The sequence below is a fragment of the Somniosus microcephalus genome, chromosome 5 (assembly GCF_052327205.1).
Source record: "Somniosus microcephalus isolate GS21.2 chromosome 5, FLI_Smic_1.0, whole genome shotgun sequence".
NCBI classification, from domain to species: Eukaryota; Metazoa; Chordata; class Chondrichthyes; order Squaliformes; family Somniosidae; genus Somniosus; species Somniosus microcephalus.
In genome coordinates, this window is record NC_140991.1 from 121,952,079 (window position 1) to 122,096,257 (window position 144,179).

At 44.7% G+C, this 144,179-nt stretch overlaps 2 protein-coding genes across 2 annotated transcripts in view; one reads left to right on the plus strand and one right to left on the minus strand.

Annotated features, from left to right (window-relative positions):
- Window positions 1-9,808: 9,808 nt before the first annotated feature.
- Window positions 9,809-117,933, minus strand: LOC147117286 (ATP-binding cassette sub-family A member 13-like). The gene is made up of 11 exons (XM_085988135.1): window positions 117,686-117,933; window positions 117,471-117,564; window positions 104,183-104,306; window positions 102,810-102,946; window positions 99,338-99,369; window positions 96,660-96,832; window positions 65,371-65,492; window positions 62,780-62,913; window positions 49,662-49,805; window positions 38,718-38,911; window positions 9,809-11,962 (listed from the first exon to the last, which is right to left on the minus strand). Exons 1-11 carry the CDS (start codon window positions 117,752-117,754, stop codon window positions 11,773-11,775), a joined length of 1,413 nt encoding a protein of 470 aa, XP_085844261.1. The 5' UTR covers window positions 117,755-117,933; the 3' UTR covers window positions 9,809-11,772.
- An 18,414-nt stretch (window positions 117,934-136,347) lies between these two features.
- The window catches only part of znf830 (zinc finger protein 830), a 136,002-nt gene continuing 128,170 nt past the window's right edge, over window positions 136,348-144,179 (plus strand). The window contains exons 1-2 of the mRNA XM_085988137.1: window positions 136,348-136,510; window positions 141,328-141,427. Of these exons, the coding sequence (XP_085844263.1) occupies window positions 136,392-136,510; window positions 141,328-141,427 (219 nt within the window). The 5' untranslated portion in view covers window positions 136,348-136,391. The remainder of the gene's footprint in view (window positions 136,511-141,327; window positions 141,428-144,179) is intronic.

Consider the following 144,179-nt stretch of genomic DNA (forward strand, 5'->3'; position numbering starts at 1 on the left):
GGTTCTCTCACCATCTGCCGCAGGCGCAGTCTGGCAGCTATGTCCTTCTAGGACTCAGCCTGCAGTAGTGCTACCAAGCCACCTTTGGTGATGGACATTGAAGTCCCCCACCCAGAGTACATCCTGTGCCCTCAGTGCTTCTCCCAAGTGGTGTTTAACATGGAGGAGTACTGATTCATCAGCTGACGGAGTGCAGCAGGTGATAATCAGCAGGAGGTTCCTGTCACTTTAATTCTCTGCTCCACTCCCACTCAGACCTCACCATCCTCGGCCTCTTACACTGTTCCAATGAAGTTCAACGTAAGCTTGAGGGACAGCACCTCATCTTTCGATTAGGCACTTTACAGCCTTCTGGACTCAACATAGAGTTGAACAATTTCAGACCATAACCTCTGCCCCTATTCTCTTTTTCCCCATTTATTTTATTTTTTTCTCTCTCCCACATGGCAGCTGTCTTTCATTCTGCCAGTGCCATTTACACTTCATCTAGAGCCATCTTTTGATTCTTAACTTGTTCCATTACCATCTCCTTTTGCCGTGCACCATCTCTTAATGTCTCTTAATCTCTCCTGCCTTCCATCCTATCACAGACCTTCCCTTTTGTTCTTTCCTCCCCTCCCCCCTTTCCCTGCCCCTGCACTTGCTTAAATACCTGTTCGTCAGAACTGGAAAAAGCTGGAGATCGAAGGGTCATCGACCTGAAACGTTAACTCTGTTTCTCTCTCCACAGATGCTGCCTGACCTGCTGAGTATTTCCAGCATTTTCTGTTTTTATTTTAGGAGGTTTCTTTGCCCATGTTTGACCTGATGACATGAGACTTCATGGGATCCGGAGTCAATGTTGAGGACTCCCATGGCCAATCCCTCCCGACTGTATACCACTGTGCCGCCACCTGCTGGTGGGTCAGGACATACCCAGGGATGGTGATGGAGGAGTTTGGGACATTGGCTGAAAGGTATGATTCTGTGAGTATGACTATGTCAGGCTGTTGCTTGACTAGTCTGTGGGACAGCTCTCCAATTTTGGCACAAGTCCCCAGATGTTAGTGAGGAGGACTTTGCAGGGTTGACTGTGTCTTTGTTGTGTCTAAATCAGATGTCTAGGTCAATGCCAGGTGGTCCGTCTGGCTTTATTCTTCTTATACTTTCTTATAGCGGTTTGTTACAACTAGGCCATTTCAGAGTCAATCACATTGCTGTGGGTCTGGAACCAGACCACACGAGGACGGCAGGTTTCTTTCTCTAAAAGGACATTAGTAAACCAGTTGGGTTTTTACGACAAACCGATAGCTTCATGGTCACCGTTACTGATAACTAGCTTTTTATTCCAGATTTATTTAATTAACTGAATTCAAATTCACAAACTGCCATGCTGGGATTTGAAATCACGTTTCTGGATTATTAGTCAAGGTCTCTGGATTACTAGTCCAGCAACATAGCCGCTATTCTACCGTACCCTAGTTCTGGTAAATTTCCACTCAATGTAATTGATCTTCTCTCTATATCCTAATGGAAAAGCATTACCAAGGAATAGTACGGCAGCATACGAATAAGACATGTTTTACAACCAGTCATATGCTCAGTTCTATGGTTGGCTGCTATTAGTATTGTCTGATTTCCAGTCACTAAAGAGATAGATCTCTTACTGATAAGAACTACCGCTTCAGATTTAAACCCTGCAATTCAGGATCCAGGCCACTCATGCATTTGCTAGCCATGATTTTAGTGGACCAGATTTTGTTGTCAAAATAATGGTGAGGCTAATGGCATTGTTACTTATGCACAAATGGTACTGCAACTTCAGGCGAAGGGCAGATGCGCGGTTAAATGAGACTATCCAAAGGCTGCTGTCCGAATTGAGTCGCCCCACTGTCTCACATTGGCATGCATTGAATGCCATGAAGTTACTGTATTTGTGTGGTAAACCACTAATCTGCCTGTACAGAACATGTCTGGGCATGCCTCAGCTGGCTCCGCCCCTGGCTCCACCCCTAAGCCCAGGTATAAAGGTGATTGACCTCCAGTCCCCCTGGCTTTAAGGATCGGTCTACCAGCAGAGGCATGCTCGTATTCTTTTGTTAATAAAAGCCTATTTGTTATAAGTTTAACTCTTAGTCTTCTGGAGTTATTGATGGCGCATCAATTTTATTAACAAAAGGTTTTGAAATGGAGCAAATCCTGAAACCGGAACGCCTGGAACTGGACCCTCAAACGGCGGATGCATCAAATAACTTCGAGCACTGGCTGAGCTACTTCGAAGCATTCCTGCCGTCAGGACCGAAGCCGACAAACTGCTAGTACTGAACTCACGGGTGAGCCACCAAGTATATTCGATTATCCGAGACGCTGTATCCTACACGGCCGCTATCACGATACTAAAAGAACAATATACTAAGCCAGTCAATGAGGTCTACGCTAGACACCTCCTGGCTACCCGCAAACAGCAACCCGGGGAATCGGGTGACGAATACCTACGGGCACTGAGAGTCCTCGGCCGGGACTGCAAGTGCAAATCGGTGACGGCCGCGGAAAATACTGATGACCTAATCAGAGACGCCTACGTCGCCGGCATCAGGTCCAGCTACACTCGACAGAGACTGCTAGAGCAAAGTGGGCTCAACCTGCAGAAGGCTGTGGCCCTTGCTAACTCACTGGACGTGGCCCTCCGAAACATGGATGCCTACCCCCCCGACCATACGGCCCTCCCCGCCCCGTGGATGTCGCAGGGGTCGCTATCTTGGGACATGGTAAGGCCACAGGCCTGCGCCACGCCACCACCGCCACGGCCCACCTGCAGCCCAACTACAGCTGCGATGTCCAGAGGCTCAAAGTGCTATTTCTGTGGCCAGGCCAAGCACCCCAGACAACACTGCCCGGCGAAGGACGCGATCTGCTCCAAATGCGGAAAGAAGGGGCACTATGCCAAAGTGTGCAGGGCGAAACCGACCAACTCCAGCAGCGCCGCGTGTGAGCCGTGCAGGTCGCCATCTTGGACACCACCAGCCGCGTGTGAGCCGTGCGGGCCGCCATCTTGGACATCACCAGCCGCGTGTGAGCGGTGCGGGCCGCCATCTTGGACGTCACTTTGGGACCAGGCCCCTGACTCCCCCACTGCCTCGCGCGAGTACAACAGGTCCACGATGGACATCAAGGTAAAGGTCACGCAACAAACTGCCTATTTGACTGCGGGAGCACGGAGAGCTTTATCCACCCCGACACGGTGCGGCGCTACTCCCTATCAGTCATGCCCACGCACCATCGGGTCTCTATGGCCTCCAAGTCCCATACGGTGGACGTCGGCGGCTACTGTGTAGCGACCCTGACAGTAATGGGCACAGAGTACAAAGACTTTAAACTCCTTGTCCTGCCACAGCTCTGCGCTGCTGTGCTACTGGGACTGGATTTCCAGTGCCACCTAGAGAGTGTCACGATGGCGTACGGCAGGCCCCTGCCCCCACTTACAGTCTGCAGCCAGCAAAATTTAAAACAACCGCCGCGCACAATATGCAGCCTATCCACCCTGAAAGTCAGCCCCCCCCCCGTTATTTGCTAATCTCGCCCACGACTGCAAGCCCATCGCAACAAAATGCAGGCGGTACAGTGCCGGGGATAGAAGCTTCATTAAAATAGAAGTAGAGAGACTCCTGCGGGAGGGGATTATCGAGGGCAGCACCAGCCCATGGCGAGCCCAAGTAGTGGTCGTGAAGACCGGCGAGAAACAGCGCCTGGTCATTGACTACAGTCAAACAATCAATAGGTATACCCAATTAGACGCATACCCCCTTCCCCGCATATCTGATATGGTCAATCAGATTGCACAGTACCGGGTATTCTCTACCATTGACCTGAAGTCGGCATACCACCAACTCCCTATCAAACCTGAAGACCGCCAGTATACTGCCTTCGAGGCAAACGGCCGCCTCTACCACTTCCTCAGAGTCCCCTTTGGCGTCACCAACGGGGTCTCAGTCTTCCAAAGGGAGATGGACCGGATGGTTGACCAGAACGCGCTGCAGGCCACTTTTCCCTACCTGGACAATGTCACCATCTGCGGCCATGACCAGCAGGGCCATGACGCCAATCTAGAAAAATTCCTCCGAACAGCCCAGCACTTAAATTTGACATACAACAAAGTAAAGTGTATGTTTCGCACCACCCGCCTCGCTATCCTTGGCTGTGTAGTGGAAAACGGAGTCATCGGCCCCGACCCCGACCGAATGCGCCCCCTTCTGGAACTACCCCTGCCTCACTGCCTCAAAGCCCTGAAGAGATGTCTGGGGTTTTTCTCTTATTACGCCCAATGGGTGCCCAATTACGCGGACAAAGCCCGGCCCCTTATCAAGTCAACCTCCTTCCCCCTGGCGGCAGAGGCCCGTGCAGCCTTCACCCGCATAAAAGAGGACATTGCAAAGGCTACAATGCACGCCGTGGACGAGTCCATCCCTTTCCAAGTGGAGAGCGATGCGTCTGACTTCGCCCTGGCCGCAACCCTTAACCAGGCGGGGAGACCCGTGGCCTTCTTTTCACGAACCCTCCAGGGCCCCGAAATTAGACACTCCTCAGTCGAAAAGGAGGCCCAGGCTATAGTGGAGGCTGTACGGCATTGGAGGCATTACCTGGCCGGTAAACGCTTCACCCTGCTCACTGACCAACGATCAGTAGCATTTATGTTCAATAACAAGCAGAGGGGCAAAATCAAAAACGACAAGATATTGCGGTGGAGGATCGAATTATCCACCTACAATTATGATATCTTATACCGGCCCGGGAAACTTAATGAGCCCCCGGACGCCCTATCCCGTGGAACATGTGCCAACACACAGGTCGATAGGCTACGGGCCCTCCACAACGATCTCTGCCACCCGGGGGTCACCAGGTTTTTCCACTTCATAAGGCCCGCAACCTGCCTTACTCCACCGAGGAGGTCAGGACCATGACCAGGAACTGCCAAGTCTGTGCCGAATGCAAACCGCACTTTTATAGGCCAGACAGGGCGCACCTGATAAAAGCCACCCGCCCCTTCGAGTGCCTAAGCGTAGATTTTAAAGGGCCCCTCCCCTCCTCTGACCGCAACACGTACTTCCTCAACATCATTGACGAGTACTCCCGTTTCCCGTTCGCTATCCCCTGCCCGGACATGACCAGCGCCACAGTCATCAAATGTCTCAATGACCTCTTCGCCATATTCGGTTTTCCCAGCTACATCCATAGTGACAGGGGCTCGTCGTTCACGAGCGACGAGCTGCGCCAGTACCTGCTCGAAAAAGGGATAGCCACGAGCAGGACCACCAGCTACAACCCCCGGGGTAACGGACAAATTGAAAGGGAGAACGTGACAGTGTGGAAAACCGCCATGCTAGCCTTAAAGTCCAGAGGCCTCCCAACCTCCTGCTGGCAAGAAGTCCTCCCCGATGCGCTTCACTCCATACGGTCACTACTCTGTACCGCCACGAACGCCACCCCTCACGAGAAAATGTTCGTCTTCCCTAGGAAATCCACCTCGGGGACATCGCTACCGCCATGGCTGACGTCTCCAGGGCCCGTCTTGCTCAGGAAGCACGTGAGGAGCCATAAAACAGACCCCCTGGTCGAAAGGGTCCACCTCCTCCACGCCAACCCACAATATGCATACGTGGCGTATCCTGACGGGCGGGAGGACACGGTCTCCATACGAGACCTCGCACCCTCAGGTGCCACCGAAAGCACCATTACCCACTACCCATTACCATTACCCACGACACACCCCTAGAAGGGAATCCACATCTAACCCAAGTAGACGGCACGCCAGGGCCCTGTGACCCACCCTTATACACCCACCGACCCCGCACCCACAAAGACGACACGCCTACACGGGAAACGGCCGCGGGAAAAGAACCGCCGCAGCCGGCACCACGACGATCACTACGGCAGACAAGACCCCCGGAGAGACTTGCCCATACGAACTTCTGAGACACTTCACCCCGCCGGACTCATTTTAAACAAGGGGTGAATGTGGTAAACCACTAATCTGCCTGTACAGAACATGTCTGGGCATGCCTCAGCTGGCTCCGCCCCTGGTTCCACCCCTAAGCCCAGGTATAAAGGTGATTGACCTGCAGTCCCCCTGGCTTTAAGGATCGGTCTACCAGCAGAGGCATGCTCGTATTCTTTTGTTAATAAAAGCCTATTTGTTATAAGTTTAACTCTTAGTCTTCTGGAGTTATTGATGGCGCATCAATATTTGCACGGTAGATATTTAGGGCTAGTAATTGCAAGCGCAAGTACCCTTTTCACAATGTGATAATTGTTAATGACTGTCTCTCTGGTCCTCTCTGGCACTGAAAATTAACTATTGCAAGTGTGGAGTCTCATTCCATCAGGTTTTGAATTTTTCAGGGAGATTTAAAAATATATATATTTTCCTTTCTGTCACTTTTTTCTCTCTCTTAATCCAATCTTTCATTCCCTCTCATTACCTGATTTGACACTGAATTCATCCTTTAATTCACCCTCCTTCTCAGTCCCTCTGCTGTTTATTTCTCAATCCTTAAATCTCATTTGTTAAAGAGATACCCTGTTGCTTGTCCTGTTCACTCAGCTCCCAGATGCCCTGCTTCCCTCGTTACACCGTTATCAGCTCGCACTTTCAGCAACTTTGTGGGCAAAATTTTTTTGAAGTGAAGGATGCAGGGGCAAGTCTAACTAACATCAGACACCATTAGATGCCCTCCTATAGCAAAATCTGACCCAGTATGTTTTACATCAGTTCCTGTCCTGGTTAGTTAATAAAGCGCCTTCCAACGTTGAGCCTTTGACCACAGAGAAAAATCAAAAGGACTGAGTCGCACAAACATTGCAGAGACGATCATAACCTGAACCATCCCAACTTCCATCACTTTGGCCCCAATATTTATTCAGGACCAGGAAGAGAGTGGAGGGGGGGTGGCGGAGGCGTGGATTTTCAGATGGGAAACCCGGGAGTATAGTAAATTAACTGAAGGATGTCTTTTAAATCTTTTCTACAGGTTTCGTGCCCGACAGCCAGCCAGGTTGACGGGGGATGGGGAGGAATCGGACATCGTGGGGAGGTGGGGGCTGAACAGGACATCGCGGTGGGGGCTGGGTGTCGCGTGGAGGCGGGGGGGGAAATCAGACATCGCAGGGGTGGGGAGCGAATCAGACATGACGTGGGGTTGGAAATCACAGGGGGTGAGGAGTGGTTGGATAACATGGGGGGGGGGAAATTGGCCATCACGGGGGGGGGGAAATTGGCCATCACGGGGGAGGCGGGGGTGGGGGGGGGTAGAAAAAATTGGCCATCACGGGGGGGGGGGCGGGGAGGTGGGGGGGTTGGGGAGGGGGGGGGCGGGGAGGTGGGGGGGGCGGTGAGTGAAGGGGGGGCGGGGAGGTGCGGGGGGGCGGGGAGTGGGGGGGCTGGTGGGGGGATGGCGGGGAGGTGGGGGCGGGGGGGGTGGTGGCGGGGAGGTGGGGGGGTGGCGGGGAGGTGGGGGGGTGGCGGGGAGGTGGGGGCGGGGGGGGTGGTGGCGGGGAGGTGGGGGGGCGGGGAGGTGGGGGCGGGGGGGGTGGTGGCGGGGAGGTGGGGGGGCGGGGAGGTGGGGGGGTTGGGGAGGGGTGTGCGGGGAGGTGGGGGGGGTGGGGGGATGGCGGGGAGGTGGGGGGGTGGCGGGGAGGTGGGGGCGGGGGGGGTGGTGGCGGGGAGGTGGGGGGGCGGGGAGGTGGGGGGGGCGGGGAGGGTGGTTGGACATTGTGAGGACTTGGCTGATGGCGGGGTCTGATTGCATGGAGATGAGTTTGTTGGGCCTAGGAGAAACACTCCTGCTCCTCCTGGCCCACTAGCAGTGCAATAAAGGCACTTACCTCATAGATTCAGCCCTTCTCATCTCATTTTACCTGCCTGGATTCCCGAGGTCCAGGAATCCCTCATGTTAAAAATAAAAATTCAGTTAAAATGGAGAGCGGATTGGTCGACCCCCCGCACCCCCTCGCCCCCCGATAAGTCTCCGTTAAAACCGGAAGTGGGTGGGTTGAAGGTGGGTTGGGGTCAGGTTTGAGAATTTTTAAACTTTTACCATCCCACCCACCCCCAACCCACCCATCCTTGGGGGTTAAAATTTCCCCGTTTGTGTTTAAAAATGTTAAGACTAGAAATAAAATTGTACAAGCAAAGTATTTTATGATTTAGGAAAACTAATTCCCAACTATTATAAGCTTTTCTGACACTGAACCAAACTATATGATGGTTTAACCATTTGTTATGAGGCCAGGTACTGTTAATCTACATCAAAATAATCTTCACTTTTATGCTAAAATCTCTTATTTATAGGAATCTTTCAAATTACAAATGTATAATTAATTTGCAGTGAGATGTTACATTCTGAAAAATATTCTCAAATATTTCTTGTCTTAAAGGGCAAATTGCTTTTAGCTTTTGTCAAGTCACTAAGTTACCCTTCATATTTTATCAGCAAAGTCCAGAGAAAGATTACTTTTCTGTAGGCTGCTGGGTTGATTTTATATTCAACTAAAATATTTACAACTCCGTTACCTTTTATATTTGTCAAGATCAGTAGCACTTTTGACTCATTATACAAAAGCCTACTACATTATAGTTGAGAATGCTAATTTCATAGAAAAGGATTGCATGGCATTATATGTCATTTCTAGTACAGGTCCTCTTTCAAAAGCAGCTCTGTACTTCCATGATTTTTGCTGTTTCGCTAATGAAACTGCAGACTGCATTGTTTACAGACTTTTTTTACCAGGAGAAAGGAGCTGGGTAAAAGCAGTAACCAAAAATCATGGCTGCCAACAACCTGAATATACAAAGCCCCTGTGGATCATAAAAGCAGTTTAACTCTAAAATTATCAACAAAAAATAACTATGCATCTGCAGACATGTTGTGTGAATACGCACAAGGAGATCAGCTGGAATACAGAAGACAGGTTAATGCAACATTTTTTCTTTCTTTTTTGTGTGCTTGTCAAAGTAAAGAATACTAGCTCTGTCTCTCTCTCTGCGGATGCTGCCTGGCCTGCTGAGTGTTTCCAGCATTTTCTGTTGTTATTTCAGATTTTCAGCATCCACAGTATTTTGCTATTGTAAAGAATACTAGCGTTGGGGAATGGCACCTAGCATCAGCATCAAGCAGACTCAGGTCAGGTATCGCACAGTTAGATATAGGGTAAAGCTCCCCCCTACTATGTTTCAACAATGCACCTCATCCTTAACCTCAGAAGGCCACCCCTACTGAACCACTGTGGCATCTTTTCATATTTCTTACACCAACCATTCTTCTGAGTGGCAGTGCTAATTGGTGCTGAATTGAGAGTAGCTTTGTGCTGCAGGTCCATGTGAACTGGATTGATTATCCCCAAACTAATTTAACTTAGGGCCCTCACAGCCAGCAGGTATTTAATCAGTCATCAGTCTGAGTTGGATTTGAACAGATCCCAGAGGTGAAAGGCCAGTGTCTAGCCCACTGCACCACCCAATTCCTTTAGGTTCTTTTTATTAGGATGTGCTAGTAAGATGCCAAATCTAATAATCTTATCACATCTTGAACTCATTTCTAGAAGCTCAGTAAAAAATGAATTTCAATTTCACAGAAATCACAGAAATCACAGAAACCCCACAGTGCAGATAGAGGCCATTTCGGCCCATCGAGCCTGCACCGACACATATCCCACCCGATCCCCGTAACCCCTACACCAACACATATCCCACCCTATCCCCGCAACCCCACGTATTTAATCCCCCTAACACTAAGGGTCAATTTATCATAGCCAATCAACCTAACCCGCACAATTTATGGTACCAAGCTATAAAAATCATGGAGCTGTGTTCCACAAAATATCATTAAAATAAAAAAGTAGCCATATGATTAACCATGAATTTTTATGCTGTACACTGCACACCATCTGAAATATCACTGACATACTGCCATCTTCTGGATTTCCAAAGGCACTGCTGTGGGTAAGGACTGTAAGGCTTTTGAGCAAAACAGAATCTATTCAGTCATAAAGATAAATTGCAGCAACTGCCCAGAATCAATGAATTTACTTCAGAATCATTACTGGATACGAACATACTAATCATACATCTTGTTCATGAAGAATAAACCATACATCTTGTTCACGAAGAATAAACCGAAATATATTTAAACTAACTTGCCACCTATCACACTTAAAACAATCTCATATATATCATATAAATAAATACCTTGGAGTAAGTTACATCGCCAACATTGGTTAAATGGGAGAGCATGGGACAAAACTCTCTCAGATTATGTCATAAACCACGAAAATGAAGTCATGAACCATGAAAATGAAGCCCAATAAAGACTGGATTGCAGCTTTTCGCTAACCTCTAGATTGGTACTATTTGTGAGGGATTTAGGCCTTCCTTCTGTGAGCTACTTTTAAAAAATAAAAGCGAGTTGCTGCAGTGTGTACCCTCTTCAAGATGCTCTGCAGCAACTCGCCAAGGCTTCTTTGACAGCACCTCCCAAACCCGCAATCTCTACCACCTAGAACAACAAGGGTAGCAGGCACATGGGAAGACCATCACCTCCAAGTTCCCCTCCAAGTCACACACCATCCTGACTTGGAAATATATCGCCGTTCCTTCATCATCGCTGGGTCAAAATCCTGGAATTCGCTCCCTAACAGCACTGTGGGAGTACCTTCAGCACAAGGACTACAGCGGTTCAAGAAGGTGGCTCACCACCACCTTCTCAATGGCAATTAGGGATGGGCAATAAATGCTGGCCTTGCCAGCGACACCCACATCCCAGGAACGAATAAAAAAAATGGGAGATTCTGATGGAGAGGGGACTGTTGGCTTCTTCTGCCCATCCCCTCCCCAGGTCCTAATTTCAATTTAGATGGGGTTCTGGGGGGGGGTGGTATTTTGCTATGTTCCGTGGTCCCCTAAGAATCCAGCCAGATTTGCCACTGTAAGGCCCAGCGTTATATATACCTGCAGAAAGCAGGCACAGATGCTATTCTGGGATGCAAGTGAGCGGCATTAGAAAGAAATCGAACCACAATCAATCCCAGAGGTATTGATTGCAATTGGATTCTAGGACTACTATCAATGGAGTGTCCAATATGATGTGCCAATCTTTTCCCCTTCATGTCAACCAGCTTGCGACTGTCCCTCTCAGAGCAGCTCTGAAATTCTGCCCACTCCCCTACATGGGAGTCCCTGTTTTACCACTACTGGTACAGCCGCCCGCCCATATTATGATATTGATCCTATCCCCTGGATTTGGGATACAGCCATTGCAGAACCAAAGCGGCAAGGAGAGGTTCCATCCTGCTGCACTACCAGGTTTTATTTTGATTTTGTTTTATTAAATATAGGTATTTTAGTAGTAGTATTAGATTACCACAATAATAAATCTACTCCTAACATCTCAGCAAAATTATTACTGTAACATGGGAGGGAGATTTAGTGTCATTGTGTGCAAGCTAATATCTCAAAAGATAGGCAATTCAGGCATAGAATTCCATGAAGTTCCAGGCAATTAGAGTCTGTTGCATAAACTTAACTGTGAAGTACACAAGTACTAATAGCAAACAGAAGAGAATAATTCAAAGTTATAATCTAATCTCAGGATTCTGGTACTAGTTGTAAAACACTCTCACTGGTTGTGATATCATTTGAACCTGTCCATTAAATTGCTGATTTTGTAAGTGCTCACTACTTCCCGTTGTATTCTATATAATGATGTGCCATCTGATTAGTTTCGTCACCAGCCAATTGCAATCTCAGAAGTATTTATGAAAGCCACCTGTTTCATGTCTCAGAATGACATCAATCCTCCTACCTATCATGGAATCCATTGTCTGAATAATGACATTCCTGAGTGACTTGTCCATCATGAGGAAGTGCTTGATCTGAGGCCACTGTGGCAAAGACTGCAGATTTTCCTGAAACTTTTCCAGGTACTTTTGTGTTCTGCAAATATAAATACAGCATTAAACTTTTCTCACATGGGACATACATCATCAATGTGGGTGCAGCTGTACAATTTATGTGCTACATTTTACATTGGTAAAGAAAGTTTAGCGAAAACATCTTTTACACAGTCTATTGCACATGTTGTGCTAAGGTTTAAATATGGATTCAGTGAGTGTTGAGAAGAGAACATAGAGTATCCATTTATTTAAAAAGAAATAATCCTTGTCCATGAAGTGTCTGAGATGTTATTAAATTGTGCAGCGGATAATTGGTACCAAGTGTTTAATTAACAGTTCTGACCATCAATCAGCTAAGAAATGTCAGAAAGCCCCACATAATGGGAAAGGGGACAGGTGATAACAATTATAATTGTGGCTACAAAAGGAAATTTGTACCTACTATGAAAGTCTGAACCCCAAGGAAGTTTTGGCTTCAGCCACATAACAATTCTACCACACAGTATCCCACACCTTGCTGTTTCTGGATTCATAGAAACATAGAAGATAGGAGCAGGAGTAGGCCATTTGGCCCCTTGAGCCTGCTCCGCCATTCAATGCGATCATGGCTGATCATCCAAATTCAGTACCCGGTCCCTGCTTTCTCCCCATACCCCTTGATCGCTTTAGCCTTGAGAAATATATCCAACTCATTCTTGAATATATTTAATGAATTGGCCTCTACTGCCTTCTGTGGTACAGAATTCCACAGGTTCACCACTCTCTGGGTGAAGAAATTCCTCCTCATTTCTGTCCTAAATGGCTTACCCCTTATCCTTAGCCTGTGGCCCCTGGTTCTGGACTCCCCGACCATCGGGAACATCCTTCCAGCATCTAGTCTGTCTAGTCCTGTTAGAATTTTATAAGTTTCGATGAGATCCCCTCTCATTCTTCTAAACTCCAGCGCGTACATGCCCAATCGATCCAATCTCTTCTCATACGTCATTCCTGCCATCCCATGTATCAGCCTGGTGAATCTTCGCTGAACTCCTTCCATGGCAAGAACATCCTTCCTCAGATAAGGCGACCAAAACTGCACACAATACTCAAGGTGTGGTCTCACCAAGGCCCTGTACAACTGCAGCAAGACATCCTTGTTCCTGTACTCAAACCCTCTCGCTATGAAGGCCAACATACCATTTGCCTTCTTAACCGCCTGCTGCACCTGCATGCTTACCTTCAGCGACTGGTGCACAAGGACACCCAGGTCTCGTTGCACTTCCCCTTCTCCCAATCTATTGCCATTCAGATAATAATCTGCCTTCCTGTTTTTGCTACCAAAGTGGATAACCTCACATTTATCCACGTTATATTGCATCTGCCATGCTTCTGCCCAATCACCCAGCCTGTCCAAATCATCCTGGAGTTTCTTGGCATCCTCCTCACAGCACACACGCTCACCCAGCTTTGTGTCGTCTGCAAACTTGGAGATATTACATCTAGTTCCCTTGTCTAGATCATTAATATATATTGTGAATAGCTGGGGTCCAAGGACCGATCCCTGCGGTACCCCACTAGTCACTGCCTGCCACTCGGAAAAAGACCCGTTTATTCCAACTCTTTGCTTTCTGTCTGCCAACCAGTTCTCTATCCAAGTTAGTACCTTGCCCCCAATCCCATGTGGCTTAACTTTACACGCTTATCTCTTATGTGGGACTTTATCGCTAGCCTTCTGAAAGTCCAAATACACCACATCCACTGGTTCTCCCTTATCTATTTTACCAGTTACATCCTCAAAAAATTCCAGTAGATTAATCAAGCACGGTTCACCCCGTTTGAACTTGTCTGCTTCAATTGACAAGAAACCAGCCCTGCTCGAATTCTCTCTCAGCTCTTCCAACTGCTCCATCCTTGATCTTATATTTCACTCACCAAGGCATGTTGCCACTTTAACAATACAGTCTCCCTAGATTGTTTGCACTAAAGTCTTGCTACCACCCTGCTGAGACATCAGTGCTTCCCTGTTTAGCCCTCATGCTGACCGCTCCACTCTTGCTGGGTGTCTGCTGCCTTCCCACTCAGCTTCACTCTCCACACTCTCTCTTTCCTAGGCACACAAACCCAACCTACCCTCCACGTCAGCCTCAGGCCTTGCTATCTCCCCATTTCTTTCTAGGTGCCACTGCCACACTTCCTCCAGCCTCTTCTTTGCGTCCTCCACCCCCTTGCTACAAATCCCAGCCTCAGGGCCCATTCTTCCCCATTCCGATATCCCCTCTGATTTTCTCCTCTTCCTCTTCTCCTGAAATCATGCTACAATACAGTTCCATGGGCAGCACCTGCTCTCCAGTAACTTGCTCAAGTGGCTATTCTTAATGTGCGAGTCTGAACAAGTGTGTGCTGGTAGGATTTTCAACTGTGGAAACATCAAAACCAAGTTCCCAATCCCATTTCTTTCCTAAGCTCATTCAAGCAAACCTCCAGCAGGCATCCCTGGTTAGTAATCAAGGAAAACCTGGCCAATTTTTCCCTTTCTGAACCCAGGTCACTGAGGCCAATTGTGGTGCTTCTCACTGCCTGGCTAAAATTTAGCTAACTCAGATCAAACCAGGGGCCATCCTTGGTCATATGACTCAGTACCACACAATCTGAGAGACTTAAGCATTGAGACATTAAGGGTGCTACATAAATATTTCTAATACAAAATACCAAATTTAGCCTTTATCAGTGTTTTACAGAGCAATAGATTCGCAAAGCTGCTATATATTTTTCTACATATAAGTAAACTAACAAGTTCATGATAGTATAGACATATACACTATTAATTTCCGCAGAGATTCACCCGATCATCCACTGTTACTTTAGTATAACATTTATGCCACTTCACCATGGTTTCCGTGGATCTTTCGTCGAAGTTATGGTGGACGATCAGGAGAATCCCGCAGAAATTCTACCTCATACTTTCTGCAGAAATAGGTCTAATTACGATAAGTTACACATATTAAAACAGACTCCCAGTGAAAAGAATTGATGCTGAGTAGATTGATTTCTTCAAAAGGACCTCAATAAATTTCCAAATGGAATTAAAATGGGAGGTTGGAATTTCTGCAGGTCCTCTGTTTTCCCCAAACAAGATGAAGCATGCAGGAGGGAGTCAGGTCCAAAGTCAGGAGCTTCCACAAGCTCGGCCTATCACATCCAAGTGGATCATATGCAGCTAAAATGACAAGTGAGACCAGATGTAGTAGCCCCTTTAGTGGTGAAAGTGGGGTCAATGTGGGGGTCCAGGCCTGGGTCATGGTCTTGAACCCTGAAGAGAAGTGCAAATCTTTAGGCCCAAGGTGACAAGTATTACTTCTTTCTGGGAGGGGGGCTGGCTGCATCAGGATTCCCAGCCTCTTTAGGCAGGTGGGCATCCCATATGTGTTCCTGTGGATGTGGGTGCCTGCCTGTCATATTTAAATTAAATGGCCCGGAAAAGTTTGGCAGGGTCAGCACCAGTGGTCCTTGGCAGGCACCTCCTAGCCTCTATGCCAGGATGTAGTCGTCATGGATTTTCAGACCCAATGACTCCTGTGCAGCTGGAAGCAAAGGAACTGATGCTATCTGTGGAGAGCAGCAAACCAGAGTTAGATAGCGGGGTTGTGGGGATAGATGAATATTCTGAACTTTACATAAATTTCAGGGATCGTAGATTTCTGCAGAAAATTCCCTCAGATGATTAAATAGCTGTGGACGGCTCTCTGATGGCTTGTGGACTGCAGGAAGATATCAATAAATTGGTCAGGTGGCCAGAACAGTGGCAAATGGAATTCAATCCGGAGAAGTGTGAGGTAATGCATTTGGGGAGGGCTAACAAGGAAAGGGAATATACATTAAATGGTAGGACACTGAGTAGTGTAGAGGAACAAAGGGACCTTGGAGTGCATGTCCACAGTGTGAAGGAATACACCATATGAACAGAATTCTGATATTTATTAATACATGATATACTGGGTTTAAAAATCTAAAGCCTCGGAGACACAGGCTGCAAACATAAATACAGGCTTCTGAGATAAAGATCAGTTGTTTAACAAAGTTGTAAAAACCAAACAAGCTTTGAAATGGGAATTAGTTAAATATACTAAAACAATTACCCTATTGAAATGGCAGTTTGGCACTTCCGAAAGGTCTAGAGTTTGGAGGGAACACAATGAAAATGCCCAGTTTAAAGTGTTAAGAGCTAACACATTGAACAGAAATACAAACATTAAAAGAGGCATGTGCCTTTGAAAAGATGATATTGATATACCTATCAATTCCTCCAATAAAAGGCGAAGAGTTACGAAGGTGACTAAAGGTTTTTATTGACTAAATAACAGAGCCCACTCTCGTGGGTGATCCGATCCAAGCAGGAGGAATACCAGCCAGTCGCTCACCTTTATACCTGGCCTGGTGGGTGGAGCCAAGGCGGAGTCGGCAGTGGTCATCCCAGGTATAGCAGTGTGGCAAGAGGCGACCTCGTACCGTGATACAATAGTGGTCAGTGATACAGTTATAACGAACAGTGGTGAACAGTGCTAACTAACAATGATACGATAGTGAACGTGGTTTACCACATTCACCCCTTGTTTAGAATTAAGTCCGGCGGGGTGAAGTGTACTACCAATTCTGGTAGGTCAGTCTGTCCGGAGGCTTCGTAAGCCTCTCCGATCGCCGCAGCGGTGGTGTTGCCTTATCCGGTGCTGGTGCCTTATCCGGTGTTGATGCTGGTGTTTGCGTGGTCGGCGAGGGCTCGTGGGGTTCCGGCATGCCGTCTACCTGGGCTGGGGTTGGGGGGGGTGGTGGCGGTGTTTCCGGATCGGCTGAGGGTGCGAGGTCTCGTAGGGAGACAGTGTCCTCCCGCCCGTCTGGGTACGCCACGTAGGCGTACTGGGGGTTGGCGTGCAGGAGATTCACCCTCTCGACCAGGGGGTCCGTTTTATGGGCCCTCACGTGTTTCCGCAGCCAGACCGGCCCCGGGGCGGTCAGCCAGGTTGGTAGAGTGGTTCCCGTAGTCGACTTCCTGGGGAAAACGAACATTCGTTCATGGGGGGTGGTGTTAGTGGCCGTGCAAAGTAATGACCGGATGGAGTGCAGCGCTGTCGGGAGGACTTCTTGCCAGCGGGAGGTTGGGAGGCCCTTAGACTTTAAGGCTAAGAGGACGGCCTTCCATACCGTCGCGTTCTCTCTTTCCACCTGACCGTTACCTCTGGGGTTGTAGCTGGTGGTCCTGCTTGCTGCAATACCTCTCTCTAGGAGGAATTGCCGGAGTTCCTCGCTCATGAAGGAGGAGCCCCGGTCGCTGTGTATATAGTTCGGGAACCCGAACAAGGCGAAGAGGGCATTCAGGCACTTAATGACCGTGCTACTGGTCATGTCGGGGCAGGGGAAGGCAAAGGGGAAACGGGAGTACTCATCAACGATGTTGAGGAAGTACACATTACGGTCAGAGGACGGGAGGGGCCCCTTAAAGTCGATGCTCAGGCGCTCGAAGGGGCGGGTGGCCTTGATCAGGCTTGCTCGGTCCGGCCTATAGAAGTGCGGTTTGCACTCCGCACAGGTCTGGCAGTTCCTGGTCATGGTCCTGACCTCCTCGATGGAGTAGGTCAGGTTGCGGGCCTTAATGAAATGGTAGAGTCTGGTGACTCCGGGGTGGCAGAGCTGGTCGTGGAGGGTCTGAAGCCTATCGATATGCGCGCTGGCGCATGTCATTCGTGAAAGGGCATCAGGGGATTCGTTCAGCTTGCCTGGCCGGTACAAGATCTCATAATCGTAGGTGGAGAGCTCGATTCTCCATCTCAAAATCTTGTCATTCTTGATTTTGCCCTTCAGCTTGTTATTAAACATGAAAGCCACCGAACGCTGGTCGGTGAGGAGGGTAAATCGTTTGCCTGCCAGGTAGTGCCTCCAGCGCCGTACTGCCTCCACGATCGCCTGGGCCTCTTTCTCGACCGACGAATGTCGGATCTCGGGGCCCTGTAGGGTCCTTGAGAAGAAGGCCACTGGCCTCCCCTCCTGGTTTAGGGTGGCGGCTAAGGCGAAGTCGGATGCGTCGCTCTCCACCTGGAAGGGGATGGACTCGTCCACTGCGTGCATCGTGGCCTTGGCTATGTCTCCCTTAATGAGGGAGAAGGCCGCGCACGCCTCCTCCGTGAGGGGGAAGGAAGTGGCTTTCAGGAGGGGTCTGGCTTTGTCCGCGTAATTGGGTACCCATTGGGCATAGTAGGCGAAAAGCCCCAGGGTTCTCCTAAGTGCTTTAGGGCAGTGGGGGAGGGGTAGCTCCATGAGGGGGCGCATTCTTTCTGGGTCGGGGCCGATGACTCCGTTCTCCACTACGCAGCCGAGGATGGCAAGGCGCGTGGTGTTAAACACGCATTTCTCCTTATTGTAGGTGAGGTTCAGCCGTTGGGCCGTACGGAGGAATTTCTCCAGATTCGCGTCATGTTCCTGCCGGTCGCGGCCGCAGATAGTGACGTTATCTAGGTAGGGGAATGTAGCCTGCAGTTCGTTCTGGTCAACCATCTGGTCCATCTCCCTTTGGAAGACCGAGACCCCATTAGTGACACCGAAGGGGACCCTAAGGAAGTGGTATAGGCGCCCATTCGCCTCGAAGGCGGTATACTGGCGGTCCTCAGGGTGGATAGGGAGTTGGTGGTAGGCCGACTTCAGGTCGATGGTCGAGAATACTTTATACTGTGCAATCTGATTGACCATGTCAGATATGCGGGGGAGGGGGTATGCGTCCAGCTGGGTATATCTGTTTATGGTCTGGCTGTAGTCGATGACCAGGCGGTTTTTATCGCCGGTCTTTACGACCACGACCTGGGCACGCCAGGGGCTGCTGCTCCCCTCGATAATGCCCTCTTTCAGGAGGCGCCGCACCTCAGAGCTAATGAAGGCTCTGTCCCCGGCGCTATACCGCCTGCTCTTGGTAGCGACGGGTTTGCAGTCAGGGGTAAGGTTAGCAAACAGAGAGGGTGGCGGGACCTTGAGGGTGGAGAGGCTGCAGGTGTTACGCGGTGGGCGGTTTAACGTTTGCTGGTTGTCGACTGTGAGTGGGGGGAGGGGTCCACCGTATGCTAGGGTTACGCTTTGGAGGTGGGATTGGAAGTCCAGCCCTAGTAGGACGGCAGCGCAGAGATGGGGGAGGACGAGGAGTTTAAAGTTTTTATACTCCGTGCCCTTAACCGACAGGGTCACGACACAGTAGCCGCTGATGTCCGTGGCGTGGGACCTCGATGCCATCGAGATTCGGCTGCGTGTTGGTAGGACAGAGAGGGAGTAGTGGCTCACCGTGTCTGGGTGGATGAAGCTCTCCGTGCTTCCGCTGTCGAACAGGCAGGTCGTGGCGTGGCCGTTCACTTTGATGTCCATCATTGACTTGGACAGATGGTGCGGGCGGGCTTGGTCCAGGGTGACGGAAGCTAGTGTGTAGCTGAGCGAGTCGTTGTCATCTGCGGGCGAGGCGGTCGGGCGTGGTGAGTAAAATGGCGTCTCCCACGAGGTAGGGCAAAATGACGGAGAAGATGGCTGCCCCCGTAGCTCACATGAGGCACTATTGGGGTCGGTTGCCTTAATCAAAGATGGCCGCCCCCACGACTCATGTGTGGGGATGCTGGCCTCAGTTGCCCTAAACGAAGATGGCCGCCCCCATAGTTCGCATGCGGCACTGCTGGCCTCTGAGGATCCGCTCCTGCAGGCCTTGGAGAAGTGGCCTTTCTTCAGGCAGGTTTTGCATATGGAGTTCTTGGCTGGGCAGCGCGACCTCGGGTGCTTCTCCTGGCCACAAAAAAAACAGCCGGCGGCCCGATCGCGGATGCCCGATGTCGGGGCCGGTGCCGGGGCCGGTCGGGTCCGGGACGCCGACGCAGAGGTAGGTCCCGGGGGCGGCGCTGGGAAGGGTGCTGTGGTAGGGGTCGGGCCCGAGTCCCAGGGTCGCGAGCAGTACCTGGTGAATGCTTCCTGATCTTGGTGGGCCACTTCCAGGGAGATAGCGAGGGCTTCAGCTTTTTCCATGCTGAGGTCTTTAGCTTCCAGCAGTCTTTGCCGTGAGTACTCGGACCGTAGGCCTTTCAGGAATGCGTCGCGGATATTATCTTCAGTATTTTCGGCTGCCGACACCGATTTAAAGTCACAGTTCCTGGCGAGTGCATATAGCGCCTGTGAGAATTCGGCTACTGATTCTCCTGGCTGTTGCGGCCGTGATCTTAGGAGGTGCCTAGCGTACATGTAGTTTACCGGGGTCCGGTACTTCTGTTTCAGCAGGTTGATGGCGGTCTCGTAGGTAGTCATGTCCTCGATGAGAGTGTATACTCTCGGGCTCAGTTGTGCCTGCAGGACACTTAGTTTGGATGCCTGAGGGACGCTGGATTCTCTCAGGTATGATTCGAAGCAGACCAGCCAGTGTTTAAAGTCTGCGGCTGAGTTTGCTGCTCGTGGGTTCAGGTCCAGGTACGGCGGTCTGAGGGCTCGCAGCCAAGCTGGCTGGTGTGGCTGTGCTCCTGGGAGCTGTGCTGGTGGCTCCTCCGCCGGTTGTGACTCGTTGTCGGACATCATTAAATTTAGTCAATAAAATTGATATACCTATCAATTCCTCCAATAAAAGGCGAAGAGTTACGAAGGTGACTAAAGGTTTTTATTGACTAAATAACAGAGCCCACTCTCGTGGGTGATCCGATCCAAGCAGGAGGAATACCAGCCAGTCGCTCACCTTTATACCTGGCCTGGTGGGTGGAGCCAAGGCGGAGTCGGCAGTGGTCATCCCAGGTATAGCAGTGTGGCAAGAGGCGACCTCGTACCGTGATACAATAGTGGTCAGTGATACAGTTATAACGAACAGTGGTGAACAGTGCTAACTACTAACAGTGATACGATAGTGAACGTGGTTTACCACAGATATCAAGTAAAAGAAACACCTGCTGGTCAAATAGTTTTTATGTTAAACTTGGAAGACAGGAAACACAATTAAATATGCAACCAATTGAGATAGCTAGAAATGCATGAAACACTCTGGTCAAAGTGTCTTTAATATATACATAGTAAATATGATACCAACAAGAACACTTTGAAGATATGACTATAATAGATACAACAAGCAATTACATTGTTTTTGTATTGAACTTGGAACACCACGGAGTCACAATGTCTGCTAAAAACCAGTAAAGCCAATATTAAGAATTGAATGAAAGAGTTTGTAAGAATGGCATCAAACAGAAACCGTAGCTGTCATATTGTTTTTATGATGGTTTTTGGAACACCTAAAGGTAGAGACATAATTATGCATGCACCAGTTGAATTGACAGTAAGATAGAAAGCATTCCAAAGAGGGAAATAATAAGACAATTAGCTGACATCAGCAGAGAACTTCAAAGAATAAACCACTGCAAAAAGGGTATAAAAATAAGAGCTTTTCAAACAGAAAGTCAGAACTCGCTGAACGGGCCAAGCGTTTCTCAACTTCACAGGCATGCTCTGTAAGATTTTAACTTTGAGTCTCGGGTAATCAAAGTAATTGATTTTGGTGGATGTTTTGGATTTAGAAATAAGTAAGAAATGTAGAAATGTAACGAAGTAAAGATTTGAAAATAAGGATCTCCGAGAAATAAGAAAAGTAATGTTGCGACTGATTCAACAGCTGTTAACTGAATGTCAGCTCTTAAATAAAACTATATATTTATAGAATTGTCTCAAAGAGTATAAACTCGCGAACCCAATTTCCGTACACCCTTTTGTAAGGAGTTGCAGAATTTTGGGGGGTATTCCGGACCCTCATAATATCCGGAAGGTTACAGTCTAGTTAAACTTATTAAAAATGCTATCTGGAGGACGGTAACACCTTCAGTCATTCTTTTCCTTTAGGGAGAGATAGCCTGAACCTTTAGATCCATTTAAGCGGTGGCATTGAGTGGAGCGAGAGTTTGGTAAGTGGGAGAAAAGTCATTTAAGTGTATTTAGTGAATTTGTGAGTTAAAAAGTTAATTATTTGAAGTGAGTTTAATTTTTTAGTGTAAATTAAGCTGCTGGGGAGTTTAAACCAGAAGTAGAATCCGGGTATAAAAAGGGGCGGGACTAGTGCGGCAGCACCGAGTGCGGTGGCATTGAGTGGAGCGAGAGTTTGGTAAGTGGGAGAAACGGCATTTAAGTGTATTTAGTGAATTTTAGTGAGTTAAAAAGTTAATTATTTGAAGTGAGTTTAATTTTTTAGTGTAAATTAAGCTGCTGGGGAGTTTAAACTGGAAGTAGAATCAGAGTATAAAAAGGGGTGGGACTAGTGCAGCAGCGCTGAGTGCGGTGGCATTGAGTGGAGCGAGCGTTTGGTAAGTGGGAGAGTTCGGGCAAGTGGGAGGTGAGGGGCTGTTTTTGCACTGTTTTGTTCCCTACTCCTAGGCTTAGACAGCACTGCGGAAGCGGAGCAGCGAGACGAATCAACCTAACAGGCCCCACAGACAGCATTCTAAAGGGAGGTTGGTGATCAGCTGGTTGGTAGGTTCTCTTCCTTCTCTTTTATACCTTTAAGTTGGTAAGTCCTATTAAATAGTGGTGTGATATTATCATCTATATCCGGGCAGAGGGTTTCATAACTAATAATAAGAAATGTAATCAATTACATAGAGTGGAGCAGGTGATGTGTTACTGTTGCGAGATGTGGGAGCCAGTAGACCCCATTGAGGCTCACGGTGATTACATTTGAGACAAGTGTTTGCTGCTAGAGGAACTCCGGCTCCGTACTGAGGTGCTTGAGACCGAGCTTCAGACACTGCGATACATCAGGGAGGGGGAGAAGTACCTGGACTCTATGTTTCAGGAGGTAGTCACACCTATGAAATTAATTAATTCAGATGTAGTCCACGGTCAGGGACAGGACGGTGTGACTATGAGTGAGGCAGGTACAGGGATCCAGGAGGTAGTGTTGAAGGAGCCGCAGCCCTTGCTCTTGTCAAACAAGTTCGAGATTCTTACTCCCTGTGAGGGCGGGAGTGGGGACTGCAGGGAGGATGAGCAACCTGGCCACAGCACCGTGGAACAGGGGGCCATTCAAGTGGGGGGAGTAAAAAGAAATGTTGTAGTGGTAGGGGATAGTATCATTAGGGGGATAGATAGGGTCCTCTGCAGTCGAGAGCGGGAGTCCCGAAGGCTGTGTTGCCTGCCCGGTGCCAGGGTTAAGGACATCTCTTCTGGGCTGGAAAGAAACTTGGAGTGGGAGGGGGAGGATCCAGTTGTCGTGGTCCATGTTGGTACAAACGACGTAGATAGGACAAGGAAGAAGGTTCTGTTAAAGGAGTATGAATATCTAGGGGTCAAATTAAAAAACAGAACCTCAAGGGTAATAATCGAGCCACGAGCGAATTTGGCTAGGATAAATAAAACTAGAGAGTTAAATGCGTGGCTCCAAGACTGGTGTGGGAAAAATGGGTTTTGCTTCTTGGGACACTGGCACCAGTACTGGGACAGGAGGGAGCTGTTCCGTTGGGACGGACTTCACTTGGCCAGTGCTGGGACTAGAATCCTGGCGAATCATATAACTAGGGCTGTAGAGAGGGCTTTAAACTAATTAATGGGGGGGAGGTTTCTAGAGAGCAAATAATAAAAATGACAACGGAGAAGGTCACAGACTTAGGTAGCAGTGGGGGAATTAAAAAACAGAACATGTCAGGAAGGGACAGCAGGTATGGAGTAAAAAGTAAAGTAGTAAAAGGGGAAAAAGCAGGAACTAAGTGTCACAAAACATATTTGAAAGTTCTTTATCTGAATGCACGTAGCATTCATAACAAAATGGACGAGTTAATGGCACAAATAACTACATATGGGTATGATCTTGTGGCCATTACAGAAACATGGCTGCAGGGTGACCATGACTGGGAATTAAACATACCAGGTTATTTAACAATCAGGAAGGACAGGCAGGAAGGAAGGGGAGGTGGGGTGGCTATGTTAATAAAGGAAGGAATCACTGTAATACAGAGAAATGATATTGGGTCAAAGGAGCAGGATAGTGAAACAGTTTGGGTGGAGATAAGGAATAATAAGGGGAAAAAAACACTAGTGGGCGTAGTCTATAGGCCTCCGAACAGTTGCAACTCTGTTGGACGGAGTATTAATCAGGAAATAGTTGAGGCTTGTAATAAGGGAACAGCTATAATTATGGGGGATTTTAACTATCATATTAACTGGACAAATCAAATTGGGCAGGGCAGCCTTGAGGATGAGTTCATTGAGTGTATTAGGGATGGGTTTCTTGAGCAGTATGTAACTGAACCGACCAGGGGGGCAAGTAACCTTAGATTTGGTCCTGTGTAATGAGACAGGATTAATTTAAAATGTCCTAGTAAAGGATCCCCTTGGAATGAGTGACCATAACATAGTTGAATTCCATATTCAATTAGAGGATGAGAAGGTTGGATCTCAAACAAGCGTGCTGAGCTTGAATAAAGGAGACTATGAAGGTATGAGAGCGGAATTGATTAGAGTGGACTGGGAACATAGATTAAAGGGTAAGACGGTACATGATCAGTGGTGTATATTTAAGGAGTTATTTTAGAACTTCCAAAAAATATATATTCCACTGAGGAAAAAAGGGTGTAAAAGAAAAGATAGCCATCCGTGGCTAAGTAAAGTAATTAAGGATAGTATCCGACTAAAAACAAGGGCATATAAGGTAGCCAAATCTAGTGGGAGGATAGAAGATTGGGAAGTCTTTGAAAGCCAGTAAAAAATAACTAAAAGATTGATTAAGAAAGGGAAGATAGATTATGAAAGTAAATTAGTAAAAAATATAAAAACAGATAGTAAAAGTTTCCATAGTTATATAAAAAGAAAAAAAGGGTGGCTAAAGTAAATGTTGGTCCCTTAGAGGATGAGACCGGGAATTTAATGGTGGGAAACATGGAGATGGCAAAAACGCTGTATAAATATTTTGTATCAGTCTTTACGGTAGAGGACACGAAGAATATCCCAACACTGGACAAACAGGGGGCTCTAGAGGGGGAGGAACTAAATACGATTAAAATCACTAAGGAAGTGGTACTTGGTAAAATAATGAGACTCAAGGTGGATAAATCCCCTGGACCTGATGGCTTACATCCTAGGGTCTTGAGAGAAGTGGCGGTAGGGATTGTGGATGCATTGGTAATAATTTTCCAAAACTCCCTGGACTCAGCAAAGGTCCCGGCAGATTGGAAAACTGCTAATGTAACACCCTTATTTAAAAAGGGCAGTAGGCAGAAGGCTGGAAACTATAGACCTGTTAGCCTAACATCTGTGGTTGGTAAAATTTTAGAGTCCATTATTAAGGAGACAGTAACGGGACATTTGGATAAACATAATTTAATAGGACAAAGTCAGCATGGTTTTATGAAGGGGAAGTCATGTTTGACAAATTTGCTGCAGTTCTTTGAGGAAGTAACATACAGGGTGGATAAAGGGGAACAAGTGAACGTAGTTATTTAGACTTCCAAAAGGCATTTGACAAGGTGCCACACAAAAGATTATTGCTCAATATAAAAAATCACGCGATTGGGGGTAATATTCTGGCATGGGTGGAGGATTGGCTATCTAACAGAAAGCAGAGAGTTGGGATAAATGGTTCATTCTCAGACTGGCAATCAGTAACTAGTGGTGTTCCGCAGGGGTCAGTGCTGGGTCCCCAACTCTTTACAATCTATATTAACGATTTGGAGGAGGGGACCGAGTGTAACATATCAAAGTTTGCAGATGATACAAAGATGGGAGGGAAAGTGGTGAGTGAGGAGGACATAAAAAACCTGCAAAGGGACATAGACAGGCTAAGTAAGTGGGCAGAGATTTGGCAGATGGAATACAATACTGGAAAGTGTGAGGTTATGCACTTTGGCAGGAAAAATCATAGAGCAAGTTATTATCTTAATGGCAAGAAACTGGAAAGTACTGTAGTACAAAGGGATCTGGGGGTCCTGGTGCACGAAACTCAAAAAGTTAGTATGCAGGTGCAGCAAGTGATCAAGAAGGCCAATGGAATGTTGGCTTTTATTGCCAGGGGGATAGAATATAAAAACAGGGAGGTATTGTTGCAGTTGTACAAGGTATTGGTGAGACCGCACCTGGAATACTGCATACAGTTTTGGTGTCCATACTTAAGAAAAGACATACTTGCTCTCGAGTCAGTACAAAGAAGGTTCACTCGGTTAATCCCAGGGATGAGGGGGTGGACATATGAGGAGAGGTTGAGTAGATTGGGACTCTACTCATTGGAGTTCAGAAGAATGAGAGGCGATCTTATTGAAACATATAAGATTGTGAAGGGGCTTGATCGGGTGGATGCGGTGAGGATGTTCCCAATGATGGGTGAAACTAGAACTAGGGGGTATAATCTTAGAATAAGGGGCTGCTCTTTCAAAACTGAGATGAGGAAAAACTTCTTCACTCAGAGGGTGGTAGGTCTGTGGAATTTGCTGCCTCAGAAAGCTGTGGAAGCTACATCATTAAATAAATTTAAAACAGAAATAGACAGTTTCCGAGAAGTAAAGGGCATTAGGGGTTACGGGGAGCGGGCAGGAAATTGGACATGAGTCTAGGTTCGGAACAGTCATGGCCCTGTGGGTAGCGGAGCGGGCCCAGGGGCCGTGTAGCCTGGTTCTGCTCCTACTTCTTGTGTTCTAATTCTGTGTTAGATTTCAGGAGATGGTTCTATTCCTGTTCCTGGCTGGGGTGGAGATCACCTTTTACAGAAGGCAAGTACTGTGAAAATATAGGGACAGAGTGATCTCCTGGACGAGTTTCGATCGCCTAGATGGGTCGGAGAGGAATTTCCCAGATTTTTTTCTCCCAAATTGGCCATTGGGTTTTTATCTGTTTTTTTCGCCTCTCCCAGGAGATTACATGGGTTCGGGTGGGATGTAGAGTGATAGTAGATTTGAGGTTAGGATCAGATCAGCCATGATCTTATTGAATGGTGGAGCAGGCTCGAGGGGCCGATTGACCTACTCCTGCTCCTATTTCTTATGTTCTTATGTTCTTATGGAATTCGGCTATCTCTAACTTAAGTTGAGGGTGAACGTCTGGGGAATACGCCTGATCTGGGGTAGCCTGAAAGGGCTAGGACTTGTAATTATCCCTTTAAAAGATCCCTGAAGATAGCAGGCCAAGTAGATAAGGTGGTTAAGGAGGCATACGGAATGCTTGTCTTTATTAGCCGTGGCATAGAATACAAGAGCAGGGGGTTATGCTTCAACTGTATAAAACACTAGTTAGGCCTCAGCTAGAGTACTGTGTGCAGTCCTGGTCACCACATTACAGGAAAGATGTGATTGCACTAGAGAGGGTACGGAGGAGATTTACAAGGATGTTGCTGGGAGTAGAGAATCTTAGCTATGAGGAAAGACTGGATAGGCTGGGTCTGTTTTCCTTGGAACAGAGGCTGAGGGGAGACCTTATTAAGGTGTATAAAATTATGAGGGGCCTAGATAAAGTGGATAGAAAGGATCTATTTCCCTTAGCAGAGGGGACAAAAACCAGGGGGCACAGATTTAAAGTAATTGGGGGAAGGTTTAGAGGGGATTTGAGGGGAAATTTCTTCACCCAGAGGGTTGTGGGGGTCTGGAACTCACTGCCTGAAAGGGTGGTAGAGGCAGGAACCCTAACCACATTTTAAAAGTTCTTGGATGTGCACTTGGGATGCTGTAACCTGCAGGGCTACGGACCAAGAGCTGGGAAGTGGGATTAGGCTGGATAGCTCTTTGTTGGCCGGCGCGGACACGGTGGACCGAAATGGCCTCCTTCCGTGCTGTAACTTTCTATGATTCTATGTTCCTAGTCTGTGGAAAAAGGCAGACTTCATAGGTTGAATGGTGTTTTCTTGTTACATACAATGCAATCTTACCTTTATTCAACAAATCTCTTCTACCAGTACATATGTGCGATCTACAAAAACATTTTCTCTTTTTATTCTATTGTTTATTTTTCCATTCCGGTGTCTATTTACTTTCTCTTCTCTCTATGTCCTCCTACACAATGCACCATGCCCTGGGTGTAGTGTATGTACCTTTAAGGGGAGAACTACTTTTTACAGCTCCTGTATACTGTAGTACCGGTAGTGACCACACCGGTATATAAACCCTGAGTAGGGATCTTTACTTTAGTTTTTGAGTAACCTGCATCCAGTAAACACCTGTTAATTGTTCCTCTGCAGTCTCTGTCGATTTATTGAAGGATCCCATACATTAACATTCACAGATTCAACAGTGGCGACGAGTTGATTCGAACCTACCTGCAATTCTGTAAAAGAAGGCCGATTCCACCAGTGCGGGCGTTGACCATCCGGAGAGGACTTGAACATCGCAGAGGAGGCTGTGGAGAGCTGGGCTTGGTTCCCCAGTCGAGACGATCCAGTACAGCGGGCTGGCAGCAGGTACGGCGCAGACCCTTCCCAGACGGCAGCGGCTGGAGCCGATCGACGGCACACAAAAAGGCCGAGCAGCGTCGACGGGGTAAGAGAGAGGGTGAAGTGCACAGGGCGCAGCCGGGGATGAAGACCGAGCGGCGTCAACGAGAGAAGGGAAAATGCGCAGAGCGCGGCCGGGGTTTCAAGGGCTGAGCAGCGTCCACAGGGGAGGAAAGAAGCGCGGGAGACGCCATTTTGAGCCGGCGGAGAAGGGAGAGCGCGGGAGACGCCATTTTTAGCCAGTCTAACCACACCCAAGGATGCAGAAGAGTGGCAGTGTCACAGCGTTCGACAATGAAGTCGAAGATTGGGCAACATATATAGAATGTATAGAAGTGTACTGCAAGGCGAATGAAGTGCCAGATGCCAGGAAAGCACTGGTATTGTTGAATTCCATGGGTGCAAAAACGTACAGCTTACTGCGAAACCTAATAACCCCAGAAAAGCCAGTGGAAAAGGATTTTGAAAGCATAGTGGCAATCCTACAGGACCACTTAAACCCCACACCGCTGCTGATAGCCGAAAGATTCAAGTTTCACAAAAGGAACCAGCATAAAGACGAAAGTAATGCTGAGTATTTAACGGAACTGCGCAAACTATCGAAACACTGCCAGTTTGGAACGGGACTAGCAGATACTTTAAGGGACAAGTTTGTATGTGGGCTTCAAAGTGAAGGAACCCAGAAACGGCTTCTATCAGAAAAGGATCTTACGTTGGACAAGGCTTTCAGCATGGCAGTATCACACGAAGCAGCCGCACGGGGCGCTGCAGAGATACAACGGAGATCGCAAGAATATGGCACAAATGAAATGTCATATGGAGCAGTGAAGTGTTATTGCTGCGGCAAAACAACACACGACCACAAGGACTGTTGGTTCAAGGACCAAGTGTGCAGACAGTGTGGAAAAGTAGGACACAGAGCAAGTGTCTGCAGGTCGGGAAAGAAAACCAGCAGCAAGAAATCTCCACAGGAGAAGTACAAAAAGGTACATAAGGTGACGGAGAGTAGTTCAGATGAACAGAAAAGTGATACAGACTCCGGAAGCAAGGAGCTTGGTTATCTGAAACTACATCATGTAATCAAAATGGAGGATCACCAAACTATCTAGGTCACGCTCAAGATAGACGGAGTCCAAGTGAAAATGGAATTGGACACAGGATCAGCCCTAACAGTCATAAACCAAAGGGACTACAAGCGGCTATTCTCACATATACCCTTGAGAGATACAGAGATTGTCTTGAAGACGTACACGGGGCAAAAAGTCTACCCCAAAGGAAAAATAAGGGTGAACGTGATATACAACGGCAAGGAAACACCAAAAATGGACATATATGTATTGCCAGATGGAGGACTGCCACTACTAGGGCGTGAATGGATCCGGAAGATACAGCTAGATTGGCATTCCATACAAGCACTGACTGTAGATGCCAAAAAGGATGACGATGTCACACCGGGACTGTGATAAAAATAATAACTTCCGGGAAGTTATGTCATCACTTCCTGTGAACTGTGAACTATGAACTATGAACTGTGTACATACCTCACTTCCTGTCATGTGTCACTTCCTGTTGGACTGGTATAAATACTGGTCTGTTCAGTATTGTAAGAGGCTTCTACCAGAGGCATGGTAAAGACCTCTCTTGTATATAGTGTGTTTATAAGTTACTTAAAGCTTACTTTAAAGTTACTTGATGGTAAGCCTCCTTTTTCTTACATCAATTTAAGTAACTTAGTATTTACACTCACAAATACTAGACCTTCGGACAAACTCGGAATTAAGGATCCAGGGAACCACCCATCATGGAGAAAATCCTTAGACCTATTCATCTGGACTTGGACCCGAATGCACCAGCAGCTGGCAGGGTATGGAAGCATTGGTACCGTACTTTTGAGAATTTTCTGGATGAATGTGAAGCGGATGCTCCTGCTAGATTGAAGATACTTATCAATTATGTGACCCCAAAAGTGTTCGAATATGTTGATGAATGGGATAATTACGATGAGGTGATTCGGGCACTTAAGAAACTGTATGCCAAGACCCCAAATGAGGTCTATGCTAGACATCTACTGGCCACAGCCCGACAAGGGCCAGGGGAATCAATTGACGAATTCCTGCAAGAACTTCGCAGGCTCAGCGTAGATTGTAACTTTCAGGCAGCCTCAGCTGAGCTGTACCGCCAAGAAATGATTCGTGATGCTTTCATCTGCGGGATTGCCTCTCCATTTATACGCCAGCGTCTACTAGAAAGTAAAACACTTGAGCTACAAAAAGCTTTTGACCTAGCTTGTTTACTGGATTTGGCAAAGAGAAATGCAGACCTCTATCAGCTGCCCAGATCTCGATCTGCTGCTGTAGCTGCAACCAGACAATTCAAGCGGTCTCAGGTGAACCCTATCATGGGGGAATCTAATTCTGATAATTCTGATGAAGAAGAGGACAACGACCCCACTTTAGCAGCCTCTTGGCAATCTAGGAAGGAATGCTTCTTTTGTGGAGATGCTTTTCACCCTAGGAAAACCTGCCCTGCTCGCAATGCAATCTGCAGTTATTGCGGGAAAAAAGGACACTTTGCTAAAGTTTGCCTATCAAGGGCCTCTACGAGGGCCAATCCAGCTAAGGCCTACCGAACTGCCCCAATTAGGGCCTATCAAGATGCTCCAGCTAGGACCTATCAAGCTTCCTCTCGAGCTCTCTCCCAAAGAAGCACACCAAGAGTTTTAGCCACTCTCTGTGCAACGACACCAATTACAGCTGCTTGCCCACAGAACCTGTCTCATGCAGCCACAAAAATTTCAATTAAAGGGCATACCTTAGATGCCTTAATTGACTCAGGAAGTACTGATAGTTTCATTAAGGAACAGATTGTTGCGAAATTGAAACTACATGTCTTCCCATCGGACCAGGCAATTGCGATGGCCCAGTCATCACTTAATACCAGAATCTCCGGCTTTTGTGTTGTTGATATGACACTTCATGGTCGTATGTATCCCTCCACCCGACTTTCGGTGCTCAAGGACTTATGTAGTGATCTCCTCTTAGGACTGGACTTCCAAAAACAGCATAAGAAACTCACCATTGAGTTTGGTGGATCCAAACCCGGACTTACTATTTCTAATATACCGTCTAAATTACCATTTTGTGCATTATCAGCAGCTTCACTTGATGAACCCTCATTATTTGCCAGTATTCCGCCTCAATGCCAACCGATAATAACGAAATCGCAGCGCTTTAATCAGGAAGACCAATCTTTTATTGCGGCTGAAATCTCTCGACTTCTAGCAGAGGATATAATTGAACCATGTTCGTCGCCCTGGCGGGCTCAAGTCGTCATTGTCAAGAACCCTCTAAAACCTCACAAACAGCGACTATGCATCGATTATTCGCAAACCATCAATCAATATACCGACTTGGACGCCTACCCATTGCCACGCATTGATGATATGGTTAATAAACTGGCCGAATACAAAGTGTTCTCAACTTACGATTTAAAAAGTGCCTATCATCAGTTACCCTTGAAGGTCTCAGATAAGCAGTACACAGCCTTTGAGGCTAATGGACGGCTGTACCAATTTCGTCGCCTCCCATTCGGGGTTACTAATGGAGTGGCTGTCTTTCAACGGGCAATGGATGGCCTGGTTAAGCAGGAAAACCTAAGGGACACTTTTCCCTATCTTGATAACATTACCATTGCAGGTCACGATCAACAGGAACACGACTCCAACCTCCAAAAATTTCGGGATGCCCTCCATCGCCGTAATTTGACCCTGAATGAATCCAAATCTGTTGAGTCGCAACCGACCATCAACATCCTTGGCTACTGCGTAGGCAATGGTATCATTAAGCCAGACCCAGAAAGACTTCGCCCGCTCCAAGAGCTCCCGTCACCTAAGAATCCGGCTTCTTTACGTCGGGCTCTCGGTCTGTTTGCATACTACGCTAAATGGATTCCTCATTTTTCGGACAAAATCCAACCCTTGCTGCATGCTAGATCATTTCCACTGGGAACAGCGGCTGTTGCAGCCTTTAACCTTCTCAAAAAACAGTTGGAGAAAGCGGCTCTTCACTCCATTGATGAGAATCTCCCTTTCGTGGTTGAATGTGATGCCTCGGAGGTGGCGATCTCGGCTACTCTGAATCAGGAAGGTCGTCCTGTAGCATTTATGTCCAGGACCTTACAAGGTGCTGAGCTACATTATCCTCCGGTTGAGAAAGAAGCCACAGCCATCATAGAGGCAGTACGGAAGTGGAACCATTTTCTAGCTCGCCAGCACTTTACATTGATCATGGACCAACGATCAGTCGCCTTCATGCTCGATAATCGAAAACGAACCAAAATTAAGAATAATAAAATACAACTTTGGAGGATGGAACTGGCCTCTTTTGGTTATACCATTCTCTATCGGCCTGGCAAGGAGAATGTGGCCCCGGACACCCTCACACGGGCATTCTGCTCCACTATGTCATCCTCCACCCTCATGGATGTCCACAATGGTTTGTGTCATCCTGGCGTTACGCGCATGCTACATTTCGTACGATCACGGAATCTCCCTTTTTCCACTGGAGATGTAAAGAAAATATGCTCAGAATGCCGGCTTTGTGCGGAATTAAAACCTCAGTTCTTCCGCCCCTCAGATGGTATACTCATACATGCAACCCAACCGATGCAACGACTTAGCATCGATTTTAAGGGCCCAGTGCCCTCTTCAACTCGGAACACATATTTGCTCACCATGATCGACGAATATTCACGTTTTCCGTTTGCCTTCCCCTGCTCCAATATGCTGGCGTCCACAGTAATCTGCTGCCTTGAGCAGGTATTTTCTCTCTGTGGCATGCCGGCTTATATTCACTCAGATCGGGGTCCATCCTTTATGTCGAGGGAACTCAAGGACTACCTCTCAGAACGGGGAATTGCTACAAGCAAAACAACACCATACCATCCCATCGGAAATGGGCAGGTAGAGAGGTATAACGGTATCATCTGGAATTCCGTACGTCTCGCTTTAAGATCTCGGGGCCTACCAGACCAGCAATGGGAAACAGTGCTTCCGGATGCATTGCACTCTATACGGTCCCTGCTTTCTACAGCCACAAATACTACACCTCATGAGCGGTTCTTTGGATTCCAACGTCGCTCATCTCATGGGACATCACTCCCGTCATGGCTAACTACTCCTGGACCTGTATTACTCCGAAGATACGTTCGGACGTCTAAAAATGACCCTCTTGTAGACGAGGTCGAACTAACCGATGCCAACCCCACCTATGCAAACATACGATATTCCGACGGCGAGAATCTACCGTATCATTACGGGATCTGGCTCCCTGCCCACCAGGACCTAGTGGGACATCGGGTGATGGCATTTCACCAGGAAACTCTTGGGACCTATCGGGTACCCCTCTCCAGGATCCTGATCGGACACCAACTAGCTTGGTGCCGGTAGAACCCCGTGCTCAAGGTTGCGACCCTCCCAGTACCACGCATGAAAGTACTGGTCCGCCACAGACCAGCTCTGCACCTCCCTCTGAACAGAGGCAGTCTGACTTTGAACCTATTGGGGCTCGTACTCGAAGCCATGATCTCCCCGACCCTTCACAGGGCAATCCAGGCCACACGGACTCTGGCCAATGGCCAACCGCATGTAAGCGGACCAGCGACCCTCTACGACGGGAATCCAAACGGGTGCGACTCTTCCTTGTTCGGCGGCTGCGGACCAAAAGGTAGACCACAGCCTCCTAAACCTGCAGGAGGGAAGAATGTGATAAAAATAATAACTTCCGGGAAGTTATGTCATCACTTCCTGTGAACTGTGAACTGTGAACTATGAACTGTGTACATACCTCACTTCCTGTCATGTGTCACTTCCTGTTGGACTGGTATAAATACTGGTCTGTTCAGTATTGTAAGAGGCTTCTACCAGAGGCATGGTAAAGACCTCTCTTGTATATAGTGTGTTTATAAGTTACTTAAAGCTTACTTTAAAGTTACTTGATGGTAAGCCTCCTTTTTCTTACATCAGGGACGACTGTCAAAAATGCTAACTGATGCACAAGAAGTGTTCCAGGAGGGACTCGGAACACTGAAAGGCATAACAGCAACGATCAAAATAGAGGAAAATGCAAGCCCAAAGTTTTTTAAGGCCAGACCGGTACCTTATGTGATCCGCCCAGCCGTCGAAGCAGAGCTGGAAGATTTGGAACGTTCAGGAGTGCTATCCAAAGTGGACTGGAGCGAGTCGGCCACACCCATCGTTCCTGTAATGAAGAGGTCGTTGAGTAATACGCCTGGGGAACCAAAGAAGGTTCACATCTGTGGGGACTTTAAGGTGACAGTGAACTCAGTCCTTCACACTGTACAATATCCGCTTCCGCGGATTGAAGATATTTTCGCCTCGCTATCTGGAGGGAAACGCTTCACTAAGATTGATCTGGCCCAGGCGTACCTGCAAATGGAGGTAGAAGAAGCCTCAAAACAGTACTTCACGATCAACACTCATAAAGGTCTCTACCAATACAACCGGCTGGCGTTCGGGGTACAATCAGCTCCGGCTATTTGGCAAAGGGCAATGGATCAAGTCCTGCAAGGGATTCCAGGGACCCAGTGTTATTTGGACGACATCCTGGTCACGGGCGAAAATGACAGTGATCACCTCGCCAACCTGGAGCAGGTGCTCACTAGATTGAAGGATTATGGGCTCCGAGCTAATCGCCACAAATGCGAGTTATTCCAGAAGCAGATCTTGTATTGTGGCCACGTTATTGATGAAGAGGGGTTCCATAAGTCCCCTGAAAAGATTGAGGCAGTAGTCAAGGCTCTAGCACCGGAAAATGTGTCACAACTGAGGTCGTTCCTCGGGTTGGTGAACTACTACCATAAGTTCTTGCCGAATTTGTCTCCAGTTCTACACCCACTGAACACCCTACTGCAAACGGGGGTACCATGGAAGTGGAATGACGAATGTAAACGAGCTTTCCAGAAGTGCAAAGAATTGATCACATCAAAAGAGGTGTTGGCTCATTTCAACCCGGCACTACCAATTCGGCTGGCGTGTGATGCATCACCCTATGGCATTGGAGCGGTGCTGTCGCACAAACTCCCGGACGGCTCGGAGAGGCCAGTAGCCTTTGCGTCTCGGTCACTAACCTCAGCCGAGCGTAACTACGCCCAGATTGACAGGGAGGCCCTCAGCCTGGTGTGGGAAGTGAAAAAGTTCAACCACTATCTGCACGGGCAGAAGTTCACCTTGCTGACTGACCACCAACCACTTGTCTCCATCTTTAACCCAAAGAAGGGCATTCCGGTGATGACTGCGCAACGGCTACAAAGATGGTCCCTTTTTCTAGGGGCGCACCAATATGATATCGAGTATAAGGGTACAAAACAGCATGGAAACGCTGATGGGCTATCACGCCTGCCACTACCTGCTGCGGAGGAAGCACCAGCAGTGGATCCTGTCGAAATATTTCATTCGACGATAATTGAATGCTTGCCAGTAACTAACGCTGGTATAGAGAAGGAGACCCGAAATGACCCGACACTATCTCGGGTATATGATTTGACGGTGAAGGGATGGCCAGCACATGGCGACTCACTGTTGCCAGCATTCTCATCCAGAAGAGAACAGCTGTCAGTATGCCAGGGGACCTTGATGTGTGGATCCCGAGTGGTAATTCCACCCAAGTTAAGGGAGAGAGTGCTCAATGAGCTTCACGAAGGTCATCTGGGAGGGGTGAAAATGAAAAGCCTTGCTAGGGCTTATGTGTGGTGGCCGGGGATCGATCAACAAATTGAGGACCTGACAAAGAGCTGCTCAGGATGCCAGAAGGCCCAAAATGCACCACCACATGCCCCTCTACACCCATGGGAGTGGCCCTCATCTCCATGGCAATGGGTGCATATTGATTTTGCTGGTCCATTCATGGACTCAATGTTTTTAATAGCCGTGGATGCGCACTCGAAATGGCCTGAGGTGATCAAAATGTCCTCCACCACCACGGAGAAAACTATTGCAGTCCTACGGACCATCTTTGCCAGGAACGGCTTGCCAGAGCAGATTTGCTCTGATAACGGACCACAGTTTGTGTCCGAAGAGTTTCGAAGATTTATGAAAAGGAATGGGGTAAGGCATTACACCTCCGCTCCGTATCATCCAGCCACCAATGAATTGGCTGAGAGGTTTGTACAAACCTTTAAAAAAGCAGTAAGGGCCATATGCGATGACGACATTCCACTGCAGCATAAGGTGGACAATTTCCTGTTAGCCTATAGAAATGCGACACATACAATCACCAACCAGACCCCGGCCATGATGTTCTTTAACCGAAGGTTGAGATCTCGTCTGGATATGCTCAAACCAAATGTACGAAGAGATGTTGAGAATAAGCAATTCCAGCACATCAATGAGAAGCCGACAAGGAGCTTCAATGTAGGGCAACCAGTCTTGGCTCGCGACTACCGAACAGAGAAATGGCAACCAGGAACGATATGCACACGGCAGGGGCCACTAATGTACACCGTGGATGTTGGGGAGAACATTGTGAGACGCCATGTCGACCAGATCCTAGAGTCACAGGAAAGAGTCCACCCCAGGTCTCGCGTACCTGGTGATGAACCCGACATACCGGTCGCATCTACCCCAGAAACAGTAGCATCAGAAGCTGATGAACCAACCGATGACAGGGGGCCAGAATCGCCTCCGCACCAAGAGCAAGACACTCAGGAAAGGCGCTATCCAGAAAGGATCAGGAAGCCACCCCAAAGACTGAATTTATAAATGGACTATTTGCCGTTAATGTTACATGTTAAAAGTGTTAATTGTTAAATGAATGTTATGGTACTGTTAATCTAAAAGGGGAGGAATTGTAGTGTATGTACCTTTAAGGGGAGAACTACTTTTTACAGCTCTCCAACAACGATGAGTCAGCCTACAGGGAGGAGGTCCAGCATCTCGTGAAGTGGTGCGCCGATAACAACCTGGCCCTTAACATCAAGAAAACCAAGGAAATCATTGTGGACTTCAGGAAGTCTAAAGGCGGAAGTCACACCCCCATCCACATCAATGGGGCTGTGGTGGAAAGGGTGGACAGCTTTAAGTTCCTCGGAGTCCACATCACGGAAGACCTCTCCTGGTCCCTCAATACCTCCTCTTTGGTGAAGAAGGCCCAGTAGCGCCTATACTTCCTCAGGAGGCTGAAGGGATGTAACCTGTCACTCCTGATCCTCTCTAACTTTTATCGCTGCACAATAGAGAGCATCCTGACGCACTGTATCACAGTATGGTATGGCAGCTGTAGCTCCTATGACCGGAAAGCCCTGCAGCGGGTAGTCAAAACTGCCCAACGCATTACCGGCACCCGGCTACCAACCATAGAGAACATCTATCAGAAACGCTGTTTACGGAGGTCACTGACCATCATCAAAGACCCTACCCAACCCAGCCACAGTCTGTTCGCCCCCCTGCCATCTGGGAGACGCTACAGATGCATTCGCACCTGAACAACCAGATTTAGGAACAGCTTCTTTCCCAGGGCTGTCATCCTACTGAACTCCACAAATAAACACTAAAGCCTGCACATCTGCCAATGCACTTTATAATGTTTATGTTAATGTATTACAAGCCAAATGAATGTTGAATGTTTAAATGTCTTAATCTAAATGTACACTCTCGGGAGCCGCAAGCCTACATTTCGTTGTACTGCACTTGTGCACTAACAATGACAATAAAGTTGATTATGATTATGATTATACTGTAGTACCGGTAGTGACCACACCGGTATATAAACCCTGAGTAGGGATCTGTACTTTAGTTTTTGAGTAACCTGCATCGAGTAAACACCTGTTAATTGTTCCTCTGCAGTCTCTGTCGATTTATTGAAGAATCCCATACATTAACATTCACGGATTCAACACTGGGTTGGTCTGGCAACCTGTTTCCAGCCCCTTTGAAAGTGCTGCTCTGTAACCAGTTGCTTCCAGTTGCTCAAAAGTATCCTGGGGTAGGCTTCACTTCCAACTTTGGTGGTCTGGTTTAGGCAAAAGATAGATGAGAATCCAGATCTTACCACTCCACAGAGCAACATGTTGATACTGAGGATGCAAAATTATAATCTTCAGGATTCAACTTCAAAGGTCAAAGGTCCAATCCCAGTGATTGATGCATGAGTTCCCTGACACCAACAGGCCCCACACATTCTCTAACTCTGCTCATTAGAAAAACAGATACATATTCACCGCAATACAGTAAGGGATCAGATACAGACTCCTTTGCCCCGCCCCAACCTCCTAGATCAATCAATCCTTGTACACCACAAGGGAAAATAATCACATTCTTGCCAACAGACCCGCGTGTTGTATAAAACGAATAAAACATGTGACTCACTCCTCTGATGATGTATTGCTTATAAGCTGCACAGTGAGGTGAATCGAATCCCTGAGCAGATAAAGAATCTGTTGTGCTGAAGAAGCTGTGTGCAAGTCCTGGTTGCTTGTTGAAAGTCTCATTAAAGCTGACATTTGGTCAAACGTTGTCAACAGATAGTCAGACAATCCACTGCTGTGCCACAGATTAAAGACCTTAAAATGTTACATGAAAAAGACAAAATAACAGAGCGAGTCAAAACAGGCAGTAGAGCTGTTTCACTAACCCTCAAGAATACACCCTCATTACTATCATATCAACTTGAGGATTATTTTTAATATTTATTTACCTATACATGTTTTAACTTGAAGCCCAAGGAGATTCTGCATCTTAATTACATAGAGTTCCGAGGTGAAGTTGGGTACTGAGAAGGTTCTTTTAGAATATTGACTATAAAATTGTGGGTTTTTTGTATTTTTAATATGATTAGTGTTGTAGATTCTTGATCATCATTGGCATAGATAGAACAAATCTCATTTTAACAACTCTTCTGAAGGTTTAACATCGAGACCATTTGCAAGGTTACACTGTAACACTAACACAGACACTGGTGTAAAAACAACAAACCGAGAAAGAATGCCTCAGTGGAAATAATGTGTTCATTGTTAATAGGCTGAATAGTGAGTATTTCCAGGACTGTTATGAATGGATATGTCCCAGTCCCAGTAAATTATGGGGAATAGTACCCATGCTATAGCGCAGAGCATTCAGTACCCCATTTACCAGTTGTAACTATATTATATGAATATAAGCCATAACAAACTGATAATGAAAAGCAGTTAATTTGGGATCATGAAGAAATTTAAAAAAATATAGCATGCAATATAAATGATAGAATACTAAAAATTCATCACTTTCACCCAATAGGAAATACTTTTTCCTTTATTCCTTTTTTTTAAAAATGGGATGTGGGCGTCGCTGGCAAGGCCAGCATTTATTGCCCATCCCTAATTGCCCTTGAGAAGGTGGTGCTGAGCCACCTTCTTGAACCGCTGCAGTTCGTGTGGTGAAGGCACTCCCACAGTGCTGTTAGGTAGGGAGTTCCAGGATTTTGACCCAGCGAGGATGAAGGAACGGCGATATAGTTCCAAGTCAGGATGATGTGTAACTTGGAGGGGAACTTGAGGTGGTGGTGTTCCCATGCGCCTGCTGCCCTTGTCCTTCTAGGTGGAAGAGGTCACGGATTTGGGAGGTGTTGCCGAAGCCTTGGTGAGTTGCTGCAGTGCAACTTAAATAAAGGAAACTACAGGAAACTTTGTGTTATCCGGAGGCTAAATGTCCGGCAAGCTCGAGCCACCGGCAAAAATCAGGAGCCGTTTTGTTAGGTTTTTTTTCTTCTCGTGGTTTTTTTTCTTCTCGTGGCTTTTTTTTCTTCTCGTGGCTTTTTTTTCCAACAGTCAGGCTCTGCAAAGTCTCTCTGAAGCTGTTGCTAAGCGACAGAGACGCTTCCAAGGTACAGCCGACTGTTTAGAATCTGTTGCTAAGCAACAGTGTTTGTTGCCAGATACAGAGCTGAAAAGCTCCGTATGCTTCAACATTAACGCTGGTTTGTCCGGCAGTTTTGAGGGAACGGCAACAGCTCGGTCCCGTCGGTGCCGGATAGCACAAAGTTTCCTGTACGATGGTCTGAGGCGCGAGTTGGGTAGGATTGATTGGGGAATGTCACTCAAAGGGTTGACGGTGGATAGGCAATGGCAAACATTCAAAGACCGCATGGATGAACTACAGAATTTGTTCATCCCAGTTTGGCATAAAAATAAAACAAAAAAGGTGACTCAACCGTGGCTAACAAGGGAAATTAGGGATAGCATAAGATCCAAGGAGAGGACATATAAATTGGCCAGAAAAAGCAGTAAACCTGAGGATTGCGAGCAATTTAGGATTCAACAAAGGAGGACAAAGGGATTAAATAAGAAGGGGAAAATTGAATATGAGAGTAAGCTTGCAGGGAACATAAAAACTGACTGTAAAAGCTTTTATAGATATGTGAAGAGAAAAAGATTGGTGAAGTCAAGCATAGGTCCCTTGCAGTCAGAATCAGGGAAATTTATAATGGGGAACAAAGAAATGGCTGACCAATTAAATACATACTTTGGTTCTGTCTTCACAAAGGAGGACACAAATAACCTCCCAGAGATGTCGGGGAACATAGGGTCTGATGAAAGGGAGGAACTGAAAGAAATCAGTATTTGTAGGGAAATGGTGTTAGGGAAATTGATGGGATTGAAGGCCGATAAATCCCCAGGGCCTGATAATCTACATTCTAGGGTACTTAAGGAAGTGGCCCTAGAAATAGTAGATGCAATGCTGATCATCTTCCAACATTCGATGGAATCTGGAACAGTACCCATGGATTGGAGGGTAGCTAATGTAACCCCACTGTTTAAAAACGGTGGTAGAGAGAAAACGGGGAATTACAGACCGGTAAGCCTGACATCGGTAGTGGGGAAAATGCTAGAGTCCATTATAAAAGATGTAATAGCAGAGCACTTGGAAAACAGTGACAGGGTTGGACAAAGTCAACATGGATTTACAAAAGGTAAATCGTGCTTGACTAATCTACTGGAATTTTTTGAGGATGTAACTGGTAAACTAGATAAGGGAGAACCAGTGGATGTGGTGTATTTAGACTTTCAGAAGGCTTTTGATAAGGTCCCGCATAAGAGATTAGCATGTAAAGTTAAGGCACATGGGATTGGAGGCAAGGTATTGACTTGGATAGAGAACTGGTTGGCTGACAGAAAGCAAAGAGTTGGAATAAACGGGTCTTTTTCCGAGTGGCAGGCAGTGACTAGTGGGGTACCGCAGGGATTGGTCCTTGGACCCCAGCTATTCACAATATATATTAATGATCTAGACAGGGGAACTAGATGTAATATCTCCAAATTTGCAGACGACACAAAGCTGGGTGGGCGTGTGTGCTGTGAGGAGGATGCCGAGAAACTCCAGGATGATTTGGACAGGTTGGGTGACTGGGCAAAAGCATGGCAGATGCAATATAACGTGGATAAGTGTGAGGTTATCCACTTTGGTGGCAAAAACAGGAAGGCAGATTATCTGAATGGCAATAGATTGGGAGAAGGGGAAGTGCAACGAGACCTGGGTATCCTTGTGCACCAGTCGCTGAAGGTAAGCATGCAGGTGCAGCAGGCGGTTAAGAAGGCAAATGGTATGTTGGCCTTTGTAGCGAGAGGGTTTGAGTACAGGAACAAGGATGTCTTGCTACAGTTGTACAGGGCCTTGGTGAGACCACATCTTGAGTATTGTGTGCAGTTTTGGTCGCCTTATCTGAGGAAGGATGTTCTTGCCATGGAAGGAGTTCAGCAAAGATTCACCAGGCTGCACTCATCCAGGCAAGTGGAGAGTATTCCATCACACTCCTTACTTGTGCCTGGTAGATGGTGGAAAGGCTTTGGGGAGTCAGGAGGTGAGACACTCGCTGCAGAATACCTAGCCTCTGATCTGCTCTTGTTGGCACAGTATTTATGTGGTTGGCCCAGTTAAGTTTCTGGTCAATGGTGACCCCCCCAGGATGTTGATGGTGGGGGATTCAGTGATGGTAATGCCATTGAATTTCAAGGGGCGGTGTTTAGACTCTCGCTTGTTGGAGATAGTCATTGCCTGGCACATCTGTGGCGCAAATGTTACCTGCCAATTATCAGCCCAAGCCTGAACGTCGTCCAGGTCTTGCTACATGCAGGCATGGACTGCTTCATTATCTGAGGAGTTGTGAATGGCACTGAACACTGTGCAGTCATCAGCGAACATCCCCATTTCTGACCTTATGTTGGAAGGAAGGTCATTGATGAAGCAGCAGAAGATGGTTAGGGCTAGGACACTGCCCTGAGGAACTCCTGCAGCGATGTCCTGGGGCTGTGATGATTGACCTTCAATCACCACACCCATTTTCCTTTGTGCTAGGTATGACTCCAGCCAGTGGAGAGTTTTCCCCCCAATTCCCATTGACTTCAGTTTTACTAGGGCTCCTTCATGCTACACTCGGTCAAATGCTGCCGTGATGTCAAGGGCAGTCACTCTCACCTCACCTCTGGAATTCAGCTCCTTTGTCCATGTCTGGACCAAGGCTGCAATGAGGTTGGCAGCCAAGTGGTCTTGGCGGAACCCAAACTGAGCATCAGTGAGGAGGTTATTGGTGAGTAGTGCCGCTTGATAGCACTGTTGATGACACCTTCCATCACTTTGCTGATGATTGAGAGTAGACTGATGGGGCGGTAATTGGCCGGATTGGATTTGTCCTGCTTTTTGTGGACAGGATACACCTGGGCAGTTTTCCACATTGTCGGATAGATGCCAGTATTGTAGCTGTACTGGAACAGCTTGGCTAGAAACACAGCTAGTTCTGGAGCACAAGTCTTCAGCACGATAGCCGGGATGTTGTCGGGGCCCATAGCCTTTGCTGTATCCAGTGCGCTGAGCCGTTTCTTGATATCACGTGGAGTGCATCGAATTGGCTGAAGACTGGCTTCTGTGATGTTGGGGACCGCAGGAGGATGCCGATATGGGTCATCCACTCGGCACTTCTGGCTGAAGATGGTTGCAAATGCTTCAGCCTTGTCTTTTGCACTCACGTGCTGGGCTCCACCATCATTGAGGACCATGCAAATATATATTACTTTAGGATATAAAATCCACTACTGAATGCTCTACTGTGCTTCACAATGAATGTAGCTATAAAATGCTGTTTTACACATTACATTTCAATTTTAGTGCAATATGCTTGTGCAACACGGTCAATCAAACATATAGCTCGTACGGTTCACAGTCTGCAATGTTGCATTTTGTTCGAATTATAGTCCATTTTCATTGAATGTCATTTGTGAAATAATCAAAGAGATTTATCAGACTGAGCTTCAACTTCATAATTTCTCCACACTAATTACTAAGTCATTTAGTTGCAGCAGTTTTAGTTGATTTCACATTTCATTGCTTTGATCTTCTTAAAATAAATGCTTGCTCACTGTCTAAAGTAGCCTTTGTGTACAATTGAAGAAGTTCAGGTATAACATCAGTCTCGTCAGCAGAGTCTGCCTTCTGTTAAACTTGATCTGTATTTCACAGATTAGACAATGTCTTGGTCAATTATTGTGTAGAACAGTGCTTCTGAGTCATATGTTTGCCACCATTCAGCAGTGTAATTGGCAAGTATATAATGCCTTCAGTTTCAAATGATCTAACTGCATCTATCACCTATGATGTCAAATTGTGTCTGTGTTTTCATTAATCTGCTCATTAGTTTCCTATTTCATTATCAAACATTCAATCTTGTCCTTTCATCCACCATTTCTCCTCTAATTATCCCCTTACCTGACCTCAAAAAATTCCAGCTTTGCAAAGCATATCCTTTAAAGTGCACCCTCAAAATATAGTTGTTAGGGAATGTTAATGTGCTACTCAAATTTTTAACCAATTCCTACCCCAACAGCGTGAGTTTAAAGCAGAAATGATGGCTCTGTATTACATTTTATTGGTTTGGTTCCTGTGGAGATAAATTCACACTTCCCCTTTCACAACATGGATGGAGAGCAGAACATTAATTTGGTAGAAGAAGTGCTTTTTTTTCCAAATGTTGTTCCCACAGACAATAACAAACTTCAAGAACAAATGGTTTGTGAAAGCAAATACTGTATTGTTTGGCCCAGCATTCTTTGAACTGATGTAGAGCTGTGTAGTTGGAAGACATCATGCTTACTTGATTTCACCCCCACACAGTGCGTTATGGTCCCCTTTTAAATAGAACCGTAGGCCCATACAAGTTTACAGCACAACAGAAGGCCTTTGGGTCCATTGTGTCTGTGCCAGCTTTCTGCTAGAGCAATAGTAACTAAGCCCACTGCCCTGCTTTCTGTCCATAGCCTTGTATCTTTCTCTGCTTCAAATATTTATCCAATTTTCCCTTAAAAGAAGGAATTGTCTGTGCCTCAACCATTCCCTGTGGCAAAGCATTACATGCTGCAACAATCCTCTCTCCTAGCTCGCAATTATCATTTTAAATTGATGACCCCTTGTGACTGACTCCCCAATCAGAAGAAATAATCTTTCCCTCCTCACTCTATCAAGACTCGCCAGTCAGCTGGCGTTTCCGCTGGAAACAACCAGGCAGCTGATGGGCGAGATTGAAATGAGGCCCAGTAGTTAAAATCTGGCGGATCTCGGACTCTCACTCCCACATGGGATTGCCTCCCATTCTCATCGGCTTCCCGCCATGAGTTAAAATTGGCCCTATAGAGTGTGCTCTTTTGCTTTCTGATTTTCTCTGAATCCACTGATTCAACAATTAATAATAATTCTTCATATAAAGAGTCTGTACTTTCCATTGTTGCAAATAAAATCTTTTCTCTCCACTTTTCATCCCACCTTCTAGATTTTGTAATGAGAGTAACAAAGGAATGTTTAAGAATTGGGAAAGGCTATTAGACCCAATGGGCAGGATTTTCATTGGGCCGTGGAGGCGGATTGGAGGCGTGTGGGGGGTTAAAATTGCGAAATCGGGGGGGCACGAATCGATCCCGTCCACAACCCGCCTCCATGCCAGTTTCAAAGGAGGCGGATACCCAACCTGTGCTGGGACCCGCCTCCCCGAGGCGGGAAGGGGATTAGTGCCAATTAACTGCCTGTTAACAGGTAGTTAACAGGCAGTTTTGAGCCTTAATCCCTATTATTATTGTTGAAGTGTGGGATTCCCGACGGCTCTAAACCACGCCAAGTTAGCGAGGCGGGCCGTCGGGCTGAAGGGCTTGGAGGGTTCGAGATGTCCGGTGCTGTGTGTAAAGTGTTTAAAGAAGTTTTACTTACATTTACTTACCTTTACAGCCTTCCTTCCTTCAGGTCTCGGGAGTCCCTCATCTCACCGGCACAGAAAGCAGAATGGCCGCGAGCCGTCAAAAGTTGCAGCATTCCGCTTTCTGTTCTGGAGAGATCTCTAAATCAGCCTGAGAGGAAGGAATTAACTTGGAGTACAGATTGTCAGTGTTTGACAGCTTCAAACAGCTGTCAAACACTGATATTTCATCTGTCAAAAGCTTTTGACAGATGAAATGTCAATCTGTGATGTCACCTGTTGCCGGGTGGCCCTTAATTGGCCTGCTGAGCCCGCTGGGCGGGCTCAACAAGGTCAATCAAGTGAAAATCGCGTGGGTTGGCACAACTCGATGGAGGCGGGACTACAACCCCAAAAGTTGTAGTCCCGCCCCCTACACGCCTCCTCAATGAAATCCAGCCCAATAAGTCCATTTATTTACACTGGTGAACTCACCTACTCACCTTATCCCTCAATCCTGTCTCTGTAAACACTCAATGAATTGTCCACTAAACTCATTTATACTGTCTGATGATCTTATGGCTTCCTCTAACTTATTCCACAACTCTACTACCCCTTTGAAGAATAAAAAAAACATTTGGCCCATTGAACCTAAAGCACTGGTACATCAAGATGGAAGAGTTAAGACACGAAGAGGGAAGAGCTTCAGTGGGCCTAATGATCTGTTCTCATCCTTAACCTTTCTTATGTTCTAACTTTCTAATTTTTAACTTATGTTAAGAATATTGGGATTAATTTGTTTAAACTGTGGCTAATGTTGTTGTCTCCTATTTAACATTATATCACATTTCAGTAAAATGCATCTGATTTGATCCAGATAAGTAAAATAAAACAATTTCTTGGAGTTCTCGTGGAAATCAAACAGTTCAGAGGAGTTGACGAGTCTCAATGTACAAAGGAAATGTTAATAACTAGCATCCAGCTGGGTTCAGTACTTAGTGAAATGTAAAAAATAATAATTTTAATATTCCCCAAATCCCTCTGGCATCTGCTCAGTAACCAAAAGGATTTTCCTGATTTCATAATCTATATTTCAACATGGCTGTTTACAGCAGTAGGACTGTAATGAGTTATATATTCATTGTGCTCCCATCTGCCAGACAGGGTCCATGTTTTAAACAATCACACAGGGAAATTTGTTTACATTATTCATGCTTGTTTGAAAGTAATTACTGTACAGCTGTAGCAAAATTGTTATAACTGCAGAGTGGTTAATTATGCCCACAGTAGTTTAAAAACAATAGCTTTTAGACTTCCTCATTAAACATATGTTCTTTGAATAGAACTAACAGGTTGTTTGATACTATAGGTTAGAATGTATTGCTGGCAATATTAGTGGATGAACATTTATGCCCCAGTTTTGCAGGAATAGCAAAACTAAGGTTGTGCTGGTCCGTGCTCCTGCACCGCTAACTCAAGGGCAGTGCCAAATTTTGTAATGGGGTTCCTCCTTGATCTGTTGATAGGATACTTGCACAGGAAAGGTTTGCCCAGACAACTTAGCCAGCAGCACACTTGGCTGCGAAGTGCAACATTTAGCGAGGCAGCGGCCTTTAAAGAGCTACCAATCATCATTTAAAGGGTTTAAAGGAGAAGTTGTGATGGTGGCAGCAAAATGGATTCATTGTTCACAATGGCACAGCGGGTAAGGATCCACCTCCTGCGCCCTCGAGCCTATTCCCACCAAACTGCTGACAACCCAACTTTTTTTCCTGGTCCCCATGTTAGTTGATATTATTAACGTTTTCCTCTCCTCAGGTTCTCCTCCTTCAAATCGGTCGTCTTCACCCCTCGCCCCCAAAAAACACCCTTGACCCCTCCATCCTTGCAAACTATCGCCCCATCACCAACCTCCTTTTCCTCTCCAAAGTCCTTGAATTAATGAGCATCCCAAATCCGTGCCCATCTTTCCCGCAACTCCATGTTTGAATCCCTCCGATCGGATTTCCGCCCCTGCCATAGTACTGAAATGGCTCTTATCATAGTCACAAATGACATCCTATGTGACTGTGACCATGGTACACTAGCCCTCCTCATTCTTTTCAACCTGTCTGCAGCCCTTGACATGGTTGACCAAACCATCCTCCTCCAATGCCTCTCCTCTGTCATCCAGCTGAGTAGGACAGCCCTCGCCAGGTTCCATTCTTATCTATCAAGTCATAGCTAGAGAATCACCTGCAATGGCTTCTCTTCCTGCTCCTACACCGTTAGCTCTGGTGTCCCCCAAGGATCTATCCTTGGCCCCCTCCTATTTCTCATCTACATGCTGCCCCTCGATGACATCATCCGAAAACACGTCAGGTTCCACAGGTACGCTGACGACAACCAGCTCTACCTTACCACCACCTCTCTCGACCCCTCCACTGCTTGTTTGACATTCAGTACTGGATGAGCAGAAATTTTTTCCAGCGAAATATTGGGAAGACCGAAGCCATTGTCTTCAGTCCCCGCCACCAACTCTGTTCCCTAGCCACCAACTCCATCCCTCTCCCTAGCAACTTTCACTGAGTGGCAGGGTTTCTTTGAGTGCAAAATGGTACCAATGTGGTCATTATGACTCACGGGCTAGATTTTTCTCTTGAAATCTGCCGGTTTTTAGGTGATCACAGAGTGATGTTCAGAGGAAAATGGGGCAGAGAATGTCACCAACGCATCCGTGTGAGTCAGAATTATTTTCCTTTACCTCAACACCAGTTGTCCACCCACTATTTGCCCTGCTGCAAGTAAATGATGGTGAAGCTTTGAACTCCTGCTGATTTCCCTCTTCTCTTGCCTTTTTAACACTGGTGGAAGAGAAGACGGGACAGAACGAGGCGTTAGGGGAACTGTGGCAGTGGGAGGCAGGTGGTATATTTTAGTGGGTGAAAGGTGGGTGATCTGCCAACTTTTCCCTCTCCTAACCAGCCAATGCTAGCTTTTCTGCTGCTGGGCTCATTCAGAGCCAATTTAGAATATAGAAATGCACATTCTGGTAGCTTTTTCCTCTTTTCTACATTAAACAGTGACTACGTTTCAAAAAATACTTCATTAGCTGTAAAGCCCTTTGGGGCGTCCTGAGGTCACAAAAGGTGCTATATAAATGCAAATATTTCTTTTTTTCCCCAAGAAGAGACACTCAAAGACAATCCTCTGTCACATTGTTATGTACACTATAAATGCACCCTGAAAATGTAGCTCCTGCTTAGAAAAAGGACACAATCAGAAACAGAGACGAACAACATTTGCATTAACTTCCTAGATAGGAACAACTTTGAAATGAGCAGGGCATTAACTATCAACACTGTGTCTAATATTACTGAGCCCTGAAGAACGCTGAAAAATACCATTACCAGCCTATGGAGAATCCGCTTTCAAGATACAGTGCACACAGCTTGAACATGGCAATTAATGGTTGTTAAATATTAAACACTTTTCAGTGACCCCCAGGAGCTCCGACTAATTGCATACTTTAGCAGTCATATCATTATGGCTGATTTTGATTTACTCATTACAGAAAACAATTATGTGCGGCTTTAACTTTTAACAAAGTGACAGCTTTTAAAGATGAAGAAATAATCCAAGGTTAACATTCAGAGCAACATCAAGGTGCTTGGAATAACAACAGAAAATGCTGGAAATACTCAGCAGGCCAGGCAGCATCCGTGGAGAGAGAAACAGAGTTAACGTTTCAGGTCTGGGACCCTTCATCAGAACTGGAAAAAGCTGGAGATGTAACAGATATTAAGCAGGTGCAGAGACAGGGGGGGTTAGGAGGGGAGGAAGAAATAGAAAGAACATCCTGTACTTTTGTAAGAGGCAGGAAAGATAAAATGTTGCAAATGGGAATGGCAAAAATCATACTGCATGAAAAATTTCAAATTTCAGATAATTATCCCTGCCCCCATTTTTCATGGTCACAAAAATAATACTGTCTGTCTCATACATACTAAACTAGTTTAGAGGGTTATTTGGAGGGGATGGTTACGTTAGATATGAGGAGAAGATGAAATAACTGGACAGTAAAACTTAAGTTTTCCTGAAGTAAGACAGACATTTTAGGACAGTAGTCGGTTGTATATTTTTCTTACCTGTTTCACTATCCTTATCTTGTCAATATTGTAGAACAGATAAGTAGACGTGTAGTTCCAAGCACTACAAGATTTGTTTACAAACTGACGCATCTCTGTGCACAGATACTTCTGAAATTCTTGCTTATTCAGTAGGATGGGAAACTGAAATGAAAAACAATGAGCAGATTTTGTGTGAGAAAGGGAGTTACATTTTCACGGGTATCATGTTCTCACAGGGAATAGTATATACTATCTTCAGGCAGTAACTAGGTCCTGGTTACAGCTCTCAACTAGAAATTGCATCTATATTTTTTCAATAAATATTCACTCTTTAGAAATGAAATCTATTGTTGTGTGCCTGGTTTCAATCATACTTTTCACTTGGTATCCAAATGTAGTGCTCAAAAATACCAACACTCACTGGGAGCCTGCAGGAGAAATGCCCTAAAAGAATTGCCTTATATGTGTCTTGTAAACAAATAACCTGGCATGTGTAGGAGCGGGTGCTACATTGATTGGGAGATCATAGGGGTATCAACAGGGCTATGTAAAGTGGGGTATCAACAGGGCTATGTAAAGTGGGGTATCAACAGGGCTATGTAAAGTGGGGTATCAACAGGGCTATGTAAAGTGATTAACACCAAAAGTACTGAACTCTTTTAAAGTGTATGTGACTCAGATTTATCAATGGAACTGTGGTGATTTTGGGGGGAAATTAAGAATATACAAGATAGTGTTTCTGACAATAAAACATAGGGGGCGATTTGCCCAGCCCTGGGGAGGCAGGTTTGGAGGCGGGACTGCCGGGAAAATGGCAGAATCTGGGGGCGGGTGCCCATTCTGCCCCCAACCTGCCTCCGTGCTATCTTCCCAGGAGGGGGGTACCCTCTACATAAAGACATTTCTCTGAACCTATCCCCTCATTTTTTTAGTGACAATTTTCATCCCAGAGGAAATAGTCTTTCCCTCTTCACCCTATTAGAACCATTCATAATTTGAAAAACCTCTATTAAATCTCTTAGTCTTCTCTGCTCTAGTGAAAATATTCCCAGTATCTCATCCATACCAATGATAGGATTAGTAAAAGATTTTTTTAAGTTTTGAAAATATATGCAAATTTTGTGCTCATGATGTACTGTTATATAGATTTTCTTTCAGTAAAATGTGTTAGAAATAAATTCTGGTGATGCAGGAAAATCCTTTTTTGTCTCTGACAGTCAGGTTAAACAGTAAACAATCATCTCAAAAACCATGAATAAACTGTGTTTAAAGTCAACAGCTGCAGTGGGTTTTGCATTTGCTGAATGTAATGAAATCTGTTTGTCTTGCCTGTATTCGTTTTGCACTCATGTATATTACCCTCCCCCACACGGTGTATAGTTTCACTTCCTCTTTCCTGACTAACCTGGAAGGTTCCAGGTCTTGGCTCTTGGCTCCGCCCCTGACTTCTCTTACTTAAAGATCCCAGGATCTGTATGACTCATTCCTGTGAGCCAGTCGGTGTTGAGATGTTAGCTCTGATCTTAGTGATTAAAAGCCAACTTGTTAAAGTCTATAACTTCTAGTTTTGTGGTTATTGAAGGCACATCAATTTTAATCACTAAAGAATACTAGGATGGATCGACTCCTAAAACCAGAGCGTCTGGACTTGGATCCACATTCTGCTGAAGTATCAAATCAATTTGGACACTGGCTCAAATGCTTCGAACTCTTCGCGAGGGCCTCATCCGCTAGCGAGGTAGATAAACTGAGTCTACTGACTACTCGCGTTAGTCACGGATTTATTCGTTCATCCGGGACGCCACCTCTTACACGGAGGCCATCACTATCCTGAAGGCCCAATACCAGAGGCCAGTAAACGAAGTGTACGCCAGACATCTGCTGGCTACACACAGGCAGCGACCTGAGGAATCAATGGACGATTTCTTACAGGGCCTAAAGGACTTGGTCCGGGACTGTAACTGCAAGGCCGTGACGGCCAACGTGTACTCTGACAAATTGGTCCGCGATTCCTTCATCACGGGCCTCAAATCGAATTATATCTGGCAGAGACTGCTGGAGAAGGAGGTCCTGGACTTAAAAAAGGCAGTGGCCACTGCACGATCGCTGGACGTGGCCCAGAAAAACTCTGACTCTTATTCTTCCGGCCATGCGGCCCTCACCGCCTCGTGCGCGCCGAGCGGGCCGCCATCTTGGAATCAGCCATCTGCCCCATCCAGGTCTCAGACCAGCTCTACACCGCCGGAGTCCCCACACAGAAGTTCACCCAGGAGTCCTACTACAGCGGCAATGTCTCGAGGCCCGAAATGCTACTTCTGCGGCCAGACCAAGCACCCCAGACAACGATGCCCAGCGAAGGACGCTACATGCTTCAAATGTAAGAAAAAGGGGCATTTTAGCAAAGTCTGCAGGGGGAATCCGATTTCCAACTCCGTCACCACCTCGTGCGTGCCGTGCAGGCCGCCATCTTGGGATCCGCCATCTTTTCCCGACTCAACGGCCGCCCAGGGCCCAACAGTGGCTTCGATCATGGTGGATCAATCCAGGCCACACCCGTTGACAAAATCCATGATGGACATACAGGTAAACGGGAATTTAACGAAATGTTTAATTGACTGTGGGAGTACCGAGAGTTTTATCCACCCTAGCCTGGTACGGCGGCACTCATTAATGGTAACCCCTACACGGAGCAGAATTGCTATGGCTGCTAAGCCCCACACTTTGGACATTTTGGGCTACTGTGTGGTAACACTGACTGTAAAAGGCACAGACTACAAGGATTTTAAACTCCTCGTGATGCCAGAACTCTGTGTTAATGTAATCTTGGGCCTGGACTTCCAGTGCCACCACGAAAGTGTCACGCTAGCATATGGTGGGTCCCAGCCGCCACTCACAGTCTGTGGCCTATCAACCTTAAAAATCAGCCCGCCCTCTTTATTCGCTAATCTCGCTCCGAACTGTAGACCCATAGCGACCAAAAGTAGACGGTACAGTCTGGAAGACAGACAATTTATCAAGGCGGAAGTGGACAGACTCCTGCGGGAAGGCATTATTGAATGCAGTACCAGTCCGTGGCGTGCCCAAGTAGTCATAGTTAAAAATAGCGAAAAGAAACGGATGGTAATTGACTACAGCCAGACTGTTAATATTTATACCCAGCTGGACGCCTACCCTTTACCCCGCATATCAGAAATGGTCAACCAGATTGCGCAATACCGAATCTTCTCGACTATCGACCTCAAATCCGCGTATCACCAGCTCCCCATTAGAACGGAGGACCGCCCATACATCGCCTTTGAGGCGAACAGACGCCTCTACCATTTTCTCAGAGTGCCCTTCGGGGTAACAAATGGGGTCTCGGTCTTCCAACGTGAGATGGACCGCATGGTTGACGAGAATAAACTACAAGCTACCTACCCCTATCTGGACAATGTCACTATCTGCGGGCACAACCAGCAAGACCACGATCTAAATCTTGCGAGATTTTTAAAAACTGCCCTAAAGCTGAATCTAACCTACAACGAAGACAAATGTGTCTTCAACACAACCCGTCTCTGTATCCTCGGCTGTGTGGTGGAAGATGGGGTAATTGGATCAGACCCTGACCGATTACGCCCCCTAAAGGAACTGCCCCTGCCACAAAATCCCAAAGCTTTAAAAAGGTGCCTGGGATTTTTTTCGTATTATGCCCAATGGGTGCCCAATTACTCTGATAAGGCCCGACCCCTCATTAAATCGACGTCCTTCCCACTATCAGCTGAAGCTCGGGAGGCTTTCACCAGTATCAAACAGGACATTGAAAGGGCTGCACTGTGTGCAGTGGACGAATGCATTCCCTTTCAAGTCGAAAGTGATGCGTCAGACTTTGCCTTAGCTGCGACCCTCAATCAGGCTGGGAGACCTGTGGCCTTCGTCTCCCGAACCCTTCAGGGACCTGAAATCAGGCACTCTTCTGTCGAGAAGGAGGCACAGGCTATAGTGGAGGCAGTGCGGCACTGGAGACACTACCTAGCCGGCAAACGTTTCACCCTGCTCACCGACCAACGGTCGGTGGCTTTCATGTTTAATAACAAACAAAGGGAGAAAATCAAGAATGACAAAATACTCAGGTGGAGGATCGAACTATCCACGTTCGACTATGATATTATGTACAGGCCGGGAGCCCTTAATGAACCCCCAGACGCCCTATCGCGGGGAATGTGTGCCAGCATTCATACGGACAAATTACAGGGTCTCCACAACGACCTCTGTCACCCAGGGGTCACCCGACTATACCATTTTATAAAGTCCCGCAATCTGCCCCACTCCATCGAGGAGGTCAGGGCAATGACCAGAGCCTGCCGCATCTGTGCGGAATGCAAGCCTCGTTTCTACAGGCCTGACCGTGCACACCTTATCAAAGCCACACGGCCATTCGAGCGCCTAAGTCTGGACTTCAAGGGACCCCTTCCCTCTGCCGACCGTAACGTATACTTCCTCAATATCATCGATGAATATTCCCGCTTCCCCTTCGCCATTCCCTGCCCAGACATGACCAGTGCCACGGTCATCAAGTGTCTCTGTAATCTATTCTGCATGTTTGGCATGCCGAACTACATACACAGCGATAGGGCGACGTCATTTATGAGTGACGAACTGCGCCAGTTCTTGCTCTCAAAGGGGATAGCCACTAGCAGAACCACTAGCTACAACCCCCGGGGTAATGGGCAAGTGGAAAGGGAGAATGCTACTGTTTGGAAGGCTGTCACGTTAGCCTTAAAGTCAAAAGGCCTTCCGACCTCCCGCTGGCAGGAAGTCCTCCCAGACGTGCTCCACTCCATAAGGTCTCTGTTATGTACAGCCACTAACGCTACCCCTCACGAAAAGATGTTTGTTTTCCCCCGGAAATCCACCTCGGGCATATCTCTACCCGCGTGGCTGACGTCTCCGGGGACAGTACTATTGCGGAAGCACGTGAGAGGCCATAAAACGGACCCCCTTGTGGAAAAGGTACAGCTCCTCCATGCAAACCCTCAGTACGCCTATATCGAATACTCTGACGGGCGAGAGGACACTGTTTCCATAAAAGACCTCGCTCCCTCGGGGAGCGGAGAGAACGATGAGAGACTACCCAAGGAAGACCTACACCAAAAAGAGACAGGACGCCCAGAGGTATCAATACCCAACTTTAACCTGGAGGACACTGCAGATAACCTGGAAGACACTGCGGAGGCCCGGACAGCGGAGGAACCAGAATCCACTCCCCTAGAGGCACCCCAACTGGCTTTGCGCCGATCACTGAGAACCGCAAAACCTCCTGAAAGACTCACTTATACCAACTTTTAAGAAACATCACCCCGATGGACTAAATCTATAGAAGGGGTGAATGTAATGAAATCTGTTTGTCTTGCCTGTATTCATTTTGCACTCATGTATATTACCCTCCCCCACTGTGTATAGTTTCACTTCCTCTTTCCTGACTAACCTGGAAGGTTCCAGGTCTTGGCTCTTGGCTCCGCCCCTGACTTCTCTTACTTAAATATCCCAGGATCTGTATGACTCATTCCTGTGAGCCAGTCGGTGTTGAGATGTTAGCTCTGATCTTAGTGATTAAAAGCCAACTTGTTAAAGTCTATAACTTCTAGTTTTGTGGTTATTGAAGGCACATCACTGAGTCACCTAGGTTTGACATTGTGCATTGTAATTGTTTTAAAGAATTCCTTTTAAGTTGGACAGTCAAATACCAGACCACAGCAAGTGTCTTATACATGTAGAGGCCTTCAGGAAACTTCCAAATTATTGCACAGTTCTGATTCCTGGTTTAAGAGCACAAACAATTTTACAAAACTTAAAAGGTACTTGATATAAATATTGTGAATTTTAATTGGGTCATTGTGTGCCTGTTTATTCATAGAGCTGGAGTTTTACTGGAACTCAGTACTTGACAGTTTTGGTGACAAGGACATGATCTTCATGCATCATGGAGTGAAGACCTGATTAACAGAATAAAGAGAAAGAAATGAGAATAGAGTGTGGCAGTACTTGTACTTTTACTGCTGGGGTGAAAGAAGAAAGAATTTACATAGCACTTTTCACATCCCAAAGTGCTTCACAGCCACTATGAGTAATTTTGAAGTGTAGTCATTGTCATAATGTAGGGAATATCCACTTGAGATAAACTTGAGCTCATCCAAAACTCTGCTGCCCGTATCTTAACTCGTACCAAGTCCTGTTCACCCATCACCCCTATGCTCACTGACCTACAATGGCTCCTGGTCCGGCAATGCCTCAATTTTAAAATTCTTATCCTTGTTTTCAAGGAAATAGTGGATGAATTGGTTGCCATCTTCCAAAATTCTATAGATTATGGAACAGTTCCTGCAGATTGGAGAGTGGCAAATGTAACCCCACTACAGGAAACTTTCGTTTAACCGGAGGTTAAAAGTCTGGAAAGTTCTATCTACCGGCAAAATTCAGGAGCCGTTTCCTATAAGTTTTTTTTACTTCTCGTTGCTTTTTTTTCCCCAGTCAGGCTCTGCAAGGTCTGTAGCTAAGCAACAGCTTCAGCTAGAGACGCTTGCAGCTGCAGCCGACTGTTTTGAAGCTGTTGCTAAGCAACAGGGTTTGTTGATTCACACGGAGCTGAAAAGCTCTATGTTTTAACATTAGGGCTGGTTTATACGGCAGTTTTGATGGGACGGCACCAACTCGGTCCCGTCAGTGCCGGATACCAGAAAGTTTCCTGTATTTAAAAAAGGGAGAGAAAACAGGTAACTACAGACAGTAGCCTAACATCAGTAGAAGGGAAAATGCTAGAGTCTATTATAAAGGATGTGATAATAGAACACTTAGAAAATATCAATGGGATTAGACAAAGTCAACATGGATTTGACAAACCTACTGGAGTTTTTTGAGGATGTAACTGGTAGAATAGATAAGGGAGAGCTAGTGGATGTGGTGTATTTGGATTTTCAGAAGGCCTTTGATAAAGTTCCACATAAGAGGTTAGTGTGCAAAATTAAAGCACATGCGATTGGGGGTAATATATTGGCATGGATTGAAAATTGGTTAACAGGCAGGAAACAGAGAGTAGGAATAAATGGATCTTTTTTGGGGTGGCAGGTGGTGACTAGTGGGGTACCGCAGGGATCAGTACTACTTGCGCCCCGAAAAAGTCAGCGCCCCAAGAGGGAGGAGGGGCGCTACTGGAAGCACCCCGCCTCCCTCTTGGGGCGCTGCGAGTGAATATCACGGCGCTGCAGCATGTCGCGCCGTGGTACTGCAGGCCTCCTCCCCTTATTAAAGGGGAGGGGCCTAGCGCAGCGTGACCTGGGGCCCAGCTGGGCCACCAGTGATCGGAGTGCCGGCAAAAGAGCCCGGCACTCAAGAGAAGTGCTGGGCTCACGAAGCGCAGCTGGCACTCCGCGGGGAGGGGGGGGGGGGCGGCTGCACAGAAGGCCGGGGACGGCAAAGTGGGCAGGTGCTGGCAGGCAGCCAGCACCAAAAATGGCTGCCCGGCACCTTTCCTTTAATTTGCGCCACCCTGGCAGCAGGTAGGCCCCCCTGACCCTATCGGACATAACGTCCGGCGGTAAGTCAGGGGATGCTACTGAAGATCGCAGCCAGGGTGTGAGCGGGGCACTGCGCACGGCGATGACGTCAGCGCCGGCGGCGCAGTGCGCTAACGTTTACCACTGCCACTAACCTCCTGCTGAGTTTCACGGGAGGTGTTAGCGGCACCGCGCCAGGCGCTAATTGCTTTGCGCCCTGTTAGCACCCTCTTACAGCGCTAACGGGAGGCACAAATCAACCAAATTTTTACCCGAGGAGTCCATCTCTAACATGAGCAGCACCATGTCGCAGGCGATGGCGGCGATGTGCACTTCCATGGAAAGGATGGTCACCTGCATGTAGCAGCAAATACGCCACTCACATGAGCACATGCTAGCTGTGGGCAACAGATAGCAGGCGCTCATAGACCTCCTCTCAAGGACGGATGTAAATGTTGACTTGGGCCTTCATCGCCCCACTGCTGTGCAGCAAGATGCTCGCCAGCTCCTTGCTAGCAGAGAAGTGCGGGTGGCCCATGAGAGGGATGACAGTGAGAGGGGACATGGAAGTGGGGGCTCTTAAAGCGCTCACACTTCTCCCCCCATTGCCTCCCCCTCAGTCAGAGCCCCACATGCTTCCTCGGATCCCGATGGCCAAGTCTGCCCCTACATAGTCACAGGAGGAGCAGACTTTGCTGGGGCCATCATAGGCTCCAAAACCCCAGGGGACGTCCGCCAAAAGTGTCTACGCAGTCACAGCAGGCAAGTGAGCAGCCTGCCTCTACCACTGCTGAAGCCACAGGGGTTGCACCTCGTAGAAGTGTGCGCGTACGCCGCAGATGCCCTTTTGGAACCAAAACTGTACCCGTAGCACCCAAACAATGGGCGAATATTGCAGCCCATGACCTTTACGAGCTGTCCGCAGTGTACGAAACATTTTCCTTTTACCACAAGGATCTTGTTTGGAAAGTCTCAAACTGCTTTAATCTGACAAAAATTTGCACTATTTTTGGAAATCTGGCTAATATGGCTAAGTCCTTTATTTAGACACAATTGTTGGATTTGTAAAGAGCATCACAGTTTTTTGCAAAATGAAAATAATATGAGGAATAGAGGGAGAGTTTGCTAATATTAAAACACACCAGCAGGAAGATTGGGTTTACATGATACTGATGTGTTTGACACCATCTCCTCTAGAGGGTGCTGCTTTCAGTTTTGTCAACAACAATTCTGAAGGTTAGCTGCTAGGGCAAATCCAGTCTTCCTGCCAATCTGTCAGTTCTTGTTAAATCTGATTTTATCTTACATGCAGCTTATTTTATATGATATTTTGCATTTTGTCCTGTACTCTTTTTCTTTAGGTCTTCTTGGACTGCATATGCTTGCAAGGTGAGGTGTCTCACCTGGCTCTTCTTTCTTCATTCCCTCTGGGGAAGCAGCAATCCTCAGCACCGACTCACCATGCTGGGAAATCTCACAAACACACACATACTGCCTCAAGCTTATCAAACTGCTTCTTGTCAGTGAATCTCTTTCTGTTGTACCTTACTGTACTTTCATCATCAGACACTTGCAGGAAGTTATTACATTAAATATTGAAGAAAAATTCTATATAATAAAAGCTGAAAATGTCTCTCATTTTTCACAGGGTTAAAATGTGTCTATTTTAAGTACTATAACATTAGACGAACTGTCACACTCACTGCTCTTTTACCTCTGGGACCTCAGTTCAATTCAGTCCAAATCATTTCCTCTCCCTAATGCCTGTAAGAAGCCTGTAAAATGTTCAGGCAGGTTTGATCTAAATCTTCATGGTGAAAAAATAACCACAATTCAGCAGAAATCAGACAGGAAAGACCATTCGTATGACAGGTGTAGGAAAATAAATATTGTGCTAATGGAGTAAGGTGTGCTCTTCTGAAGTTGGGATTGGGGGAAAACACACAGCGTTTTACTCTGCACCTGGCATGCCCTGAAAGTGCTACACCTAGCCTGAAAGTGCTTGATAGTGGAGAGGAATTCCATTATCCATCATTCATCTTCATGGGTACAAAACAAACCACTACTTCATTAGTTTATTTTGCATTAGTAAATATTTAAGAAATCAATATTTATACAAAGCTAAATAAAATAAAGCATAAAGCCACTTCCTGATCACACTTGCAGTGTTTGTTCTGAATGTTTGTCTACAACTTATGTTTTTCTTGGACTTCATTTCCAGCAGTGTACACAGATTGAATACACAGCGTTTGTATTGGCCCATAAATTCGGGTCTCCACGGGTGAGTACGCACGGGGTACTCACCCGTAGGCCCAATGGAAGTGCCCGTTTCCTGCATGCACTGCGCATGCGCGGGAAACCGGCACTTCCGTTCCCCTGAACGAAGGGGTTCAGAGGTCGAACGCGTGCGCAGGAGAGGCTGCGCGTGCGCATCGAACTTCGGTCTTTTTTACAGGTTTTCCCGGGAACGTAAGCCTGCAGGATTTAGAAATGTAAAAAGCAGGCGTAAAGCCTGCTTTTTACAAGGTAAGTGGTGAATTAATTAAAATTAAAACATTTTTTCCACAGGTTTATTATTTTTAAATACTTTAAAGCAAGGTAAGTTTATTTTTAGCCCCGTTAGAAAATAAAATTCTTTTTTTCAAAAATTTAAATTATTGTTTAAAATAGTTATTTCATGTAATTTATAGTTTATTTTAAAAATGTGATTAAAAAAAAAATTATTTGAAGATTTAGTGCTATTTTGGGGCCGTAGTATTTATAAGTCTTGACAGCTCTTCCTGTCAGACTTATGAATGGAGCATTCCCTGCTCCGATTGGCTCCCCATGGCCCACGTGATCCCAGGGGACGCTTCGAACTAACTGCGCCCCTGGGATACGCAAACACTGCGCGCCGGCAGCTGGACCAGGCCCCGGATCGGAATTCCACGGGGGCCCACAGCTCAACAGCTGGCACGCAAGGTAAGTGCAGGTCGGGGGAAGCCCCCGACCCGAATTTCTGGGCCATTATATAATTCAGCGCTGCATCAAAGTTTTTACCATGCTGATGATCCAGATATGAAACATATATATACACTATATTAAAAACGCACTGTAATAATAAATATAAAATGCATTCCAACGTGAATTCTTTTGCCAATTACCTTAAATCTGTGCCCTTTGGTTACCGACCCTTCTGCCACTGCAAACAGTTTCTCCTTATATACGCTACCAAAACCTCTCATGATTTTGAACACCTCTATTAAATCTTCCCTTAACCTTCTCTGTTCTAAGGAGAACATAAGAAATAAGAGCAGGAATAGGCCATACGGCCTCTTGAGCCTTCTCCGCCATTCAATAAGATCATGGCAGAACAACCCAAGCTTCTCTAGTCTCTCCATGTAACTGAAGTCACGCATCCCTTGTATCATTCTAGTAAATCTCCTCTGCACCATCTCTAAGGCCTGGACACCCTTTCTATAGTGTGGTGACCAGAACTGGGCACAATGGCCCCGATATTGACTGGGGCGGGTTGCGTAAGCTGGGGGGAGGAGTTTTGGTGGTCGGGGGAGGGTCCAATGGCAGGGATGGAGGTAAGCTTAGGGGGCTGGGAGGAAGCACTGCTACTCCTCCTGGCCCACAAGCAGTGCTGTAAAGTCATATACCTTTTCCATGAAGCAGTCCTCACTTCCCTTTATCTGCCGGGTTTCCCAAGGCCTGGGAAACTCAGCTGGCCAGAGTTAAAGCTGGAAGACAGATTAAATATGGGGCACGCAGCCTCATTATAATATTTTAATAGACACTCCGGCTCCTGGGAGTGGGTTGGCCGCCTGCCCCTCCATCCCACCTGCGTTAAATCGGAAGTGGGTAGGCTGGGGTCGGGTTTGTGATTTTAAAATGTTTACATCTCACCGGACCGCAACCTACCCCCAATACGCCAACTGGACCTAACCAGTGATTTGTAAATATTTAGCATAATCTCCTTGCTTTTGTACTCTACGACTCTACGGCCCCGATACTTACCGGGAGGCAGGGAGGGAGCGGGGTGAGGGGAGCAATATAGCCGTCAGGAAACCAAGAAGAACAGGTTTCCCTCAGGTCCTGCCGAATTTAACGGCAGGACCTGATTACCATTTTTGAAATCCGTTTCCTGGCCACAACAAGCCAGATTGAGAGGCTGGCTGGCTTTCGGGCGGGTAGGCCTGTGGTACCAAGCCACAGCTACAAAGCGTAGAGAAGGGAGGGAGAGATCAGGGATCAAGGCAGACATCGATGGAGGGGGGGTGGGGGAGAGAAATGGGGGAGGAGAGGAGAAGATCACAGGGGGCCGTGGAAAACATGGTGGCCGGGGGGGTCGGGAAGGAGATCGCAGGCCTGGGAGGACACTGGATCATGGGAAGGTTAACAAGGTTAATATCCTCCTCACTGTTTACTACATTTCTGAATTTCATGTCATCTGCAAACTTTGAAATGATGCCCTGTATACCCAAGTCCAGGTCATTAATATATATCAAAAAGGGCAGTCGTCCTAATACCAGTGGACCCCTGGGGAACACCACTGCACACTTCCTTCCAATCTGAAAAACAAACCTTCACCAATATTCTCTGCTTGGAAAAGCTTGGAATGAATTTTCAACTTAGAACTGTTTGATGTTGAGTTTGTTACATAATTCGCCAAGACCTTTTGAATACCTTTCAAGACCTTTCCATTAAAAAAACTTCACCTGGCCACTTAAATTGTTGATATTGGTAAATATGTGTAAGGGGACAAAAAAGACTTCTTAGAATTAAAATTAGAAGAAACTATAACTTCTTAGAATTAAAATTAGTGGAAACTTGAAGGCTGATAAGTTTGTCTCCTATCCCTGTTATAGGAATGTATGACCTAGATAAGACAGGAACTGTAGGCTAATGAGCTGGTCTTTTGTCCTTGCTTAAGATAAGGCAGGACATACAGATGGGATGAAGTAAGCACTCCTGTCCAGAGAAGGAACAGATAATTTAGCCCGCGAATGCTGTAAAGATGGGTTTCTGCGAACCATTTAGCAACCTCCCTGATAAGGGGCAACGAATGGACATAGCCCTTCGCCTATTCTGTAGACCAATCAATGATTGTAGAAGGGGGGTGCACGAGGGGTGCACGCCTAAAGTTAGGGTATAATTGCTGTACGTATTTGATACTCGGTGGAAGAATCCTTTCTCTGGGATGAGACTGAGATTTTCCCCCTGCATATGCTTGAATAAAGATCGTGAAACTTATCCAAGGTGTCCGTCTGGTGAATTCGTGGTTGTTACAGGGCAAGTGTCGACCCCTTATCTCAGGGGGTCCGCTTGAGAGGAGGGAAGACATCTCTTTTACCCAAACAATATGGAATTTTCGAGGAATGCTCTCTGCTAGTGTCATATAGCATGCTCTGTAAGACACTCTCTACTGTATGTGTAAGACTAACTGATGTATAATTTCCAAAATTATGTCTCTTTTATATAGGGGTAATATTCACTGTCTTTGAGGAAAATGGGTGTCCTATTGAGTAAGCATCTTCGAACCTCTGGGTTCAAATTCAGCCCAGAAGCCAATGCATAAATTCAAAAGAATTCTAGAAGACAATTATATCCATCAGACCTTACCTTGAGTAAAGGAATGGATGTATTCAGCAGCTGTTCGGCCATCACAGGATCCAGTTTAAACGTGAACTTTAATACTGACTGAATTATTTCATGTTTCCACAGAAAATCCACCAGTTTCAGGGGCTGTTTCATATCTATTAATTAAAATGAGTTACATATATTTCTAGGTAAAATGTATATTGGTCTGTTCTGCCATTTATCCATTCAAAAGTCCTATGTTAACAGTGCCTATGGGTTTTTCAATATTCAGTATTGACGTGGACACATCTGTCACATTTGCGGTAGGATTTTTCCATTAATGTGATAGCCTGTGACTCTGTAGGAAGACCTTGAAAAGAAAAAATAGGGCAGGCTGTCTAACGGGAGTCCGATCCGCTACTGCCTGGTTGGCAGCCCTGCCAAGATTGAATTTTATCCCCAATGATTCTTTTAACGTGAGATAACTGCGTTTATGGATTTTTTTTATTTATTAAAGACTGTATAGGTTGGCAAACTCACTATCAATGTTCCCAGACCCAGAGAACCCCCTCCCCAATGCCCCTAAAATCTACAATCCCTCTCCCAATGATCTCAGATACCAGACTTGCTCCCAATGTTTGTATAATCTCTTTTTCCAGTGTTCCTGCAAACCTGGGATCCCCCTCTAGGTGTTCCAAGACTCTGGGGCCTACCTCAAAGTATTACCAGGCCCTGAGACCCCCATCCCAGTCATGCGAGATCTCAGAGCCACCCCCAACATTGATAAACCAGTGTCCCTAGTAATAATACTTTACATAATACTCCTGCTCTTATAAAACACTGATTCATAGTGGGCAACACCACGGCAGAGCTATTAATATTGTTATGTCCTGCTACCCTTCTATTCAAAAGGTCCTTGTCAACAGTATCTATGACCTTTTTTGTGTATATTGTGTCCATATCACCTGCCCTATCACAAATTTACATATTTTCCCATTAATGTGATGCTGCAGTAGCAGTCTCTAGCCACTGGGTGCTGCCATTGAGTACTTGAACCTTGAAGATGCTCCCACCTCAGGCCTCCTGCTATGCACTGCATCCCCACAATTGGGTTATCTTCTCATTCCTCCTTTCCTCAGAAGAAATGGTATCTGAAACAGAAACTCTGTCCTGCCTGATGAAGAATTTTAACCACCCACTGGTCATACTCTTAACCCTTCATTCAATGCAGTCACCTGCTGCTTTACATTGTAAGTGTTTATAAATTGCAGTTTTGTGATAAAAATTACAAGGCAAACTCCATACCTTTTGTATCTTTTTGAAAGGTTTCTCAGTATAGATTAGAATTTTCAATAGGGGCATAGAGTTTGTGACAGGACCTCATTTGTATGAAATCCATGCTATTAGAGAGAATGTAACAATCCCATAGTGCACTTTACAGTTTTGGTACGCTTAGACTATAGTCTTGAATGTGATTGGCACAAACATCATCATGTAACTTTAAACAATTTTACTATATGTTGCTGAATCATTCTTCATTTTAGAATATGCCATCAACAGGACATAGAATACAGCTTCCCCAAAGCTAAATGGGCAGGTGTACTGCAATATGGAAGTGAACCATGTAAACCTGTGTCCAATTCTGGGCACCACACTTTAGCAAGGATGTGAAGGCCTTAGAGAGGGTGCAGAAAAGATTTAGAAGAATGGTTCCAGGGATGAGGGACAGGGATGAGGGACTTCAGTTACGTAGATAGACTAGAGAAGCTGAGGTTGTTCTCCTTAGAGCAGAGAATTTTGAGAGGAGATTTGATGGAGGTGTTGAAAATCATGAGGGGTCCAGACAGAGTAGATAGAGAGAAACTGTTCCCATTGGTGAAAGGGTCGAGAACCAGAGGACACAGATGTAAGGTGACTGGCAGAAGAACCAAAGGCAACATGAGGAAAAACTTTTTACGCAGCAAGTGGTTAGGATCTAGAATGCACTCCCTGAAAGGGTGGTGGAGGCAGACTGAATCATGGCTTTCAAAAGAGAATTGGATAAGTACCTGAAGGAAAAAAAATTGCAGGGCTACGGGGGAAGGGCAGGGGAGTGGGACTAGCTGAAGTGCTCTTCCAGAGAGCCAGCACAGGCTCGATGGGCCGAATAGCCTTCTTCTGTACTGTAACCATTCTATAATTCTATGAAGACAGGAAAATCCAACATTCAATCCGTGGTCTGCATTGAGTTAGTTAATCTCAGTTGGGATTAAGTAGTACTTCAAATGTCCACATCACTGGGATAAGGTGAAGGGGGAAAAAAATCAGTCAGGTTTCCTGCTTCTGATTTCTAGCTAATGGCCCCTGCAGGAAAGTGCATCTGCAGGATGCCAAGTGAGAACAGGGTCAAACTTTGCTCTGATGCCCCAAGGCTGACTACTGTACCAGTTAGCACTCACACACAGAAATTGACCATTACTGGGGCTGCTGTCAGCATTCATAGAACTCCCAACATGAGGAGATGAGAATAAGAAAGACAAAGAAAACAGATTCTTGGGAAAAAAATGCTAAAGAATAAATGATGATGCCATTTGAGTGATATGATAAACTATTGCCTATAGACCTTGAGTGTAAAATTGAAAACTCATACATACCTTGCGTGCTCACATCATGCAAGATGTTCAATGCACTGATAGTCAGATTAAAGCTAGTGTCTAAAAGCAAATATAAACTCTGATTGCTGGAATTGGGCAGGTCTTTCAGTGATTCCGATAATCTGAGAAAACAGAAATTTACATATACAGAACAATTCATTCATTTGTTGGCATTTATACAGAAAGAATCCTTCCTATTGAAATTAGCTAAACTGTATTTGCATTTCCTCCACAAAGGGTAGCACTGCAGTCGATACACAGCTAATTGGATATTAGTCCTGAGATCACTGGGGGACATTTTAACCCACCCAGCCCGGCAGGAACGGGGCAGTTAAAATCGCATCCGAAAACTTACCGTCTTGTTCTGCTCCATTCTGCCCACCGCTGCTTTAACTGGGCCCTTTTTCTGGGTGGTTGGGGCACCCGCCTGACTCAGGCCAGAGCGTCATTAATACATCATTCGGACCCTGATAACACTTTAATCGCTGACTGAGTGGTGCATCCACCGTGGCCACCTTGTCAGTCAAATCTGTCAACAGCAGAAGTGCTTCTCCTGGCCCCACAAAAATAATGTAATTTACAACAACTTGCGTTTATATAGCACCTTTAACATAGTAAAATGTCCCAAGGCGCTTCATAGGAGCGTTATCAAACAAAATTTGACCCATAAGGAGATATTGGCCCAGATTTTGCAGTCAGTGGGGAAGGACTGGCGCTCGCCGTTCACTATGCTGACAGCTGCCCACAAAGTTTTTGTGGGCTTTTGAGCGGAATCTTGCTCTAAACTGGCCAGCGCAACGCCCTCTACAGGGGATCTGTGGTGTCTGCGAGCAGGTCAAGAAACAGCAAGGCTCTTCAACCAATCAGATTGAAGAAACCTCACCAAGACAGGCAGAGTCTAAATCAGGAAGTATAAAGCAGGAAGTATAAATTAACTTGTCCCATTACCTTCTCTTTTTGCCTTGCACCATCAGCCAATCCCTCCTGCCTTCCAGCCTATCACAGTCCCTCCCTTCGTTCTTTCCTCCCCTCCTCCCTGTCCTTGTCCCTGCACTTGCTTAAAATTCTGTTACTTCTCTAACCTTTTCCAGTTCTGACGAAGGGTCCTCGACCCGAAATGTTAATTCTGTTTCTCTCTCCTCGATGCTGCCTGACCTGCTGAGTGTTTCCAGCATTTTCTGTTGTTATTTAAGTATAAATTAGATTTAAATCATATACAGAAAGCAAAATAAACACTAGGAAGATGGGATTAAGAGAGAGAGATAAAAGAAAATGTAATAATTAAAAAAAAAACTCCACCACTAATTAACTTCTGAAGGAATAAGACTCCACACTTGTAAAATTGCATTTTATGGATCAGAGAGGTTTTTGGCAGTATTTATCACTTATCACACCGTTAAAATTTTACTTACTCCTGAATCCACCAGCCCTAACTTTTTCTGGGGCGTTTAGTGGTTAACTAGTGTGTAAGTATCCTAACTTCACGCTGTTGCATGTATTTCAATGCTAAGTCTATCTAACGAGGTAACTTGGAACACAACTACCAGATTTCTGCGTTTAATTGCACATCTACGTACTCCAGAAGTTGCTGTCCGATTTACTCCGTAATAATGGCGAGCGTCAACAGCCTCACCATTATTATTAAAACGCAAAATCCGGGCCATTAGGACAGTTTACCAAAAGCTTGGTCAAAGAGGTAGGTTTTAAGGAGCATCTTAAAAGGACAGAGAGGTAGAGAGGTTTAGGGAGGGAATTCTTAGGGCCTAGGAAGCTGAAGGCATAGCCGCCAACGGTGGAGTAATTAAAATCGGGGATACACAAGAGGCCAGAATTGGAGGAACACCGAGATCTCAGAGTGTTGTAGGGATGAAGGAGGTTACAGAGATAGGAAGGGGCAAGAGCATGGAGGAATTTGAAAGCAAGGGTGAGAATTTTTAAATTGAGGTGTTGCCGGACCCAGAGCCTATGTAGGTCAGCGAGCACAAGGGTAATGGATGAACGGGACTAGGTGCAAGTTTGGATATGGGCAGCAGAGTTTTAATTTAAAACTACTTTTCAGCTGGACCGCCAACTGAAATTGGACGCAGGATGCACTGTGCAAACAGTGCATGTAGGCAGAAAGTTTTTAATGTATTATAAATAAACAGATATAGATAGATGTAATCTTAATGTTTTTGCCTATTTGAGCTGGCACTTCTTTTCATGGAGAAATAACTGATTTTGTTTGAGGATGAATTTACAGTCAACATTGCTTCAGAAGTCTTATCAGTTCAGCACTTACATCCTGAACACCATCAAGAGTAGGATAGAAAACAAGGTATAACTGAGGTAGAAACAAGACAACACCATCTTCAATTTTAAAAGCGGATAAATTGAGTGTTGCCAGCATTTTCTGTTGTTATTTAAGTATAAATTAGATTTAAATCATGGAAGGGAAAACTGAGGGAGGTAAGGAATTCCATAGTTATGGGAAAAATAAGTTTGAGTTGTGCAATTGAGTTTCAATTTTAACACAATGGGAATGCAGGGATGAGGAAGAGCAGGTAAGATTGTACTTGGAGCTTGCGAGGAACAAAATATATATTCTGGTTCTCCATATGTCATGTAAATCTATTGGTACATTTTAATTTTGTTCTCTTAAAGTAGGTTGCCAGAGTAAACAAAGTTAAGTATGTAACCTATACAAAGAACAAAATGTTAATGACATTGTGAAATATTTCCAATAAATAAATTATCCCTACGTTTAGACAATTTATATCTCATTAGTGCTCTTAAAGGTTTACCATTTTGCAGTAGAATAATCAATTTCAGGTTTAGATTTACAACAGCAACAGTTCACATAAACAGTTTATCCAGCTATAATCTCAGTCATGGCAGGACCAGATTACAGTGGTGTACAGTGTTACTTCTTTGGCATCATGCCATTCTCATTCCTTTGTGTGTTACTGGTTAGTATAAGGGTGTGTTTCCCTTTTGTGACTGTGCTTATATTTTGCTACCCTATCTTTTACTTGGGTTTTTCCATCCCTTGTTCCTATGCCAGTCACTGTAATTTAATTCTCTTTCTTTAATTCTGATTGTTCACCCCCCCATATTTGGTAACGGCATGGGTTTTGATTGATTTTCTTGTGTCTGCAGTGGTGGTGTTTTCTGTACAGAGTTGCTGCCATTTCACATAACCCTGCTGATTTGTGCGATTTGTGGATTCAGGTGCATTTTTGGCAACATCAGACCTCTGCCCACCAACACAAGTGGCAATGGCTTATCATTGCAGTGTGCATGTTATATTAATTGAGTGTGGTTGTTGGCACTTACTGCCCACTCCAGATTTCCCATTCACAAACACTAGTGAGGTAAAACTCCAGTTGTATAAACGGGCAGCTATCATGAACAGTTGTAGTCTTATTTTAAAACAAACTGAATCTAGCCTGTAATTCTCTCTTTCACTTATCTGCTAGTGATCTAACACATTTCATGTACTGATCAGCTGAATAGTTAGCAGTCAACTTAACTATTTTCTATATTCATTGTATCGGAGACCAGAAAAGGCCACCCCAGAAACCAATCCTTTTGTTGGTGATTTTTAAATGTTTATCAAGATGAGCAATATTCACACTGATGAATGTAACACATTTCCAGTACCAGCTTCAAGTACACTCAGGTCACAAATAGTACCCTTAGCTACACATCAAAGTCATCTGTACTCTGGCACAACAATGTTTCTTAGCCCTAACCTCACGAAAGCATTTTCCACTGCTCCAGCATTTTCCATTTCCCACACCAACAACACTTGTGGCCTGTTTGAATGAGATTGCCCATTTAGAGCACTTTGGTGCTGTGGGTCTATAGCCACTGATACCTGGGTTGCTACTGCCTAACACATTTCAAGTGGGATCCTTATAGCTGCTTGAGAAGGCTTTCATTTCATCAGTTGAATTCAAAATGAAGTCTTGGAGATGAAAGGACAGCTAGTATGTTCCAGTGGTAAGGCTTACTACATGCTTACTGGAAAATTCCCCATGAAGTTTTATTGTTGGGGTTATTGTAGTTTTTTGTTTTACCCCTTCTAGAAAACATTATGGTAGCTGAACTATAGGAAGGGCTGATTATTCATGCTGTGCCATGGTGAAAGCAAATGTATTATTTTGATGGCTCAAGGGCTCTTGCTTGACAGAGGATTGAGTCTGTGTTGTCTTTGGATAAATAGGAGCAGTGCGTGACTAAATCTGCAAGCATCTCATGGTGGGAGCGAAGAGATTTCCTTTTTGATATTTTTGATGAAACTCTAACCATGTTCATTATACTCATGTTTACAATTTAACTACAATAGTGGATGCTTTCCACTCCGGACACTCAATTCAACAAATAATACTCCATAGGACTTATTCTGCAATCTGGCACTCACCGAGAACATGGCCTAGAAATTCACGCCAAGGGTGACACAGGGAATAATCCGTGTACCTGATTGATGAGGCCTGAGACGCACCCGATATTATCATTAAGCCGGCAAGCTGTAAATTTGCTAGTGAAGTGGAATGGAGGATCGGACCATTGTGATGCAAGCAGCAGGGCTCAAGTAAGTGGTTAAAGGGTCAATTGAGATTGGGGATGACCGGGCAGAGAGATGACAAGGAAGGGAGGCGATCGGGTCGGGAGGTAGCGGCAGGTGATCGGGAGGTAGCGGTGGGTGATGGGGTCGGGAGGTAGCGGTGGCTGATGGGGTCGGGGGAGTAGTGGTGGGTGATGGGATCGGGAGGTAGCGGTGGCTGATGGGGTCGGGGGAGTAGTGGTGGGTGATGGGGTCGGGGGTAGTGGTGGGTGATGGGGTCGGGAGGTAGCGGGGGGTGATGGGGTCGGGAGGTAGTGGTGGGTGATGGGGTCGGGGGGGTAGCGGGGGTGATGGGGTCGGAGGGTAGCGGTGGGTGATTGAGTCGGGGGGTAGCGGTGGGTGACGGGGTTGGGGGTAGCGGGGGTGATGGGTCGGAGGGTAGCGGTGGGTGATTGAGTCGGGGGGGTAGCGGTGGGTGACGGGTCGGGAGGTAGCAGTGGGTGATCGGGTCGGGAGGTAGCACTCCTGCTCCTTCCAGCTCCACATTCAGGTAAGGATATTTTAAACATTCACCTTGTTGGTTGTGGCCTAACAGACGATTCCTTTAAGGACCACCTGATAGGCCGCATGTAGGCCTGGTTTAGCTGAGTGCAGCTAGTGATACCATGGGCACTGCACGCCAAGTTTTTGGCCTTTAGCAATATGGCGGGTGGCACACTGCTGGCTCGTAATGACCGCGTGTTTCCTGCCCACCATATTGGAGGCTCAGGTGGCCGTTTAGTGCCCGAAGTGTTCTAGGACCATATCTCAGGAAGTCATGGGCATGCAGCCTGTGATTATCCATTAAATTTAATAAAAGGAGAAACATGGACTGCACATCTACAATTTGCTGCAACGTGTTTCCTGTGAGCATCATTCCCCATTGGAAGAACCATATTACAGAATCAGTCCTGATAAACCAAAGCCAAAGGATAAGGATGCTTATACTTTTTGAACTCATTTTGCCAACAGCAATTTTAACAAATTGCACTAACAAGTTAGAACCCAAATTCAAAATATTGTAACACCACAGAAAATGAGTGGGATGCAAACATACCTCACAGACCTCATAACATTAGTATTAGCAAATGTTGAATAATTAAACCTGCTATTGCAACAATATTTAAAGACATCTGGAAGTCTGAGTACCAGGAGCATTATAGCTGAACAAAGGAAAGACCAGAGCGAGAAATCCTGAAAAGTCTTGTTTAAATGAGGTCATAACACCATAATGTCATTTTAGTGTCTGAACATCACAGCTGAAGCTCAGTACCCATATAAAACAGGTGTTGCACGCTCATCCAATTCTGCCATGTTGGTTTCTGTTTCTTAAAGGGGAATCTGCTTGCTAATTGTATCAAGTAACTGCACATTAACCCAGCAATTTCATGGTGTCCTTGGATATCTCTACTGCAGCAATTCACATCTTTGTAATGCTGCAATTCATCTGCCATCTGTAGGTGTTAATGAAGGGACAGTAATTGAGTTTTGTCCAAATAGGACATAGCCATCCTTCTGTAACTACTGGTTCTGCAGAGGGAAGGGCACCATCAGAGGAGGCATGTAGTTCTGGCCCAGTCTAGGTGTCCAATATCAAATGCAACCGGATACACTTTACACAATTTAACCCTGCAAAGGGCTATTGTAATGGAACAGGTGGAGAAGTACAGAACCTGTCTCAACTCATGGCAGAAAAGATCCCTGGCCATGAGACTTTTTGAACATACAAAATGCTGGTACTTTGTGTGGACTGTACACTTGGCATTTATTCCTTACCATGTTTCATGGGTCACAGGGCAAATGCAGTGATATGGCGGCAATACAGAGTGCAGTGCTGAATCATGGACATCCATGTATATTTGGAAAGATCATAACCATATTTATATGAATGTCATCTGTGGAATGAAACATATCAAGATAGAAAAATGTAGATTGTAATGTTCGATTGGTAGCTCCAAATTAACTTCAGAGTTAAGGCAGATCCCTCAAGAGATTAACTAAACTTGGGTGGTGTCCAGTACTGCGAAAATTATGTGAGGGGCGGGAAGGCAGTCCCGTTGTTGTGACAGCGGGAGCTGCTGTTTGGGCACTGCATCCACCTGTAGCATGCCCGATACAAGACTCCCAAAACAAGCGCTCTACTCGGAGCTCCGGCACGGCAAGAGAGCCCCAGGTGGGCAAAGCCTCCTTGAAAAAGTGTAACATCCCCATCGACACCTGGGAATCCCTGGCCCAAGACCGCACAAAGTGGAGGAGAAGCATCCGGGAAGGCACCGAACACCTCGAGTCTCTTCACCGGGAGCAAGTGGAAGCCAAGCGCAGGCAGCGCAAGTAGCGTACGTCAACCCAAGCACCCCACCCACCCGCCCCTTCAACCACCATCTGCCCCACCTGTGACAGAGACTGTAGGTCCCGCATTGAACTCATCAGTCACCTGAGAACTCATTTTTAATGTGGAAGCAAGTCATCCTCGGTTCCAAGGGACCGCCTAAGAAGAAGCACAATGAGCTTATCTTACACTATAATGGGCAGCATATGAAGCAAAGGGGTGCTTTATCTGGCAACAGCAGATTTTAAAGGGCTGCTTCTTGCCTTAAAGCTACTCTGATGCTATGAAGTAGAAATGGCTGTAGCAAGACAAGGAAAATGAACAACACACACTTCCAGGATGCAACTTTGGAGGTCCTGATGTAGGAGATGCTGAAGAGAGGGGTGGTCCTATTTGGAGTGGAGGACCATCCCTGTCTGAAGGGTAGCAAGCAAGCTCTCTGGACGGAGGTTGCAGAACGAGTAAATGTTATTTCATCTGTGACTAGATCCTGGGAACAACTGCGGAAGACATTTGCTGGTCTCTGTGTTCACAGTGCATCTTATCAGCAATTCACTGTTAGTTTGGTGAAGTGTCACAAAGTGAAAATGCACAGCACCCTGGCAGTGATACCTAAACATATAGAATGTAATTCTGACCCAATGTGACGTTAAAAGGACTTTAAGATTCAGCGTATTACAGACATGACATATCTGAGAGGGGACAGAGAGAAAAAGAGAATGGAAGTCAAACAGAAACATGTGGAGAAAGAAACAAACTACAGTGGGGAAAACCAGAGACAGTTACAGGAAGATATTCATGCAAACATGATTGTGACCTTTGGTGCAGTATCTGATAATCTTTCTGCACGCTGATTGCTCCTGCCCTCCCCTACCCAGCTCACCCTCCGTGCGGTGGTTTATACCTAACTTGCCTGTTATGCTGTTTCTATGGGCAAAATTTAAAAGTAAAATAAAGTGGTCAGGCGCAGAAGCTGAAAAAAGTACATTTGCATATGTAAAGCTTCTGATATTTTTGTTCTTGCATTTATATTAGTTCCTCTAAACTGTTTTTGTTTATCCTAAGTTCCAAGTTATAAATGCCGTTTCTCCTCCCTGCACTGTTGAAGTCAGGACTCACTGTGCAGTCTGCTACTTTAACTCATTCTTACCTTGTCTCTCTTCTACTCTTTTCAACTTTGTTGTGTCCTGCACTATGGGCCTTAACCCTTCACCTATGATTAGCAATTTTCAAAAAAAGTTTATACTTTGCTAGTCTGTACAAAAGCAGAATATTAGCTGTGATGTGTAAAATCCACTGCCACTGGAAGATGGGTGAAGTTAGAACAATGATCTGCTTTGAGCATGATTTACTCCCCATGCTTCCAAACAGTCCCAGGACTTACAAGAGATGCTGGACAGATTTAGCTGAGCAACAATAGTTTGTGATTTTTAATGAATCATATATTCACTGGGCCAGTTAGAAATATTAACTAATTAATATGACAGTTTATAATTTGCCAGCAAGCAGTGTTGTCCAATTTGTCAGTATAGCTCCTTGCTTGCAGCAGAGTTTAAATATTATTTCCAACAAGCGCTGGTATCAAGTGAACCAAAATGCATAAAAGACATTAACTCTCTTTATCTTGCTCAAAATAACCATCAACCTTATGTGAACTGTTGAGGTTAACAGGATATGGGCCCTCCTCCTTCATGTGCACATGATCACACAGTGTTGTTTTGTTTCTTAACACTCTCCCTAGAATACTGAAGTATCGCTTTTCCTTGTTGAAATCCAAGTTAAAAGTGATGATGTGTGAACGAGTTCCAAAGGGAATGACTAACTGTAATTCCTCAAAAACTTCCATTATAAGTTGACAAAGATAGACAATAAAACCTCTATTGCACATCTCCTCATGTTACTTACAGGAGACTTTCTAATCTTGTGCTTGGCTTCTCATATGATAGAGCATGCAGCCTTGTTCCTGTGGTAAAGACATTCTGTTTCCTGAAACATCCCAGGGTTTGGCCTGGTTGAATGTCAGGCTCAAAATCTGGCCCAAACATTTAACTTGACACAATTCAATAGAGTTGTGATGATAAATATTATGAAAAAAACAAATCAATACTCTTAATATAAGTGACTTACATAGGAGACAAGGGACATAATAGAAGTGTCATGCAAAGTTAACAAAGGATGTTTGTAATTGTCTTTATCTATTTTTAGATCCAACTTGAATGTATAATCAATATAAAAGGAGTTTTGAGGGGAGTACTATTCCCACCAAAGAGCCTGAAACAAGTTGTGGAAGTTTCAATTCCTATCACACAATCTGGATGTTGCACAATCTACTTCAGTTTCCACTAAAATGTAGCAGTCACTAAAATGTGGCAATACATTCCGGCTTTTGGTATTGTTTAAAATATTTATATCTAATGGGTTCTCTCATTCCCCACTGTTTTAGGTTCTTTTGATACTGTCCTTGTAATAGGTCAATTGTTTATAAAGCAGCATTGCTCCTTAAAGGGACTCCCATATGCTATCTTTTGCCATTAGAAAGCATGGGGAATGAATTGCGACTGAGTAAAAGGCTCCTTTGCATGTAGACTCCATTAGCACAGTGTCCATTAGTCAGGTTAGGATATGCAAGGAAAAGCTACAATAGCTTATGCGAGCCAAAACATATGCTGCCGTGAGGTTCACTGTAAACGTGAGACCGTAGGAGCAGCTGTGTAGGTTCTCTCGTGCAGTTGGTTCTCATTTGTGAACCACAATGTTGTGTATGTACCTTTAAGAGAATAACTGGTCTCAGACTGCAGTACCGGCAGTGACCACCCCTGTATAAAAGGCGCTAGTAAGCCTCTGTAGTTTCAGTTTCCCGATTGACTTCATTCAGTAAAGACTTGTTTTGTTCAACTCCTGCTGTCCGTGTCTCAATAATACTGGTGACGAGCAGATACGAACTTACCTACAGTCTGCACCACCTCCTGGGATCCATTCCTGAAGCGAAGTGAGCAGAGGTCGAGGCCAGAAGGAAGAAAGAAGCAGTAGAAACGGGCGTCGACCGTGGGCATCCGCCCCTGAGTCAGCAGAGTTGAAGATTGCTGGAGAAGCTGTCAAAAGCGGGGCCTGGTTCCTGTCGACGGTGCCTCAGCTAATCGGGCTAGTGGTAGGTAGTACACTGATCCTTCCTGGGCTGCGGCGGTCGCGAACTCGAGCGGGTGGCTTGCAACTGGGCCGAGCAGCGTTGTCGGGAAGAGGAGAGAGGGAGGGTGGAGCACACAGGTCGCGGCCGGTGCTACGAAGCCGGGCTGTGTACAGACCTGAGAAGAGGGAGGCAAGAGTCCCACAGGGTTGTTCCACGACGGGAAAATAATAAAAAAAGAAATATTAAACGCGCAGGAAACCACGAGGAGCTGCAGGTTACAACGGAAACCGTGGAAAGCAGCGCTAGCAACAGCGGGGAAGAAGGCAAAGCACGGGAGGTGCCATCTTAATCAGCGGGGAAGAAGGCAAAGCGCGGGAGGCGCCATTTTGTTAAATCGGGGAAGAAGGCAAAGCGCGGGAGGCGCCATTTTAGATTTTCAAAATGCCGAAGACTGGCTGTATCACTGCCTTTGATAATACAATAGAGGACTGGACCACGTATGTGGAAAGAGTCGAGGTATATTGCGAGGCAAACGAAATAGCCGATGAGAAAAAGGCATCGGTATTGCTAAACTTAATGGGCGCTAGAACGTACGGCCTATTGCGGGACCTGATTACTCCAGCCAAACCGAAGGCGAAGAGTTTTAACAAAATTGTTGCTGTCCTACAGGAACACCTAAACCCTGCACCGCTGCTGATAGCAGAAAGATATAAATTCCACAGGAGAACTCAGCATAAAGATGAGAGCAATGCTGAGTACCTTACGGAACTACGCAAGCTATCAAAGCACTGCCAGTTCGGAGCAGGACTGGCAGATACCCTATGGGACAAATTTGTCTGTGGACTCCTGAGTGAAGGAACACAGAAGAAGTTACTCTCAGAGAAAGAGCTGACGCTAGATAAGGCTTTCAGCATGGCAGTAGCGTACGAAGCAGCAGCCAGGGGAGCTGCGGAAATACAACAAAAGCCACAGGAATACGGCACCCACGCAATGACACGGGGATTTGCAAAATGTTATCGCTGCGGCAGAACTAACCATGACCAGAAGGACTGCTGGTCCAAGGACAAAATATGCAGGCAATGCGGAAAGATGGGACACATTGCACGAGTTTGCAGGTCTGAGAAGAAGACCAGCGACAACAAAAAGGCTACTAAGGAACCGTACAAGAAAGTACAAAAGATGATGGACAGTAGTTCCAAAGACCAGATGAGCGATAGTGAATCCGGGAACAAGAGACTAAGCTGTCTCAAACTTCACAATGTAATCGCAAAAGAGGATCACCGAACCATTTGGGTCACCCTCACGATAGCAGGGTCCCAAGTTAAAATGGAATTGGATACAGGATCAGCGCTAACCATCATGAATCGACGAGACTACGAGCGGCTATTCTCACACATACCCTTGAGAGAGACATCCATCGTCTTGACGACGTATACGGGGCAAAAAGTATACCCCAGAGGAAAAATAAGGGTGCCTGTCGAATACAACAGCAAGAAAATATGGAAATTGTATCTCTACACACTGCCAAATGGTGGACCACCGTTATTGGGATGGGAATGGATCAGGAAGATAAACTTAGTTTGGCACTCCATTCATGCAATGACGGTGGATGGTAAAAAAGATGAAGACGTCACTCCTGGATGACTGTCAACAATCTTAGCTAACGCCAAAGAGGTATTTCAACAAGAACTGGGCACGCTTAAAGGCGTAACCGCCTCAATAAAAATAGAAGAGAATGCAATTCCCAAGTTTTTCAAAGCAAGACCGGTACCATATGCAATTCGCCCAGCCGTCGAGGCAGAGCTGGAGAATCTGGAGAAGGCAGGCGTGTTGTCTAAGGTCGACTGGAGCGAGTGGGCGACACCCATCGTTCCGGTCATGAAGAAAACGTTATGCAATAAGTCTGAGGAGCCAAGGAAGGTTCGCATCTGTGGGGATTTCAAGGTGACGGTGAACCCAGTCCTTCACACAGTACAATATCCTCTTCCAATGATAGAAGACATCTTCGCCTCACTGTCTGGAGGGAAGCGTTTTACAAAAATTGACCTAGCACAAGCATATTTGCAGATGGAGGTTGAAGAGTCCTCTAGGAAGTATCTCACGATAAACACTCACAAAGGTCTTTACCAGTATCATCGATTGGTATTCGGAGTAGCATCAGCTCCGGCGATATGGAAAAGAGCGATGGAACAAGTCCTGCAAGGGACTCCGGGGACTCAGTGTTACTTGGACGACATCCTTGTGACAGGCGAAGATGACAGTGAACACCTTAACAACCTAGAACAGGTGCTCACTAGACTACGGGAACATGGGCTACGAGCCAACCGCCCCAAGTGCGAGTTTTTTAAGAAACAGATATCGTATTGTGGCCACGTGATTGATGAAGAGGGGTTACATAAGTCCCCTGACAAAATTGAAGCGGTTGTTAAGGCCCCAGCGCCTGAAAATGTGTCGCAACTGAGGTCATTCCTCGGATTGGTGAATTACTACCATAAGTTTTTGCCGAATTTGTCGACAATTCTGCACCCACTGAACGCCCTGCTGCGAACGGGAGTAGCATGGAAATGGAGCAATGACTGTAAGCGGGCCTTTCAGAAGAGTAAGGACTTAATCACTTCAAGAGAAGTATTGGCTCACTACAACCCAGCACTGCCGATCAGACTGGCGTGTGATACGTCTCCCTACGGCATTGGGGCGGTACTGTCACATAAATTCCTTGATGGTTTAGAGAGGCCGATAGCTTTTGCGTCACGCTCGTTAACTTCTGCCGAGCGTAACTACGCCCAGATTGACAGAGAGGCCCTCAGCCTAGTGTGGGGGGTGAAGAAGTTCAATCACTACCTGCACGGTCAAAAATTTACTCTACTAACCGATCATCAACCTCTTGTCTCCATTTTCAACCCTCAGAAGGGCGTACCGATAATGACAGCACAACGGCTGCAGAGGTGGTCCCTTTTCCTAGGGGCACACCAATATGACATCGAGTACAAAGGAACTAAACAGCATGGGAATGCTGATGGATTGTCGCGCCCACCGTTGCCGACGGTGGAAGAAGAGCTTGCAGTGGATCCTGTGGAGTTATTCCACTCGACTATTGTCGAATGTCTCCCTGTGATGAATGCAAACATAGAAAAGGAAACACAGAATGACCCGACACTATCACGGGTCTATGATTTAACGGTGAAGGGATGGCCAGCACATGGCGAACCACTGCTGCCAGCATTCTCGCCGAGAAGTGAACAGCTGTCAGTGTGCCGAGAAACCTTGATGTGTGGATCCAGAGTAGTAATTCCACCTAAGTTGACGGATAGAGTGCTCAATGAGCTTCATGAGGGTCATCTGGGTGGGGTAAAAATGAAGAACTTAGCCAGAGCGTTTGTGTGGTGGCCGGGAATCGATAGAGAAATCGAAGAGATGACCAAGAGCTGTGCAGGATGCCAGAAGGTCCAAAACGCCCCACCACAAGCTCCTCTACATCCATGGGAGTGGCCCTCATCTCCATGGCAAAGGGTGCACATTGATTTTGCTGGTCCCTTCATGGACTCGATGTTGTTAATTGCAGAGGATGCACATTCAAAGTGGCCAGAGGTAATAAAAATGTCCTCAACCACCACGGAAAAAACTATCACAGTTTTACGAACCATATTCGCCAGGAATGGGCTGCCTGAACAGATTTGCTCCGACAATGGACCACAGTTTGTGTCTGAAGAGTTCCGGAGGTTCTTAAAGAACAATGGTGTTAAGCATTACACATCTGCCCCATATCATCCAGCCACTAATGGATTGGCCGAGAGGTTTGTTCAAACATTCAAGAAGGCTATCAAGGCAATGTGTAATGAAGATTTACCCCTACAACACAAGGTGGACAACTTCTTGTTTGCCTACCGGAATGCGACACATGCGGTTACCAACCAAACTCCAGCCATGATGTTCTTCAATTGAAGACTACGATGCCGCTTGGATTTGGTTAAGCCAAACGTCCGAAGAGATATGGAGAACAGGCAGTTTCAGAATATGAATGAAAGGCCGACCAGGAGTTTTAAGATAGGTCAACCAGTTTTGGCCCGGGACTACTGCACTGAGAAATGGCAGCCAGGAACGATTTGTACACAGCAAGGACCTCTCATGTATACTGTGGATGTTGGAGAGAGCATTGTAAGACGCCATGCTGACCAGATTCTAGAGTCACTGGAAAACGTCAACTCCACACCACGATCTGATACACCTGACAATGAAATCGACGTACCAATTGCAGCTACCGCAGAATCGGTGATATTGGAAGCAGATGAACCAAACAACGACATTGATCCCGACTCAACCTTGCCAGAAGAACCTGATACCCCAAAGAGGCGTTATCCAGACAGAATCAGGAAGCCTCCTCAAAGACTGAACTTATAATTGCTTAACTTCAACTAATGTACCTAGCAACTGTAATTGTGATTGTAATTAGTTATCATTTAGTTGTTAAATGAATGTTATGTACTGTTTATCTAAAAGGGGAGGAATTGTTGTGTATGTACCTTTAAGAGAATAACTGGTCTCAGACTGCAGTACCGGCAGTGACCACCCCTTTATAAAAGGCGCTAGTAAGCCTCTGTAGTTTCAGTTTCCCGATTGACTTCATTCAGTAAAGACTTGTTTTGTTCAACTCCTGCTGTCCGTGTCTCAATCATACACGGACATAATACACAACTTCAGGACTTTGATTAAAAAAAAATGAATCCTTGTATCAACAAACCACTGAACATGGAAAACTGGGCGACTGTTTCTCAAAACTCATTTTTTGATCCAAGCCTTAATGAAAAGTCACAACAGAGAAAATCAGGAGTTAACATGCCTCATTAGAAGCTGCCAGTGCTCCAGTTAAGGTTGGGCATAAAGAGTAAAGAAACTTACTATGCACATAACACTATTGAGAGAGGTAGGATATAGGTAGAATTTTCAACCAATTAATTCTATCAGATTAAAACAATCCAAAATTTAAAGTAGAAAATTAAAAATCTGTAATCAGTCACATGATAATATCAAGAGTAATAGGAATGACTCACCTAGATTTCCATGCTTTTCAGTAAGAGGTATGTTAATAATTAGATGTACTAGCTGATCTTTGTGACGATGCTCATGGGCAAATATAAAATCACACTCCCTTCCGTTAAATATTTGTTTTTCCCCCACTGTAGTTTTTTTCTTTCTCTCTGTATTCTGTCTGATGTCCATTCTCTTTCTCTCTCTATTCTGTCTGATGTCCATTCTCTTTCTCTCTCTATTCTGTCTGATGTCCATTCTCTTTCTCTCTCTATTCTGTCTGATGTCCATTCTCTTTCTCTCTCTATTCTGTCTGATGTCCATTCTCTTTCTCCCTGTATTCTGTCTGATGTCCATTCTCTTTCTCTCTCTATTCTGTCTGATGTCCATTCTCTTTCTCTCTCTATTCTGTCTGATGTCCATTCTCTTTCTCCCTGTATTCTGTCTGATGTCCATTCTCTTTCTCCCTGTATTCTGTCTGATGTCCATTCTCTTTCTCCCTGTATTCTGTCTGATGTCCATTCTCTTTCTCTCTCTATTCTGTCTGATGTCCATTCTCTTTCTCTCTCTATTCTGTCTGATGTCCATTCTCTTTCTCCCTGTATTCTGTCTGACGTCCATTCTCTTTCTCTCTCTATTCTGTCTGATGTCCATTCTCTTTCTCTCTCTATTCTGTCTGATGTCCATTCTCTTTCTCTCTCTATTCTGTCTGATGTCCATTCTCTTTCTCTCTCTATTCTGTCTGACGTCCATTCTCTTTCTCTCTCTCCGATGTGCCAGCCTAGAAATTGGATCACACCCGAACTGATGCGCATTCCCATTTCCATGTGCGTTGCACATGCCTACAGAGGCCGATGGCAGGACCACGGAAAACTGGTCCGTCGGCCTTATCTGTTTAGTACTGCGAGCTGCAAGCACCAGCCACGGCCCAAGAGACAACTCACCAGTCTCGGGAGGCACTTTGTTCACATTTGAGTCTAATTATTTTGTGTTTCATAACATTTATTTCAGTAGCACATTTCATAGTTAGTGAAAATGAGAACACGATTAAACGTTAGGTATCTGAGAGCCAATGCATCAGTTACCGATGTCCTTTAGCACTGCAGTGCTTAGCTGTGTGTGGAGCTGCATGAGTCTGGGGTGGGGCGGGGGATCTGTTGAGCTGAGCTGCATGAAGGAAATATGAGGAGAAGCTGGGATGGGCTGGCTGGGTTGGGACTCTGGCAGCGATAGTACTACGGATACAGTAGCATAGTGGTTATGTTACTGGACTAATAATCCAGAGACATGAATTCAAATCCCACCACAGCAGCTGGGAAATCTAAATTCAGTTAATTTAATATATCTGGATTAAAAAGCTAGTATCAGTAATGGTGATCATGAAACTACCGGATTGTTGTAAAAACCCTTCATTAATGCCTTTTAGGGAAGGAAATCTGCCATCCTTATCTGGTCTGGCCTATATGTGACTCCAGACCCACAGCAATGTGGTTGAATCTTAACTGCCCTCTGAAATGGCCTAGCAAGCCACTCAGTTGTACCAAACGGCTACAAAGAAGTATACTAAGAATAAAACTGGACGGACCACCCGGCATCAACCTAGACACCGGACATGACAAAGTCAACCCTGCAAAGACCTCCTCAGTAACATCTGGGGGCTTCTGCCAAAATTGGGAGAACTGTCCCACAGACTTGTCAAGCAACAGCCTGACATAATCATACTCACAGAATCATACCAATCAGCCAATGTCCCAGACTCCTCCATCACCATATGTCCTGTCCCACTGGCAGGATAGACCCACCAGAGGTAGTGGTATACAGTCAGGAGGGAGTGGCCCTGGGAGTCCTCAACATTGACTCCAGATCCCATGAAGTCTCTTGGCAGCAGGTCAAACATGGGCAAGGAAACCTCCTGCTGATTACCACCTACCACCCTCCCTCAGTACTACTCCATATTGAACACCACTTGGAAGATTCACTGAGGGTAACAAGGATACAGAATGCACTCTGGGTGGGGGACTTCAATGTCCATCACCAAGAGTGGCTCGATAGCACCACTACTGACCGAGCTGGCCGAGTCCTGAAGAACATAGCTGCAGACTGGAATTGGATCAAAGTTCTGCCACATCCAGTCGTGAATGGTGGTGGAAAATTAAACAACAGGAAGAGGAGGCTCCATGAGCATCCCCTTCCTCAATGATGGCAGAGCCCAGCACGAGTGCCAACACAAGGCTGAAGTGTTCACAACCATCTTCAGCCAGACGTGGATGATCCAACTCGGCCTCCTCCGGAGTTCCCCACCATCACAGAAGCCAGTCTTCAACCAATTCAATTCACTTCACCTGATATCAAGAAATAGCTGAGCACACTGGATACAGCAAAGACAATGGGCCCCGACAACATGCCAGCTGTCGTGCTGAAGACTTATGCTCCAGAACTAGCCGTGCCTCTAGTCAAGCTGTTCCAGTACAGCTACAACATTGGCATCTACCGAACATTGTGCAAAATTGCCCAGGTATGCCCATAAAAAGCAGCACAAATCCAATCTGGCCAATTACCGTCAGCTGTGGCTCAGTGGGTAGCACTCTCGCCTCAGAGTCAGAAGGTTGTGGGTTCAAGTCCCACTCCAGGGAATTGAGCACATAAATCTAGGCTGACACTCCAGTGCAGAGCTGAGGGAGTGCTGCACTGTCGGAGGTGCCGTGTTTCGAATGAGACTTTAAACCGAGGCCCCGTCTGCTCTCTCAGGTGAACGTAAACGATCCCTTGGCACTATTTTGAAGAAGAGCAGGGGAGTTATCCCCGGTGTCCTGGCCAATATTTATCCCTCAATCAACATAACAAAAACAGATTATCTGGTCATTATCACATTGCTGTTTGTGGGAGTTTGCTGTGTGCAAATTGGCTGCCACATATCCCACATTACAACAATGACGACACTCCAAAAGTATTTTATTGACTGTAAAGCGCTTTGAGATGTCTGGTGATCGTGAAAGGCGCTATATAAATGCAAGTCTTTCTTTCTTTCTATCAGTCTACTCTCAATCATCAGCAAAGTGATGGAAGGTGTCGTCGACAGTGCTATCAAATGGTACTTACTCACCAATAATCTGCTCACTGATGCTCAGTTTGGTTTCTACCAGGACCACTCAGCTCCAGACCTTATTACAGCCTTGGTCCAAACATAGACAAAGGAGCTGGATTCCAGAGGTGAGGTGAGAGTGACTGCCCTTGACATCAAGGTAGCATTTGACCGAGTGTGGCATCAAGGAGCCCTAGTAAAACAGAAGTCAATGGGAATCAGGCGGAAAACTCTCCACTGGCTGGAGACATTCCTAGCATAAAGGAAGATGGTTGTGGTCGTTGGAGGCCAATTATCTCAGCCCCAGAACATCGCTGCAGGAGTCCCTCAGGGCAGTGTCCTAGGCCCAACCATCTTCAGCTGCTTCATCAATGACCTTCCCTCCAGCATAGGGTCTGAAGTGGGGATGTTCGCTAATGATTGCACAGTGTTCAGTTCCATTCGCAACTCCTCAGATAATGAAGCAGTCCATGCCACATACAGAAAGACTTGGACGACATTCAGGCTTGGGCTGATAAGAGGCAAGTAACATTCACGCTACACAAGTGCCAGGCAATGATTTTCTCCAACAAGAGAGAGTCTAACCACCATCCCTTGACATTCAATAGCATTGCCGAATCACCCACCATCAACATCCTGGGGTCACCATTGACCTGGTACCCCATCCATCACATTAAACATTCACTCCAACCACCACTGGCTTACCGTTGATGCAGTGGGTACTATCTACAAGATGCACTGCAGCAACTCATCAAGGCTTCTTCAACAGCACTTCCCAAACCCACGACCTCTATCAGCTAGAAGGACAAGGGCAGCAGGCGCATGGGAACACCATCACCTCCAAGTTTCCCTCCAAGTCACACATCATCCTGACTTGGAACTATATCACCGTTCCTTCGTCGTCGCTGGGTCAAAATCCTGGAACTTGCTCCCCAACAGCACTGTGGGAGTACCTTCACCTCACGGACAACAGCAATTCAAGAAGGCGGCTCACCACCACCTTCTCAAGGACAGTTAGGAATGAGCAATAAATGCTGGCTTTGCCAGCGATGCCCACATCCCATGAACAAATAAAAAAAGGTTGTAGTAATATTGCAAATGGGAAGCAGAGATGCCGTTAGATTTTGAAGTGAAGGGCCATGGGAAATGACTAGATTAGTGACTGCGACTGTGCAAATAGTGGAGGCCAGATACCTGGTAGAGATCCATGGAAGGGTGAGAGCTGGAGAATGCAGAGTGATCAGGAACACAAAGCGACCTGGAGCCAGCATCAGATAGTAGACAGGAACAAAGTCATCAGCATATGATTACATCCTTTATGTCAGATTGTAAGGTGTCAGACCTGAGTTGAGGCAAGCCCTGCAGTACAAAGATCTGGACAGGTATAGCATTGGTAATATGGAACAAGGCTGTTGACTTTGTATGGGTAAGGGGGGTAGGCAGAAGATATCAGACTTCTTAAAAAGACAATGGAAAAGTTATAGGCAAATGAGTGAATTAGTGACATTTTTAATGTCAATTTTTTTTGTTTTTGTTTTCCATGGCGTGCATGAGGAACTGTTATGCAACTGTTATCACATAAACTTGTTTAATAGATTGGAGGTATGAATTTCCACTGAGGTTCTTCTAATCATCTGCTGTAACTTTGGTGGAAGAGCCACGGAAACTCCCAAAAAATGACAAACAGCATTTTCCAGGATTTCTGTGGCTCTTGCACTGAAGTTATGGCTCACGATCAGGAGAATCCCAGTGAAAATTCTTCCCCTGGGTATTTTTGTGATTGAACTGATCATAAATTACACTGCAGAGATGGTTGTGGGGTCCAATTGCTCATTGGTTGTATGATCTGATTGGTTAAACAGACAATGTTCCGGCACAGTGGCAGTAGGGATTTGATTGGTTAAAGTTCTGGGCAGCTATTGGTGGAAGGGAATGTGCAATAAATACACAATATTATAAGGCACAGCATTACATTCACAGACATAAGATGGTTAATTTTATAGATTTTACTACTTCATGTTTTACATGAATTTTTTTTTAAAGCTTCCTGGAGAAGAACCGTTTTGTTTTAATCATTAAATTGATGATGCACTGTATGGCTGGAGGCCACTTGCACGTAGTACCCACAACACTGGGACTGGATCTGAGCAGTATATGCCAAGAACAGTTTTACTGCTACACCATGCTGGCCTATAGCAGAACATTCATTAGAATTACTACAACAATGATAATTAACTGCAACGGTGACTGACTTCGTACTGCACGGGTATAATCCTTTTTAATCCAATTTCTTTGGGGTTAAAATCCTAACAAGTGCTTCAAATAAATGATTTGACAACATTGTTAAAATAGAGCAAGTAAACATTTCATACAGTTCTGTAAGGCAGTGGGCTAAAATTAGTGCTTTGTGGGAATATAGAAATATTGGTCAGTTTTTTCTGATGCCTACGGGTGTGTACGAGCTGTGTACATGCGCTGAAAACCGGCACTTCCGATCTATCAAGAATCCTCTTCACAGATCGGACGCCTGCCCTGGAGAAGGGCCTCTGCGGGTGGAGAGTTCCGCTTTCTGCAGAACCTCCGCCCGCTGAAATCACTTAAAAATCTTATGCCTGGTAAAAGCAGGTGTAAGACTTGCTTTTACCAGCATAAACGTTCAAAAAAAGTAAAAAAAAAAAAATTTCCCCCCACTCATTTATAATTTAAATAAAAATACTTTTAAAGGTAAGTTTATTTTTAGCCCCATAAAAATGTTAATTATTTTTTTCAAAAAATTTAATTTTTGTTTAAAATATTTAATTTAATGTAATTTTAACTCATTTTAAAAACATGATTAAAAAAATATATATATTTAATGTTTTGATGTGTTTTTTCAGTGATCCCCATTCATACTTTTGACAGGTCTAAGCTGTCAAAAGTATGGAGGGAGAGTCCCTTCTTCCATTGGTCGAGCTGGCCCACATGATCCCAGGGACGCTTGCGACCCGCATTCGCCCCTAGGATACCTGGGCCCTGCGCATTTTGTAGAGCAGAGGCCCAGGAGCGGAAATGGCCGGACATCTGGACGCCTCAGGTAAGGGCGTAGATTTTTCCAGATCGGAGGCCTCCGCATGCAGGAAGCCTCCGATTGGAAAATACGGGCCAATGTGTTACTGTTGTAATATTCCATCCCACTATTGTCATTTAACATTATACTGAACAAATATTCACTCAATAAATATACAAAATACAAATACCTAATGTTACAACTCAGAAATAAGGCATGAAAGCAAAAAATGGCTTCCAAATGGCTCTGGCATTTGTGTTTTATTTATTGCAACCACAGGTGCTATAGTAACCAACCCAGTTCAGACACTCTCAAATTTAAACCCATGAAAATATTTCACTTATAGAAGAGCTCATATTACAGCCACTAGCAAATGTTGAGAAAGGCAGCCTTCAGTGGAAAATGTGTCAACAACCTCGCTGAGGTTACCATCGGTCAAAAGAGAAACCGGTTTCAGTACGAAGAGAACTAGGTAACACTTGTCCTCATTATCTCCTCTGACCTCAATTAGAACTCCACAGGGGTTAATACCAGCAGACACCAGGTGGGTGGGCAGCTAAAATCACCCCCAAGTTACTTATGTGCCCTGAAGCCGCTGGGATTTGACCGATCGCAATTTTAAGCTGCTCAACTGAGCAGAAGTCAATGACACCCACCCTACGCTGGCAGAGTCTGTTTTAGCATATGCAGTCAGGAACCTGATAATGCCACTATACCATCGTACCTGGTCTGCAACAGCCTGCCTGGAGAAGTGCAGCCTCCTGAAGCACTGCTCTTCAGATCAATCCAAGAAACTCATTCTTGACCTATACGCCCTGTGTGCTGGGCTCCTATGAGCAGCCTCCTTCATCTGCTGCCTTCTAAAAGGCCCAGCTGCTGTTCATGCTGGTTGCTGAGGCTGCTGCCTCTTACTCCACGTCTTCCTCCATCCAAATCAAACTGGCAGTAATAGCACCCATGATAAGCAGATAGAGCTTATTCAGAGTAAGTAAGACAAAAAATATTGGAAAGAAGCAACATGGAAGCAGGAAGCTCTCCTGGCAACCTAAACAGCACAATGGCACACATATCTTACGATCCAATTGCCTGCAACTGAGTGCCCCTTTAAAAAAAAATTCCACTGCCTCTGAAAGACCAATCCCACTATATTTTACTTGGGAGTTGGGCTGGGCTGGGCTAGACTTCTGTGATTTTGAGTTAATATGGTATCGGGGTCCTAATATCGTCATAGGAACCTGATTTGCATGTATTCATGAGGCCCTAGCCTGTTTCTGGTGGGCGCCTCATCCAACTAAAAAAACTTCACAGTTCAAATGGCAGTCAGCGGGAACACAGCAGGAACAGAGTGGTAATCTACAATGATTTTAAACGAGCTGTCCACCCAGTTGCTGCTGGACAGGGTGGGTTAAAATCGCCCCTGCTTTGTTCCAGTCCCATTCAAGCTGATTTTAACACAGTCATCAATGGAGGATAAGACTTCAATCTGTGACTGATGTTTCCTGCTCCCACTCTGATCTTAAGAATATTACTAACTAGCTTCTAATTACCACCCATTCCACACTTTCAATTGGTCCACCTTTGACTCCTTTAACTTGTCTGTCTCTGCCCCACTGAGGCTGACGACGTGTTTCCAGCTTTCTCCGCTTTTGTTTTTATTATTGATTTTTCTAAGTTTCTTTTGAGTGGATTTTACCAGTTGCCAATCAGTAAATGACAGCTGGTTGTGATTTCCCTCCAGCTAATTTCATAAAACCTGAATTTGATAGAGGGAATAAAAGAAAATTAGCCAGCCACGATACACCAATAATAAAGTTCCTCTTACACTTCTGTATCATTTAATTGAACATTTAATGGTGTAAATTGCCACAGAACGCATGCTACTGCTGCTGCTGGGATTTTGTGTACACAAACAAACTGACAGTTTAGAGCTGTTCTAAGCTGCATATGAACACTAACTGAAAGAGAAATGAAAGTCATGACAATCACCCACTCTTCATATCCTCACAGGATTTAACATTTAAAACAGAGGCTTGTTCAAACCACCCAGACTCCCTTATACGGCTTGTGCTATTTACTTGCATCACTGGCATAGTGATATGAAAAAATCCTCACATTCGTTAAACTCACCAATGTCAGGGTTGACATGAAGTAAAATATTTTTCGATTTAAATGGATTTATTGCAAAAGAATCTGTGCAGGTGGGTGGTTAAAAACAAGTAGGTTACTTACCCGCTCACAACTTGACCATTTTGGATTTTAACCTGCAGGGTTCTCCAGCCAGATGAGGCGCCCACCAAAAGCCCACCAAAAGAGGGGCCTCATGAATTTAAGTGAATCAGGGTATTCTTACATCAATGCCAATTGCATTTTAAGTGGAGCTTGAGCAGGGAAGCCTCTGTGTCCTTCCCGCAAGGCTGAAGCAGAACTGTAGTTGGTCTGCCGACAAAAAAGCTCCTGCAATGTAGGTCTAAAACTTTCCTTTATGGGACCAGGAGGAGCAGGAGGGCTCCTCTTGCCCGATTAGTAAAGTCACGACTTTCCCTGAGCTGGACTCACCCCCTTCTCTCCAGCGAACACCCTGATTTACTTGCTTTCCAGCGAGTCTTCCCTTAGTGACAGCCAGCTGCCTCAGGATGCCTGAACACCCTCTCCCACCCGCTGGCCAGCTGCCGCTTTCTGCCCATTTCAGGATGTAGATGAGGCCTGGGAGTTAAAATAGCCTGGGCCTGAAACTTAGGTCAGCGAGCGCACCTTGTACTCACTTCGCGCCCCCACCCGCCCAAACCTGGCCAGGATTAAAATCAACCATATTGGTATTAAATTCCTTTGCCTGCTATTTTAAAAGAGACACAATCCCATTTATTTCAATTTTCAAAGGTCCTAATTTCAGTGGCACTAACCCATTTATTTTAAGCATTTGTATATTGCCCTCAAAGAGACAATTTCAATGTTCACACCTCTACAGCAAGTGCCATTTCTATTGCAAAATCTTATAGAAGGAGAAAATCTGTCTCTAAATAAAGATTTCAGGCACAAAAATATTATCTTACCAGACTGATTGTTAGTGATATTAAGAGCAGACTTCAAACTTCCTGTCAGTGAGAATTAATCAGTCTTGTAACCTCATGTTTTGTTTACCTTTATTTCTGGAATTTCTCCTTAGGCTTTTGACTCAGTATTTTCAGTTTTTGGTACTTTTGTTATTTTGAACTCAGGATATTTTCTTAATTTCTCAGGAACATTTTGATTTTTAATACATTGCAATACTTCTGCAATGACCTCATTGTTCTGCAGTCTGGTTGTGAGGCTTAAATTATCTATGTACACTTAATTATATCAGACCATCATCAACAGTAAGATTTACAAAAAAGAACTAGGAGAACTGATTGCAAATTCATACAGATAAGTAGAACAGTGCATTTCTTTTACAGTGAGACACAGTAAAACTTTATATTGAATCCACACATATCAGTGTTTCACTTAGACGTGAGAGCTGTGTCTGTGCTAATACTGTGAAGTGAAGGTGATCCGCATTCACCTGGTTTCCCTCTTTTGTATCCTGACATTCCAGTGCAAGTATTCTAAGCCTATGCTATAAAAGGGAGTGGTGTATAGCGTGCAACTAGTTCTGGAGAATGTACAGCAGCACAAGAAAAGCAGGCTTTTCTCTCACTTTCAAAAGCAGTGACCTTATTGTTGGTATATTGACATCCTGGCTTTGACTGAAACTTGGCTCATGGATGGTAACCAAAGTACTCATTTAGTACCTCAGCCATGCCTTCTGCCTCCACCTATAGATCTCCATTTTGGTCCATAATCGGCCCCACCACTCCTCTGACAACACTTTTACTGTTAATATTCACTGCACCCCTGTCCTCCCTAAACCTCTCCCTCTATACAAACTCTCCTACTCATATTCACAGCCACCTCCCCTGGTCTCTCTACCTTCCATGGGCTCAATCACTGACAATTCCACCTCCAACCATTTCCTTGCATCCCTCAAGAATAACATCCCCCTACACCTTCCAATCCCGCTTCCTTCTGTAACTCTCCACCAAAGCACTTACAACCGTACTTTCAAAACCCAACTGCCTAGCCTGTGGTCCTCCATTCGCCACAATAATTCTGCAGCCATCGATCTGCCACCATCACCTTTGATAACCTTGTTGTCAGCAAAACCTTTACTCTCTGCCGTCCTGGTTCCCTGGTATGGCCTCCATCTTCACTCCCTCAAGTCCAAGGGGCACAGTCTTAAGAGTCTCTGGCACACAACTGGTTTAGCCATCCATCACCAGATCAGGCTGGACCGTAAGCATCATTGAGCCTTAGTGTCCTCGACCAAAACTGCTCACTACTGCAGGATCAGCCTGGGGAGCAAAGATACCCCTCAGCATCTTTTCTGCACTACCAACTGTCTCCTTATATTCCTCTCCTGACCCTCTAAACTTAAGCCAAACAATAAGTGCAGGAGCTCATGGACCTCTTTGTCACTAAGATTACAACAATCCATTCAGCTGCCTCGGCTGCTTCCACCTTTTTCCCTTACTCACCAAGACAACCCTCCCCACCACAGGTTCCCCCTGTCTCTCTTTAGTTTCTCTCCCATTTCCCTTTCCTTTCCCAGAATTAAAGCCAATGGAAAGGAAAATCATGTAGGGTGTATAACAGCCGACTGATCCACTACCGCCCATTCTACATCCCCGCCAAAGTTGAAGGTTTTGTCGTTTGTGAGCAACGATCTGAGAAGCTCAGGAGTAAACAAGCGGCTTGGCATGTCTAGGTACTGGTGATTACTGATTACCCCTGATAACCTACAAATCAATTAATCAGTAAGCAGTTAATGCTGAATTACTGTGATATCACTGAACTGCCTTTGTAACCTTTGTTATTTATTTTGTCAATTAACCCTAGCTACTAATTATTTGCATATTCAATGTTAAAGTGCTGTTAACTAGGATTTTAAGGTTAATAAACAATTGTTAGTTCATAGAATCATAGAATGGTTACAGCACAGAAGAAAGCCATTCAGCCCGTCAAGCCCATGCCGGCTCTCTACAAGAGCACTTCAGCTAGTCCCACTCCCCCACCCTTTCCCTGTAGCCCTGCAAATTTTTTTCCTTCAGATACTTATCCAACTCCCTTTTGAAAACTGTGATTGAGTCTGCCTCCACCACCCTTTTCAGGCAGTGCATTCCAGATCCTAACCACTCGCTGAGTAAATTTTTTTTTCTCATGTCACCTTTGATTTTTTTGCCAATCACCTTAAATTTGTATCCTCTGGTTCTCGACCCTTCCGCCAATGGGAACAGTCTATCTACTCTGTCCAGACCACTCATGATTTTGAACACCTCTATCAAATCTCCTCTCAATCTTCTCTGCTCCAAGGAGAACAACCCCAGCTTCTCCAGTCTATCAACGTAACTGAATTCCTGGAATCATTCTCTGCACCTTCTCTAAGGCCTTCACATCCTTCCTCAAATGTGGTGCCCAGAATTGGACGCAGTACTCCAGTTGGGGCTGAACCAGTGTTTTATACAAGTTCATCACAATTTCCACACTTTTGTACTCTATACCTCTATTTATGAAGCCCAGGATCCCATAAGCCTTTTTAACTGCTTTCTCAACCTGCCCTGCCACCTTCAACGATTTGTGCACACATACCCCCAGGTCTCTCTGTTCATGACTTTGTTGTCTGACTTCTTTGATAGTTAGCAAGAAAGGACTAATTCATTCACTCAGTAGCTTGTGTGGACCGTGATAGGAGTTTGGTAGTGTAAGTGTGAATAAAATCTGAATTGGCTGATGTAAGATAGCTTGGTGGTAACTCCTAGGCATAGACTGGGTGTTAACTCCTCATCAAGGAACTGTCTGGTGTTTAAGATAAAGGTGGTAAGGACTCATCTGCTGCCCTTGAGGAATATTCTTGGCAGGGTATTGATTCCAGTGTTCCTACTATGCCAAGCAATACAGACTAGGGAAGTTCCCTGGTTAAATCTCTATTCTGTGCTACAGTTTGCATTTCGATTCACTATTTAGTGACTCATGCTGGAGTGTGCATTTCTGTGGGTGTCAGATTGGGCTCAGGTACATTGCAAATACAATTAAGTCATCGGGCAGTAATCATTGTTTCGGCTCACACACAAAATTGAATTCCATTTGCATGAGGTACTGGAGTTCTGCCAGAGCTCATAGAACTCTATCCAGCATGAGTGACCGCCTTCAGGAGTGAAAGGGGAACATTTTGTGGGGGGAGAAACAATAATTGAACTTTAAAAATTACTGACAACATTAACCAGTTAAGATAAAAATAGACTGCTTCCTCTCATACAGTGCTTAGCATCTTTGTCCTGTGTTAATGCACACATTCCAGCTGTAATGCTCACAAGATATCACATGACTATTGGCTTTTTTGACACACTTGAATGAATGTAATCCAAACAATAAAGTTTCAATCACTTGGCCTTTTTGGTACATGACTCAACAATGCTGTTGCATCATATGTTCAGTTCCCTGCAGGTTTACAGCCCCATGTTAAATCAATTGTATAAATTCATATATGTTCCATACCCATTACCTTTCAGTGCCAGTGAACTTCCTCCTCCATACCTGATGCAATACCGGGTATTCCCAAAAAGATCAGGCATGAAAAATATAGGGTGCACATATTGCATTACTTGGAGGATGACATTATGCTTTTGTAATCTTTACCCAAAAGAAAATGATGTCCTGTGAGGCCCAACATAATTATATGTACCCTACCTAATATTGTGAGATCTTTTGTCATTTTACCTTATCATCCAATGGCACTGGCAAAAAAATGTCAAAAGCAGCAACAAAGGTTAACTATAGCATAAATTATACAAAAGGTACTTAAAGTAGGTGGCTGACAATTAACAGGCAGCAATTCACTCTGGAGACAAATCATAAGAATGATTGACATCATTTGATTCCAAAACCTACTAAGCTTCTCACACCCAACATTACTGATTTTGTGCTTTCCCGTGTACTATTGGTCTAGTCATTCCTGGGTACAGTAATTCAGCAATGCCGGGGGACGAGAAAGTGGGGAAAATTATAAATAATGAAGCCTATAATGCAACTGGGGGTTCAAATCATGTCCTAACCAAAAGTGCACACAGCAAGAGGCTTATAAGAATATTAAGAGTGCACTCAACACATTTTTGCATCCATTGACATTAGTGGATGGAAAAAATCATGGACAATGTGCCCACAATATTCCGATGAGCTGCCGCTACATATGAAGCCCTGCCAGTGATGCAGGGTCTCAGAAAACTTTGTCAGTATTCTCGAATTGTGTCTGTTTTTTGCAGAATAAAGATATGGTCCTTTTTGTTTACTGATGATTCAAAATATGCATTTCCATGCCATTCTCAGCACTTCACCAGTATCCCATAACTCCGTGACATTTGTGAAGCAGCATTACAGCTAAGGGTGTAATAAACCTACAGTGCTTGTAAGCTTTATTACTTCTATTGGTTTAATACAGCTTCAGGGTTTATCTGTTACCATAGATCTCCCCTGCCATAGTTCATGGTAAGTCATAAGATACTCACACACTTTATTGTCTCTGTTGCCCTTGTGTTGCTATCACCCTCTCTCTCTTCTACTTCGCTGTCCCAAGGGCCTAAATTTGATAACAGGGGCAAAATGGTCGGCAGGGTGGACTTGCACACCAAGAGAGAAAGACCCGAGGACCATCCTAAATCCGTTCTCAGGCCTCACTGGAATAAATCTGGCGTGCTTTGCTGATCCAGGCCCTTCGAATTTGGGGTTAGCTCAGACCCACAGGTAAGTTCGGGTGGGGTGGGGGAGTACGCGGTGCAGGAGCCGACTCATTTTAGCTGGTTGCCAGAGCCGCCTAAAAACAGGTGTTGACGAATTCAGCTTTGGTAAATTCAGCTTTGGTAAATTCATCATTGTTGCACTCATTTTTCGCTTGTAAATCAGGCATAACAATGTTGAATTTATCACAAAAGAAGAATACTGCGGGTGCTGGAAATCTGAAATAAAAACAGAAAATGCTGGAAATACTCAGCAGGTCAGACAGCATCTGTTTGGAGAGAAACAGAGTTAACATTTCAGGTCAATGACCTTTCGTCAGAACTGGAACAAGTTAAAGATGTAACAGGTTTTAATCAAGTACAAAGGCAGGAAAAGGACAAGGAAACGGATGAAAGAACAAAGGGAAAGGATAGTGATAGGGTGGAAAGCTGGGGTGATTAAATGACAAAAGGGGGTGGCAATGGGACAAGTAAAGAAATAAAAGATGGGTCTAGAGGTGGTGTAAATGGCAACAGCAGAACCATTACCAGCAGTGTGTCAGCCGTGGCTCAGTCAGTAGCACTCTCACCTCTCAGTCAGAAGGTTGTGGGTTCAGAGTCCCACTCCAGAGACTTGAGCACAAATATTTAGGCTGACACTCCAGTGCAGTACCGAGGGAGTGCTACTCTGTCGGAGGTGCCATCTTTCGGATGAGACATTAAACCCGTCTGCTCTCAGGTGGACGTAAAAGATCCATGGCACTATTTCTAAGAAGAGCAGCGGAGTTATCTCTGGCCAATATTTATCCCTCAATCAACGTCACTAAAACAGATTATCTGGTCATTATCACGTTGCTGTTTGTGGGACCTTGCTGTGTGCAAATTGGCTGCCGCATTTCCTACATTGCAACAGTGACTACACTTCAAAAAGTACTTCATTGGCTGTAAAACGCTTTAGGCTGTTCTAAAAATAGTGGTTATGATCTGAAGTTATTGAAATCAATGTTGAGTCCAGAAGGTTGTAAAGTGCCTAAACAAAAGATGAGGTGATGTTCCTCAACCTTCCGTTGAGCTTAATGTTTAATCTATGCTCTCTAACTCTTTTTGTTTCTGTCTCTCTCTCTCTCTTCAGCTTCTTTCTGTCTCTCTTTCTGTTCTTTCTTCTGTTCATATGGCTGGGTGGTGGCTGGTTGTTGGGATGAGGAAGGGAGCTGCCAAGGGCTGCAGGCCACATTATCAATGCACTGGTCAGGGCACAGGTCTTGGGTGGCTTTTAGGTATAGTATAAATACCTAAAGTATAAATGTCCAGTTGTATTTAAACAGCAAATACTGCCAATTAATAATATGGGACTTTATAAAGCAGGAAAGTTCTGCAGAAAATCTATTGACTGTTGCATCCTATTGCCAGCTAGGGCATTGAACTGTTACTGGTTGATGCAACCCCCCTTCCCCGCATTAGGACCCTGAACCACCACCAGACACAGCATCCCTGCCCTCACAAGGACACCAAGCAGCCATTGCCTATCCTCTTTAGGACCCTAAGCCTCACTGACAACTGCAACCCCTTTACCCCCACCAGAATGCTGAAGGTCCAATAGCCACTGCACCCCACTGACAAGACTCACAGCTCCATTTTACCCCACCAAGACCCCAAATTCTACTGGCTACTGCACCCTCTCACCCACGTTCTCACCCCAAGCCCGAGCCCCCAATAGGTCTTAGCTTCCTTCTGCTGACACCCACCCTCCAAGCAAGACACATGCCACTCAGACTTCCATCAGCCATGATACGTACATCGTCCCTGGCCGAAACCCTCATCTGGGTCTCCACATCTTTCACCTCTGCTGTTAAAAGTTGGTTTCTGCTATGAGCAGGACGGTTTTATGCTTGTTAGGTACTTTAAAAAAAAGTATAATGTAACTACATGGAAAATTTAAACTTCTCCAACCTAAACCTAATATTCAGACGTGACAGAAATAGCGTGATATGACCGTCCTGTAAGCACAGGAAGCATAAACTGCATAAAACTTTTAATGTAATACAGACAAGTTGGGTTTAGGGCTACTGTACATCATTAGCCCCAGCTTGCATTTCCCTGATTCTGATCACAGTTTCCCAGGCCTGTTTCCACATTCTATATGTCTCTGTCTCTTTCTCACTCCCCAAACACACGGGCAATCAAAAATTTTAGGTGAATGAAATTTCTATTAAAATACATGTAATCAATAATTACTGAACCACAAAAGATTTTGAGGATCAAGAAAATAATTAGTTATTTATTAAAACTATAATAGGAGGTGAATTTCTACCTTTTTAGATCCATCACTGTGTCGGCCATCACATTAGTCCCTCTGCTTAAAAAGTCTTCATTCATCAGGGTTTCCAGTAGCTTAGGTAGATTAAAAAGAACGTCCCAGGTATATGTTTTGTTATGAGTTCTTTCTACTTTGTAAATGATTTCCTCTATTTGATTCAAATCCACCTAAAAATATAATGTAAGCAAATTGAATTTGCCTTAAATTCAGAAACTTTCTTTGAAGAATTGTATTACTTTCAAAATTTACTTGTACAAGCAAGAAAAGATAAAAGTAGAGTATGGGTAGAGATAAGTGTGAATGTGAATTTGTAATTTATTGTGCTTCAAATTGAGCCATTTCAGATCTGTTCCCAACTACCCCCAATTTGAAAATAGGGTTCAGATGTGGCTGCCCCCTTTAAGAAAATGCCACCTGAAATGTCCACTGTCAGAGTAGTAGTGACGCACCAAAGTTTTCATGTTTCCATATTTCTGTTTCTGCTATTGGTAAATAGTTTTAAAAGTAGACAGTATGCTTAACGTGAAGCATCTGAACTGGGATCAAATTCAAACATTCAGGGGTAGATTTTCATAAAGCTGTCGGGAAGGAGGCGGGACTACAACTTTCGGGTTTTAGTCCCGCCTACATCGACGTTCGGCCAATCCATGCGATTTTCCCTTGATTGACCTTGTTAAGCCCGCCCAGTGGGCTCAGCAGGCCAATTAAGGGCCACCCGGCAACAGGACGTCACAGACTGAAATTTCATCTGTCAAGAGGTCTTGACAGATGAAATATCAGTGTTTCACAGTTGTTTGAAGCTGTCAAACACTGACAGTCTGACTTCTAACCCGAGTCCTTCTATACAGACTCAGTTAGAAGTCTCACCAGCAATGAAAGCTGAAGGCTGTCACTTTTGACAGCTCGCAGCCATTTTGCTTTCAGTGCCGGCTGAGTGATGGACTCCCAAAACCTAGAGGAGGAAAGGCTGTTAAGGTAAGTAAAGGTAATTTAAATTTCTTTACACACTTTAAACACACCAAACACACTTACCTTTGCACTCATGCACCCATCACTCACCTGAACACCAACATCGCGACCCCTTCAAGTCCTTCAACCCGACGGCCCGCCTGCCCTAACCTGGCATTGTTTGGAGCCATCGGGAATCCCACACGACACCCCTCAAAATAGGGATTAGGCTAAAAACTGCCTGTTAACTACCTGTTAACAGGCAGTTAATTGGCACTAATCCCTTCCCACCTCAGGTCGGCGGGTACCCGCCTCCCCTGAAACTTACGTGGAGGCAGGTTTTGGGCGGGATGGTGTCGGGACCCCCAAAATCGGGATTTCCCCCCCCCCCACCCCCCACACGCCTGAAACCCCGCTTGACGGCTCCAGGAAAATCGACTCCTCAGTGTATGAACCAAAGACAGTCCAATCTAGACCATTTCAAGTAGCCTTCACCCCTATTGGATGGTAGATAAATTACATTTTATACAGCTAACTATACCCGTTTTCCTTTATGCCTAACATATTGTAAACAAAGATATTCACACCATACAGGCACAATTTTTTGAAATCTGTTGGCAGTTGTTTTTGTAGAAACCACTTTCAATGGAGTTCTCGTTGATTTGAAAAAAACAATAGCAATTTGTGATAAATTACATTTTCTGCAGTAATTTACATTAACCAGTTTAGTTGAAGTAAGCTACATTACTAACAGGCTGATTCAGAACAAGCAGAGAAATAATTGTTGCAAACATTGCAAAATATAAAGAAACAAGAAACATACACATTGCATTTGGTTTAATTAAGTTAAGAACTTCACTCATCTATTACTAAATATCTGCCTTTTAGGAGTATTGCTGCTGTGCTTATCATTAAATATAATTAATTAGTTCCATTGCTGCAATATTTGTTTAACAAATCCAATTTATGCTTTATTTAGCCAAAGATTGTTATAATGGTAAAGACTAGGAAAAATTATATTGTTATTAGTTAATACTTGTTGTTCTATTTTTAGTGCATTTCTCCATTACACTGTATGTATATTTGGCAAATAGTCACAGTCACCAGTATTCTATTTTCTAAAGCTGTTCATGCTCATATTGTCTTATTGTGATTGGCACAAAATTCTCAAAAAATCACTTCACATAAATCTAAGAATAAGGCAGTAGCTATTCATTGGTAAATCTACTGCCACTTTTCATTTTATTATCAATTTTTAAAATTTATTCTTCCACATTTTCACTGCTCCCCTCTCTCCTGAAAATGTTGATCTCTTGTTTTAGTATGGTTCCCCGGCCAAAGGGAACCTGATGTACGCATGCACACACACTTCTAACAGGAGTCACTGAACAAGCATGAACCTTGGCCAGTTTTTCCCTCCCTAACCCAGCAATGCTAAAGCCAATTATAATTTCCCTACGGGGGTCCAAAGTGAAATCAGCTAACTCAACATAAATCAATCAATCCTCAGCTGCTCACTGAACCAAACAGGAGACCTGTTGATGTTTGTAACTTTTTCAGTTAAATGACCAACTGTGGAAAATATTTAAGCGGATACTTTGGCTTATCAATAAGATTCTATTTATCATATTTAATCCTTCTTGAATAATGGCTGTAATGGGCAGGTTAATGCGTACCTTCTCCTAAAGTCCTTTTTAATTTGATATATTGATTTAATCACTTACCATGGCTAATAATCCAAGCTGTCCGGTGGTATCTAAAGAAGAAAACAAGACATGTCAGGCAGAGCTTTGCAATCAGATTCAGCTCAAATAAGACTGATGCATCTTCACATGGCACAAAACAATATTCAGGGGAAAGATTGAGAAAATGTGATCGACTCCATGAAATCTGAATATAATTTGGATCAAGGATGGAACTCCATGTTATGTTTTTGCATCTTTTCTGCCCTTCTTATGCAGATATTTGAGTTTCTATATTTTAGACGACTCTCATAGACATGTCTTAGCTCTCTACAGCTTCAAGAGAGCCATAATTGTCCCTAACATCTAGGTAAGTTTTTGATAGCATACCCAGGAAAACAAAGAGAAAGCCTTTCTTTAAAATTCTTTAGCTACTGACTCTATCCCGTGCATCCATAAGATTCTCCTTGTTTTCAAAACAGTAAAGCAACACTAACAAAAGAACATTTTATAAGCTGTGACTCCCAAACAAGTTTATTGAACAATAGATGAACAAATGACCAAATGAGTGACATAACAGTTATTTATAGTCAATGTTGGACTATAGTAGCTCCTCAAACAAGAAAAATAATGAATGGTTCCCAATCTTTATGCTAAATTCTAATTTTGCAATCAACTTTGATATATGTAGTTGTTCTTTTCCTATAATGTTACCATCTAAGGGAGCAAACTGGTCTAACTCGTCGCTATGAAAGTCCAGTTTGACTGTATTATTTGAACAGTCCCAGCTAAATAAATACCCCAGATAAAAGTTTCCAGGCTTCATGGATTTGAATCAACTGAAAAAGGACCTGGCAGTAATGCAACGCATATAACTGAACAAAAGTGGATTCTCATTTGAACTATGTGGCTTGGCTCCTCCTTTCAAACCAACAGCTTTAGAGACAACCAAATATTTGCCTCATTCATATTGATCAGACTGGGGACATGATTCTGAACATAGCTGGTTTTAACTGCAGATGAAATGTTACTGAATTAAATGAACCACTACCAAACTAAAATTAAACAAAAATATTTTGGGCAGGCTGCATTTCTTGAGTGTGTGAAATGAGGAAGGCACAAGTATGGAGTTGTTGTGAGGGGAGGGCAGGAAAGCAAGAGGTGCATGCGAGAAGGAGGATAACATATGAGGATCCCAGCATCTTTGTAGGTAGTTAACAGGCAGTTAAGAGGCTTTTTCCAATATTTCGACTGCTGCTGTGGGCTTCCTGACATCGGGGAATCCCGCCAGGGTAAGTGAGGCGTGCTGTGGGTCTGTTGTTATGTTGGTGTTTGGATGACAGCTGCAGAAGTGGTGTGAAGGATGCAATGGGACACTGGTTAGTATCAGAGGTAAGGAAATGTTGTGAAAGTAATTTTTAATGTGGCTAGATGTTTCTGCAGGTGACAAGCTGTGAAGTGTTTGTGTAGCCTCATCTCATCGGGAGAAGTGACAGATGGCTTCTGCAATCTCAGCTGCAGCTGCCATCTGTTTTATCCTAAGGAGAGAGTAATTGGAGAGCCTAGGTGCAAAGGCTCACCTTTGGACAGTGATTGTCGGCATTTCACAGCACCTCAATGCTGTCAAACACTGTCAAATCATCTGTCAAACAAATGTGGTGCATATACCTTTAAGAAAACCAGCAGATGAAGCTTCATCAACTGACATTATCTGACACCGGCTTTCCCTTAATTGGCCAGCACGCCCGCAGGGTGAGCTTAACAATGTCAATCAGGGCAAAATAGCATCTGGTTGTCAGACGTCGCTGAGGGCAGGCCTGGAACCCGAAAACCAGCATTCCCACCTCGAACTCGGCCTGGAAGGTAAGATTCCGCCCATTGAGTATATTCAAGGCTGAGATCGATAGATTTTTGGACTCTAGGGGAATCAAGGGATATGGGGATCGGGTGGGAAAGTGATGTTGAGGTCGAAGATCAGCCATGATCTTATTCAATGGCAGAACAAGCTCGAGGGGCTGAATGGCCTACTCCTGCTCCTAATTAGTGTTCTTATGACCACTGTTCATGTAGAGGATAAACACCAACAAGACTGGTTGGGCCTCTCATTTCGGACTCTCCCACAAGTGGAAACATTTTCACTACGTCTACCTTATCTGACGCGTTCATAATCTTAAAGGCCTCTATCAGGTCACCCCAAGCCTTCTCTTTTCTAGAGAAAAGAGTCCCAGCCTGTTCAGCCTTTCCTGATCAGTAGATCCTCTCAGGTATCATCCTTGTGAATCTTTTTTGCACCTTCTCCAGTGACTCTGTATCCTTTTTATAATATGGAAACCAGAACTGTGCACAGTATTCCAAGTGTGGTACCGAAGGTCTGATTCTGGGCAGCACCATCAGGGGCAGCGTTAAGACTGTGTTACCCGTGTAATTGCACGGGGCCGAGCGCCAGTCTGGGGCCCTGTGCAGATCTAGTGATAAATTTAAGGATTTCAGATTTTGCTGGTCTGGTAAATCGATCTCAACTTTATCGATTATCAGAAACAAAGCAGCAACAATTAAGCAGTTACTGCAGCCAGCTGGGCCAACTAAACACATTCTTACACAAGAAAGGACAGACGCTGAGTCAGCCTAATTATAGATTCTTAGTGACGGGGATCTCCAAATAAACTAGTAAAAATCGTGATGTTGTAATTTCTCCTTCAGTCAGAACTTTAAAGAGTTAATTGTTTCATTCACAATGAGATGTAGTTAGTGGGAGATGGTCAAATAGGGGAGGTTCTACTGAAATCCCCCCATGATTTGATTTCCATTGCCATTCTGCTTTTACTTTGATCTTTGGCCATTTTATGAAGTTTGACTTTCCTTCACTCGCACCCTCTCAGAGTTGGAAAGTTTTTTTCCCGTTGGTTCTTGACAAATGTCACTGACAGATGTCTCCTTGGTTTGGACCAACTCAGACCTGCAACAAAGTGGCACCAATTGGAACCTAAATGACTTTACACTGAAGGGCACCTGGGCAGAATTGTGGTCTTGAAACGCATGCTAGGCCCTGGGGAAGTTAGGGATTTCCTGGGACAAAGTGACTCTCCCTCTGGGACTGGTCCTCCAAGTTGAGTCACTCAGGTTCTCCAAGACATCCGATCCTTTCTAGTGATGTACCAGTGTTTGGTGGATCTTCGCACCGCCCCGCCCCCCCCCCCCGCCCCCAACTGTACATGGCGCACCCTGGCCCGGTCAGGCCTATCCTCCAATCAGCCAGTTCTGTCATCTATGAGCCAGGCTCCAAAGTGTCCCTGGGTCTATCTGGCTTTTCTTACCTGCAAAGTGGCTCCTTGCAACAGAGCAGCCTGGTTTCCCCTCACCCATCAGTATCATTGCCTAGGCAAATACTGGTACATCACTAGAGCACTTGATTAGAGCAATTCCACAGCACTAAGTATTGCTGACATTATTCCGGCTGGCATTTGTTAAAATGTCGACTGAAATGAAACATTTTACACTAGTGTCGCAACGTTACCTGACTGTCCAAACAAATCATTCAAATCGTTTTGTAAGCTGGATACTTTTTCCAAGGTGTTATTGATCTCCTTTCCAAGATCTTGTATTTTTAGCAGGAGGCTGCTCCCATTCTCCTCTGTGAACCCCAACGATGACCTGTGACAAAGTAAATGTTACTGAGATGTTCATTTTGTAAACAACATGAGCCCTCGCATATGTGGTTAATATTCAATCTTACAAGTGTACCAACATACAAAAACCTGTATTCTATTAGATGGCAGGACACAATGAAAAATGGCACTGACTGGATCTGTGAGTTGTACATCACAGGGACTTCTGAGTGCTTGTTCTCCATTACTGTCTGGAGCATCATAGAAAGATATTTGATTTTAGCGGGTATTTCTAAATCCATGGCTACTCCCCAGTCCACTGTTGCATCAATTTTCCACGTATATTAAAAAAAAATATTCAAGTGCCATTCTTGACTGCTGTCCACGTCCAACATGGACAGGTAGCAGTCTGTGACAAAAATGCTGATTTCCACTGGGGAGGCGCTGGGTGCACAGCCGCGATTCAACATTTCTGTTTGATGGACAGACAACTGAAAACATAATAAGGAAACTATAAACCCGAGCAATCACTGCCGTCTGACAGAAAACCTGCACTACAACCCACAGAATCCCATTCATAATTTTGTGCATCAGTTGAAAGTGAATAATAAACTGTACACGGCAGGTTAAAAAGTTCCCAGGCTTGCTAAAGTTGATAATAACTTCAAGATTACTGTAGCTTTAGCTTGAAAATAATATAACCTTTAACTTTCAGTACAAAAATCCATTGGATCCATCATAAAGTTTAGTCCGTGAGTGAGAAGATTTTACATTTGTTAGCAAGGACAAGCACTGCTCCGGCAGGGTCAGGCACAGAGGTCAGTGGAATTTGGGTGTCGATGTGCACAGATCACTAGTGCACAGCTACAAAATGTAATCAAAAAGGTTTTTGGAATATTGACCTTTATCTCAATTCAAAAGTGAGGAAGTGAAGATTCAGTTTACAGAGCTTTGTTAGATTCCCTTTGGCCTCCGATCTTCACCGCCCCCTGCCCAGCCTTTCCGATCCCCTTTCTCCCTCCTCTCCCGGCTGCGGCCTGGTGCTGAAGGCCCACCTGCCCGACAGCTAGGCAGCATTTCGCTCCGGCTGGCTGTGGCCAGGAAACAGAGATAAATATGCTAATCAGGTCCTGCCGTAACATTTGGCAGGACCTGAGGGAAAACCCAGTTTTCTGGGATTCCCAACGTCAAAGCAGCCAACCTGCAAGTTACTATCCAGCCCTATATGAAGATTTTTTCCTTCTTTGGTATGCAACAAAGACAGCATTTTGGAGTCTTGTACCTGGATTTGGGAGAGTCTGCTCCTGTGTACTCCGTACTCTGACAGTTTGAACCAACATCACAAAAAAGACTCTGAATGAAAGGGAAAAAACCTCCGCTGGGCAAAGTACGAGGCTCCAAATAACCTAAATGTATGAGAGAAAAATACATCAGATTAAGGCCAAGTGAAACTTATTTGTGCATTTAATGTAATTCTGTTAAGAGTTTTTAACCACCTTATTGACCAGTGTACATTGCCATAATTTTATAAAAATAGTGTTATTACCTTGCATTTTTGTCTGATTTAGTTTACTTCTTCACTCAAAACAAAATCATTGTTATATTAAAACCAACAAAATTAAATAAATATAAAGTTAAGCAAAACAAATTTGCTGAATCATTGCTAACTCAGGTTTGGGAAATAGAATAGAAATCTATTATTTTATTTAATATTTGGACTCATATGTCCTGGTTCTGTTTCATTTGAAATTTAGAAAAAAGTGTCTAGTTGGTGCAATGGGTTATCACACTGTTCCTTAATATCTGGGAAAGCACCATCAATATGTTGGGGGTCACCATTAACCAGAAACTTAACTGGATCAGCCACATAAATACTGTGGCAACAAGAGCAGGTCAGAGGCTAGGTATTCTGCGGCGGGTGTCTCACCTCCTTACTCCCCAAAGCCTTTCCACCATCTACAAAGGCACAAGTCAGGAGTGTTATGGAATACTCTCCATTTGCCTGGATGAGTGCAGCTCCAACAACACTCAAGAGGCTCGACACCATCCAGAACAAAGCAGCCCGCTTGATTGGCACCCAATCCACCACCTTAAACATTCACTCCCCTCCCCACCGGTGCACCATGGCTGCAGTGTGTACCATCTACAAGATGCACTGCAGCAACTCGCCAAGGCTTCTTCGGCAGCAACTCCCAAACCCGCGACCTCTTCCACCTAGAAGGACAAGGGCAGCAGGTGCATGGGAACACCACCACCTCCAAGTTCCCCACCAAGTCACACACCATCCTAACTTGGAAATATATCGACGATCCTTCATCGTCGCTGGGTCAAAATCCTGGAACTCCCTCCCTAACAGCACTGTGGGAGTACCTTCACCACACAGACTGCAGCAGTTGAAGGGGGCAGCTCACCACCACCTTCTCAAGGGCAGTTAGGGATGGGCAATAAATGCTGCCCTTGCCAGTGATGCTCACATACCATGAACTAATAAAAAAAAATAAAGGTCACACATGAAATTACTTTGGGCAGTCTCAATCTAGTTCTCAGTGGGCATGGACCCATGGCACAAAACTGAAGACAATTCAGTGTGAATTGGCAATCTAATTTCAGAAATAGATAGCTGATGAGCCAAATGAAAATGTTATGCTGGCACAACAGAGGGCACTCTTCTGATTTAGAGCTAAAGGTACATTATGGGGGCACAGCAGAGGGACCTTCATTTTGACATAACACATGCTTTGCTTACCTAGGAATACTTGATTCTGACAATGTAGAAACTAGATTAGTAGGACATGACCTACCCTTCACAAATCCACACACATCGCAGAGCGGAGCAGGGAGCAAGAACCAGACCTGCTCTGTTTGGAATTCTTCACTGGCCACTGCAGCCAAAACAGTGGCTGCCACCAAAAGGTTACTTTTTTTTTTAATATCATTTTTTTAAACGTTCCTGTGGAGCCAGTAGTTATAGGATGGCTGCCCCAACTCCACAGTACTCGTGATCAGCTTCCTTCTGTTACCGCTCTACATCTCCACCCCAGGACATGCCTTCAGGCAAGGCAGCAGCCTAAAATTCATCTTTTAAATGGGTGCACTGTCTGTGGAGTCGTGGCAGATGCTGGCAGCTCAACCAACGAATGTTAACCAGGCCCAAGGCCCAATTTTGGGCTGGCCTCAGGGCACCCAGTTGGGCACACGATTCGTGCGCATGGCCCATTTCAGGTCAGTAACAGGGCATAAGGGAATTTCCACCCACTGCATCATTTGTTGTGTGCAGCAATGTGAGAAATTTCAATATAATAAAGCAGCTTTGTAAATTCCTTTGCTCCTCCATAGCTCCAAGTCTCTCGGATCCAAAGTGGATGACCTCATAATTCCACACATTGAGCTCCATCTGCCATAATTTTACCCACTCACTTAATCTGTCTCTTTGTAACTTCCTGCTCCCATCCACATAACTTATGGTGCTTCCTAATGCAGTGTCATCTGCAAACTTGGATATACAACTATCTAATCCTTCATCCAAGTCATTGATATATATGGTGAAAAGCTGAGGCCCTGGTACAGATCCCTGGGGAACACCGCTTGTCACATCCCACCAATCAGAGAATACATTCCCTTTATCACTGCCTCCCAAACAATTTCTAACCCGTCATAAAATTACCTCTAATTCCATGCATGCTCATTTTTTACGAATAATTTCTTTCCCCTTTACCACTTCAGAATTATTTATTTATTTATCAAAAACTCTGACGTCAAAGATTGACATTGTTAATCTTTGTTGCATTTGTACAGGAAAGGAGGAAAATGGCTGCCAAATGAGGGCTGCCAGCACGCAAAAGGTAACAAAATTTGTAATAAAAAGGAAAAGTCTTGAATCTTTGTCACAACTGAATCCAGCGCCAGAAATAATTGTTCACATCGCAACCATTTCAGGAATCTTTTGTCAATCCACTCTCAAGGCCGTGGTAGAGAGAAAACAGGGAATTATAGACCGGTAAGCCTGACATCAGTAGTGGGGAAAATGCTAGAGTCCATTATAAAAGATATAATAGCAGAGCACTTGGAAAACAGCGACAGGATCGGACAAAGTCAACATGGATTTACAAAAGGTAAATCGTGCTTGACTCATCTACTGGAATTTTTTGAGGATGTAACTGGTAGAATAGACAAGGGAGAACCAGTGGATGTGGTGTATTTGGACTTTCAGAAGGCTTTCGATAATGTCCCGCATAAGAGATTAGCGTGCAAAGTTAAAGCACATGGGATTGGGGGTAAGTTACTCTCTTGAATAGAGAACTGGTTGGCAGACAGGAAGCAAAGAGTTGGAATAAACGGGTCTTTTTCCGAGTGGCAGGCAATGACTAGTGGGGTACCGTAGAAATCGGTGCGAGGGCCCCAGCTATTCACAATATATATTAATGGTCTAGACAAGGGAACTAAATGTAATATCTCCAAGTTTGCAGATGATACAAAGCTGGGTGGGCGTGTGTGCTATGAGGAGGATGCAGAGAAACTCCAGTATGATTTGGACAGGTGGGGTGATTGGGCAGATGCATGACAGATGCAGTATAATGTGGATAAATGCAAGGTTATCCACTTTGGTGGCAAAAACAGGAAGACAGATTATTATCTGAACGGCAATAGATTGGGAGAAGGGGAAGTGCAACGAGACCTGGGTGTCCTTGTGCACCAGTCGCTGAAGGTAAGCATGGAGGTGCAGCAGGCGGTTAAGGCGGCAAATGGTATGTTGGCCTTCATAGCGAGAGGATTCGAGTACAGGAGCAAGGATGTCTTGCTGCAGATGTACAGGGCCTTGGTGAGACCACACCTTGAGTATTGTGTGCAGATTTGGTCGCCTTATCTGAGGAAGGGTGTTCTTGCCATGGAGGGAGTGCAGCGAAGATTCACAAGACTGATACCGGTGATGGCAGGAATGACGTATGAGGAGAGATTGGGTCGATTGGGCTTATATTCGCTGGAGTTTAGAAGAATGAGAGGGGATCTCATTGAAACTTATAAAATTCTAACAGGGCTAGACAGACTAGATGCAGGAAGGGTGGTCCTGATTGTGGGGGAGTCCAGAACCAGGGGTCACAGTCTAAGGGTAAGGGGTAAGCCATTTAGGACAGAGATGAGAAGGAATTTCTTCACCCAGAGAGTGGTGAACCTGTGGAATTCTCTACCACAGAAGGCAGTTGAGGCCAATTCATTAAATATATTCAAGAAGGAGTTAGATATAGTTCTTAAGGCTAAAGGGATCAAGGGATATGGGGAGAAAGCAGGGACAGGGCACTGAATTTGGATGATCAGCCATGATCTCATTAAATTGCGGAGCAGGCTCGAGGGGCCGAATGGCCTACTCCTGCTCCTATCTTCTATGTTTCTATGTTTATGCAATCTCAGCTGCTGATTAACATGGCCAAAGGTACTGTTGAATCCTTATTAGTGTACAGTTTTAAACAATCAAACTAGTGCCTACAGAAGGATCAAATTTCATAAGTAGATATTTAGCCAGTCATAATTGTGTTGATTTTGAAGCCACATTTGGCGAGTGCACACAGCAAACACTGTTAATCTTACTAATAGTCTGAGCAAACTAAATACGGAAGGGCTGCGCTATAAAATCAAATCCAGGCTTTTCTCATATTTACAAATTTTACTTTACTTTTAATGAATTTTACCCTAACATTAAAAAAAACTCTGATGATGTAGATTGTTGACATGAAGTTTTAAATATTTAGAGTGAGGTTTGATATTTGGAGCAGAGCTAATGGCCTAGAGTTTCCGCTAGGTTGCGCTAGTGTCTTCCAGCGCAATTCGCCCAAAATTGGCCAAACCAGCGCAAAAGATCGAGGAATTTCAAGCGCAAATCTAGTTTCCACTATCTTTTGCACTAGTTTTTTTAAAAATCACAAAAGCAAATTACGGCGGATGTTGGAAATCTGAAATAAAACCAGAAAATGCTGGAAATACTCAGCAGGTCAGGCAGCATCGGTGGAGAGAGAAACTGAGTTAACGCTTCAGGTCGATGACCTTTCATCAGCGATATGCAAATGTGTTTGAGCTGAAACTTAAGCAAAAACACCACTTTTTAAAACTAGCACAATTTTGAGTGCAATTTGCGCCCGAATTGCTGATTGCTCCCAAAGCAGCAACTCTTGGTCAGTATCGGTATCTCTTTGACTGAGTCATTCACTGCTGCTTTTACAGGTATGGAAACATAATTCATATTTTCATCCAATTTCATCAATCATAAAATCACAAGGAAAAAGTAATTTGAAATTTTTTCATTAATCTTGATTCTGAATCAGCACAGATTTTTCCACAATTATTATTCAAAAGCCAGACGAAGGTCAGTTTTTTAGCTAATCAAATGGCAAATAACAGTGTGATTCAATCAATCTTTGGCACACTGTTCAGCTTCAAAACGCAGGAGAGAACTCCAAAGAGCATTTTCATTTGCAGTCCCCACAGCTTCCGAACATTTGGTCAAGTAAACTGGTCCACATTGCTTGAAGAGTTAATGCATGAACATTCTTCCAACAAAGAGGTATTAAAAGTTGAACAGTTACATTTGGGTGGTTTTTATAATATACCATTGAAACAGGTGCTGTCATCACAGAAAGAAACTTACAGGCAATCTCTGTCCTGGAACATACACAGACACCCTTCCCTGGCAGTGATCAATCTATATAATGTTAGCACTGGAAAAATCTGCACTAGAATAGATAATGGCCCAGAAATTCGGGTCCCAATGCGTGAGTACGGACGGAGTACTCACGCGTGGACCCGATGGAAGTGCCGGAATCTTGCATGCACTACGCATGCGCGGGAAACCAGCATTTCCGATCCTCTGAACCAAGGGGTTCAGAGGTCGAACGCGTGCGTGCAGGAGTCTGCGCGTGCGCGTTGAACTTCCTTTTTTTTTCCAGGTTTGCCCGTGCGTGAAGGCCTCCACTTTTTACACTTGAGAAAAGCAGACGTAAGGACTTAATTTTAAAAGGTAAGTGGTCTAATAATTAAAATTAGAAATTTTTTTCCACGGGTTTATTATTTTTAAAGACTTTACAGTAAGGTAAGTGTATTTTTAGCCCCGTTTTTTTATTAAATTATTTTTTTTGAAAATTTAATTTATTGTTTAAAACAGTTATTTAAAGTTATTTATAGTTCGTTTAAATACTGTGATCTTTTTTAAAATTTTATTTCAAGTTTAAGTACTGTTTTGGGCACCCGGAGTTTTCATGAGTTTGACATTTCTTACTGTCAAACTCATGAATGAACTTTTGCATCCTCCGATTGGTTGCCCAGTGCTCACGTGATCCCAGCCGACGCATCGCACTAAGTACGCCGCTGGGTCACGCAAGCACAACGCGCCGGGAGCTGAACCGGGCCACAGACAGGAAATCCACACAGGCCCAGGCTTCAACTGTCGGTGCGCTAGGTAAGTGTAGGTCGGGGGCTTGCACCCGCGGGAAGCCCCCGACATGAATTTCTGGGCCATTATATCAACAGGGACTGTTTTTGTTAGAACAGAGGAGGATTAATGGGTGATTTTATGGATCTGTTTAAAATTATGAAAGGATATGACAGAGTAAATAGAAACAGACTTGCCAGTGGTTGAGGATCTGGAACAAATGGACATAGATTTAAGAATAAATGTTAGAGATTTAGGACAGACCAGGAGAATTTTTTTTTACATGGATTTGTGATGCTGTGGAATTCACTACCAGACCTAGTGATTGAAGCAGAGACCATGCCATTTAAGAATAGGTTAGATAAATGGTTCAAAAAGGGGAATAAAGAGATCTGGGAATAGAGTGGGCACATGAATTTAGGACTGCTGCTCATGTGCAGAATAAACACCAACACAGACTGATTGGGTTGAATTGCCTATTTCCATGTTGTAATTTCTAAGTAATCCTATGTAATATAAAATAGCACCTAATTTTTGAATTGCAGTTTTTGGCACTTTTTATCCCAAGTTGAATTTTAGCTTTCTATAAAGTTACGATTGCTGGCAAGATGGCATCACTGTGCATTAGTCATTACTCCACTTACAAACTTAATGAAGTGTATTGCTTTATCAGACAACAGTGTCCACTTAAGTCGGTTTGATTTAAAACTGATCATTCTGGCTCCCCCAAAGATTAGCAAGTATATTCAGTAAGTAACAGAGCCATTCAGATCAGGAAGGTTCCAGGGTTGATCCCTGGTCTGTGCTGAGTTAGCTGATCTCAGTTGGGGTGGCAGTAGGAGAACTACAATTGGCTTCAGTGCCTGTGGGTCAAAGAAGGGTAAGTCAGCCAGGGTTCCCACTTTTGATCTCTATCAAGTGATTTGGTGGGTAGATGGAGTTAAGATACAGATCAGCCATGATCTGATTGAATGGCAGAAAATGGTTCTCGGGGGCTGAATGGCCAACTATTGTTCCTATGATCACTGCTGGAAGTGCCAGTGTCTGGAAGTCAGGCCAGGGCGAGATCGGGCTCAACTGTGATGTACCCCAGAGAAAATAACTTGCTAACACTCAATGTCAAGGATTACACATGAATAATGGCCACTTCGACAAAATGGAGCTGCACGACAGGTTTCCTTTCCTAGATGACATTAATGAATTAGTTGGGTTTTAACTACAATCCGACAGCTTCATGGTCACTTTTACTGATACCAGCTTTTTATTTCTGGATTTTTTAAACTGAATTCAAATTCTCAAACTGCCATGGTGGGATTTTAACTCATGTTCTCTGAATTATTAGTTCAAGTAGCGAGTCACATTCTCACCACTCTCTGTATAAAGAAATACCTCTGAAATTTTTTATTTGATCTGTTATTGGCAATCTTATATTTATGCCCCTTTGTTCTGGACACACCTACAATTGGAACTAGTTTTTCCACGTTAACACTACAGTATTGAACCCCTTCATAATTTTAAAGCCCTCTACGGGTCTCATCTTAGTCTTCTCTTTTCCAGAGAAAAGAGTCCCAGCCTGCTCAATCTTTCCTGATATTGCATCCTCTCAATTCTGGTAACATCCTTGTAAATATTTCTGCAGTTTCTCCAGTTCTTCAATATTCTTTTCATAGTATGGAGAACAGAACTGCACACAGTACTCCAAGTGTGGCCTAACCAAGGTTCTATATAAATTTAACATTACCTCCCTGTTTTTGTATTCTATTCCTCTAGAAATGAACCCCAGTACTTTGCACCTTTAATGGCCTTGTCAACTTGCATTGCTATTTTAAACGGTTTATGCATCTGTATCCTCGGATCTCTTTCTGACGAAGGGTCATCGACCTGAAACTTTAACTCTGTTACTCTCTCTATAGATGCTGCCTGACCTGCTGAGTATTTCCAGCATTTTCTGTTTTTATCTCGGATCTCTTTGCTCCTCTATCCCATTTAGTGTTTTACCTCCCAAGGAATAAGTGCCCTCCTTATTTCTCCTACAAAAATGTACCATCTTACACTTGGCTATATTGAATTTAATTTGCCATTTATCCATCCACTTTGAAAGCCTGTTTATTTACACCCCCAGTTTGGTATCATCTACAAATTTCAACACCATACCTCTAATTACTGAGTCCAATTCATTTAAGTATATGGTAAACAACAGTGGACCCAACACTTCCCAATTTCTGGAAGTTTGAGAAACTTCGCTTAATTCCTACCCTACGTTTTCTATTTTGTAGCCATCTTTTATTCCATTCTGCTACCTGGCTCCTGACTCCACAGACCCTGACCTTTATCATGAATCTCTGCTGTACCAACTTATTAAAGGCTTTCTGAAAGTCCATGTATACCACATTCACTGCATTGCCCTTGTCTAGTCTTTCTGTTATTTCTTCAAAGAATTCAGTAAGGTTGGTTAAACATGACCTTGCTTTTAGAAATCAATGCCGACTATTTTTTATTATATTCTCCATCTCTAGATGTTTTGATTCCTCATTTTTAGCAAAGATTCTAGTATCTTTCCTAGCACTGACATTAAGCTAACAGGTCTATAGTTCCCTGGATTAGTTCTATCTCACTTTTTAAAGATAGGAATTACATTTGCTGTCTGCCAGTCCTCTGGCACTATTCATTTTTCTACTGAATTGTTGGCCCAGATTTTCCTGTCAAAATAACGGTAAGGCTGAATGGATGAGCAAGCTGACCATGGCACCATGGTGCAGCAGGAGGCCATTCAAGTGGGGGGAGTGAAAGGGAATGTAGTTGTGGTAGGGGACAGTATAGTAAGGGGGAATAGATACTGTTCGCTACAGCCGTGACCGACAGTTCCAAAGGTTGTGTTGCCTGCCCAGTGCCAGGGTTAAAGACATCTCCTCTTGGCTAGAGAAGAACTTGGAGTGGAAAGGGGAGGATCCAGTCGTCGTGGTCCATGTAGGAACCAACGACATAGGTAGAACTAGGAATGAGATTCTGCTGAGGGAGTTTGAGGAGCTAGGATCCAAATTAAAAAGCAGAACCTCAAAGGTAATAATCTCGAGTGTTACCTGAGCCACGCGCAAATTGGCATAGGGATAAACAGATTAGAGGTTTAAATGCGTGGCTCAAAGAGTGGTGTAGGAGATGGGGGTTTCAGTTCATGGGGTACTGGCACTGGGGAAAGAGGGAGCTGTTCCGTTGGGATGGGCTCCACTTAAACCGGGCCGTTACCAGTGTCTTGGCGAATCAAATACCTAGGGCAATAGACAGGACTTTAATCTAATGAAGGGGTTGGGGGGGGGGGGGGGAGGAAGGATTCAGGAAAAAGTAAATTTAAAAGCAGCGGAGAGAAATGTCAAGGCTCCAGAGCAGTGTAGGCTTTTCATTAAAAATAAGCAGAGTGGGTCACGAAGGGTCAGAGAGACTAACAAAGGTAATAAGGTATCAATGACTAAGGGGACATCAAAGAAAAATAGAAATAAGTCAAAGCTAAAGGCACTATATCTGAATGTGTGAAGCATTCGCAACAAAATAGATGAATAGCACAGATAGAAATTAACAGGTTTGATCTAATAGCCATAACGGAGATGTGGTTGCAAAGTGGACAAGGTTGGGAACTAAATATTCCAGGAATATAACTTTTAGAAGAGATAGGCAAAATGGAAAAGGAGGAGGGGTAGCCCTGACAATAAAGGATGGAATAAAGACAGTAGAGAGAAAGGATCTTAGCTCCAAAAGACAAGATGCAGAATCAGTTTAGGTGGAGCTAAGAAACAGCAAGGGGCAGAAAACATTGGTGGGAGTTGTTTATAGGCCCCCAAACAGTAGTTGTAATGTAGGGCAGAGTATAAATCAGGAAATTAGAGGTGCATGTAACAAGGGTAATACAGTGATCATGGGGGACTTTAATCTACATATAGACTGGGCAAAGCAAATTTGCAGTAATAGTGTGGAGGACAAGTTCATGGAATGTATGCAAGATAGTTTTCTAGATCAGTATGTTGAGGAACCAACTAGGGAACAGGCTATTGGGGACTTTAATCTACATATAGACTGGGCAAAGCAAATTTGCAGTAATAGTGTGCAGGACACGTTCACGGAATGTATGCGAGATAGTTTTCTAGATCAGTATGTTGAGGAACCAACTAGGGAACAGGCTATTTTAGATCTAGTATTGTGCAATGAGAAAGGATTAATTAATAACCTTGTAGTAAAGGGGCCTTTGGAGAAGAGTGACCATAATATGATAGAATTTTATATTGAGTTTGAAAGTGATTTAGTTAAATCCGAAACTAGGGGCTTAAATCTAAACAAAGCAAACTACCTAGGTATGAGGGGCGAGTTGGCAAAGGTAGATTGATAAACTACATTAAAAGGTATGATGGTAGACAAGCAATGGCTAGCATTTAAAGAATACATAATTTACAACAAATATACATTCCTTTAAGGCACAAAAACCCCACAGGAAAAGTGGTCCAACCGTGGCTAACAAGAGAAGTTAAAAATAGTATTAGATCAAAGGAAGAGGCTAATAATGTTGCCAAAAAGAGTAGCAAGCCTGAGGATTGGGAGGATTTTAGAATTCTGCAAAGGAGGACCAAGAAATTGATAAAGAAAGGAAAATAGAATATGACAGTAAACTAGCGAGATAAAAAGACTGTAAAAGCTTCTATAGGTATGTAAAAAGGGAAAGATTAGCGAAAGTAAATGTGGGACGCTTAGACAGGAGAAATGATAATGGGGAATAAGGAAATGGCTGATAAATTAATCAAATACTTTGTCTGTCTTCACGGAAGAAGACACAAAAACCTTCTCAGAAATAGTGGAGAACCAAGGGTCTAGCAAGAATGAGGAACTGAAAGAAATTAGCATTAGTAAAAAAAAGTACTAGAGAAATTAATGGAACTGTAAGCCGATAAATCTCCTGGACCCGATGGCCTACATCCTAAGGTTTTGAAAGAGGTGGCTATAGCGATAGTGGATGCATTGGTTGTCATTTTCCAAAATTCCATAGATTCTAGAACGGTTCCCGCGGATTGGAAGGTAACAATAGTAACCCTACTATTTAAGAAAGGAGGGAGAGAGAAAACGCGGAACTAAAGACCAGTTAGCCTGACGTCAGTAGTAGGGAAAATGCTAGAATCTATTATTAAGGACGTGGTAACAGAGCACTTAGAAAATAATAATAAGATTGGGCAGAGTCAACACGGATTTATGAAAGGGAAATCATGTTAGGGAAATCATGTTTGACAAATCTGTTAAGAGTTTTTTGAGGTTGTAACTAGCAGAATATATAAGGGGGAACCAGCGGATGTGGTGTATTTGGATTTTCAGAAGGCATTCAATAAGGTGCCACACAAGAGGTTATTAAACAAAATTAGGGCTCATGGGATTGGGGGTAATATACTAGCATGGATTGAGGATTGGTTAATGGACAGAAAACAGAGAGTAGGAATAAACGGGTCATTTTCGGGTTGACAGGCTGTAACTAGTGGGGTACCGTAAGGGTCAGTGCTTGGGCCTCAGCTATTCACAATCTACATCAATGATTTGGATGAGGGGACCAAATGTAATATATCCAAGTTTGCTGATGGTACAAAGCTGGGTGGGAATGTAGTTGTGAGGAGGATGCAAAAAGGTTTCAAGGGGATATAGACAAGCTAAATGAGTGGGCAAGAAAATTACAAATGGAATATAATGTGGAGAAATGTGAAGTTATACACTTTGGAAGGAAAAATAGAAAAGCACAGTATTTTTTAAATGGTGAGAGATTGGGAAATGTTGGGGTTCAGAGGGATCTGGGTGTATAGTTTTGGTCTCCTTACCTAAGGAAGGATATACTTGCCATAGAGGGAGTGCAACGAAGGTCCACCAGACTGATTCCTGGGATGGGGGGATTGTCCTATGAGGAGAGATTGAGTAAACTAGGCCTATATTCTCTAGAGTTTAGAAGAATGAGAGGTGATCTCATTGAAATATACAAAATTCTTACAGGACTTGACAGGATAGATGTAGGGAGGATGTTTCCCCTGGCTGGGGAGTCTAGAACCAGGGGTCACAGTCTCAGAATAAGGAGTCAGCCATTTAGGGCTGAAATGAGGAGAAATTTCTTCACTCAGAAGGTGGTGAATCTTTGGAATTCTCTACCCCAGAGGGCTGTGGAGGCTCAGTCATTGAGTATATTCAAGACAGAGATCGATAGATGTTTGAATATTAAGGGAATCAAGGGATATGGGGATAGAGCAGATGAGGTAAAAGTTCAGCCATGACCTTATTGAATGGCAGAGCAGGCTCGAAGGGCCAAATGGCCTACTCCTGCTCCTATTTCTTATGTTCTTATATGTTTCTACAGTCCTATTTAGCCTTTATGCTGGGATCTTGGTTCCAGCCAGGATCAGGTGCATCCCATTGCAGCGGTACACCTCCTCCCTGTTCTTTCATACTGGTTAATTCTGACATGGACCGCAACTGGTTCATCTCTCTCCCCTTACAAGTTCGTTTCCAGTCACTTGAAAATGTTTAAGTCAACAGTAGCTTCCAATTCAAACCTATGGAAATTTTGATCAGGTTTAGGTGTATTATAATTTCATCTCTTTGGCAAACCTTCGCCACAGGTGAATGAATAATGTACCCTAAGGACAGCTCAAAGATTATTCATTAATATCGATTATAACACCTCAATTCCCGATCTCCCGATACCAGACAATCTAACCTTTCCTGTGTGTATTTGCAAATATTCCAGTTGTATTCACTGGGTTTCGGGTTGCGGGATTTCAGAACCCGATCTCCGCGTCTATTCCACAGCTCTTGAATCTGATTCATTCAATTTGACACAAAGCAAATTTCCTCTGATCGCTATTTCTAACAAAATCATAAAACTGACGATACAAAGGTTTACGATTTCACTAGAAATTGTCAACATAAGAAATCTCCCTGCTACATTTACGATATAATAACTAATCGGTAGAGGCTGATTGAGAACATCACGGGAACGATGTTAAATATAATAAAGTGTCCGAAATCAACTCATTAGTCAGAGAATGGCAGTTAGGGCAACAAATTGCCACTTGTTCCTACATAGTAAAGCAGAAACACTGATTTCTGTGATTTCAATCGTTTCTATCTACATTCCGACACTTACAATTTTCACGTTGACTCGGAGCGTGTTGAACTCTCACTCCAACCAGGATAAGAAACAATAGACATGGCCAGATAATCTCAGACAGGGACAGCACCTGAAACACATACAAGAAAGAAACATTGATAAAAATCGTCAAAGTTTCCAATAACATAAATAAACCGTTGCCTGAACGAAATGCCCACAATTCGCGCAGTTAAAAGTGACATAAACCTTACCGGCTTTCTTATACGGCAGAGCCAGTTTTTCCAAAAGAGCACACAAAACTGGCGAATAAATCTGGCCATGATGGCAATTTCATCTGCCTTGAAGGCGAACGCTCAGTGTATTTGCTGCTGGTGAGAAACTGGCTGAGAATTGCGTTTCCCCGAGATCAATGGCCACGGGTGAGGAGCGTGTCTCGCCACCGGAGTCCTCGCCAGTGCAGGAGTGAATGAGGGACAAGGCTGCATAATCCTGTTAGGAAGAAGAACCTCCTCTCACCTGCAACAGCAGCTCGGTTACTCGGCCTCCAAAATTGCAAGTTTCGTTTCCTCAAACGGTGTTATCTTACATCATATCGGAGCCAACAATGAATACATGCCAGCAATATATAAAAACCGGATTTGTAAGGAATTTAAAAACAACCCGCTTATCACGGGTCTATTTTTTATTTCCTTCATGGGATGTGGGCGTCGCCGGCAAGACCAGCATTTATTGCCCATCCCTAATTGCCCTTGAGAAGGTGGTGGTGAGCCACCTTCTTGAACCGCTGCAGTCCATATTTTTTTTCAAAAATATATATTTATTCATAAAAATCTTTGTTCATGTACATGACAATACAGTCCACATCTGGTACAGTACAAATTAACTTCAGTACATGGCATTCAATTTACAAATGACATTACATTTATCATTACATATATCAAAGCTTGTTTAAAATACATTACAATGCACTCCACAAATCATACTACAGATGAAAGCAGTACATGGTCCTCTCTTTACACAAACAGGTGCATTTTCATTACATATTTTATAAGTCATACAGCCCGAGGTGGCCAAGATACATTCCAACACTTGTCAACTTACATTACACTACAATCCAGCAATCATATTACATATGGCATAATACACATGAATGCAGTACATGGTACTCTCTTTACATCAACAGATTACAAGTGCATTTACAGTTTACACACTTGTACATCATACGGCCCGAGGGGGTGTTTTCTACTGGTTTCAGCCCCTCGGTGTACACTGGCGGGAGGGCCTTAAACTGTGGCCCTTCCCCATCGTGCCTTTGCGGCGGCGGCACCAACCTTTAGTGCATCCCTCAGCACGTACTCCTGGACCTTGGAATGTGCCAGTCTGCAAAACTCGGTCGTGGACAACTCCTTGCTCTGGAAGACCAGCAAGTTTCGGGCAGACCAAAGGGCGTCTTTCACCGAGTTGATGATCTTCCAGCAGCAGTTGATGTTTGTGTCGGTGTGCGTCCCTGGGAACAGTCCGTAGAGCACAGAGTCCTGTGTTACGGAGCTGCTCGGGATGAACCTCGACAAAGGGGGGATTAAATATGTGGGGTTATGGGGATAGGGTGGGATATGTGTTGGTGTAGGGGTTACGGGGATCGGGTGGGATATGTGTCGGTGCAGGCTCGATGGGCCGAAATGGCCTCTATCTGCACTGTGGGGTTTCTGTGATTCTGTGAAAGACCACTGCATCTCTTTCCAGACCTTCTTTGCAAGGCACATTCCAGAAGGAGATGGATGACGGTCTTGTCCCAAGCGCAGCCTCCTCGCGGGCAGCATGCGGTGGAGCAGAGACGTCGGGAGTGCATGAAGGATCTGGCGGGAAGGGCCCTTTTCACCACCAGCCAAGCTCCGTCTTGGTGCTTGTTTGTGAGTTCTGGCGATGGTTACTCAGCCTCCAAAATTGCAAGTTTCGTTTCATCAAACGGTGTTATCTTACATCATATCGGAGCCAACAATGAATACATACCAGCAATATATAAAAACCGGATTTGTAAGGAATTTAAAAACAACCCGCGTATCACGGGTCTATTTTTTATTTCCTTCATGGGATGTGGGCGTCGCTGGCAAGGCCAGCATTTATTGCCCATCCCTAATTGCCCTTGAGAAGGTGGTGGTGAGCCACCTTCTTGAACCGCTGCAGTCCATATGATGAAGGTACTCCCATGGTGCTGTTAGGAAGGGAGTTCCAGGATTTTGACCCAGCAACGATGAAGGATCGGCGATATACTTCTAAGTCAGGATGGTGTGTGACTTGGAGGGGAACTTGGAGGTGGTGGTGTTCCCATGCGCCTGCTGCCCTTGTCCTTCTAGGTGGAAGAGGTCGTGAGTTTGGGAGGTGCTGCTGAAGAAACCTTGGTGAGTTGCTGCAGTGCATCTTGTAGATGGTACACACTGCAGCCACGGTACGCCGGTGGTGGAGGGAGTGAATGTTTAAGGTGGATGGGGTGCCAATCAAGTGGGCTGCTTTATCGTGGATGGTGTCGAGCTTCTTGAGTGTTGTTGGAGCTGCACTGATCCAGGCAAGTGGAGAATATTCCATCACACTCCTGACTTGTGCCTTGTAGATGGTGGAAAGGCTTTGGGGAGTCAGGAGGTGAGACACTAGCCGCAGAATAACTAGGCTCTGACCTGCTCTTGTTGCCACAGTATTTATGTGGCTGGTCCAGTTAAGTTTCTAGTCAATGGTGACCCCCAGGGCGTTGATGGTGGGGGAATTTGGTGATGGTAATGCCATTGACTGTCATGGGGTGGTGGTTAGACTCTCGCTTGTTGGAGATCGTCATTGCCTGGCACTTGTGCAGCACGAATGTTACCTGCCACTTATCAGCCCAAGCCTGAACATCATCCAGGTCTTGTTGCTTGGACTGCTTCATTATCTGAGTTGTGAATGGCACAGAACACTGTGCAATCATCAGCAAACATCCCCATTTCTGACTTTATGTTGGAGGGAAGGTCATTAATGAAACAGCTGAAGATGGTTGGGCCTAGGACACTGCCTTGAGGAACTCCTGCAGCGATGTCCTGGGGCTGTGATGATTTACCTCCAACCACCACAACCATCTTCCTTTGAGCTAGGTATGACTCCACCCAGTGGAGAGTTTCCCCGATTCCCATTGACTTCAGTTTTACTAGGGCTCCTTGATGCCACACTCGGTCAAATGCTGCCTTGATGTCAAGGGCAGTCACTCTCACCTCACCTCTGGAATTCAGCTCTTTTGTCCATGTTTGGCCCAAGGCTGTAATGAGGTCGGGAGTGGTCCTGGCGGAACCCAAACTGAGCATTGGTGAGCAGGTTATTGTTGAGTAAGTGCCACTTGATAGCACTGTCAATGACACCTTCCATCACTTTGCTGATGATTGAGAGTAGACTGATGGGGCAGTAACTGGCCAGATTGGATTTGTCCTGCTTTTTGTGGACAGGACATACCTGGGCAGTTTTGCTCCATCATTGGCGGCCGTACCTTCAGCCGGTTAGGCCCTAAGCTCTGGAATTCTCTCCCTTAACCTCTCCGCCTCTCCACGTTTTTCCTCCTCCTTGAAGACCCTCCTTCAAACCTACCTCTTTGACCAAACTTTTAGTCACCTGTATGAATGTCTTCTTCTTTGGCTCCGTGTCAATTATTGCCTGATTACACTCCTGTGAAGCGCCTGTGGGATATTTTTCTACATTCAAAGCACTATATAAATGTAAGTTGCTGTTGATTACATATAATTGCATAGAAATTACAACACAAAAACAGGCTGTCGGGCCCAATCAGCCCATGCTGATGTTTACCCTCCACATCAGCAATAGTCCCGATCCTAATTTGATGGTTTGTGAAGGAAGAAATATAAAAATGAGAGGAAGAAAATGTGAGAAAAGAGAGTTAAAAAAAGAAAAGAATACATGAATGCTATCCGGTAGTCCCCCGTGATAGATGCAACTTTAGCCATTTTTGTGTTTGGCCTTAAACAACAGTGCATAACTGCCTCTGATAATCTTACACTTAGAATTTGTCCAGTACTGAGAATCAGTGAACCCTCTGGACAAGGAAATTAGATTTTACCTAAGAGACAAATAAAAGATGTTTATATAAGTTTGATTTGATAAAATGTACCACCAAGTTCAAAAGATGGCCTCTAAGGAAATTTCCCGAATTGGTAGCACCTGTAAACTTGGCAGCAAGTTGCTTTTATTTAGTACAAAAGCCAAATACTGTGGATGCTGGAAATCTGAAATAAAAACAGAAAATGCTGGAAATAGTCAGCAGGTCAGGCAGCATCTGTGGAGAGAGAAACAGAGTTAACGTTTCAGGTCGATGACCCTTCGTCAGAACTGGAAAAAGCTGGCGATGGAACAGGTTTTTAAGCAAGTGCAGGGGCAGGGAAAGGGGGGAGGGGAGGAAAGAACAAAAGGGATGATGGTGCAAGGCAAAAGGAGATGGTAATGCGACAAGTTAAGAAAGAAAAGATGGCTCTAGATGTAGTGTAAATGGCGATGGCAGCATGAAAGACAGCTGCATGTGAGAGAGGGAAAAAAAGATAGCGGCAGAGGTTATGGTCTGAAATTGTTGAACTCTATGTTGAGTCCAGAAGGCTGTAAAGTGCCTAATCGAAAGATGAGGTGCTGTTCCTCGAGCTTACGTTGAGCTTCATTGGAACAGTGTACGAGGCCGAGGACGGTGAGGTCTGAGTGGGAGTGGAGCAGAGAATTAAAGTGACAGGCGCCCGGAAGCTCGGGGTCACCCTTACGGACTGAACAGAGGTGTTCCGCAAAGCGGTCACCCAATCTGCATTTGGTCTCCCCAATGTAGAGGAGACCGCATCGTGAGCAGCGAATACAGTATACTAAATTGCAAGAAGTACAAGTAAATCGCTGTTTCACCTGGAAGGAGTGTTTGGGGCCTTGGACAGTGGGAAAGGAGGAGGTAAAAGGGCATGTGTTGCATCTCCTGCGCTTGCACGGGAAGGTACCGGGTGAAGGGGATGGGGTGTTGGGGGTGATAGAGGAATGGACCAGGGTGTCGCAGAGGGAGCGGTCCCTACGGAATGCTGAAAGGGGAGGTGAGAGGAAGATGTGTTTGGTGGTGGGGTCACGCTGGAGCTGGCGGAAATGGTGGAGGATGATCTGTTGAATGTGGAGGCTGGTGGGGTGAAAGTTGAGGACAAGGGGAACCCTATCGTGGTTCTGGGAGGGAGGGGAAGGGGTGAGAGCAGAAGTGCGGGAAATAGAATGAACACGGTCAAGGGCCATGTCAACCACAGTAGAGGGGAATCCTCGGTTGAGGAAAAAGGAAGACATGTCAGAAGCACTAGTATGGAAAGTGGCATCGTCAGAGCAGATGCGGCGGAGACAGAGAAATTGGGAGAATGGATTAGAGTCCTTACAGGAAGCGGGGTGGAAGGAAGTGTAGTCCAGGTAGCTGTGGGAGTCAGTGGGCTTGTAGTGAATGTTTGTCAATAGCCTATCCCCAGAGATGGAGACAGAGAAGTCAAGGAAGGGAAGGGAAGAGTCGGAGGTGGACCATGTGAAGGTGAGGGAAGGGTGGAAATTGGAAGCAAAGTGAATGAAATTTTCTAGTTCAGGGCGAGAGCAGGAAACCGCACCGATACAGTCATCAATGTACCGGAAAAAGAGGTGAGGGAGGGGACCCGAGTAGGACTGGAACAAAGTATGTTCCACATATCCCACGAAAAGGCAGGCATAGCTAGGACCCATGCAGGTTCCCATAGCAACACCTTTAATTTGGAGGAAGTGAGTGGAGTCAAAGGAGAAATTGTTCAATGTGAGAACAAGTTCAGCCAGGCGGAGGAGGGTGGTGGTGGATGGGGACTGGTTGGGCCTCTGTTCAAGGAAGGAGCAGAGCACCCTCAGGCCATCCTGGTGGGGGATGAAGGTGTAGAGGGATTGGACGTCCATAGTGAAAAGGAGACGGTTGGGGCCAGGAAACTGGAAACTGTTTAAAGTGGCGGAGGGTGTCAGAAGAGTCGCGGATGCAGGTGGGAAGAGACTGGACAAGGGGAGAAAAAATAGAGTCGAGATAGGAAGAGATAAGTTCTGTGGGGCAAGAACAGTCTGCTTTTATTTAGTGTTACATTTGGTGAACTGTTTTTGCCCCTATTGATATACCTTAGAGAGGGTGCAGAAAAGATTTACAAGAGTGGTTCCAGGGATGAGGGACTTCAGTTTTATGGATAGACTGGAGAAGGTTATTCTCCTTAGAGCAGAGAAAGTTGAGAGGAGATTTGATAGAGGTGTTCAAAATCATGAGGGGTCTAGACAGAGTAGATCGAGAAACTGTTCCCATTGGCGGAAGGGTCAAGAACCAGAGGTGCACGGCTGCACCCAGGCTCTCCCATGACTCCCTCCATATACTTATGGAGGGAGTCACAGCACACAGGGAGGTTCTCTTCCCTTCCAATGAAGAGACCAACGCAGCCTGGTTGCACATTGCACAGGAGGACACAAGCAGGGATGTCATCAGGAGGACCAGGCTGCAGTGCCGAAAACCTTTCACCCCCTTTGAAATCTTTCCAGCTGAAAGTATCTGAGCTGGTGGCTGGGAGAAAGGAAGCAAGTGCTACAGCTGGTGAGTTGCCATGGGTTGGGGCAGATGGAAGACATGCCTGGATGAGCGACACGCGGAAGGTGTCCCTGTTTTCATACTCCTCTTCCGCATCATCATCGTCATATGTGATGAGGGAGAAATATCTCCCCAGCTCCTCCTTCTCCTCATCATCTTTCTCCTCCGTTTCCCTCATTGCTGTGGTGGATCTACAGGAAAGGAGGGTAAAATCTGAGAATGGGTGAGTATGACCTCCCTTGGGATTAAGGAGGCAAAGAAAAGTAGTGGACCGTTGTGTCTGTGTAGTGCTTCACAGAGGTGCTAGGGTGACAGTGTATGGACTCAGTCACTAACTTAGCACTGGCAAGATGTTGCCACTCTCACCATCTCCCATAGCAAATGCTGACTGAGTGTCCATTAACTCAGAGATTGTGTAGATTGGGCCTATACTCTCTGGAGTTTAGAAGAATGAGAGGTGATCTCATTGAAACATACAAGATTCTGAAGGGGGTTGACAGGGTAGATGCTGAGAGGTTGTTTCCCCCTGGAGTGTCTAGAACTAGGGGACATAGTCTCAGGATAAGGGGTAGGCCATTTAAGACCGAGATGAGGAGGAATTTCTTCAGTCAGAGGGTTGTGAATCTTTGGAATTCTCTGCCCAAGAGGGCTGTGAATGCTGAGTCTTTTGAGTATATTCAAGGCGGAGATAGATAGATTTTTGTACTCTAGGAGAATCAAGGGATATGGAGATCGAGCGGGAAAGTGGAGTTGAGGTCGATGATCAGCCATGATCTTATTGAATGGCGGAGTAGGCTCGAGGGGCCGTTTGGCCTACTCCTGCTCTTATTTCTTATGTTCTTATGTTCTTAACTCCATGATCTTCTCTTCAAAGGGGGTGAGGGATTTAATGGTGGGGGATAGGAACATAGGAATTGCTAGATGAAAAATGACCATGGTCCATCTAGTTCATTTTCTACCATCCTGGCAGTTGCATGATACAATAATAATGGAGTTGTTGACTAATCATAGCAATCAATCTCTATCAATCAATTTACAATAGACCCAGAAATGACACGAGGAAAACCCCAGTGGTGTAGAGCTTTGGGAGCCAAAGATACCTTTTTCCTCCCAAGCATGCTACACTAACCACACATCATGTCTGAAATGACTCATATACTGTATCCCGAAATGTTATTTTCTGAAAGAAATGTATCTAATTTGCAGTTGACTGAATCAATATTATCTGCTTCCACCATCTCCCTAAGGAGCCTGTTCCATAGATTGACCACGCTCACTGAAATATTGGCCCCGTTATTAACAGGGAGGCAGTGGGGGAGCGCGGTAGCATGGGGAAAACCCCTGCAAGGCTGGGGACGTGGAGGCCAAATTGACAGCCTGGCCAGTGGGCGGGAGTAGAAATTTGTGTCAGGAGGCCACAGCCGGGGACCCATAGGAATGGTCCTTGGCTGTTAGTGGAGGATCTGGCCATGATCTGGGGGAAGGTGAGGGGGAGGGGGGGGGGAGGGGGGGAAGCCCAAGACCTCCTTATGAAGGTTACAGAACCACTCCTGCCCCTACAGGTCCACAAGGAAACTTGAAAAATGCATTTTAAACTTACCTTCTGGGCCTCTTTTGACCCAGGATCTGGCTCCCAGAAGTTTTGAGCTCTGCTTTAAGGACACAAGAATTGTTAGGAATAGGAAAAGGCCATTTGGCCCAATAAGCCAATTCCTTTTTCAGCGAGCAATCCCAATTTTCCCAAAAAAGACAAAGTGGTGGAGGTCATACAACACCATTTGTTCAAACAAGTTTGTGCTTTATAATAGGGGCCATTATATACAGCACCAATATCCTTGCATCAGCCACCCACTATCTGCAGCTGAAACTTAAATCATTCAATTTTGACATTATCTGAGTCCCGAGGATGTGATTCTGCCACATTTTGTCCACGTTAGAAATTCTTTGGCCCTATTTCCATTTTGTATTGCTAACACCCTTTTTATAAAATTAGTGAAGTTTATGTTAGTAATCTTTAGTTCCAAAATCATACCTATATTAGCTTTTTAATGAAAAAGTATTTCATAAAAATAGAATTGTAGCTGTTCAACCTAGTTTCCCTATTCTACGTGCAGAAGTATAAAAGTCCACACAATGGAGCAAGGGAATAGGATTAAAAGAAAAATAGTAAATGCCAAAAAGCTGAATGTCTGAAATAACCAATAACAGAAAATGCTGGAAATAACAAAGTAGCTCCTTTCATATCCGTAAGGGGAAATGACAGGTTTAATGTACCTACCTAAAGTGTTAACCTAGGTTTTCTCTTTTCAGAACAAGGATGTATACTGGTTTCAACATATTGAAATGGTGAATCAAAATGAATATTGCATAATTAGGTGTGGTAACATTAGTAATTATAGGAAAGAATCCTGAAAACTGAACAATACCCAAAAATGCTAGCAACACCTTCTTCGCACGAGAGGCTGTAACTGAAACCTCTCTTAGACTGAACAGCCTTCACTCAACAATGCTTATTGTACAATAATTAAGAATCCTAGTGCTTGATTTTCTTCTCTGTACTTCCGGGTTCACCTTTGGTGGCAAAACGCGTGCCTTGGTCTCCAACCTACAAATAAGCAGTTGTCATCTTGTACATCTTTCAACTATGTAAATCATAGTTAATCAGCAACATTGCTTTTAATAAGACCTCCAAGTCAGCTATTGGTGGATGGGAACATGGGTACAGGCAAGAGCAGGGAAAACAAAGACGACAACAATACAAAAGCAAAATACTGCGGATGCGGAAATCTGAAATAAAAACAGAAAATGCTGGAAATACTCAGCAGGTCAGGCAGCATCTGTGGAGAGAGAAACAGAGTTAACGTTTCAGGTCAATGACCCTTCATTAGAATGACAGAAAGACAACAACTTGTATTTATATAGCGCATTTATTGTAGAAAAATGCCCCAACACACATCACAAATCAAGAAATGGACATGGAGCCAAAGAAGAATATATTAGGATGAGTGGGAAAAAGAGATGGGGCTTAAGGAGGGTCTTAAAGCAGGAGAAGGAGATGGAGGGGTTTCGGAAGATCATTCTGTGGGTTCCAGGTGGCTGAAGGCACAGCCACCAATAATACAGCGAAAGAAGTGGATACACAAGAGTCAGAGGAAGCAGATTCAATAATAACTTTCAAAAGGGAATTAGATCAATACTTGAAGGGAGAAAATTTGTAGGGCTATGGGGAAAGAGCAGCGGAGTGGGATTAAGCTCTTTCAAAGAGTTGACACAGGCATGATGAGCCGAATGGATTCCTTCTGTGCTGTATCATTTTATGATTCTTTGATTCTATGAGAAGCTATGCTTAGAGTCAAAAAGAATGCTGAAATTGCAAACTGTCTGATTCAGTCTCATAGTGGCCGGGTAGGGAGCTGGAATTGGTGGCAAGGGTACGAAATTAATGGCAGGGGCCAAAGCCAATGGGGGGAATTTTAAACTCCCAAGAACAAGTGGGTTGGGGGCGGGTGGGAACTTGGGGACTTAAAATTAATGATTTTTCAATCGTGACCGCAATCCCACTTCAAAGTGCCCACTTACAAGTTTAATGGTGGCGCGTTTGGATGCCTGCTTCTAACCTCTAACCAAAGTCGGAGCTTTAATGATTGCAGATAGGCAAGTAATTATTGGTGCAATTAACGTCTTTAGGAGACGTTAATGAGCTGTATTTAAATTGAATTTAACTTACCTTTAAATTTAAAGTCTCCAGCACGGATTTAACGGGGCTTGAGGAACTGACCAGTGAAACGGAGGCGTGATTGAGCCGCAGTTCAGGTAGGTATTTAAACTTGTCATTGTCCCATCTAAATAAAACCTCACTAATCTGGCAAACGTTTGGCAGAGAGTTCTTGCATGGATACAGGTTTTTCCTCAACCTTCAATGCTTTCAAACTGACACGATCAGGATGGGAGGCGCGTTGGATGTGTTTGACAGCACGTCAGAAGAGGAAGACCATCGCCATCCACGGCTGCGATGATGTGCTGTGGTGGGATCAACACGTCCACAGGAGAGAGTAATTCAGGAAGGAGGTGCACAGGAGGGAGGTATACAAGAGTGAGGTGTACAGCAGAGGGCCTGAGGTCACAGGAGGCACTACCCACGTCACAGAGCTTACAGACAGAGGCTCAGCTCCCTCGACCTCTTGGAAGAGTAGTGCTTCTGCAGACTGAGGTTGTTACATCAGGTGGTGGCAGACATCTGCAGCCTCCTAGAAGAAGACCTGCTACCCGCTGGACACGCATTACCTGTGGCTGTGAAAGTCACCACTGCTCTCAATTTGTTTGCCTCTGGTTCCTTCCAGGGTGCTATCAGAGACATCTCAAGGGTCTTCTGGTGGTTTGTGCAGTTATTTAAAGTTGCTAAAGTCTACAGGGAATGGTGTGGCAGGTGCTGAACGACTTTGTCCTGACTTCAAGGATTCTGCACAGACCACTTGCTTTTTTAAAATTAGTTCATAGGATCTGGGCATTGCTGGCAAGGCCAGCATTTATTGCCCATCCCCAATTGCCCTTGAGAAGGTGGTGGTGAGCCACCTTCTTAAGAACATAAGAAATAGGAGCAGGAGTAGGCCAATCGGCCCCTCGAGCCTGCTCCGCCATTCAATAAGATCATGGCTGATCTGATCCTAACCGCCAATCCACTATCACTGAACCATCTCCTGCATCTAACAGAATTAGACACACAAAATAGGAGCAGGATCAGGCTACACGGTCCCTGGGCCCGCTCCGCTACCCACAGGGCCATGTCCGATCCGAACCTAGACTCATGTCCAAATTCCTGCCCACTCCCCGTAACCCTTAATTCCCTTTACTTCTAGGAAACTGTCTATTTCTGTTTTAAATTTATGTAATGATGTAGCTTCTACAGCTTTTTGGGGCAGCATATTCCATGGACCTACCACCCTCTGAGTGAAGTAGTTCCTCCTCATCTCAGTTTTGAAAGAGCAGCCCCTTATTCTAAGACTGTGCCCCCTAGTTCTAGTTTCACCCATCATCGGGAACATCCTCCCCGCATCCACCCGATCCAACCCCTTCACAATCTTATATGTTTCAATAAGATCGCCTCTCATTCTTCTGAACTCCAATGAGTAGAGTCCCAATCTACTCAACCTCTCCTCATATGACCACCCCCTCATCCCCGGGATTAACCGAGTGAACCTTCTTTGTACTGACTCGAGAGCAAGTATGTCTTTTCTTAAGTATGGACACCAAAACTGTATGCAGTATTCCAGGTGCGGTCTCACCAGTACCTTGTACAACTGAAGCAATACCTCCCTATTTTTATATTCTATCCCCCTAGCAATGAAAGCCAACATTCCATTGGCCTTCTTAATCACTTGCTGCACCTGCATACTAACCTTTTGAGTTTCGTGCACCAGGACCCCCAGATCCCTTTGTACTTCAGTACTTTCCAGTTTCTTGCCATTAAGATAATAACTTGCTCTACGATTTTTCCTGCCAAAGTGCATAACCTCACACTCTCCAGTATTGTATTCCATCTGCCAAATCTCTGCCCACTTACTTAGCCTGTCTATGTCCTCTTGCAGGTTTTTTATGTCCTCCTCACTCACTACTTTCCCTCCCATCTTAGTATCATCTGCAACTTTGATATGTTACACTCGGCCCTCCTCCAAATCGTTAATATAGATTGTAAAGAGTTGGGGACCCAGCACTGACCCCTGCGGAACACCACTAGTTACTGATTGCCAGTCTGAGAATGAACCATTTATCCCAACTCTCTGCCTTCTGTTAGATAGCCAATCCTCTATCCATGCCAGAATATTACCCCCAATCCCGTTATTTTTTTATCTTAAGCAATAATCTTTTGTGTGGCACCTTGTCAAATGCCTTTTGGAAGTCTAAAAACACTACATCCACTGGTTCCCCTTTATCCACCCTATATGTTACTTCCTCAAAGAACTCCAGCAAATTTGTCAAACATGACTTCCCCTTCATAAAACCATGCTGACTTTGTCCTATTAAATTATGATTATCCAAATGTCCTGTCACTGTCTCCTTAATAATGGACTCCAAAATTTTACCTACCACAAATGTTAGTTTCCAGCCTTCTGTCTACTGCCCTTTTTAAATAATGGTGTTACATTAGCAGTTTTCCAGTCTGCCGGGACCTTTGCTGAGTCCAGGGAGTTTTGGAAAATTATTACTAATGCATCCACAATCCCTACCGCCACTTCCCTCAAGACCCTAGGATGTAAGCCATCAGGTCCAGGTGATTTATCCGCCTTGAGTCCCATTATTTTACCGAGTACCACTTCCTTAGTGATTTTGATCGTGTTTAGCTCCTCCCCCCCTTTAGCCCCCTGTTTGTCCAGTGTTGGGATATTCTTAGTGTCTTCTACTGTAAAGACTGATACAAAATATTCATTCAGTGTTTTTGCCATCTCCATATTTCCCACCATTAATTTCCCGGTCTCATCCTCTAAGGGACCAACATTTACTTTAGCCACCCTTTTTCTTTTTATATAACTATAAAAACTCTTACTATCTGTTTTTATATTTTTTGCTAATTTACTTTCATAATCTATCTTCCCTTTCTTAATCTTTTTGTTATTTTTTGCTGTCTTTTAAAGTTTCCCCAATCCTCTATCCTCCCACTAGATTTGGCTACCTTATATGCCCTTGTTTTTAGTCGAATACTATCCTTAATTTCTTTACTTAGCCATGGATGGCTGTCTTTTCTTTTACACCCTTTTCTTCCCAGTGGAATATATATTTTTTGGAAGTTGTAAAATAACTCCTTAAATGTACACCACTGATCATGTATCGTCTTACCCTTTAATCTATTTTCCCAATCCACTCTACTCAATTCCGCTCTCATACCTTCATAGTCTCCTTTATGCAAGCTTAGCACGCTTGTTTGAGATCCAACCTTCTCACCCTCTAATTGAATATGGAATTCAACCATGTTATGGTCACTCATTCCAAGGGGATCCTTTACTAGGACATTTTTAATTAATCCTGTCTCGTTACACAGGACCAGATCTAAGGTTGCTTGCTCCCTGGTCAGTTCAGTTACATACTGCTCAAGAAACCCATCCCTAATACACTCAATGAACTCATCCTCAAGGCAGCCCTGCCCAATTTGATTTGACCAATTAATATGATAGTTAAAATCCCCCATAATTATAGATGTTCCCTTATTACGAGCCTCAACTATTTCCTGATTGATACTCCGTCCAACAGAGTTGCAACTGTTCGGAGGCCTATAGACTATGCCCACTAGTGTTTTTTTCCCCTTATTTTTCCTTATCTCCACCCAAACTGTTTTGTTATCCTGATCTTTTGACCCAATATCATTTCTCTGTATTACAGTGATTCCTTCCTTTATTAACATAGCCACCCCACCTCCCCTTCCTTCCTGCCTGTCCTTCCTGATCGTTAAATGTATGTTTAATTCCCAGGCATTGTCACCCTGCAGCCATGTTTCTGTAATGGCCACAAGATCATACCCATATGTAGTTATTTGTGCCATTAACTCGTCTATTTTGTTACGAATGCTACGTGCATTCAGATAGAGAACTTTCAAATATGTTTTGTGACACTTAGTTCCTGCTTTTGCCCTTTTTATTACTTTACCTTTTACTCCATACCTTCTGCGACTTCCTGACACGCTCTGGTTTTTAATTTCCCCACTGCTACCTAAGTCTATGACCTTCTCTGTTGTCATTTTTATTATTTGCTCTCTAGGAACCTCCCCCCCACTAGTTAGTTTAAAGCCCTCTCTACAGCCCTAGTTATATGATCCGCCAGGACTCTAGTCCCAGCACTGGCCGCTTGAACCGCTGCAGTCCGTGTGGTGAAGGTACTACCACAGTGCTGTTAGGAAGGGAGTTCCAGGATTTTGACTCAGCGATGGTAATGCCTTTGAATGTCAAAGGGAGGTGGTTAGACTCTTGCTTGTTGGAGATAGTCATTGCCTGGCACTTGTGTGGCGCGAATGTTACTTGTCACTTATCAGCCCAAGCCTGAATGTCGTTCAGGTCTTGCTGCATGTGGGCATGGACTGCTTCATTATCTGAGGAGTTGCAAATGGAACTGAACACTGTGCAATCACCAGCGAATATCCCCAATTCTGACCTTATGATTAAGTACCAAACATCAGAAATTGAAAATTGGTTTAAGTGAAAAAGGATAAATGAGTCTTTGAAGGAGAAAGGGGAAGATCATGTCTCTTTCCTACTGTTCTACAGAAGTTATTTTGTTTTCAGAGTTCTGTCACTATAAAAAGCCCGTGTGATTGTTTGTCATCAACTTCCCCCTCCTTGTTTTCCTCCCCCTCCTCAGAATGATCTGAAGAGGATCTGCGCTCTCCGCCTTGTTCCTCCTGCAGGGCCAAGCCTCACTACTGCGCAATGTTGTACAGGTGGCAGTATACTGCGACCATCCTGGACCCTCTGGCTGGTGTGTACTGAAGGACACCTCCAGACCTGTCTAGGCACCTGAAGGGCATTTTCAGCATTCTGATGACTTGTTCGATCACACATCTTGTGGTCATATGGCATTCATTTTGTAGCGCTGTTGGGACTTCATTAGTCGGGTTTTTGATGGATGTCATCAGCCAAGTTTGAAGTGGGTATCTCTTGTCTCCTAGCTGCCACCCCTTAAGTGTGTTTCCAGGTCCAAAGAGGTCGGGGAGCTTGGACTACTGCAGGATGAAAGCATCATGGCAGCTGCCCGGGAATCTTGCACACACCTACAGAAATATCTTTTTGTGGTTGCACACCAGCTGCACATTGATGGAGTGGAAGCCCTTGCGGTTCACGAATACTCCTGGTTGATCTGGGGCTGCGCGAATTGCCACATGTGTGCAGTCGATGACGCCCTGCACCTGTGGGAAGCCATCCAGAGACACAAACCCAAGCACCCACTCATTCTGACTGGCATCATCACAGGCGAAGTTCCCATAATTGCTGGCCCTGGCAAACAAACCATCAGTCACCTGTCTTATGCATTTGTGGGCTGCCGACCAGGATATGTCTCTGGAAGAACCCTGGAATGTTCTAGAGGCTAAAAGGTTGAGGGCGGTGGTCACTTTCACAGTCACTGGTAATGTGTGGCCACCAGGTCCAGCAGGTCTTCTTCTGGAAGCCTGCAGATGTCTGCCACCACCTGACGTGACAACTTGAGCCTCCTGAAGCACTGCTTTTCCGACATGACAAGGAAACTCAGCTTTTGCCTGTAAACACCCTGTGTTGGGGGTTGTGCCTTCTGCGAGCTGCACCCCTCTACTGCTGCCCTCCCTGATGTCCAACTACAGGTTTCTCTACAGCAGGCTGCTACTGGTGCTGGTCATATTGCTTTTCGTCCGAGGTCCAACCTAAGGCAGCCAAAGTGCCAACCATCCTGATGTGATTCAGTAAACCTCCAAAATGTACAAAGTAAATTCTCAGCAAAAGTACTGTGAACAAACCATTTCCCACTAGTAGGTAAGAATGGGGTTATGCTGATATAGATGAGGAAAGATGAGAGGAGGCTTGAGTGGACCGGCATGGACTGGTTGGGCTGAATGGCCTATTTCTGTGCTGTATATCCGATCTAATCCTATGTAACCATGTACTTCCTAAATAGTGCCCTGCAAAGTTAATAGGATTCTCCCCCTCACAATAAATGACAGCGAATAGTATGCAGCAAATTTATCTCATAGAATAGACTAGTTTTGAAAAAAACAAGGGATGCTGGCATTCTACCAGTTGCAACTTCCAGAAGTCTGCTGAAGATCAATCTGTTTTTGCAATAGTTTGGAGGAACCAGAGTTAATGGATTATTCCTCTTAATATTTGCCTGTATTAAGGAATTTAGTATACTTGCAGTAAGCTATGATGCTAAATTCATATCCATATATGCAGCATGATGGTCGTAGTGAACTAGCCAGTAAAATTACCAAAAGTCTGAATATAGGGCATTTATATTATCCATTCCAGTAGTAATGATCAGACTGTCCGAGGACCTCAGCTGTCAGAAAAAGAAACACAGGTAGAAGCAGAGCCTTGCCCAAAACCTGATAAGTTCCATGAACCTGTATTTTATTACCATCTTGAATTTCTAGACAATTTAAACTTTATTCTGCCAGATGGCATCTACTAAAATGTTTTTTTCTAAAGTGGATTGGACAGTCTGTTCAGCACAAAAGTGGACAGACCTGATTAAATATTTCATGCAAGAATTTTCACATCTCATCAGTCTTATGTTTTACCTTTGACACTTTGCTATAAACTCAGATTTTGTTGGCACAATGGTATTTGCAGTTGCGTTTCTGGTTCCATTGTTATTTTCATTATTCCTGAAACTGTACCAACTGTAATCTGCCCTACCCAGCATTAGAGCCAATTACAGATCATCCTATTGTTGTGATGGTACCTTGCTATTTCATCTTAATCCTAATTAGTTAATGGAAACACCTTAAAGCCAGTCTTAATAGTGTCCAAGACATATAATAAAAAGCACAATAAACCTTGGAACATTATAAATCACTGGTTAAACCTGAGCTGGAGTATTGTGGACAATTCTGAGCACCACACTTCAGGAAAGATGTAAAGGCATTAGCAAGGGTACAGAGGAGGTTCACCAGGATGTTACCAGGGATGAGGGACTTCAGTTACGAGGAGAGGTTGAAAAAATTAGGACTGGTCTCCTTGGAACAGAAAAGGTTAAGAGGTGACCTAATACAGGTTTTCAAGATGGTGAGAGATTTTGATAGAGTAGTTAGAGAAAAACGATTCCCTCTGGCGAGGGGGGTCAATAACCAGAGGTCATAGATTTAAAATCATCGGCAAAAGATCTAGAGGGGAGATGAGGAGAAATGTTTTCACTCAGAAAGTTGTCGGGATCGGGAGCTCTCTATCTGAAAAGGTGGTGGATGCTGATTCCATCAAGAATTTTAAAAGGAGTTGGACAGGTACTTGAGAATGAGGAACTTACAAGGTTACGAATAAAAAGCGAGGGTGTGGGAATAAGCACAACTGCTCTTTCAAAGAGCCAGCACAGAAACGATGGGCTGAATGGCTCCTTCTGTGCTGTAAGTTTCTATGATTCTATGACAACATAGGAACAGGAGTAGACCATTCCTCCCCTTGAGCCTGTTCGTCCATTCAAACAGATCATGGCTGATCTGTACCAACTCCATTTACCTGACTTTGTTCCATATCCCTTGATACCCTTACCTAAAAAAAAATCTATCTCAGTCTTGAAAATTTCAATTGACCCAACATTCACAGCCTTTTGGGGGACACCGTTTCAAATTTCTACTACCTTTTGTGTGAAAAACTGCTTCCTGATTTCACTCCTAAATGTCCTAATTCTAATTTTAAAATTGTGCCCCTTTGTTCTGGATTTCTCCTACCAGAGAAAAGAGATTCTGTCTATCCTACCAAATCCATTTATAATTTTACTCATCTCAATCAGATCACCCCTCAAACTTCTAAACTCAAGGGAATACAAGCCAAGTTTATGAAACCTGCCCTCATAATTTAACCCTTTAACCCCGGTATCATTCTTGTGACTTTGCGCTGTACCCCCTCCGAAGTACTCCAGATGGGTTCTGAACAAAGCTCTGTACAACTGAAGCATCATTTTCTCCCCTTTGTATTCCAGCCACCATTAAGATAAAGGCCAACATTCCATTAGCCTTTTTAATTGCTTTTTGTACCCGTGTACAAGGACACCCAAATCCCTTTGTTCCTCCACTGTACCTAATCTCTTGGAAGCAATTGTTCACAAAGGAGGATGAGTTCAAAGATCTATTAGGATGTGTCCAATTGGTAGGTCTGGAGACAGGGAGCTGCACACACTTTGCGGGAAAGGCAAACAGAAAAATTGGGGATGAGTTGGAAAGTACAGAAAAATTATGCTGCAAAGAGGCCCAGTGTCCTCAGGAAATGGGAATGTACCTCATGCCACTTAATTTCATTTCAGGGACTTAAGCAATATTTTCAGAAAGTAAAACTTTCACGTTTTCTTTGCTAAATTAACTTCCAACCCTTTGCATAAATACACTGAATAAGACAATGCTGTACTTGTGATGAGAGAGGACACACCATTTACCAGAGATTAAGATTTACCTCTTGACATGTCCCTCTTTTAATAATGGACCAAGTAAATTAAACAAATAAACTGTAAATAAACCTTTAAAACTTTAAATAAACCTTAGCAAATCAAATTAAAATTTGGTTGTCCAATCCAATTATGCACTCCAGTCCCCGCGGCGCCTCTTGACATGTCCATGAGGTTGCTGTCATACAATGCAGAGGAAACACTTCCTTGTTCACACCGGAAGCGGTTCTCGTCCTGCGAAGATGGCTGCTCCCGTGAAGGCGAAGAAGAAAGTTGTGAACCAGCAGGAGCTGCGGCGCTTGATGCGAGAGAAGCAGCGTGCGGCCGCGGGCAGCAATAGGATCGATTCTCCGCTCGCTAAATATCCTTTTGGAGAGTCCGGGTCCTGCTCCTTAACCCTTCGTGTAAATAAGCAAAATAGCAGCAAAGGGCGAAACCACCGGGGAGAGATTTATCGCCTCCGAGTGAGACACACGGTGCCGCCGCTATTTGTGCCGGCGACAGATTTGTGATGTAGGTTAAAGGTCAGGACACGGGGCCTGGTTCCACTCCCTGACCCCCTCAGAGGCCTGGGATTTATGAAACCGAGTGACACTGATCACAAACTCCAAGAAATAGCTTGCATTTAGAAGGCACCTTATCACAGTCTCAGTGCTTTACATGTATTGAACTCGGTGGGGGATTACCAGGTTAAATTGAGGGGAGAGGCAAGGGTCGGTGCATGAACTGGGAAGGTTAGGGTGGGTGGGGGAAGACTGTGTCTCTGAAAGGGTGGTGAAGCAAATAAAGGGATCCATGTTTAGTTGGCATCAAACATTCCCAGACATAAACGGTCACTTTTCTACTGTTTGATAAATGCAAGCCATTCTGTTTCTGCCCAGGTCTGTGAGAAGTTTCTTTAAACTGTAAAGTATTACTGTTAAATTAGGTCATTATTTGTAGTGCTGTGAGGATTACTGGCAAATTATAATGAAAAGAGCAGTTGCTCTTTAAGTTTGAAAATGTTTACTTTGAAAAAAGACCTTTTAGGAATTAGTGTAGTGGTTTATGAAGTTGTATGTCTCTATAATTTATATATTTAAAAAAAACTTGTGTATATTTGTATGCACTTTCAGTTTCAAAGCCTTGTCACACAATTTTGAATTACACTTTAAGTCATCGTTTTATGGTGGAAAATTCAATGCAAACATTCCCACCCCTTGCCATTTCTTTAAAATCCTTGTTCTCTACCACCGCTCTCTTTCCCCCACAAAAAAAAGCGCTACCCTGAATTTCTCTCCTAGATAGCCTCTCTCCTTTCCTTCCTCGGTTTTTGCACTGAGCCATTCATCCTCTGAGTTCAGTCTCTATCTTAGATCTCTCATCCCTCTATTGATTGCCATGCTCTCCTGTCCTCCCTTAACTTCCCCCTCCATATAAACTCTCCTACCAATATTCAGGGCCACCCCCTCGATCTTGCCATCACACATGGCCTCTCTACTCCCATGGTCTCAATTACAGACTAGCCCATCTACAGCCATTTCCTATATACCTCACTACCTGCATCCCTGTGCCCCCTTTCAACCCCACTCCCTTCTGTGTCTGCCCCCCAAGTTGCTTACAGTTGCACGTTCAAACTCCCACTGCCTAGCCTTTGACTTTTATTCATCATGATACTTCTGCAGCTGCGGAACCACTCCCTGCTCAACCACTTCCTGATCTTTATTCCCCCTAGTATGGCCTCCATCTTCGCTCCCTCAGGTCCAAGGGTTTCAGACTTGAGAGTATCTGGAGTACAACTGGTTTAGCCATCCATCGCCAGATTGCATCAAGCAGTATTGGGTCTCATTCTCCCCTGCCTAAAACCACCCACTACTCCCAGGATCATCTATGAGAGCAAAAGTAACCTCGAGGTTCTTTTCTGCACTACCAACCATCTCCTTAAACTTTTCTCCTGCCTCCTCTACCCTCACCTCCAACAATGTGCAAGGATTGCATGGACTTCTTTGTCACTATGATGGAGACCATCGATTCCGCTGCTTCTCTCCCCTCCACCCCCCTTTGCCCACCAAGCCTAACCTTACTCCCCCTGTCCTAGCCCTAATCAGGTTTCTTTTTCTTGTTTCTTTTCTGTCTACCTTCATACCCGCCCTGAGCTCCTCTTTCCAAGCGACCCACCTCCTGCCCCCTTGACCCCATTCCCACTAAACTGCTGACCACCCAACTTCCTTTCCTGGCTCCCATGCTGGTTGACATTGGAAATAGTTCCCTCTCATCAAGTATAGTGCTCCTCCCTGTCAAAACCACAGTCATCACCTATATTTTCTGTCCTTGGGAATGACTGCCCCATCTCCAATATCTATTCCTCTCCAAAACCCTTGAACTTCCCTGCAACTCAGGTTTACACCCCTGTCACAGTACAGAGGTCAGAAATGACCTTCACTGTGGACTTTAAGAAAGCTAAGAGGTAAACATTAAACACCTAGATTAAGGAACCGATAAAGCCACTCGTTTATAGTTTTCATGCAATTTGATCCACGAAACATTACTATAAATCCCATAATACAATGCAGTAAAAGGAGATTTCACTATGTTTCATATGTGGATATCAGCGGCCCCCATAATATATTATTCGTTACATGACCTGCACCCCTATTGTAAAAAAGCATATCTGCCAAATCATTTTGTGCAATGCCAGAAGAGACCTGCTAGTGTGTGTATGTAACTGTTCTGAGCTATGACTTGTTCACTTGGCATAAACTCCTCTGGTTGTTAAAAATGTTCTGCAGAGCATGATACTTACAGAAACCTATCTCTCAGCAGTTTATTTTAGACCATTGTATTTGCATCAGTAACATTGAATGTAGAAATAATATTGGCCCAGAAATTCATGTCGAGGGCTTCCTGCGGGTGCAAGCCCCCGACCTACACTTACCTAGTGCGCCGACAGTTGAAGCCTGGGCCTGCGTGGATTTCCTGTCTGTGGCCCGGTTCAGCTCCCGGCGCGCTGTGCTTGCGTGACCCAGCGGCGTACTTAGTGCGATGCGTCGGCTGGGATCACGTGAGTACTGGGCAACCAATCGGAGGATGCAAAAGTTCATTCATGAGTTTGACAGAACTGTCAAACTCAAACTCCGGGCGCCCAAAACAGTACTTAAACTTGAAATAAAATTTTAAAAAACATCACACTATTTAAATGAACTATAAATAACTTTAAATAACTGTTTTAAACAATAAATTAAATTTTTGAAAAAAATAATTTTATAAACAGGGCTAAAAATACACTTACCTTATTGTAAAGTCATTAAAAATAATAAACCTGTGGAAAAAAAATTCTAATTCTAATTATTAGACCACTTACCTTTTAAAATTAAGTCCTTACGTCTGCTTTTTTCAAGTGTAAAAAGTGGAGGCCTTCACGCACGGGCAAACCTGGAAAAAAAGGAAGTTCAACGCGCACGCGCAGACTCCTGCACGCACGCGTTCGACCCCTGAACCCCTTGGTTCAGAGAATCGGAAATGCCGGTTTCCCGCGCATACGTAGTGCATGCAAGAAACCGGCACTTCCATCGGGTCCACGCGTGAGTACTCCGTCCGTACTCACGCGTTGGGACCCGAATTTCTGGGCCATTATGATTTATTTCTTGAAGTTATATAAACACAGAACTCCTTGAAGTATTTTACAAATGAAAACTCGCCCAAAAAAAACTGACAAATGGGATCAGATTCTGTTTTAGTCTGAAACTGACTCTTAATGCAGCTTCCATACTGGTTGATTTCACTTAATTTACACTTTGATTTATTTGTATTTCTAGTGGAAATGTAGTTACTATTTCTTATATGCTAATATCTTTGTATTTTCCCCTCTAATCTTTAACCCACTACTCCTCCTATAACACATTGGGCCTGATTTTGCTGGAGTGGGGCATCTCGCGGCGTGCCCTGTTAGACTTATTCATGCACGTTTAGGTTTTACATTTCTTTGCCCTGTAAGTTGCTAGAAGTGCAAGCTGATAACGACGCAGCAAGGACAACAGGGCATCTGGGACCTTGGTGAACAATGGGGCAAACAGTGTATCTCCTTAACCAATGAGATTTAAGGAATGAGAAATAAACAGAGGAAGGACTGAGAAGGAGGGTGAGTTAGAATGGGAGAATTCAATGTCAAACCAGATGCAGAAAGAAAAATAGAGAGGGAAAGAAAAATTGGATTGAGAGGAAAAAAGAGATGGAAAGGAAAAGTAAGAAAATATTAAAAATTTTGACCTTTTTTAAAATATCCTAAAACAATTCACAACCTGAAGCCATGAGTCGCCACACTTATAATTGTTCATTTTCTGGGTCAGAGAGGTTGATTGGCAGTCATTAACAATTATCACATTGTTAAAAGGGTAGTTACACTGTTTATTACTAGACTTAATTTTCTGTGAGTTTAATGGGCAATTAATGTGCAAATGCAGCATTTACATGAAACTCATGGGGAGGAGAAGGGTGAGGTGCCATTTTCGTGACGCTAACAGCAAAATGCTGCAAATCGTGCAGCAATTCACAGGGTATCTCTTCCTCACTACAAGTTGCTAGCTGATTTGTGCATTGATAATGGCGTGTGTTGTTCAAGACATCGTTATTTTTTCAGTAAAATCTGGCCCAGTATCTTTTATGTAAAGTGAATTATCACCACATCTCAAAACCAATTGCATGTTACATTTTTACCAGATAAAATGCATTGTAACTTACACTTTCCAACTGTTAAGTCAAATGGATTCATTCTGTAATTTTAAAAATGTTTTAATATTTTTGTGTCCTTGTGATACAACTGGGTTGTTAAGCTTTAGTTTGTGAATGTAACCCCTGTTAAGGGAAAAGTAATGAACAAACTTATCTAGAATGTTTCTAGACAATGGAATTTTTTGTATATTTGGAACTGAAATTCTTTTTTCTTACGCTGTCCATACGCCTCACTGGATAGCATTCATTACTTAAACAAGGACTGTGTATCAATTTTTAATGTTTCTTTTCCTTTACCTCTCTTAAACCATTGACATATTTTCACTCAGCCTGTCAGTTTCATTGTATTTATATTTTGAGTACTTATTTAAACTTCTATAATAAATTGTACTGTATTTGAAATTCATGATGTACTTCCTATAAACTTTTTTATTTTGTTTTCTAACTTGTTCTACCTTAACCCAGTTGAACATATAACAGTTTAGGTCATCTCAGCTGTGTGCTTTGCAGTACTCCAATAAAAAATGAACTACTATGGCAGACACACATACTAGGCAAACAACACAAAGAGGTAAGAATAAAGTTATTTAGTCTCCATTGTAAAAATCCTACTTCATAAACTAATATATTTAGATTGTCACTTATTTTGCTTTTTTTTTAAAGTATGGTGACTATTTTTCATAATGCAGCCTCTTTGTTGTCAGGGGTTACTAGCAGTTATGCTAAGACTTGGGTGGAGAGAAACTAGGTTAGGTTATTGTGTCTGGTACAGGGACAGAGAGAGCATAAATGAGAGTTGAGAAATAACTTTCCATAGGCTTGTACAGTGCATCTTGCACTTCCAATTATTGGTCTATTACAGCCACATATTGCAGTCCTGAATAACTGTTGGTGAAGGTGAAAATCCTGGACAGAGTTGACACCTGTATACCATGACCAATTGGGCCACTCTTACGGTCACCATAATCAACAAGTTGCATTACATGTGTTGCTCATTGCAGATTTGTAATTTTGCAAAACTATTCCTTTTAATTTTATTTTAGAAACTTTTTTTTAGAGGATACGATAAATTAATAAGTGCTTAATTTTGTCCATCTATTTCAAAGCCATTGCTAAATTGGGTACACAAATCTTTTTAGTAATATTTAAAATAATCAAATTTATCACGAGTTAATATACTGCCATGGAAATGGGACCTCGTTAGAGGGACGCCAGCCTCCTTTACAGTTATAATAATTCCAAGGTGGTATTCCGGCAAATGAGCAAGAGCATTTACTCATTTTTGAGGGAAAGGTTATACAGGAAACTTTGTTATATCCGGCACCGACGGGACCGAGCTGTTGCCGATCTATCAAAACTGCCGGACATACAAAGTTAATGTTGAAGCATACGGAGGTTTTCATCTCCGTATCTGACAACAAACACTGTTGCTTAGCAACAGCTTGTAAACAGTCAGCCCGTACCTTGGAAGCGTCTCTGTAGCTTAGCAACCGCTTCAGAGAGACTTTCCAGAGCCCGACTGTTGAAAACAAAGCCACGAGAAGAAAAAAAAAACGAACAAAACGGCTCCTGATTTCTGCCGGTAGATCGAGGTTTCCGGACATACAACCTCTGGATAAACCAAAGTTTCCTGTAATGGGCCAGATATTCTGATTTTTCATCAACCGGCACCATCCTGATCCCATAGGTGCCGGATAAGAAAGAGATTACTGTGTATACTGGAAACAATATTGGTGGTCAACTCGAGTGTTTTTTGCAGAGAAAAGACTAAACGTTCAAGTCTGTAGTGTAAACTCTGCTAGCAAAATTTAGGAGTAAAATCAGCACAAAAACTCACAGAAATATGTTCAGTGCTGGTGTCACACCACAATGGTGATATTAAAGGGAGTGATGGTCTACTTTTCATCAAAAATCAGTGAATGACTGTTGTTATGCATGAATAACAAAATTTCAGCATGTCAATAAGAATTGCACCCATTATAAACCTGTACAATGTCAGGAAGCAACCATTTGCATTGTAAGGATATGTATTTTTATCATACGGATTTGTGTTATAGATTTTACAGGGCTTATAGTTAGTCTGGACGGCACGGTTCTTTACTTGAGATACTACCCTGGACTATATCACTATAAATGAGAAGGCTCAGATTCCAATTTCATCAATACTTGAAGAAAACTTTATCAGAGTTACCCTAGGAACCAGTTATAATGAAGCTAAAATGAAAGGTAAATTTTGTGGTAATTACAGAGGAGTTTCCCTGCTATCTGCCACAGGGAAAGTCATCGCAAGAATCCTCCTCAATCGCCTTCTCCCAGTGGCCGAAGAGCTCCTCCCAGAGTCGCAATGCGTATTCCGCCCACTAAGGGACACAATGGACATGATCTTCACCGCACGTCAATTACAAGAGAAAATGAAGGGAACAGCACCAACCACTGTACATGGCCTTCTTTGATCTCACAAAGGCCTTCGACACTCAACCGTGAGGGATTATGGAGTGTCCTCCTCAAATTCGGCTGCCCTCAAAAGTTTGTCACTATCCTCTGCCTGCTTCACGACGACATGCAAGCCGTGATCCTGACCAACGGTTCCACCACAGACCCAATTCACATACGAACCGGGGTTAAGCAAGGCTGTGTCATCGCACCAACGCTCTTCTCAATCTTCCTTGCTGCAATGCTCCATCTCGCCCTCAGTAAGCTCCCCACTGGAGTGGAGCTAATTTACAGAACAAACGGGAAACTGTTCAACCTCCGTCGCCTCCAGTCCAGATCCAAGGTCATCCCATCCTCTGTCATCGAATTACAGTATGCAGATGATGCTTGCGCCTGCGCTCACTCGGAGGTCGAACTCCAAACCATCGTAAACACCTTCACCGAAGCATACGAGAGCATGGGCCTTACACTAAACATCTGTAAGACAAAGGTCCTCTACCAACCTGCCCCTGCCACACAGTGCTGCCCTCCGATTATCAAAATCCACAACAAGGCCTTAGACAACGTGGACCACTTTCCATACCTCTGGAGCCTACTGTCAACAAGGGCAGACATCGACGACGAAGTCCAACACCGCCTTCAGTGTGCCAGTGCAGCCTTCGGTCGCCTGAGGAAGAGTGTTTGAAGACCAGGACCTCAAACCCGGCACTAAGCTCATGGTCTACAGGGCAGCAGTGATACCTGCTCTGCTGTATGCCTCAGAGACATGGACCATGTACAGCAGGCACCTCAAAGCACTGGAGAGGTACCACCAACGCTGCCTCCGCAAGATCCTGCTAATCCATTAGCAGGATAGGCGCACCAATGTCAGTGTTCTTGCTCAGGCCAAC

What these genes read in the sequence shown, in the direction of transcription:
- LOC147117286 (XM_085988135.1), bottom strand. Translation starts at nt 117,754, where the DNA reads ATGGCCAGATTTATTCGCCAGTTTTGTGTGCTCTTTTGGAAAAACTGG. An exon ending in GCATGATGTGAGCACGCAAG is followed by an intron (nt 62,914 to 65,370) that starts GTATGTATGAGT and finishes TTTAATTAATAG; the next exon opens with ATATGAAACAGCCCCTGAAA. An exon ending in AGCAATACATCATCAGAGGA is followed by an intron (nt 11,963 to 38,717) that starts GTGAGTCACATG and finishes TTATATTTGCAG; the next exon opens with AACACAAAAGTACCTGGAAA.